Source organism: Quercus lobata, chromosome 4 (genome assembly GCF_001633185.2).
Source record: "Quercus lobata isolate SW786 chromosome 4, ValleyOak3.0 Primary Assembly, whole genome shotgun sequence".
Classification (NCBI taxonomy): Eukaryota; Viridiplantae; Streptophyta; class Magnoliopsida; order Fagales; family Fagaceae; genus Quercus; species Quercus lobata.
In genome coordinates, this window is record NC_044907.1 from 22,136,736 (window position 1) to 22,280,914 (window position 144,179).

Below are 144,179 nucleotides of genomic sequence, written 5' to 3' on the forward strand. Positions count from 1 at the left end.
GCGAGTTGGGTCTAAAAGATCTAAACCTATCCCCGTCCGACCCCATCCCCTCCCCACCACCTTTGTGGGGTGTGGAAAACCCGCGCGGGACGAAACAAGAAGGAGCGGGTCAAGCGGCTGGGGGGGGGGGGGGGGGGAGGAGGAATTGCCATCCCTCACCCACAATTCAAGTGAGAGGAGGGAGTACACATTTATGATATTCCGGGAGTAACTAATAATTTTCTATTTTTCCCATATAGATGAGACACATAAGGCACAAGTCAGTACATAACAAATGGTACTCCTTTTTCACTCCTAAATTGGGTCCCAAAATAACTATGTCAATACTGTTGGACTAACCCCAGTATTGAAGATTCTATGTTTGTAAAAGCTCCATATTGTTCTAGTGGATTATAAATAATCACATATAAATATAAACCAAAATGAATAACATGAGACAAAAAATGATATGCAGAATTTAGGAGTACTATGGAGCATGACATACCACTCCAAGTGACAATGTTCACCGAATGAATTTGTGTTTCTACACAGCCACCTGCTTATCTTCATCTGATTACTGCAAAGATAAATAATACACCGATTTTTTGGATAAATAATTCGGAAATGAATCAATGACTATCACAGAAAAGATTTTTTGTGAAAACTTATGTTGACTTGCAAGTTGCAGTAGGTCCTATAATTTTTTGAGAAAGAAAAAGATATAAGGGAAAAAAACACAAAGATGCAAAAAAAATGGTCACTTTTTAAATTAGAAATGATAATTTCTGCACCCATTGGCTTGTGTCATATGGCATGCAGATGCAAGTTCCAAAAATCAGAACTATAATTTCAATTGGCCTAGCTTAAAAATGAGAGGCAATCAAAAAGGTTGACAGAATACTTGGCATACGATTCATTTTAAAGGTAAGAAACTAAGAATAAAATTAAAGACTACACAATAACATTAGCAAAGCCTCATTATTCAAAGTGGTAGTAATTTTTTTCTTAATCATGAAAGAATATACCTACCAATCAAAGGTACTATTTATAATCATTGAAATATGGATTTGTTCTGGTAAATCATTGATCCGATGTGACAATCTAGTAATCACTTTTGAAGTCTTTTTTTTGAAGGGGCAGATGGATAGGAGGATTGGCAAGGGAAGATGGGGGGATATGAGCAACTGAGGATAAAGCCATAGTAAAGGCATTGAGAATTGAGATGGGCAGGCAGGGCTAGCTATGCATGAAGGGTATTTATACCCCAAAAACATATATTGAAAACATAAAAGTGTGGCATGCGCCTAATTTTAACTTTGGAAACACATTCTAGCATTTAACGACTTTGGAAACACATTCTAGCATTTAACGACTTTGGAAACAAAATGGAGGGTACATTATTACATTACAATTTGCTGCCAAATAAAAAAAGGGCTTTCTCTTATTCACCTCATGCTTGACATGCCTTTCTTGCCATTTTGTGATCAATGCAATTTGATTTTACGCCAAAAAGACTAGATATATTCCATCAATTTAATTTCATATCAAAGCTAAAATGCATGCATGTTAGTTTTTCCCCATGTATAGCATATTTGTACTCTCTTGTCTGCCAAATTAAGATTCTCACCTAACAACCTTATTCTCACATGTAATTTGGTAATTTATTTTGCCAATTTGAAGATTTAATTGAGTTAATTTAGATAATAAAAAACACTTGACAACTAGTATTATGCCCGTGCGATGCATAAATGTGTAACCACATTAAGCATAAATGTGTAACAACATATCACCATTAGAACCCATGTCATAAATGTTTAATTCATATACAATATACAAAAAAAAAGAAAAAAAACATGTCTAAGTATATTTAATGAAACTCTCAAATTATAACCATTTAAATCGGATAAAACTTAATAAAATTAGGTTAAGCAAAAGACAAAAAATACACAAAACGTTTTGATGGGAAAAAATTAGAGTAAACAAATATATAAAAAATTAGTGTAAACAAATACATACCTGCAAGGTTGTAGGTAGAAGAAGAAAAGAATAAAGGAAATAAAACCGTATGGTGTGTATTTATTATGATTTATTTGATATATATACACACACACACACACTCCACATTGAAGAAGTTGATATAAATAAAAAGTCTAGTATCAGTATAATTTGTGGAAGCGTAACTTATAGAAGAAGAAGATAAGAACAAAATATTATATCTTTTTTTTTAAATCTAAAAAATATGAATTATTAATGTTGTTTTTTTTGACATGTAGTAATATAATTTATGTTTTTTTTTTTTTTTTGAAAATCTAAAAAATACTAATAATGTTGATGTTTTTTGACGTGCAGTAATATAATTTATGTAAGAAAAAAGAATTAGATGAAGAATTTGGATTGTAATCAAATTAAGATTTTTATCAACTTAGAAATTATAGGATAAGAAAATAAGAATGAAAAAAAATTATATCTATTTTTTTTAAAAAAAATTATGCAATTTGGTGAAGTCACTTGGCACAATTACCGCTTTTAAGCCAAACTTTTATTATATAGTATATAATATATTATGATATCTCGTCCTCTAAACATTCATCAAGTATAAGTTCTAAAAAAAAAAAAGTATAAGTTCTAAAATCTAAATATTCATCAAGATATGCTCTCACAGTATCTAAAGCCACTTCTCATTCTAATTAGATGATAAAAATATGTGAGCATCTCAAAACCTAATTGCATTTTTGATTTTACCATGATAGTCCTTATGCTAATTAAGAATCTCGGGAGTTTTTAAGGTAACTCTACCAAAGTTTCTAATTACTCAATCCTTTTGGAATAAATAGATTGAATTTTGTCACACCATCAACATTTAAAGAAATGTTTCCTATCACTATTTTCTAGTATTTATTTGAATTATTGATAAGTGTCAAAATCAAAGCTTTTGATTCAAAAATAAATGTATTAATTTTAAGAACACCTCGGTAGAATTACTCTATGAAGATATTAATTCACAGTTATAGCCAATTGATTAGAATAGTGGTTGTCATTAACTACTTGAAAATGATAGCATGATCAATTAGTAAGTAGAAGAAATTTTACTAGTAAATTTGATTAACTTCTCAAAATTGGAATCAAACTTATTAACCTACCCAAATCCAAAAGATTAATAAGAGATCCAGAGTTCAATCTCCGCCTATACCAAAAACCGATTGGTGGCTTAGTCTAATAATAATGAGTTATCATCAAGAGCGGAAATCATAGGTTAAAACCCTAAAAAAAAGAAAAAAAAATCTAAAAGATTAAAAAAAAAAAAAAGTATATAACCATATATGGTAAGGGATTTTTGGATCCAACAAAAAAAGGGCCAACCAATACCTTGCTCATTAAAACAACAGATTGGATCATGCTGACATGCACACGACATGGATTGGCCCATTTTTTTTCTTTTATAAATAAATAAATAACTAAATTTATTTAAATTTAGACTTGGAGGTAATATTTAATTTACTTAAAGAAAAACCATAATCATAAAATTTAAAAATTTTATTGACCTATTTCATTCACATTTGTAAACTCTCACTTCGTAGTTTCTCCATTACATTGATATAAATGGTGTTCTCACACTCTTACTCTCACTTCATTGTTTCTCCAAACATTACTTCAGATCTCTTATGCAATTATCAGAAACTTTACCAATTAAACTAATTGGAATCCACACTTAAACAACAAAGTGATATTAAGGTTATTATAAATTTTACTATTTTAATTAGTTTTATAAACTGCAGTGATATCTTTTAAACATAGGAGGAAAACATAGTTAAGAAATTTATTTATAATATTATTGATATAGTCCAATAATGATTATCATTACATTGCTTTGTAAGCATTTTATTTGTTGAACTGATTGCATCTTTATTCTTTAACATTTTTCTCATGGTCAAATACATGAGCATATAACCAACGCACCTCGTCAAAGTTCAAACACCTTATTGTCTAACATACACGTGCCACTATGGGTACATGGGTCAAGTTGGGTTAGCTTTTGGGTTTTTTTTTTTTTTTTTTTTTTTTTTTTAAATTGAATTTGACTTCTTTTTCAAGTTGATAAATCCCCAACTCAACCAAACCCATAGTGATTCTAGAAACCAACATAACCTAAGGTAAAATATGAAAATCTATTCAATTTTTCTATGTAACATCGGTGGTGTGCAATCTAATCCTTGAGTTGACGTTCCTGAATCATGTCTTACAGTCCCACCGCCCCTATCCCAGACACACCAGTTGATTTGAATAAGGCTTCATTAAAGTTTAATTAATTCAACTAATTAAGTTTTTTATCCTTGAATATGAGATCTATGCTCAAATCCCATCCATAAGGTAAGTGACAAGTTGTACGTAGCAAAGAATACGTCGCAATGATGCATTGGAGAGAGAGAGAGAGAAAAAGTCCTTTCAAAACTTCAATAACATATATATATATATATATATATATATATATATATTAATAGCCAAAAGTTAGAGAAAATCTAATTAGATTAAAAATTGAATTTTAATTGGAGTCTAATTTTTTACTATGTGTCATATCTAAATTTTAAATTTCCATGTCAATGAATTATAAGATGCAAAAACTGAAGAGTTCAAATCCAATTGGATTTCAATTAAAGTCTAATTTATGAACTTTCAAAAAACCAATCATATCTACTAAACAAAAATCACCACACTAATACTAATATAGTATCACAAGGTGCCCGTACATCTTCTAAGGATATGCCTCATGAAGTTTTTCTTTATCTTCTACTCTCAGAGCAATTCAATGGAGGTCATGCCAAAGCCAAATAGTCACTAATATCTTATGTTTCATGTGCAAAAAGTTTTAGCTTTATTCTAATTCACGTTAGGTTGGACTTTTTACAATAATGAATTGCTTTTCTTCGATGTTCTCCTCATACAGTTAATAATGCATGCCTTACAATAGTAAATATATAGTTGAATACAAATATTTTAGCCTTTTGGGTTTTAGCTTCTTCTTCTTTTTTTGGGGGTTTCCAATAAGACATGTTTTGCTTAGCTATAAAATTTCATATTTACATTATATTTCATAGCTAGGAAACTTACGTAAAAAAAAAAAAGTTTGAATATATTCACTCCTTTTTTAATATTGTAAGGAGCAAGTTGCATTTATCCTTATGCCCAAAGATAGAAATTGGAAGGAACAAGTCGAATTTGAAATGTATGACAAGGTAAAGATACTTTTGGTTTTTTTTTTTTCATTTATTTCTTTCCTTTTCCCCTAAAATATTAAATTTTAAGTTTTTCTTTTATCATACTATAGCTTTTGTGTTACAGATTTTCAGCATGTAATATGAAATAAATAAATAAATAAATAAAAACATGCAAATGTAGTTTCAGGTTCACAAGTTCCATGCAAAAATGGTATCTGTGCTTGGCGGGAAGTTTGCAAAATTTAATCTGACATTTTCCATTGGACGACAAATAAGTTTTGATGTGAGTAGTATTTCAGGTTACACTAAAGCTTCATTATGCTTTGATGATTCTTGGAATAATGGTAAGTTAAAAGGCAAGTGTAAATTCCCATTGATTGGATCAAATCCTGGTCCATAATTTCTGTAACATCTTTTTCCCTCAAGGTTGGGACGAGACCTCACTTAAAAAAACGTGTTTTTTAGCTGCATTTTTTTAAGCCACGTTTACAAAAACACGGCTATAGAGTGGCTTTGAGATACCTAAATGATTTTCGTGAAATCCATTTCTTTGGTGACAGAACTTACAAGGTCAGCCCATTTAGTCTCATCATTTATCTCTTCGATTATTTTAATAAATATTTTGGCTGTTTTTCAAATTTGAGTAATGGTTCAATCATGTCATTTTGGAAAAATCAATTTTTTTTTTTAGTTTCTCATGTGATAGTATTCTTGGCTTTGATTAGAAATGATTACGGCAACGGGGCAAGTTAACAGATTTAGGATACAAGGGGAAAAACATAAGACAGATATAGAGATACACCCCACACCACGTAGGATTTGATTCATTTTCACTTCTAATTTAAAAAAATATACAAATACCTTCTAATGAAATTTTGGTAAAGTTTTGTTTGGTTGTGAGAAAACAAATAGGACAAAAAGGTTTTGTCCTCGATCTGTTAATGATGTTTTTTTTATTAGTTTATTTTTTGTTTCAGTAGCGTTTTATTTGCTTGCTTGCTTGCTAAAACACAAAGGAAAATAAAAATATATATTTTCCCATTTACGGTTCTTTGCGAATATATATTGTTGATAAAGGGATCTCATCTATACTATTATTTAAGAGTTTCTCCTATTTGGGATTCTCAATTTAGAGGCTCAAAATACCCTCAAATTCATCCGTTTCTAAGGCTTAAATCATAGGGTTAAATATGTAAAATTAGTAATTTAAAAACTTCTAATTATTAGCTAAATAAAAAATAATAATAAATAATGGTTTTTTTCTCTCACCTCCACATTTCTCTCTCATGTTAGCTGTCCAATACTAATACAACTTCTTTTTGTAAATAAATAAATAAAACTATTTTTTTTTCCACAAATGTAACATTTTTTATTATCACTAAACTGTTTTTTTCCTACTTCTACATTTCTCTCTCACATTAGTAGCCAAGTACTAATACAACTTCTTCTTAAAATAAAAAATAAAATAAAATAAAATAAAACTCTCATGAGTAAAACGTGTAAACCCAAAAAGTAAAAATCTCATTGCATGCACGAAGCACATGTGATGAAACTAGTGTTATTAATAATGTTGTAAATTGTGATATCAGAGAATGAGGGTGATCACTGAAATGATTTTTCTTTTTGCTAATATTTGGTTGATTTTGAATTACATTATTTGAATTTCATTAATGATTGGGTAATGAAAGTTATTTTAAGGCAATCCTTCTTTAAAAAAAAATGAAATAAAAAATAATAGCGATTGTTGAGGTGGAGAAGGGGATAATAATTTCTTATATTTGTTGAAAGTTCAAAAATATTTGGTTTTTGAGGGTAAATTATGTTTAGTTTCAGTAATATTTCACCAATTAAATTTTTTTTTTTTTTTGAGAAACCGCCCCCTGCAAAAGGGGGGGAGACACCAATTAAATATAGTTGGTAGAAATTTGTACAATCTATTAATGAAATAGAATAAAAAAAGAATTTTTTTCAGTAACATTTAAGATATATTGTGTAATAGGTTAAGAAGATCCTTAATAGAATAAAAAAAAAGAATTTTTTTTCAATAACATTTAATATATATTGTGTAATAGTTTAAGAATTTCCTTACTTTTATGTTTATATGATATTTGTTAAATGTTCATTTTTAACTATTTAGCAAATGATGTCTTCAATATGTATCACAATAACGAAAGCAATATCATCAAAATTGCAAGAAAACCCATTTTAATACCTTTAAATGTCTTCTTCTTCTTTATTATTATTATTATTATTATAGCAAAATCAAATGATCATTTTTTTTTTTGAATCAAATGATCATTATAATTTCACAAACATACATTTTTCATTATTTATTTGACATTGTACTATAAAACATAACTACTCCAAAATATAAAAGTCTTGGTTGAATTAATACTCTATATGTTTAATAATCCAAGCTTAACATTAATAGTACCACTACAATTGAACATTCTCATGTGTAAGCACAAGTTTTATGCTAGTTTAAGTAACAAAGCATTACATTCACTAAGGGAAGAAAAAAAAAATTAAACATTTTCCAATTTTATCACACATCTTCAGGCATTTGATCACTCCTTCAATGGTATTTCCGGGCTTATCTCATCTTTAAAAGCATTAGCTTTAAACATTTTCACTCCTTCTTGCCCACATTTCTGAGCTTATCATGCCTGGCTATATCTAAACAGTGTGTAGTTTATATTGTGCTCTAGACGCAAGTGCTGGAATTATCAATATCGGAAGGATGCAAAAAAAAATTGAAAAACTAGTTTTTTTTTTTTTTTTTCCTTGTTGCTATATGTAGTGGAATTGAAACCAATGTGTCTCAATGGATTGAAACAAATTAACTACATATATACTTGTGGTTGCGTTTTTCCAACAACCCTGGGCTTGTTGGGCTCAAGCCCCAAATTTGTTTATATTTTGGGTTGGAATTAGCCCACAATAGGAGATCCCTGAAGCTATTTGTGCTACGATGGACCACACCCTAGTTCTATTTATTTATCACTCTTTCAATTTTTGTTCCGACCCCTGATTTTTGCCCCTCCCTTCTAATTTATACTTCAATGGGTTAGTCATGATGAGGGAATATTCAGTTTGACATTGGGTCCCTTCACCCATGAGGTTTGGGTGGTTTCTTAGGTCTTGTCTACTATTTTATTGTGTCATGTCATGTAACAGAGAGGGGCCCCCACTTCCTACCATTGAGGTGACACTAGTAACTTATGTCCAATGCTAGATCCTATGTTTGGCGGACGGATTCTCCCAAGGCACTGCTTTACATCCTTGGCTCACATGGATGATTGTTGGAAAGTTTCGCCAAGGTGGGCTCCCTCACCTAGGATGCTTCGTTATCCACTCAGCTAGCATGGGCCTATCTTGGGCCAAGACAATCCCGAAATAGGCCTAAATTGTTCTAGGAATGGGCCCACTCTTTTCGGCCCACCCACAATGAAAGTTGTGGATCCTCTTTAAAAAATTAGAAAATATTTATGTTTAACTTAGATCAATAGGCTATATATGACATTGAGAATGATAATATAATATATATGAAATTTCTAAACACAATTTAGTGCTTAGGGTGATATTCTCAATTTTTGCCCTCAAGCATTTATCAAATATAAGTATATAACCTAAAAATAAAATCTTTGGTCATTAGGAATTTAGGACCAAGAAACTAATAAATGGTAAACAAATAGATTTTCTTTAAAAAGAGAAGTATATTTAGAAATAGTAGGAATGTTCAATGTTGTGATGAATAATTTTATTCTAAGACCTGCCATCTCAAAACCCATATGAAGTAGGCATTGGATATAATATTCAACCTTTTTGTTTAGAATGGAATCAGAAAATAATCTCTCTATAATGCTTTCCTATTATTGGAGTTCATAGGACGGAGTCCTACCCTCCTTAAACTTAATTTACAGATAAACATCTTTATGATAGATAAACTAATGGTGCGCTTGGATAGCAAAATTTGTGCATGTAGATTTGGATTCGACCATTTGAGTGATTGAAATCCAAATATTTTATTTGGATAGTTTTAAAAGATTAAGAATTTGAATTTGACAAAATCCATTAAAATTATTGAATTTGAGATGATCTCTAAAATTAGTAATAGATTTGAAATCAAGGCAATTTAAATTTATTAATTTAAAATCCAAATCCAAAAAATTAAAGTTTTCAAATACAACCTAGGGAAATTTCAATGAATACAAATAATTGAATAATTGAATCAATGACACACATATATGATAGCTGTAACAGCAAGAAAATAGTTTCTTTTTCAGTCTAAAAAGAATTATGGCAATGCCTTTCACAAGACAGAATATCCAAACTTATAAAAAAAAATTAAAAATTAAAAGCAAAAAAGATTGCACTTCAAAGTGTTTGCTATTGTACAATTAGAGAGCCTATGTTGTTCAAAAAGATTTCAACTTAAAAAGGTTCCAATGTGTATGCAATCATCTCCTAAAAGAGAGAACTAATTAGATTGACAAAAACAAAATGACTAGAAAGTCTTCCACACAATTAGAAGATAGATGAACGCAAGTTTTTTTTTTTTTTTTTAATGAGAAGACTACGACTTTATTAATTAGCAATAAAAGTAAGTACATCTTGGAGCAGAACTTGTTTTAAGAAACAAGGGTTCTCTTCCGTCCAGGTAGAATAATCAACAATACTCCTAGCATATTTAGCTAAAAGGTGGACCAGCCTATTTCCTTAATGCCGTACATGTGAGAAAGAAATCTGACGAAACTCTCCACAAAAGGACTGCAAGCCTTTCACCACGGAATCCACTGAAGTTGGGGGTAGTGACAAACCCACCAGTGCGCGATAAATGGTAAGCGAGTCTCCTTCCAAAATGAGATCTTGAATGCCAATGTCCTTCGCGAATTACAGCCCAGCTTCAAATGCCTTCGCTTCAGTCTCCACCACCCCTAAAGGTGCTGGAAGCTTCTTGCTTAACGCCGCTATGACTCATCCCGAATAATTACCCCGACCCCTGCAGCCTTCTGCTTCGCAAAAGTTGCACCGTCCACATTGACCTTGAAATAAGATGTTGTTGGAGGGACCCATGCTAGCTAGGACTTGTGCCTCTGGAACTGGTGTGCTCACAGGTAACTCCGTTGCTGCATTAAATTCCTCCATATAGTACTGCACTGCCCTCTTCATCAGGTTAGCCCCTGCTTTCCTTGTGCCACCAACCCGAACCTCATTCCGGTTGTTCCATAGACTCCATGCACCGGTGATCACCTTTGCTGCAGCTTCTATCCGAGATACCTCTCCCATAAGCAATCTCCATATCAGATCTTTGAAGGACAGGCATTTGTCCCTTTCGAAAGGGATGACCAACTTTGAGCCTTGATGTCTTATTGTTCCAATGTGTATCCATTGTTTCCTTTACACACATTATTATTTTTGGTTTTGAGATAAGGTTAAGTATTTAAATAGTGATTTTTTTTTTTTTTTTTTTTATTGAATAAATATATTATTCCCTGTATAGATCAGGTACATAAAACAGGTTCAAAGATTGTCAAACTAAAAATTCAAGTTTTTATTTTTTTATTTTTTTGAAAGGAACTCTATATTCAAGTTAATAAATGCTTTAGAACCTAGGATTTACCATGACAACACGGATGGACCAACCCACGCATTGAAGATTCTATATTTGTAAAAATCAACAATTTTTTTTACTAATGGATTATAATTATATTTGTGAGAACTAGATTTTGAAACCCAAGCCCACTTAGAATAGTGGAGACTTATATTTCAACTCAAGCCCAAACAATAAAGTTGTTTGTGTGTAGAGATGGAAAGGCAATCACAGTATAGATGCTCGTTAAGGCTTTTAACTAATGAAATGGGTCACATATAAGGAAAAATGAGTCAAGCAACTAAAGAAAAACTCTCCTTGGTCTCTTTTGATGAAGTGTTCTTATATAAGACTTTCTCGGGTTTATATTAGTTTGTACACTATTCTATTTTTTGTTCTTTTCTCTCAAAAGTCACCTTATTGTAGAGCTTCTTTCTTCTTATATATCCTCCTTCTTAGCATCCTAGCCCTCTACTTGTATGCCCCAAAACTCTTCTTTTGATACTTATCCCATCAAGGCTCTACTAAAGGTGGTAGAAAGGGTTGCTAGCTGTAAAGACACTGTTCAGGGATCACTTTTTCATTAATGCAACTGATAAGGTTGTTATAGAACATTCAATGCGGGAGTGGTAGGTATACCCTTTTAGGGAGCTTCCTCCCCCCACACTACTCTTCTCCTAGAATGCTATTTCTTTCACTCGGGCACTCATAAGACATTACGCACCTTCCCCATCCTCGCCTCGGGTAGACCAACTTCTCGGTTCAAAGGTGCTTTACCAATGAATTAATGAATGACATCCCGTTCCTTATTCTCCTCAGTCCTTGGACACCTCACAATATTCACATATAAATATTAACCAAGGTATTTTTACTAATGGATTATAATTATATTCACATATAAATATTAACCAAGCTGAATAATATGTGACAAAAAATTGATATGCAGAAATAATACATTAGATTTAACAATAATAAGAGATCTAATAAGCAGGACTTACTACTCCAAGTGGCATTGTTTGCTGACTGAATGTGTGTTTCTACATAAAGATGCATTAAATGGTCACTTTGAGAAGGCTCTTAAGAGTATTTGAGAAAGAAAAGGGGAAAAACACAAAGATACATAAAATGGTCACTTTTTAAAATTTTTTTTTAATTGGAAATGGTAATTTCAGCACCCATTGGCTTTTGTCATATGGCATGCAGATCCAGGGGCGGAGCTATGTTGAAGGGTGGGGGACCATGGCCCCCCAAAATTTTGAAAATTTTAAAAATATATATATCATTTTTTTAATGTTTTCAAAATTTAGTCTACAAAAATAAGAGCTGGCCCCCCCAAGTATTTGAATTAGTCCAATGATGCTCTTAAAAAAAAAAATTGGTCTAATAGTTATAGAGACATAACTTTATTTTTCGCAATTCTATTTTTTATTGTAAAATGTGCTCTTATATTTGTTAAATATTTGATAAAGTTTTGCACCAAACATATTTGAATTTATCTTTTTTAACCCGTTATGGGGCGATTAACAAGTTATTGACTCATTAAAAAAATCTTGTTACTAAAACTACACATGAAATGTCTCTTTAGATGTCACATAATGGATTAAAGTAAGATAGCTTCAAATATGTTTGAAGCCTAACTTGTTCCTCCAAATTTTGAATCATTCATGTTTTTGAAAATTTCACTAGTTCAATTGAATGATTTTTTATTTACATTAGTATAAAATTTGATAATTTGTATAGAAAATGAAACTTTTTTAGAATTTCACTATGAAAATGGTAAAAATAAATTTTATTAATTTTATGAAATATCGCCATCAAACATAATTTTGATTGAAAATACTAAACTTTTGTTGTTGTTGTTGGGTGTGTGTATGTATATAACTTATCAAATAAAAAATGCGTATATAATAATAAAAAAAAAGCATGTATATATATGTGTGTGTGGAGGGTTGTCTTGATAAATATATTAGTGCTGCAACTTGACCCCCCCAAACAAAAATTCCTAGCTCCGCCCCTGTGCAGATGCAAGTTCCTGAAATTGGAACTGTAATTTCAATTGGCCTAGCACAAAAATGGGATTGACAAAGGAAGATGGGATAGAAGAGGGATGAGAAATTGGGGCTGAAGCCATAGCAAAGGCATTGTGATTTGTGAATTGAGATGGGTAGGGAGGGCTAGCATGAAGGGCATTTATACCCAAAAACATATACTGAAAATAAAAGCGTGGCGTTCTCAAAATAAATAAATAAAAGTGTGGCATGCGACCAATGTTAACGTTAGAAACAAATCCTAGCATTTATGACAATTTTGGAAACAAAATAAAGGGTATTTTATTACATTACAATTAGCTCCCAAATAAATAAATAAAATTGAGAATTGAGTTTAGAAGGCATTGTTACAATTCAAATTTATGTTTTATTGCTATGAAAATGTGGATTTCTTCTAGTAAATCAAGGCCCCCTTTGATTCCCATCATGCTAGGGATGAAGCCATAGCAAAGGCATTGAGAATTGAGTTGAGAAGGCATTGTTACAATTCAAATTTAGATTTTCATAGCTATGCAATGTGGATTTCTTCTAGTAAATCACTGATCCAATTTGACAATCTATTAATTTCTTTTGAGATCAAACTCATATTTGATTTTTGAAGGGATAGATAATTAGGAGGATTGGATGAAATTGGCAAAGGAAGATGGGATAGAGCCATAGAGGAGAGATGAGTAAATTAGGGATAGCCATAGCAAAAGAATTGTGATTTGTGAATTGAGATGGCTGGTAGGCAGGGCTAGCATGAAGGGTATTTATACCCAAAAACATCGACAGAAAATAAACGTGTGACATGCGACTTATATTAACTTTGGAAACAAATTCTAGGATTTATGAAAATTTTGGAAACAAAATAAAGGGTATTTTATTACATTACAATTAGCTACCAAATAAAAAAGGCCTCCTCAGATTCCCAATTTCCCATCATGCTAGACATGCCTTACTTGCAATTTTATGATCAAAGCAATTTGATTTCATGCCAAAAGAGGACTATGAATATATTCCATCAATTTACTTTCATACCAAAACTAGAAATGCGTGTAGGTTAGTTTTCTCTAAAAGACTCAAAGTATGATCCTCACCTAACAATCTTATTCGAATTCTTGTAATTGGTATCATCTTTATGTAATGTCTTGTCTGTCAAAGACTCAAAGTATGATTCACACCTAACAATCTTATTCGAACCTATAAATTGTAATTGGTAATTTATTTTGCCAATTTAGAGATATAATCATATAATAAACCATGTCAATGTAATTTTTTTATTATAGAAAATAATCATGTCAATTTGGATAATAAAAAAATATTTGCTGTCAAGAGTTTTGTAGCTAAACTAGTTTACACTTCTAAATATTTCTAATTGAGACATTCATAGCCCAATTCCCCTAATGTTTAGATTTTATCATGATAGTTCCAAAGTAAGCTCAATGCGTTTTGGGATCTTGGGTCACAACTAGCTCAATGCGTTTTAGGATCTTGAGTCACAACTTAGTAATTAAATAATATTTATTTAAATTTTAATAACTATCATTAGATTTCAATATTTTTCTAAAAAATCATTAGATTTTATTAATAAATTTGTGAGGAAAATCATTAATTTTATAAGAGAGAGAGAGTGTGTGTGTTTGTTCACCTTTCATGTGTTTGGTATATCATAAATTTACTCTTAAATTGCTAGAGTAATACTCATTTACAAAGTGCACATCATTTGAAAAGAGGATAATTTTCTAAAAATAATTTTTGTTAATTAAAATTTTTGGGTATTAATTACTCCTATAATTTTTATGCTACCAGACAAATAGACAATACATTTGATTGGCCATTGGGGGATATCAAAGTGATATAGAAAATTTTTACACTACAAAACATGTTATTTATAGGGGGTCTTTTCATGTTAAGTCAACCCTAGATAGTATTCATACTAATAATCTCAAGAATTTCTAGGGTAACTCTACTATAAAGTTCCCAAATATTCAATCACAGTGGACTGGATTTTTGCCACATATCAGTATTTAAACAAATATCATCTATTACCATTTTGTATCTATTTAAATTATTGATACGCTGCAAAATCTAATATACTTATTTTGAAAACAAATAAATATAATTTTAGGAACACTATATATGGTGGAATTAATTAAAAACTCTAAAAACATTTTAATTCATGGTCTTCATAGCCAGTTGATTAGAAGTTAGAACAGAGGTTGTCATTGATTTCTTGAATGTGACAACATGATCAATTGGTGTGGTAGAATTTTACTAATAAAATTGATTAGACTTGTCAGAATTGGTATAAGACTTGTTAACTGATCACTCTCTCTAAATTAATGTTGTTTTTAGCAAGATACCCAAAACCCTCATCTCTTCCTACTATATCTCACTAATAAGTCAACAAGTGATGTCAATGATATTACAAATTTTATTGTATCAGTTTCAATACTAAGGTGTCAACTTTTAAATATAAGATTTTTCACCCCAAAAAAAAAAATTTAAATATAAGACAAAAACATAGGTAAAAAACTTATTTATTAAATTGTGGATGTGGTCATATTGTACTTCTTCTTTCTGCCCAACAAATCATATATAGTTATATATTACCTATATCATCTTAGTGTTTTTTTTTTTTTTTCAATTATTACAAATTTATAAGAGTAAGATATTCAATTAATATTTTTTATTGGTAAAAACTTTAATTTTAATTGTAAATTGGTTCAATGCCATTTGGTAACCCAAATTTTCCTTTTTAAGTCTTAATAGTATTGGGTGCGCAATTATGCATTTATTTCATTCAAGCTGTATTGACTGATATTGTAATGGAAGACGATAGTGTATTGCTGATACAACATAAACTTGTATTTTCTTAAAATCAGCAAAACGTATTGTCCATTAGGCTCTACAGCCTCTAAAGCATTTGGGCCATTTTAGGCAACACATTTAAAGATTTAGTAAGGATGCATTGTATTTCATTGAAGAGGATATGGTATATGTGTGAACTCTCATGTAATTTCCTAGGTCACATACAACCAACCAAGTCCAACTTGACCAAATCGTTTTCCCTAAAAAAGAATTGAGTAATTGACCAAATCGTTTACATCATTTTCTTGGAAAGTTCATAATCAAACAAAGTAAGAGGGAGACATGAAGCATAGTTGGGAATTGAATTAGTTCAAGAAAGAAAAGAAAAAATGTGCTTAATTTCTAAAACCAAACATATGAATAATTTTTCTTCTTTCAAGGTGAAAAACTCTAGTATAGTTTATATTGAAAGCAACAAAAAAAAATACCATATAACTCAATGATTTTGCTTGATTTTCTTCTTATTGAGAAATTACATATATATGATTCATGTTTACATTATTGATACATCATACATGATACAAGATACGTAGTGTAAAAAAAAAAAAATTAAAAGTGAAAAAAAAAATGATATTATAAGTTAATGACCATATCATGCAGAATGATACTTTTGTAATTTAGTACTAATTTTTATTTGAATTTTATAATTTCTTTATAAAATCAAAATTGTTATACATTAATCCCTATAAATTGATTTAAAATTAAAATTTTATAGTAGATTCTGAAATGGTCAAACAACATCAAATAAGTTTTTTTTTTTTTTTTGAACAAACATCAAATAACTATTAAAATTATGTATGGAAAGGTCTATTGGCACCAATTTGCATGTTCACCTTTTAAAAAAAAAAATTTGCATGTTCATCTAATACATCACACCATAACTTTTATTTTTGTGTTGTGGTGGGATTGAATGAGATAAATATGTGAGAGAAGGTGATTTTTTTTTTATGTGAAATAATTGGTGCTTATACCTAACTTGACAAAATTGGACTCAACCCAATAACCTGAAGAGAAAATACCCGAATCAAACTCGAAATTATGATCTATTACCAACCTTTTCTTAAAAAAAATTTTTAATATTTTTTTAAGGATGATGGGATATGAAGGACTAAGCGAAAATGGTGTGAGAAAATTTATATGGTAGATAGTGATTCTCAAGTATGAAGATTTTTGTTGCTGGATCTACTACTAACATTGAGTAGATTGAGATACAATTCATATTAAAAATTTACTTATTTTTCTTTATCCAATATGTTATGTTCTATTTTTAAAGCTTTTTTTAGTTATTTTTTTAGGTAATATATATATTTTTTATATTTTACATGAAAAAAAATTGGTGCAACTAAAAAGACCACTATCTTGACATGGTCTAAAACATTTAGTTAGTTTGTTTGTTGGTTTATTTATTTATTCATGGTTATGATATCATTAGTAAAATTGAAATTGTGCAAATTTAATAATTTATGTATTATTTAACTTTTAATTGTGACATTTAGCTTTTTTATTTGTTTTTTTTTTTAATCCTTGCAAAAAAAATTGGTGTCAATCCCGTAAAGTGAACGACTTAACTTGCTTACAACCCATTTATAATGACGCTATTTTTATCTACAACTAACTTACCCAAAATAAAAAGACTCGATTTCACCAAAAATTGTGTAGCATCAAAAGCACTTATTGGTGTTTCCAACAAAAAAAATTTACGATTTGAATTTCAAATCTTTTATCTAGCCCCAACTATTTATTTATTTATTTTATATTAAAGTATTCCTCTTAAATCCAAATTATGAAAATAAGAAAAACATTCTTTGCATATCATTTAAAAAAAAAAAAAAAATTGGAAATAGCATTAGCATCCAAAACCATTTTATAACTTCTCCTTCAAGGTACTGCCAAAAGAGAGGAAAAAGTACAAAGGACACAGCCTGAGCCTGACCCCTGCCATGCTAATGAACCGTCCCACGTTCCTAATTCCGTTACTTAAATAGACCCTCCGCTCCTCATCATCACCATCATCCCAATAATTAATATCCACAATCACTGCAACTCTAGCTCTAACTAATTACTTCAAAACTAAAACCCCACTCTCTCTCTCTCTCTCTCTAAAACCATTTCCAATACAAGAAATCTAGGGTTTCTAGTTTCTACTAAAAACCATCACTCAGTCAGCCATGGCCATTGTCAGCAAAGGAAGAGGAAAAGCTTGTACATCTCTCTCTCTTTCTCTCTTTTTCTCTGCATTTTTTAGCTTTTTTTTTTTTTTTATATATGCAATTTTCTTTTATTGATTTTTTTTTTGGTATGTGGTAAACTTGTTTACATGGAAGATGGTGAAGAAGCAGAAGAAGAAGAAGGTGAACTCGTGAGTCGCGAAGCCATTGACGAAGACGACGAAGACGAAGACGAAGAAGGTAAGGTTTTCTTCGCCATATCTTAGTGCCTTCGTTTTCGAGTTATAACGAAAATATCTTCTTCGGAGTTCTCACTTTCCGTACCGTACTGTACGGAACCTCCATTTTTTTCTCTCTCTAAACACTACTGCTTAGTTCTGATCCTAATATAGCTTTTTTTTTCTTTTTCTTTTTTTCAATGTTTATTAATCTCAAAGGAGCTTGGTCAACGTTTATATTAACTTATTACTTCGTTTAATATATAAATACTACAAATCAACTAATCAATAACATATATATATATATATATATATATATATATATTTAAAGCTTTGCAACTTTTCGTCTTCTCGTATTTTTAGCGGTTTCCGGCGACGGAGTTGTATTCGCAGGCGATTGTTTGGTACAGATTGCCGAGAGCTTGCGGAAGACTTTTATCTCGCGAGATATCTCGATATTTTTGCTTTTGAACTCACGGGATTTTAGATCTACTACTTCGCGTCAATCTAGGACACTATTTTGGTTTCCGATTTCGTCTCGTGCCGAGATTTTGGCACTTGCATCTCTTGTATTTTCATTGTTTTCTCTGTGTCATTATTTTTTCTTTTTGGGAAAATGTGTTAGTTTTCTTCAAACAATTTTAAAGCCAATTTTGCTTTCAAAAAACGCCGAAAGTACTTTAGTTAGTTCTCAACAAATTGAAATATTGATTATAGTCACACAAAAAAAAAAAAAAAAATTTTGTTCATTCTGCTTTTTTTGTATTATGGTTATTTATTTATTTACTATTATTGATAAAAAAAAATTTGGGTTATTTATTACTGGATTGATTAGAGCTAGGTCAGGATGAGTATGAGAAGGATGGGTTTATAGTAGATGAAGTGGAGGAAGATCCCGAAGAAGAAGAAGTAGAAGAACGTGTTGAGCAAGAAAAGCAAAAGAGGAAAAAGAGAAGGTCCATTTTTACTCTCCTTATCTCCTGTTTATATATTGAGGACACTGTAACTTTCAATCAAATGTTATTGAAGTGTTTTTTGCACTTCAGGAAATCCTGGAAGTTTGATTATGTTGATGAAGACGATTATGAGTTGCTTGAAGAGCACGGTATTCACCAACGGCGACCGAAATTCAAGCGGCTCAAAAAAGCTAGGAACGATTTTGACATACAGGAGGAGCACACAGAGCTTTCAGATGAAGAGGGTAATCATCTTTTTACTTGAACATTAAATTTATTAGGTCTTGATAAATTGTTGATTGACCCATAAATTTAAATTGATAGAAAAAAAAAAAAATAAATAAATAAAGTGGATGAATTTAATCGCTAACCATTATGGGACCGGACCCAACATGATTTGAACTCAAATTACCTGCTATGATACCATGATAAATTATTAATTGTTTCAAATATTTAAGGTGATAGTAAATGGTGAATTTAGTTACTTATCAATTATTCTAACTATTTCGTTATGCTTGTATAATCATGTTAAAATGTATCTGCTTTTTTGCCTGTACAATTTTAGAGATATCAGATAGGTATATTTTGATACTAAGCCAACTTTCTGGTTGTTGTAGTTACATGGATTGGCTTCTAGAGCCTTATGAATATGTGTGTTGGGGGGGGGGGGGGGGACAGAATTTAGTTATTATTGACAATTGCATGCTGAATTTCCTACTTATGTAGCAAGTTCTAATGTCATAGGACCGCAACTTGAGGATTTTGCTGAAGAGGATGCGGATGTGCTTGAAGAGAATGAGATGGCGGATTTTATTGTTAGTGATGAAGATGATGGAATTGTTATTGGTGGAGCTTCAATCAGGTTTGTTATATCTATCATGATTTCCTGTAGAATAGTTGTTTTTTTTTTTTTTTTTTTTTTTTTCCTTTTTTAAAATTCTTCTTGATTATGAACTCTCTTACTAGACCAAGGAAGTCAAGGAAGAAGAAGTTAGGGGAGATTGCTGGTGTTTCAACTGCTGCAATGGAGGAAGCACGTGACATATTTGGTGATGTTGATGAACTTTTGAGACTCCGCAAAAAAAGTCTAGCTGAGAGTGCCAGATCTCGTGACTCTGCTGAGTTGCAGGGAAAGAGACTTGAAGATGAGTTTGACCCCATTATTCTCAAAGAGAAGTATCTGACAGAGAAGGACGATAGAATTTGCAAGATTGACGTGCCAGAGAGGATACAGGTTTTTTTTGTTTGTTTTAATTATGGTTAATTGCATTGGGTTGGAAAAAATAATGCCTCAGTGTAATGATTTGGACTGAACTTGCCAACTATCGTTCTTTGTAGATATCTGAGGAAAAAACTAAGCCATGTCTTGATGAAGAAAGTATAGAAGAAGAAAGTTCTTGGATACTAGGTCAACTTCCAACAAATATGATACCATTCTGGTTCTTGAAGAGAGTTACAGAGGAAACTAATAAAGGGACTAGCGAAGAATCTAATGCCTTAAAATATTTTAAGGCAGATATCTTAAGGTTCTTAAAGTTGCATCATGTGGAGAAGTATGATGTAAGCCTTTTAACATTTTTCAAAATTTTCTCTCTGATTATTAAAAGTACACCATTGTATTTGACTTGATTTTTTATCCCCCAGATTCCTTTTATTGCTATATATCGGAAGGAGCAGTGCCTAAGTCTATTGAAAGATCCAGAGGAAGGTGAAATGGAAAACAATGAAGGGGAAGAGATAGAGGGAGTGCCAAAAATGAAGTGGCATAAGGTATTGTGTTTTCCCTTTCCCTTTCCCTGGATTCAATGTGAAGATTGAAAACATAGGTTTTGTGTTGCATAGATGAAGTAATCCTTTTGTACGCAGGTACTATGGGCCATCAAGGACTTGGACACAAAGTGGTTACTTCTGCAAAGGCGGAAGCGTGCTCTCTATTCTAACTACAACCTGCGTTATGAAGAAGAAGTTCACAGAATTTATGATGAAGCAAGGCTTAATCTGAATAAGAAAATCTTCAAATCAATTTTGACATCTATATGGAGTGCTGAATCAGAGAGAGAAGTTGATGATGTTGATATGAAGTTTAATTTGCATTTCCCACCAGATGAAGTTGAAGGGGAGTTCAAGAGACCTAAGAGGAAATCACTATACAGCATGTGCTCTAAGGCTGGCCTATGGGAGGTTGCAAGTAAATTTGGTTGGAATTCTGAGCAGTTTGGGTTGCAAATCACCCTGAAAGAAGTGGTATATATATTTTTTCTTTGATAAGTAATAGATTTTATTGCAATGAAACTAGCTCATGAATGTTACATAGCACAATATTGCCCAAAGAATTGCCATCAAAGAATTATTAGCAAAAAGAAATTGAATTAGCAAATTCTGTTAGGGTGCCACTGCCATTGAGACCCATGACAGTGGACCATCCACAGAGTAAGCTAAGAAAAGAAAGCTTTAATGGCATTTCTGACACTTCCACATCTTCAAAAGAACATGGTATATTAAGTTATTAACTATTATGCTCCTTTTTTTCTTTTTCTTTTTTTTTCTTTTTTTTTTTTTAAATTCTCCCCCGGATAGAAGTGTGAGTTCAGCTCTTGTAATTGTAGATGACAGAAGCATTGGAGGATTTAAAGGAAACTCCTGAAGAGATAGCTTTGAACTATAAGTGTGAAATGTTTAAAACTCCAGAAGATGTTCTTAAAGGTGCTAGGCACATGGTATGCATTTCATGTTTATATTTGGTCCAGCTCCATTTTAAAGGTTTCTTTATTTACTGATATTTTGCTGACCTTAGGCTGCAGTGGAGATCAGCTTTGAGCCATGTTTAAGGAAATATGTCCGTAGCTTTTTTATGGATAATGCCGCTGTCTCAACAAGCCCCACCTCTGTTGGAACTAAGTTGATAGACTCTTCCCATCAGCTAGCAAGGGTCAAATGGCTACATGAGAAGCCACTGTCAAAATTTGGGGATGCCCAATGGCTCCTTATTCAGAAGGCTGAAGAAGAGAAACTTCTTCAAGTTTCTATCACATTACCAAAAACTCACCTAGATAAGTTGACTAGGCAGTGCAATGATTATTATCTCAGTGATGGTGTTAGCAAATCTGCACGACTCTGGAATGAACAGCGCAAGTTAATACTACAGGATGCCTTTTCAAAATTTCTTCTCCCTTCATTGGAGAAGGAAGCTCGGGTGCTTTTGACAGCCCAGGCAAAGAAATCTCTGCTTATGGAGTGTGGAAAGCAGTTGTGGAACAAGGCTTCTGTTGCACCATATCAGCGAAAGGAACATGATGTTGGGCTAGATGAGGAAACTGCGCCAAGGATAATGGCTTGTTGTTGGGGTCCTGGAAATCCTGCAACCACATTTGTGATGTTGAATTCATCAGGAGAGTTGCTGGATTGGATGTATGCTGGGTCCCTTAGCCGACAGTCAAAGAATGTTGGTGACTTGCAGTGCAAGAAAGATCAAGCACAACGTCTTCTCAAGTTCATGGCAGATCATCAACCTCACGTCATTGTTCTTGGGGCTGCAAATTTGTTTTGTAAGCGGTTGAAGGATGAGATATATGAGGTCTAAATCTTGAAACCCAATTTAGTTGTGCTAGTATTTCTAACAAATTCAAAATGGTGCTTGAATGCTATGAGAGCCATAATGGAACATTTTCTTCTGGTATAGAGTGTGATGACTTTGCCATTTTTATCCTTTTCAGCTGTATTCTCAGAAAAATTATGACAATAGAAGAAAATTGCCTGACATTTTTGTTTCCTCATATTGTTTATGATCTTTTCTTTTTATATAGGTTTTCAAAAATTTCCCTACTTTCTTGAGTACCTGTGATATCACATATTTATGGCAGTGGACTGGTTCTCTTTGACCAGCTGCTGCATTGTTTATTTTCTTTATCCTATTTCTGTTCCTATTATGCTTTCATTACTTAATAAAATGTAGCACCCCCCACCCCTTTTTTGTGTTGGGGGTGGTGGAGGGCAGGGGGCAGTGCTTTGTGGTTGCTTTCTTTATACTATGTAAATTGTTTGTTGGTTCTGAGTCTTCTGACCATAAATTCAGGAGATAATGCATCAGAAATCTCTTAATCGTGCTTGAACTTGAATTTTATGCAATGATTCAGCAATCAGTTTTATATCTTTGTAATCTTGAAACTTTTATTCTTGTAATATATGCAAATGTTGTTACCTTTCTGGTTGTCATGGCCTAACTCTATATTGTATCAGGAAGTTGAGCCGTAGGAATTTATATGTTTTTCTTGATTTTTTTCAACTACCTTTAAATTATGTTTTCTCATGTTTGCATTTTGGTTTCCCAATCAGATCATATATAACATGGTGGAGGAATATCCTAGAAATGTTAGTCAAGAAATGGCTGAAATTAGCATTGTTTATGGGGATGAATCACTGCCTCGTCTGTACGAACACTCACAGATTTCTTCAGAACAGTTACCTGGACAACCAGGTGAATTCAGCTTTTTATTTTTATTTTTATTTGATCTTCTCGTTGCCTAATTACACTCTTACAATTGATTATTGCTGCTTTTAGGGATTGTCAAGAGAGCTGTGGCTCTTGGTCGCTTCCTTCAAAACCCATTGGCCATGATTGCGACATTATGTGGGCCTGGGAGAGAGATATTATCATGGAATCTTGGCTCCTTAGACCATTTTCTCACTCCTGATGAGAAGTTTGAAATGGTTGAACAGGTGATGGTGGATGTCACCAACCAAGTGGGTGTTGACATAAATTTGGCTGCGAGCCATAACTGGCTTTTTGCTCCTTTACAATTTGTATCTGGGCTTGGACCCAGGAAGGCTGGTTCTTTACAGAGGGCATTAGTTCGAGCTGGAGTAGCTACCTCTCGAATGTACTTGATTGCTCATGGACTTGGAACAAAAAAGGTGTTTGCAAATGCAATTGGTTTCTTACGTGTAAGGTGCAGTGGGTTGGCTGCTTCTAGTAGTGATTTTGATCTTTTGGATGATACTAGAATTCATCCAGAGTCATATCCTCTTGCTGAGGCTTTGGCTGGTGAAGTTCACACAAAATATGCTGAAACTGCAGATTATGATGAGACACCTATAGAATATGTTAAGAACAATCCACAACTGCTAGAAAATTTCATAGTTCATAACTATGCAGAGGATAACAACAAAGATAAACGAGAGACTCTTTATGACATTAAAATGGAGTTGCTTCATGGATTTTGTGAGTGGCGTAGTCCTTTTAAAGAATTAAGTCAGGATGAGGAGTTCTATATTTTGTCTGGAGAAAATAGGGATTCACTTGTTGAAGGAAAGATAGTTCAAGTAACAGTTCGGCATGTAAAAACTGATCGAGCAATATGTGTTGTTGACTCTGGCTTGACAGGAATACTGTACAAAAATGAATTTGCAGATCAACTGGATGATGTTGATTTAACAGACAAATTACAAGCAGGTCATGTGCTTGCCTGCAAGATTAAACAGATTCAGAAGAATAGATACCAGCTGATAATAACCTGCAAAGAAAGTGAGTTGAACAATAGTCAATGTCAAAGCTCATGTGATGTTGATCCCTATTACCGTGAACACCAGATGCATGCCTTAAGTCAGCTGGAGAAGTCCTGTAGAGCGGTGGTAGCAAAAAAGAATTTTATACCAAGGATGATAGTTCATCCCCATTTTCGGAATATGACTGCTGATGAAGCAAAGGAGGTATGTATTTGATATCTATTTACTATGTATATATCCTAAGTGTGGTGATTTATATTGTCTGTGGTTAAGAATTTTCTCTCTCTCCCCCTGCCCCCCTTGCTTTGTTGTGTAGTTCCTTTCAGACAAGGATGTTGGAGCAAGTGTTATTTGTCCAAGCTCAAAAGGTCCATCTTGTCTGATTTTAACTCTGAAAATTTATGACGGAGTTTATACTCAGAAAGAAATAGTTGAAGATAGGAAGGATCAGAAGGCCAGTTTGCTTACCCTTGGAACAACACTGAGAATTGATAAGGACAGTTTTGAAGATTTGGATGAGGTGAGTGCTTTTCTTAGAAATCTTAGAAAATTGTATTTTTCTTTCCATTCATCCACCTCACTGCTTCCATATTTGTTCTTCCCTTTTCATCTTTTTGAAAAAGGGTTCTTAAATTCTGAGGCTTCTCATTTTGCCTTAAATTTGCTCTAATAAGGTGTAGTCTGTACGATGTGCACATGTTATTTGTCAATTTTCTTGATTTTTTTTTGGCTAATTCTGTGTGGAAATCCTTTAGAGAAACGAAATTATTTTATAAAATTCACCAATGTATTTGTGGTTTGAGTTTGAACCATTGATTATATGGATAGAGAATCTTGATGGTAATTTATAACAAGCACACGTACACGTGCACACATATGCGCTGGAGATCATTCGATGCATATTAACCTATGACTTGGATCATATAGCTTACTACTTTTAGTTGTAAAATTATAAAGTAGCAATGAATTGGGGTCATGCTTAAAGTGCTATGGTTACTCGTATGATCCTCAAAATTTGTGCAGACCCTGGACTTCTTTCAGGGTATTTGCTGATGGGTTTGATAATTTAAATCTATATTTTTAAAAATATTGGTTATGTTTTGTTAGGCCTCCTGACCATTTAAATACATGCATTGACTCTCTCTCTCTCTCTCTCTCTCTCTCTCTCTCTCTCTAATAATTCTTGCTATTGTTATAGGTCATGGATCGATATGTTGACCCTTTGGTATCTCACTTGAAGGCTATCCTTTGTTATCGTAAATTCAGGAAAGGCTCAAAAACTGAAATTGATGACCTCTTGAAGGTTGAGAAATCAGAAAACCCAATGAGGATAGTTTATTGCTTTGGTGTTTGTTATATCCATCCTGGCACTTTTATTTTGTCTTTTATAAGAAATACAAATCCACATCATGAATATGTAGTGCTGCACCACAAGGGATATATATTTCGGAAACATACGTTTCATAACATTGATCGGCTTGTGGCATATTTCCAGAAACACATTAATGATTTGCCTCCACAGTCTACTCATTCAGCTTCTGCCATCGTACCAATGGTCGGCACTGCTTATAGGAGTTGTTTAGGTGGGGTACCCATGGGTGGCGGGAGGGAAAAGAATGAGATCAATAGGGGAGGACAGTCATGTCCAGAAAGAGATACCTTGTCAGCTCCTGGTTCTCAAGGTAAAGTTTTGATTTAATTAGTAGTTGTTTTAACTAATTTATAGGTATATGTAGTCTTAGTTTTATAGCATGGAATCTTAGTTTTTGCATCATTGGTATGCTTAAAAGGGAAGAAAATCCTAAAGATAAATTTGTCTATTTTCATTGAGTTATTGCAGTACTTGAGAGTTAATTTTGAAGTTTGAATATGGCTTACTGCATAGAAAGTATTAGTGACTGTGGTAAGCATCTACTTTGGAGTGGACACCTTTTTAACCCTTAACTTCATATCCCCACACTTGCAGAATGATTGAACAATTAGCACAAAAACGCACAAATGTAGGTTGCATCACATGCTTAAATTTTGCCTTCAAGGATGTGATGTTTCACTCTTTAGGTTTTTATGTGCCATGCTTGTAATTCCCAATCTGAATTTGGTGTGATGAATTCAGGCTTGTGTGTCTGGTCAGCAACTCGTAGTATGCAATCTTTGACAACAAGAAAGCAAGATAGAAGAATAAATTTAAGTTCTGCAAGTACAATGTCATGGCATGGAAATCCTCATACATTGTATAACATGCTTAGTTTATATGTTTAAGGACTTGATGGTTCGGTGTTTTGGTTTTTACATGTCATGCTTACACTTCTAATGCATATTTAAGATTATTCGAGTAGCTTTGGTATATTTTGGGTGGTATTTATAGGATTAAGTCAAATAAAAGGCTATGAAATTTTGGTTGTCTTCTGTTAATTTGTAAGTGATATTTTGTATAAGGTATTCATTTTATTAGATGGTTTCCTCTATACCTGTCAGGATCATATACAGATACACTGATAGACCTATTCTCTAGTGTGTCATATAGGAATGTAATGCATTGAACTTATGCTGCCATTGTTTTTTTTTTTTTGAACAGGAAAAAATGATTTGATGAGTGGTGGTAGTCAAGATAGGCATCCAAGTGGCTTGACTACTAAGCCACATGTTGAACAAAGCCATTGCAATTATAATAGCAGGAGGGAAAGCAACACTAATGGAGGGAAGGGTTCTGGATATGGTAGTACTTTTCAATGGGGCTCAGATTGCACAAATGGGAGTGGGATAGAAAATGGGTGGAAAAATTTTCCTGGTGCTAAAATCCAGAATTCCCCTGGAAGAGAAGCTTTCCCTGGTGGGTGGAACGACAATCAGATTAGTAGTACCAGTAATGGGAATTGGAGTGGTGGAGATGAGAATGTTACAAAATGTAGTTGGGGGGTTAAGAACATTGTTGGCAGGGAAGGTGAGAGTGCTACTGCTAATGATGCTTGGGCTGGTGGTGGTAAAAGTAGCAATACCGTTGTTAAAGATGGCAAACAGAATGGCAACTGCTTAAATAAGAACAGTGATACCTCGGGAGGTCGTGACTGGGTAAGTGGGCAAAGGGGAAGTGGCATTGATAGTGGTGGCAATTGGGGCATAGTAAGTAATGACAATTGGGGTAGAGCTGGTGGTAATGCTAATGACAAAGAGAGTTGCAGTTGGGGGGAATGGGGGGGTAGCAGAAGTGGTGGTAGTGGTACTAAAGATGTTGGACCAAGGAATGAAGATTGGGGGGATAAGAGCCATGGTGGCCGGCTCAATATTGACTTGGGTAGTAAGGAAGGTGGGAGAGGCACTATTACTAGTGGTAATGGATCCAGAGTAAGTAACAGTTGGGTTGATGGTAGAGATGGGGCTGCTACCAGTTTGAGCGGTTGGGCAGCCGGTGGTAATAATGATTTCAAAAGGAGTGATGATTGGGGGGCATGGGGAGACAGAAAAAGTGGTAATAGTGGTGGTAACAAGGGTAAAGGGAATGACAATTGGGGCAATAAGAAAAATACTGGCTGGGATGGTTGTGCTGGAGGTAGTAAGGAAAGTGGGAGTGACAATGTTACTAGTGGTAATGGATGCAAAGTAAGTAACAGTTGGGTTGATGGTAGAGATGGGGCTGCTACTGGTTTGAGCAGCTGGGTAGCCGGTGGTAATAATGATGTCAAAAAGAGTGATGATTGGGGGGCATGGGGGGATAGAAAAAGTGGTAATAGTGGTGCTAACAAGGGTGAAGGCAATGACAGTTGGGGCAATAAGAAAAATACTGGCTTGGATGGTTTTGCTGGAGGTAGTAAGGAAAGTGGGAGTGACACTGTTACTAGTAGTGGTCATGGATGCAAAGTAAATAATAGTTGGGTTGATGGTAGAGATGGGGCTGCTACTAGTTTGAGAAGTTGGGCAGCCGGTGGAAATAATGATGGCAAAAAGAATGATTATGTTGGGGCATGGGGAGAAAGCAAAAGTGGTAATAGTGGTGCTAACAAGGGTAAAGGAAATGACAATTGGGGCAATAAGAAAAATACTGGCTGGGATGGCTGTGCTGGAGGTAGCAAGGAAAGTGGGAAAGACACTGTTACTAGTGGTAATGTGTGCACAGAAAGGAACAGTAGGGTTGATAGTAGAGATGGGGCTGCTACCAGTTTGAGAAGTTGGGCATCCGGCAGTAATAATGATGGCAAAAAGAGTGATAATTGGGGGTCATGGGAAGATAGGAAAAGTGGAAATAGTGGTGTTAAAAAGGGTCAAGGGAATGACAACTGGGGCAATAAGAAAACTAATGGCTGGGAGGGCTGTGATAGGGGTAGTAGGCAAAGTGGTAGTGATGTTGGTACTGTTAACAATAGGGGTGGGGTAAGTAATGCTGGTTGGGGGGACTGTAAAGTAGGTACTTATACAAATGTTGGTTGGCGAGCTAGTGGTGAAAATGTAGGCAAAAAGGGTCTAGGGAATGAAAATTGGGGCAATAAGAAAACAATTGGGTGGGAGGGCTGTAGTAGGCAAAGTAATAGTGATGCCAGTGCTGGTAACAATGCGGTTGGGGTAAGTAATGCCAGTTGGGGCTGCAAAGGAGGTACTTCTACAAAAGTTGGTTGGGGAGCTGGTGGTGAAAATGTTGGCAAAAAGGGTCAAGGAAATGACAATTGGAGCAATAAGAAAACTACTGGCTGGGATGGCTGTGATCGGGGTAGTAGACAAAGTGGTAGTGATGCTGGTACTGTTAACATTGGGGGTGGGGTAAGTAATGCTGGTTGGGGGAACTGCAAAGGAGGTGCTGCTACAAATGGTGGTTGGGGAGCTGTTGGTGAAAATGCTGGCAAAAAGAGTGGTGGTACGGGGGAGTGGGGAAATAAGAACAATGCTGGTAGAGGGGGTGGAAGGGCTTGGCATTCAGCTACTGAACCTGGTTCAGAGGTTAAAAATGCTAGTCGGGTTGAAGGGAGTGGCAATCGGGGCAATAAGAACAATACCCGCTGGGATGGGAGTGACAGCGGTAGTAGGCCAAGTGGTGGTGGCGCTCGTACTGGTGATAATGGGGGCGGAGTAAGAAGCGGTGGCTGGGGGAATTCCAAAGGAGGTGCTGCTGCAAGTGGTGGTTGGGGAACTAGTGGTGCAAAACATGGCCCAAAGAGTGGTGGTTGGGGCGAATGGGGAAAGAAGAAGAGCAATGATTCAAAGGCTAAAAATGCTGGATGGGGTGCTAATTCTGGATGGAAGTAAATAGTTTTGGGGTGGTGAAATCATGTGTACAGAGAGTTAACAGTACTGAGATCCTCTTTAATTGTTTTTGCCGTTTTCTTGGATAGTGAGTAGTGAGTGATAGTTTGATGTCTTTTACGAAGAAACCTTATATTACTAATGCTTTAATGGATATATCTCAGTTCTTATATTATTTCCCTCGTGACCAAATATTATTTGTTGGTTTGTTTAATTTTTGTTTTCCATTTTCAAATTTGTAATATCTGTTTGTCTTAGCTGTACAATTCCAGGTTCAGTTAGAAATTCTATTGACGGAGTGCATTCGTATTGCATGTCATATTGAACATTTAAGATTAACACCATTCGTATAGAAATAATAGAAAGAATATTTGATGGGCAAAAATGGCCTGCTATCACTATTTAGCAAAAAAACTAGCAATCTACCGCTGTTTTAGAAATATGTAGGGATCTACCACTTTTTTTAAACTTAAGTTTATGAAACTTGAGTTCCAAAGACTTGAGTTCTTTGAAAAATATACTCTAAAAAATTTTAAATTTTTTTTAAGGAGTTTCATATCGAGTACCATGGAAAACACGATTTTACCAAACTCGAGTATCCAAAAAGTGGTAGATTCTTATATATTTCTGAAACAGTGGTAGATTGCAACATAATTTGTGAAAATGTGTTATTTGGCTATTTTCGCCATATTTGATGAATCATGAATGCAAAGACAAAACCTTTGATTTTAGTTGAAAATGTAATTATTGAAGGAACAATCTAAACTTTCAAGTCAGCTAATGATGGTTATTTCATTCATTGAAGTCTTTCATAGCCATTTGTTGCTAAACCCCTCTAGTCATCCTTGGATTAGATTCTCCCTCCATTTCTTTTTCATCCCTACACAGTGGTTCTCTTCTCTCTTTAAAAACATGACTACTGTTACAACAAAGTGTTAGATTTAAATTTTTATTTCTTAGAAAAGATAACATATGGAACCAAAGGACTGTGGTTTCATAAGAGACTCTTGTAACTTACTCCAGCCCACCTCTAAAACTTGTCTCTATTTTGCTAATCTGACTCAAATGTATCGATTTTGCTTTCTGATTGCTCACATGTAATGACTTCCCTATCTGTTAGGGACCTATCAATTTAACATCTATCCTTGTAGTTAGTTGTTACCCAAAAAACATATACTAAGACATTTATGTGCAACATTAGACAACACAAAGGAAAATAAGATGACTCAATGCACTAATGTATCTTATCAAAACTTAATTTAGCAAATGATCCCATAAAAAAATATAAGTAAAATTTAGCAAATGAGTATATTTTTACTTTTCGGTTACTTTTTAAGTAATTGATTGTTCATCTCTACCAACTAAACCAAATTAATTAAGAAATTGTGTGTAATATATTAAAGAGATAATATATGGTATAAGAAAGTTTACTTTAAAGAGTTTGAAGTTTGAAGTTAGAAACCTCTTTTTTTTCTTTTTTCTTTTTTGACGAAAGAAGTTAGAACTTACGTGTAGAGAAACAATGTAGAATTGACTTATAGAGGTTTTATAATTATTGATGTGACATGTCATGATTAGTACATAATAAAAATTCCCAAACTAATCAAATAGAATGAAAGGAATAAATGAGGCATATCATAATTAGTACATAATATAAAAATAAAATAGACATTAGTATAGCCATGTAATATAAAAATAAAATTTATTTCCCTAACTAATTAAAAAAGGAAAGGAATAGATAAAGATCTCCCATGTTAATTTTTTTTTTTTTTTTTTTAATGAGAAAGAAGTATTTATTAAAGAAAAAAGAAAAAGAGAAGTTACAAAGAAACAGAACTGTTTGCCTCAACCTTGATAATATAATAATCTCTAAACAATAGGAACAACATCCCATATCAAAAGAACCAAATATATTATGACTGGAAGAGCAAATTTGACCAAGATATGGGCAAATGAGTAAGTTTCTACTTTTCTATTACTTTTTAAGTAATTGATTTTTCATATATACCACTAAACCAGATTAATTAAGAAATCATATAATATATCAAAGAGGTAATATCTGGTACAAGATAGTTTACTTTAGAGTGTGGAATAGAAACTGTGTCACTGTTAACGAATCCATGTAATATAAAAATAAAAATAAATTTTTTTTTCCTAACTAATTAAAAAGAAAGAAAGGAATAGATAAAGAGACCATAGGGGTAGCCTTAAATTGTGCCAATGACATTAATTTAAATAAGTTGGTAGAGGAATATTGGCCATAAAATTGAAGGGTAATAAAGTAGGAGAACAGCAGCAATACAGTGTCCTTGTCTTGTTTACCAAAAACGTATACTGATTGTGATACGATCTGCCAGGTGGCCTGCCCATATGCTCTCCTAGCTTGTACTAGTACCATATAGTATTAGACATTAGTACCCCCAATAAAACAGTTCCAACCAAATGACATTTATGCCCCCCTCCTTCCTCTCTCCCACAAGATTTTATGAAACAAGGCTTTTTTTATGTCAAGCTTAGCTCATATTTTTTTCTAGCAAACTTGATGTTGTTTATTAGCTATTTGATTAATATTATATATATATATATATATATATTGTAAAACTATGTCCAAAATGTTTTACTTATTCATAATTCCATAAATTTTTATTACAAATAGATTTTTTTATATATCAATAAGTTTTAAATAATAATTTAATATTATATAAACTTATTGAAAACCTTATTCAATATAATTTCAAGTCTATATAAATATATTTTTAGACAAATATGCATATAAATATGGATAAAATTTAGGTACAACACCTAGATGACGTTCTTTAAGTTCATCTTAGAATTCATAAGATGGAAGTGTATTTTTAGTTAAGTATATTGATGAATTTTAGGAAGTGAACTTAAAGAACAATACATAAATTACTATACCAAAATTTTGTCATAAAATATAATATTATACTATATAGTTAAATTGAATCTTCATGTGAATCATGTTCACGAGTTTATTCACAATCACATTACTATGTTTGATCTTGGCTCGTTTAATAATCGAATCTAAAATTAAGGCTTATTTTCTAAATTAACTTCCGAAGCAAGCTCCAGCTCAAGATTCACCAACTCCATCTCCATTGTTATTCCACGTGGCATGATCACAGCAGCAGACTCATAATAGGGGTGTTTTGGTAAATTAGTAGTATGGAGCACACGCAAATGGCATAACAAGTAACAACAGAAAAAGCCTGAGGTCTGGTACTCTCTCTTTCCATTTCTGTTCTCTCTCTCTCTCTCTCTAAAACTTGACTCCACTCTATCATCAACACTGCTATTCAATCTCTCTCTCTCTCTCTCTCTCTAAAACCATTGGGTTAGGGTTTCTGAGAATCACCTACAACCTACAATATGGCGAGGAAGAGAAGGTCACGCATTGTCGACGATGATGATGAAGGTCCCTAAAAATCCATACTCTCTCTCTCTTTTCACATACACACATTATATGCGAAAACCAATTCATATTTTCTATGCTTTTTTTTTTCTTTTTTTTTTTTTGGTTTCACAGACGAAAACGAACCAGCTGTAGCTTCCAACAACGAAGACGAAGAAGACGATGGTATATATAAATATAACTAACATATATAGTTTTATCTCAGCTTTTTGCGGTTTATTCTTTCCTATATATATACGTTTCTTTTTGAAAAGTTGATGTAGCTCTAACCGTACGGACTCTTTGTTATCTCTGTCACTGTGTGTGTTCGTTTTGGTTTTAGCTTTTGTTCTACTTAATAATCAATAAGTGCTTTTCATAAATGTTTTCTTAAATTTATTTATTTTTAAATATTTTTGTCCGTACGATCGGCGAGTTTTCGCCGGCGAAATGATCATTTCCGGCTTGCGATATATATAGACATGTTTATCATCGTCTCGTATCACTGCATTTAATGTTATCTCGCGATATTTTCATTTGACGTGATAATGCGATATTTTGAATGCTCCTAGTTGGCTAGTTCTCTTTTTTTGTTTTATATAATTTTTCTTTCTTCTCGCTCTGTTGGGTTTGTAAATTTGTAATCTTTTTTTGCCTTCAAATTTCTATGAACGTGAACGTTTTATAATTTATTGTGTCCCTGCTTTTTTTCTTTTTCTTTTTTTCAAAAAATGTATTTTATTTGTTTATTTATTTTTGCTTTTCCACTCTCATTTTCTTTGATTGTCAAAGTTACACTCAATTTGAGTTCAGTGTCCAAGCATTGGGTCAAGTAAGAATCCGGTTATCGAGTGCTAATGTTTATTAGTTAAAGTTGAGTGTTTTATTGCAATCGATTAGTTTTTTAGGGAGTCGCACAATTTTGAGCTAAAGAGTTATTTATTTATTTACTTTTGTTATTTTCCAATGCAATGAAACCCACTTAATTGCTTTTAAAGAGTAACATATTTCTTTAAGCAATATGTGGTCTCGGTTTCTATGCCCTCAACTCTATAATTTGTTTTATGCTTATATTGTGAGTAATGATTACCCCCACACAGGTTATTTGCACACTCGATCATCTTATGCACACACCCCATGATGTGGGTTTAAATCATGCTTTGAGAGAGTATATAACAAGATTTAAGCCTTTTGCCATATGTTATTATTGTTTCTAGTATTGTTATGGTAATGATGATGTTAGTGACTTAATGTGAGTTGGGTGTTGCTGGTATAGCTGTTGTATTTGTTTGCTATAATCTAATTGTTGTTGATAATTATTGAATTTGGTTTGATTGGTTTGATTAGAAGAAGATTTGGATGAGTTTGAGGATGATGGGTTTTTAGTAGATGATAATGATGATGATGAAGAAGAAGAAGAATCGGAGGAAGAACAACAAAGCTATAAAGGCAAACAAAAGAAAAAGAGGAAAAGGAAAAGGTTAGGATAATCTTTTCCACCCACTCTGCAATGTGATTTGAAGTATGTGGTTTACTTTCATGTTATAAAGTATTTTGCTTTGAAATTCTTTAGAAAATCGTTGAGGAGTCTTATGCTTGATGACGACGATCTTGAGTTGATTCGAGAGAATGAAAACTTGAGCATTATGCAATCAGAGAAGGTGAATTTTTGTGCCATCATCTTTTTTGTTCCTTTTATCCTTGTTGACATGGTATATACATATTTTGTTGATCTTGTTTTGTTTCACTGATAGGGAGGTGCAAAGTTTAAGCGGCTCAAAAAGGTTGGGGTTGACACTGAACTGGAAGGGCCCTCTGGCATTTCAGATGACGATGGTAATTGTTTCTCTGTAGTTATAACTTCTTCAATTTAGTTCAATGTTCTAAAAAGATGTCCATTATATTTTTTTTATAAGTAAAAAAGATGTCCATTACCTGGCTTGAGGACTGCCTGAGTAGGGACCAATTTGCTTGAAAACACTTGGTGCTTATTAGACATTTGCAATATACGTTTCTTTTGGTTAAAAACCATCCATAACATTGTTAATGATTCAAAATTGTGCTTTAAAAATCTAACATTAGAATGTCTATCATAAAATTCTTTAAAAAAAAAAAAAAATTTAAAATGGTCTTTTCAGGACCACTATTTAGTGATGTTGCTGAAGAAGATGAATACGTGCCTGATGATGAAGAGGATGAAATGGCAAATTTTATAGTGGATCATGGAAAATTTTATGGGAAGGGAGCCCCCATAAGGTATTATGCCAGCATGAGCCCCTTGAATTTACTCTTGTAATTCTTATTTTGATTCACCTGCTTACTTTGTTATTTATAAATGATTAATTGTTAATTACATATTTCAAAAAAAAAAAATTGTTTTGTTATTCATTTTTTTTTTCTTTTCTTTTTTGCAAGTTCTACTTACAAATCTCTTTCTTGCCAAAGAAATCTGAATGAAAAGAAGTCAAGGCATGCATCAAAAGCTTCATCTGCAGTAGGGGAAGCTAGTTACACTTTTGGCAATGCTGATGAAGTACTGAATCTTCATGACCAAGTTATAGCTGAGAGTGCCAGACCTGATGATTCTAATGATTTTGCACCTTTCATCCTCAAAGACAAGTACATGACAGAGAAGGATGCTATTATAAAGGAGATTGACTTGCCCGAGAGGATGCAGGTCTATTGTCTTTGATAATGGTAGTTAATTGCCAAAATGTCATCTTATTCTTACTCTGGAATTAATTCTTCCTACGTTTCAACTCTTAGATATTTGGGGAAGTCATTGGGCCTGCTCCAGTTGACGAAATGAGCATTATAGAGGAGTGTTCTTGGATACTTGGTCAACTTGGGACGTATGTGTATCCATTGTTCTGCAAGATGCCGGAACAAGCTGAAGGATTTGACCTATGTAAAAGAATTCGTAAGGAAGACATTATGAGCTTTTTGAAATTGCATCATGTGGAGAAGTGTGATGTAAGTATCAGTAGCTTTAAAGTGAAATCCCATTTTAAACTCTGAATTGCCCCTTTTAATTAGCAATTTTTGTTTTTTTCCAAGATTCCGTTTATTGCTATGTATCGGAAGGAGCAGTGCCTGAGTCTCTTGAAAGACCCAGAGCAAGATGAAGAAAGCAGGGATAAGGTTGATGCTAAGAGAATGCCTAAACTGAAGTGGCACAAGGTACTCTTTATTTTAAATTTTTTCTTCTTTTAATTATAACCTTAGTAAAATTGAGGGGCTATACAAATTACATGTTGCCACCTTATTCATGTAGCATGAGTCATTGTAGAAGAGGAAGAAAAGAAAAGTAGGAAGTGGATATAATGTATAAACAGGATAAATTGTTTCCATAATCCAAGTGAATGTATTCTGTGCAGGTTCTTTGGGCCATCAAGGAGCTTGACAAAAAGTGGTTACATCTTCAGAAGCGGAAGAGTGCTCTTCAGAGGTACTATAACAAGCACTATGAAGAGGAATGTAGCAATATAGTCAGTGGGGCAAGGCTTGCCTTTATTAAGGAGCTCTTTGAAACCACCATCAAGTCTCTGAAGAAGGCTGAATCTGAGAGAGATGTTGATGATGTGGACATGGAGTTTAGTTTACATTTTCCTCCAACTGAGGGGGGCAATGGTGGAAAATATAAGAGGCCTGCAAAGAAATCACAATATAGCTACTGCAATAAGGCTGGCCTGCGGGAGCTTGCACACAAGTTTGGTGACTCCAAGCAATTTGGCTTCCAAATAACTTTAGAGAGAACTGTATGTTCACTAGTGTATAAACTTCTTTTATTACCATGTTTTTGTTTTAAAATTTATGTGTAAGACATAATTTGGCTTCTTCTGACTGTAGGGATTTAAGTTTGATGAGGATCCTGAGGAATTTCCAGAGGAGATAGCTTCAAATTTTATGTGTGAAATGTTTGAAACTCCTGAAGCAGTGCTCAAAGGTGCTAGGCACATGGTATGCTCTTGATGTCTGTCTTTGATCCTGCATGACTTTGAGGGGCTGGTTGGTTTTGTTTGCTAACCTTTTTTTTTTTTGCAGGCTGCAGTGGATATCAGCTGTGAGACATTGTTTAGGAAACATGCCCGTGGTATTTTCATGGATAGAGCTTTAATCTCAACAAGCCCTACCCCAAAAGGAAACAAGGAAATAGATTGTTTTCATCAGTATGCAGGGGTCAAGTGGCTACGCAATAAACCACTCTCAAAATTTGAGGACATGCAGTGGCTTCTTATTCAGAAGGCGGAAGAAGAGAAGCTCCTTGAAATTACCATAAAGTTGCCAGAGAGTGCCCTGGATGAGTTGATTAGTGCATCCTATGATGTTTATCTTAGAGACAATGATAATAGATCTGCTCAAATTTGGAATGAACAGCGCAAGTTAATTCTAGAGGATGCAATTAAAAATTTTCTTCTTCCTTCTATGGAGAAGGAAGCAAGAGCTCTGTTGACCACCCGAGCAAAAAACTGGTTACTTATAGAATATGGGAAGCAGTTCTGGAACAGGGTCTCTGTGGCGCCATATCATTGTAAGGAAAATGTTGTTAACAAGAATAAAGGTATTGCACCAAGGGTAATGGCCTGTTGTTGGGGTCCAGGAAAGCCAGAAACTACATTTGTAATGTTGGATTCTTCAGGAGAAGTGCTTGATGTGTTGCATGCTGGGTCAATTACTAAGCGGTCACAAATTGTTATTCACCAGCAACAGAGGAAGAATGACCAACAGCATGTTCTTAAGTTCATGAAAAATTATCGTCCACATGTCATTGTCTTAGGTGCTGCTAATGTGGCTTGCACACGGTTGAAGGATGATATCAAAGAGGTATTCATATCTAGAACAATTTAACATAGTAACTTTTGCTGTGCTAGTTATGAAGAGCTGAGTATTCTTATCAAGAACAACAATATTTTCACTACATGATGTAGTCAAAAGTAGAGAGAGAGAGACAGAGAGAGAGAGAGAGAGACATAGGTTAAAGTTGAACCTTGTGTAACTTTTACTTCTCAAATATCATCAATAACTATCTCATCCAAAAAATATATAAAATTTCATAATAGTTTTTTTAACTTTAAAATTATACACAAAACATGAGTCAAATAGTAAACAAGATATATTTGGTATGCATGTAAAGAATAAAGAGAACGTGTATTTTGCTTTCGTGACTTAACATCATGACTTCACTGACTTAACATTTCATATTTTACTTGATGGATGCTAATGCAACTTAACATTCATGACTTCACTGACTTGTCATATGATGTATATTTTCCTTTTCTTCTATAATCATTTTGATTTCTTCTTTATTAGTTAGACAATATGACATTGTGAGTCGTTATTCCTGTTGATCAGATCATTTTTAAAATGGTAGAGGAGAATACTGGAGATATCAGCCAAGTTATGGATGAGATCAGCATTGTTTATGGGGATGAATCCTTTGCCCATATTTATGAACATTCACAGATTTCCTCAGAACAGCTGTCTGGACAACCAGGTAATTACATTTGTTTCTTGATATCTTCTTTTAATTAACTTGATTTTTTACTGTTGCCTTTATTTTGGAAATCATTTAGGCATTGTAAAGCGTGCTGTGGCTCTCGGTCGTTACCTCCAGAACCCATTGGCTATGATTGCAACATTGTGTGGGGCCCAAAGAGAGATAGTATCTTGGAAACTTAGCTCCTTGGATCACTATCTTACAGGTGATGAGAAGTGGGAGATGATAGAATGGGTTATGGTGGATGTTACAAACCAGGTAGGTCTAGACTTGAACTTGGCTGCAAGCCATGCCTGGCTTTTTGGGCCTTTGCAATTCGTTTCCGGGCTTGGACCTAGAAAGGTGGCTTCATTACAGAGGCAATTACTTGGAGGTAAAGAAATTAGAAATCGAAGAGACTTAATTAGTTGTGGACTGAGAGGAAAGAACGATTTCTATAATGCAGTTGGTTTTTTACGAGTTTGTTGTAGTGGACTGCATTATACTGGCAAAGATACTAATCTGTTGGATAATACAAGAATTCACCCTGAGTCATATAGTCTTGCAGAGGATTTGGCAAAGGCAGTTCATAAATTTCATGTTCAGGATGATGCAAATAATGCTGATTCCCTGGAAGAGCCGGTACAGTACATTAATGACAATCCACAACTGCTAAAAAGTTTTGATATTACTGATTATTCGGAAAAATATGAAATAGAAATGGGAGAAAACAGAAGAGAGACTCTTTATGATATTAGAATGGAACTTCTTCATGGATTTCGAGATCCTCGAAGGCCTTATGAAGAACCAACTCAGGATGAGGAATTTGATATGGTATCTGGAAAAAATGGGAATGCTCTTGCTGAAGGAAGAATAGTCCAGGCAACAGTTCGCAATTTGCAATCTCATCGAGCTTTCTGTGTGCTTGACTCAGGCTTGACTGGGGTACTCGTAGAGGAAGACTTTTCAGATAATGCTGATGGCATTTCTTTAGCAGACAAGCTGCATGTAGGTGATATTCTTACCTGCAAGATCAAACAAATAGAAAAAGACAAATTCCAGGTGTGTCTGACTTGTAAAGAAAGTGAATTAAAGAGTAATGGAGACCAAAACTCTTCTGAAGCAGACCCTTATTACAGTGGAGGCCAGAGCAGTTTACGAAATCAGCAGGGGAAAGCCCACAATGGGGAGCTAGCAAAGAAGCCTTTCAACCCAAGGATGATTGTTCATCCTCATTTTCAGAATCTAACTTTGAATCAAGCAATGGAGGTGTGTTATTCATAATGCAATTTTTAGCTTGTTCAATTTTTCGTTGTCATGGAGTTTTGAATTGGTGATAGGCATTAATTTGTGTATTTTGTTGAGTAGTTCCTATCAAATAAGGATGCTGGAGAATTTATTTTTCGCCCTAGTGCCAGAGGTCCATCTTATCTTACTTTAACTCTGAAAATCTGTGATGGACTTTTTGTGCACAAAGACATCACCGAAGGGGGAAAGGATCACAGCAATATTACAAGCTTGCTTCGTCTTGGAAAGACATTAAAAATAGGGGATGATTACTTTGAGGATATTGATGAGGTTTGTATTCCTTTTTTCTGGTCAGGAAGGCTTCTAAACTTCTACCTTATATTGTCAGTGTTGCTACAATAGTATGTCATCTCTGCCAATTTTATATTTCAACCAGTCCTCATTCATCATATATGTAATTTCTTTATTTCTACACAGTGAGTTGACTAATGAGTTCTAGATTCACCTATGTAGTAAAACTGAATAAATAGATAAAATTAAAAACTGTAACTGTGAGTCACTAAAATAATTCCATCTGATTCTTGCCCAGCGAACTAGCCAAAAAACTGATCAGGCTTTCTTAAGGAAAAGGTTGAAAGCTAGCTAATGTCTTGGTGTGGAGAATATTTTGGAATTAAAATTTTCCGTGATCACAACTATAACATCAATGAGTTGACATCAAGCTTATTGCTAGTAGTTAGTTGTTGCTGGACCTTTGTCTTAATCCCAACATAATTTCGAGTTTTATCTTATGGGTTACTTGATAAATCCCCAAGCTGAGAAGAAATTACTTAATACACAGAAAATTTAGTGTCTGTGCTTATCTGCTAAATGTATCTGCCCTTTTGATTGTTTTGACTCATCTAATATTTTTTCATGGTGTCAAAAATAGGTTGTGGATCGTTATGTTGACCCACTGGTAACCCACCTGAAAACAATGGTTAGTTTCCGAAAATTCAAGAGGGGTTCAAAAGCAGAGGTTGATGAAGTGTTGAGAGTAGAAAAATCAGAATATCCGACTAGAATTGTTTACTGTTTTGGAATTTCTTATGAGCATCCTGGAACTTTCATCTTGTCTTATATAAAAACCACACATCTACGTCATGAGTTTGTTGGTCTGCATCCCAAGGGATTCAAGTTTAGGAAGCAAATGTTTGGGAAGATTGAGCATTTGGTGGCATATTTCCAGAAGCATATTGATGATTTGCAGCATGAGTCAGCACCAATGCAAAAATCTGCATTTGGGGGTTCTTCTGTAAAGACTAGTGATTGGGGAAGCAATGATAGTGGTTGGCAAAGCCAGCCAAAATCAGGCTTAGACAAATCTACCCCTTTTCCAAGAGGTGAAAACTACTCACTTTCTTTATGTAATTTCTTTAATTTTATACCTTGCATAAAGCACACAATAGCCTGGGGAAAATTATTTGATAGACTCCTCTGTCAAGTTTCAGATTATTATATTGATCTGGTGTTAAATTCCTGGATTAACGTTATGTTAGAAGTTTTTAATACCATACAATAATGCTTATTTGTTAGTCAAAGCAATTGATGTGTACATGAGTTTGATATATGAAGATGCATGTCTATAAAATATAAATAGGGCATTCACATATCAATGCTGTAAATGGTATCGTACAATAATTTTGTTGTAGAACACATGATATGGTCACAATAGGCTAACCTGCCAATATTTAGAATATTTTGATGCATTAACTTTCTTTACTCTTCATTTTTCCATTTAATTGACAGATACAAATGACTATGGAGATGGTGGCCAAGGCCTTGGTCATGGGCGTGGACGTGGACGTGGTCGTGGGCGTGGTCGTGATGACAGCAGCCATGAAAATAAAGATTCTGGTTATGATACATACTCAAAGTCGGACTTTGGTTCGAAGGATGGAGATGGGGGTGGTGGTGGATGGAGCACTTTTCATAGTGAAAAAGTTCAGAATTCACCCAGCAAATGGGATAGTGATTGTACTAATACTAATGGAGGAAATTGGGGGGGTGTAGGTGATGGTACAGGGAGTTGGAGTGGGGGTGCAAGGGATAACAACAATAAGACTTTCTCTGGTGAGCCGGGCAGTGGTGGAACTGATGGTGTTGGTGGAACAAGTTGGGGACCTAGTGGTGGTACAGGTGGTTGGGGTGATAGCACTAGCAGTAAGGGTGGAGGTGCAGGTGGTGTCACTTGGGGTGACAGCAAGGGAGCTGAAAGTAATAGTGGTGGCAATCAAGGGGGCAATAATGTACTTGGCCATGGGGGTGCAAGTGAGAACAAAAATAATACTTTTTTTGGTGAGTTGGGCAGTGGTGGAACTGATGGTGTTGGTGGAACAAGTTGGGGACCTAGTGGTGGTACAGGTGGTTGGGGTGATTGCAATAAGGGTGGAGGTGCAGGTGGTTGGGGTGATAGTAGTAAGGGTAGAGGTGCAGGTGGTGTCATTTGGGGCGGCAGCAAGGGAGCTGAGAGTAATAATGATGGCAATCAAGGTGTTAATAATGGATGGAGCCATGGGGGTAGTGATGGTGGATGGAGCAATTCTCCCGATGCCAAAATTAAAAATTCACCTGGAAAATGGGATAATAATCATGCTAATGCTAGTGGTGGAAATTGGGGTGGTGGTGGTGATGGAACTGGTGGTTGGAGTAGGGGTGGGAGTGCCAGTTTTGGCAATTGGGATAACAATGGGGAAGGTGGGCATACTAGTGGTTACAAAATGGGTTGCTCCAATGATCACGGTTATGGACAAGGACAAGGACGTGGTCCTAATCGTGGTCGAGGTCGTGGTCGAGGTCGTGGACGTGGACGTGGACATGGACGTGGACGTGACTCTTATAACATAGGGGATGAGGACAACAATCATAGTGGTGGAACTAATACTGGTGGTTGGAGTGGGGGTGGGAGTGCCAGTTTTGACAATTGGGATAACAATGGGGAAGGTGGGCATACTAGTGGTTACAATATGGGTTGCTCCAATGAGCATGGTTACGGACAAGGACGAGGACGTGGTCCTAATCATGGTCGAGGTCGTGGTGGTCAAGGTCGTGGTGAAGGTCATGGACGAGGCCGTGGCCAAGGTCATGGGCGTGGACGTGGACGTGACTCTTATAACAGTAGGGATGATGACAACAATTATACTTCCTTTAGTGGGTTGGGCAGTGGTGGAACTGATAGTGCTGGTGGAACAAGTTGGGGACCTAGTGGTGGTACAGGTGGTTGGAGTGATAGCAGTAAGGGTAGAGGTGCAGGTGGAGGAAGTGGGGAACGCAGCGGTAGTACAGGTGGTTGGGGTGATAGCAGTAAGGGTAGAGGTGCAGGTGGTGGCACCTGGGGTGGCAGTTAGGGAGCTGAGAGTAACAGTGGCAGCAGCATTGGATGTGATCTGGGGGTGACTGGAGTAGAAATGCCGGCAGTGGCTGGTGAAAATATCTTGGGAAGTGTAGGATTTCAGTTAGCAGTGATTAGTGAAATTCCTTCCATATGTGGGATTATGTTATTAGTGTAGATTGGGATCAAGGGTTGCTTTTATATTTTGTGTTGTAGTAAGCGAACAAGCATGGCCTCAAATGGCTCTCCTTTCTTGAAAGATAAGGTAAATGGTAAGATCTTGTGATCAAGATCCACCTAGTACTTGTTAACTTATCTATGGAAAGTGGAAAAAAGGTTTATGCGAACAAGCTTGGCTTTACTCTTGTTACTTGGGAAGTAAAATATACTGCTTGTCATTGCTTTTAGTATGACAGTACCCACTACTCTTTGTGACTGAGGTTATATTGCTCTCTCTCTCTCTCTCTCTCTCCAATAATCTTCTGAAATGCTACTAATTGAAGGAACCCAGATAACTCTTCAGTTAAGTCATGATAGCACTCCAATTGATTTGATGACCAATGACTGTTGATTCATCCCCTGCTGCAATTTCTGTGTAGAACAGTAGCCATGTACATTCTGTTTAGTTTTCAGCTAAAAGTATTTGCAGATGCAGATTTTTGTTAACCTTCTGGTTTGTGGCTTGTCATTTGGTATTGAGATGTTGGGGAGGAAGAGAAGTCAGGCTTCTAGGATTATAATTGCTTCCCAAGTTAGATGCAACCTGAAATTATTCATGTCAGCTGGTTAGTGATAGGTGCGCCTATTTTTTGTGTTACTGAATTTGTGTTGCAATAATAATCATATTAGTAGTGGTTTATTCACTGAAGAAGATTTCCTAACTATTGATGGGGTTTTGCACCATGGAATGGTTGTGAAGTGCATAATATCTTTCTCATGGCTAATCAATCTCTCAAACTCAGATTTGTTGTTCAAGACATGATTTTGAGCTTTACATAGGCTATGAAATCTTGAATCGTGCGTGACCTAGAATTGGTAAAAAAAAAAAAAAAAAAAAAACCAATTGATAAACATCTGTGACCAATCACATCTTAGAGTCCTGATGATTGGCGACTTTTCACCAACTAAAATCCATGTACTCACACAAAGTGGGTACTCGAGGCGCATGTTGCCAACTCTGGGGTTGGACTGAGATCTAGTGATGTCAACTTGGTCACTCCACTGGGCACATTAGAGAGTTCAGGGCTAGATCCTTCTACCAATTTTTTTTTTTTTTTTTTTTTTTTTTGAATGCGTGGCTTAATTCTACATTGCATTCCATAATCATATCCATGTATAGCTTTTTAGTTTAGTCTCCTTATTTCTTTATAATCTTATGACATAGCTCAGGATCAAAATTTAAAATGTAAAACCATTATTATATATGTCATATTTGTTGTTGTGTTTGCTTGCAAAATCTTTAACCTTTATATTTTCAGAAATTGCATGAAGTGTCACTCATTATTAGTCGAATAGTCTTTCACCATTCGGTTTAGTTTTGGAGATCAAATTAATTAAGCACCTCATGTATCAGGTTTCGTCAATAGGACAGTAGTTGAAAAGACTAAAAAGACTCCCCTTGATCTGCTTCACTTACTAACCTTCATTGAAGGCAAGGTTGGATGATCAAAGACCCGATAAGCTATGAATATAACCAAGTTCATGGCCATGTTGCATATAGCCATAGACTACATAACATAGGCACTTGAAGCCTATGATAATATAGGGCACCAAAGTTCAGAACAGTAATAACCCCCAAAAAAAATGCAAGGAAAAAGTATTATCTTATAGGATATTTGCTTAGAAAATATTTTTAGAAACTTTTTTTGTGAGAGAAATGAAAAAAAAGTAACCAACTTTTTAACATTTTTTTTTAATATTTCTCATGAAAGTTGTATTATAAATTTTTTAAAATAGTCCATTAACAAATACCTTAAGGACACCTGTTAATATCTTATTATTCAGGTTCATGCATCTCATCACCTTGACCCTGAGGTTATTTGCACTTCTGTTTGCAGATTTGTTCTTTCCACCCACACACATCATGTACCAAAAAAATCTAAGGAAAAGAGCATATATGTCAGCATATATATACTGATAGTTTTCTCTCATAAATTGTACAGATATGAAGTAAGCGGCCGAAAGTTTGGATTAAGAAAGGTGAAGAACTGTTGGAGAACTAGACTTTTCTCAGCACCAAAAGAGGAATTAACCCCACATTTTTCTCTATTTTTAAAAACTCTGGACATCTGTACCAATTTTGAATTGGTAATGTTAATAACTAGTAAGTGTTGTACCCCATTTTTATTCTATAGAAGAAAGGGTTGATTCAAAATTTTCATGTGTGACTTTAGTATGTAATAATATAGCTGCTTGTCACTTTTCAGTAAGTTTGCATGCCAAAATAATTGTATGCTCCCAAGGGTTTCAGTTTCAACCAGATTTGATGAACAAAAATAGAAGCATGAACGGGGTTAAACCGTTGTGTTAAACAGAAGCCCTGTACTTTTTTTCAGTTTTCAGCTAAAAGTATTTGCTGTGCAGATACTTGTTAAATTATGGTTTTTGGTTTGTCATTTGGTATTGAGAAGTAGTAGAAATTAAAGAAGTCAAGCTTCTAGGTTTGGAAAATATAATTGCTTCTGAAGTTCGATGCAACATGAAAATATTCATGACAGCCGTTTTAGTTAGTGCACAGAAATAAAGACACTAGACCGATATGTGTTGTTTCTTTGTTGCCTCATTGCACAAAAGCACTAAAGGTAAGCCAAAACATTTTTTGTGTTTGATAGACTAATAATAGTAGTAGTTTATTCACCAAAATAGATGATTTAACAATTGATGGGTTTTGCACCATGGAACTCTTTGTTTCAAAGATTGGTCTGCTTAGAGGTTATATCTTCAATCTCATTTAAAACAGAACCCATACGGCATGTAAAATTAACTAATGGAATAGGTGTATGAAACATGTTTAAAATGTGAACACAGAAAAAATGGCAAGCATTTTAAATTTCATACAAATATTATAAAGCATAAAATAGAGGAAAAATATCTTCTAATTCGTTTATATCTACTATTTTACATAAATATCCACAATTAATGTGGAAATATTCACATTTTAAAAAACAAGGAAAAGAATGTCTACATTTAAAACATGAAAGTGGAAATAAATAAATAAACAATTAGATGTCAAAAGCAAGTGTAAGAGCATCATTGCCCTAAAATGTAACACAAAGTGTTCAAGACTTTAAATAGCTCGGGCCCAATAGCAACTTAGCCCAAAAGAGGGAAGTAATGGATACCGTTCTACATTTTTTTTTCCACAAAGTTAATTATTTTTCTCCATGCAAAAATATTGTGTTGTTAACCCATACTCCAAAAACTTAAACTTATGAGTTTGGACCAATTATGTTATATTAACTATTTATTATTATTTAATGCGGGACTTTAGTCACACATGTATACTCAATAGCGCCTTTGATTCTTGATATCATGTTGAAGTTGCTCAATTTCTCTTTTTGGGAAATTCATTTTGTTAACAAGGATTGTAATGTTCAGGCCCATCTGCTAGTTGTCTGGGTTTCTTGTACGTACTGTCTGGGCTTCTTGTACACAATCATTCTCACACCCAATTTCACAATTTGTTGACTTGTGTAATTTTGAGTGGTGTGTGAAGTAGTGGATTGCATAATGCAGAAAATTTCCACCATTCACAGTTGCACAACTTAACAATTTGTGAAATTAGGTATGCGATTGACTCTCTGCTTAGAATTATTCTTCTTGAACGATCTCATTTATCCCTTCTGTTCTCTTAGAGGATGAAGATAGTTTGGATCTCATGACTAACTTTTTGTTGTCTTTTTATTTTTGTTTAATGATACTTAATTAGTCAGCTTAAAAAAAGAGTCCTCATTGACTAACATTATATTATATAATTGAATGACTGCTAATATTTTAGTCTAATTGTTATATATTTGATGATGTATCTTTTTTCCTTTTGCCCCATATCCATCAATGGACTGGCCTATAACTTGACCCACTGGGCTTGTTTCTGTTATCCTTATTTACCCAAAATAAAAAGGGCATGTGAATGTGTGTTTTTTTTTTTTTTTTTTTTTTTTTATGTCGTCATATAATAGTTTACCATTTTTACCTATTTTCCCCCTAAATTTTGTCAGTGTTTCAACTTTCAAGTGCTCTCATGAGTTATTGGAATGATTTTTCTAATTTATGACATGCTAAGTTCCAAATTTTATCACTTACCAAGAACAAAAGTTCCAAACCTTATTATTGACTTATTTTTACCTATTTTTTTTCTTCATTTGGAATGCAAGTCATATTTTTCTTCACATTATCTGAGATTTTTACCTAAGCATCCAATCATCCATGACATTTCCATACACCTCCTGGGAATCACTGCAATAAATAAACATGGAAATCAATCATTTGAATCTTCCCATTTAAGTCCCTATGCATTCTATTCTATGTTTTATTTGGTAAAGAGGCACAAACTAGCGGTGGCTTAAGAATTCCAGCAACTTTGTTTTTATACTTTTGGAAAAAGAAAGATGGGTTCACTGGATTCAAATACATGTTTGAGGTTCAATACCACTTCGTCTGATGAAAGTATTTGCTTAAATCTTGACACAGAACCTTGCTTACACCTACTTTAACAGATTCTTTCTTATCAATTCCGCTAACTGCAAGGGTAATTGGCATCAGTAAAAGTGAGATATACATTGAAATGCATAAACAAAAATGACCTTCGATTAAGGGTGAACCATATAAGTAGAACATTGAACATCAACATCGTCTTCTGTTTTCCTCAAGTGACCTGCCCCATGACAGACACAAAAGTTGCCATTGCTGTTACCCCTTCTGGATTCTTAGATTAAGGTTTGCTTGTAGGAATGGATCATGGGTTGAAGTTGTTTGATGCTAGTTTGTAATTATTGTTACCTATTAAGTCAAAGCTATAGCATTTACATAGTTCTATAACTATTCTTTTCTGCTAGTTCTTGAGCCAGAACTGTGGTACTTCTTTGACACACACACACATATAACCCTATTAAATGCTTGCCCAATTTTTTATTTAACATTAGATGATTTTGGAGGTAGGAATATAGGCATAGCATTCAAAGATTATAAGAGTACATCCACAACAAATCTGATATAACAATTTTTTTCACTACTACTGAGATACCATATTTATGGTGTTAATGAAAGATACATGTGAAAATAATATTGTACAAGTCATAATTTGGCACCTCAACAAGTTCTTGTGAAATAGAATGTGAAAAAAGTTTTATCTCCCCAGCATAGCTCAATACAACCATGGGAAGATGATTATTAAAACTTTGACGTACTTCTTTTTTTTCTTTTTTCTTTTTTTCCTGTTGGAGGCTGGGGGTAGAGAGAGAGAGATGAAGCAAAATAAAGGTCACCAAATTGGTGAGTCATGCTACCAAACATATAGAAGAAACGATCAGCATTTTAAGATGGAATGATTTATAACATTATTATTATTATTATTATTAAATTTTTTGGGGGAGACAGCAGTGGGTATAATGTAACTTTGTGTGCTTTTTGGTGGTAAAATGCTTAGCATTTATTTATTTATTTTAATGACGAGGAACCCCCCTCAAGGTATGGGACAGTGGGACCACCCTTGAGGGGCAAACCCCGGATGCCTATACACCCCCACTGAGCAGACATCAGGTAAATCATGAAATGTCTCAACTAGGGGTCAAACTAGAGACTTCTGGGTTTACAGTTAGTCCAGGCACTTTCCCTTACTACCGGATTTTTAATTACTCCAAGGTCAATGCATGATTTTGCCAATCCTGTGGACCTGACAACTTTGAAAAATTGCTAACACCTCAAATGATCATGAAATCGCACCAAAAGTTACAATGTGAAGGATTTATGAGTAGACTATATACTTCTTAAGTTTCAGCTAAAGGATCCATTATAACCCTGACTTATAATCTTCCTTTTTGGTTGGACAGAATCTGCCTTTTCAAGTCCATACGGAGCATTGTGTTTGAAATAAGCCTTTAGCTGAAATCAGTTACACCATGCCCACTCCATCAATCAAACCTAACATTCTTAGCAAAACTCTCTCAACCCAAAAGCCATTTCAAAACCAATACCACAGCCCATTCAAAACTCCATGATAAAACCACCATTTAAACTTCACATCCGGTGACTACTTTTTTCATAAACTCCACATCAAGTAACAAATATTTAAGGGGCAAATGTTTCAAAACATGCCTTCTGGTAGTACATGTGGAGGTTTTTACACAAAATGGATGTTTTAAACATGCATGAAAGTCAACATTCAAAAGCATTTTTTCCTTTCCTAGCCAGGTGAAGTTTTTGACGGGATTCAACCTCTAAACATGTCCCACCACGGGGGGGGGTGATGTGCAAATTGGACCAAAGACCATTGGCAACTATCAGAAGAAATTTACTGTGACATTATATCATGTTCCAAAAAATACCTACTTCAAAGTCTTGTGTATCATCCTTGCATACCATCTTTTGATGTGGTAGATTCCTACATCAAATATAACAAAAGGTAAGGGGATGAAAAAACAGAAGAAGAAGCAAATGTTAAATTCATACATGTGTGCTCAAGCATAAAGTATTAGGTTGTAGAAATTACTGGACTCAAGTATGGCACAGAGGTACTCTCTTGGGGTGTTCTTGTGAGGTTAAAATTGTGATCATCAAAAGACAACTCAAGTGAAGAAGATGATGATTGACCATCTCCTGAAATTTCAGTTGGAATAACAAAAATGAAATTAAAAAAATACAGTTAAATTCAACAAGTCATACTAAGAAAAAAAAATTGAAAATAACAAAAATTTTAACTTACCATGCACTATGTGACTAGGTTGTGGAGTTTGTAATGTGATTGCATCTTTCACTGTTTTTCTCTTCTTTCTCACATGCGGTGTGTCAAAGACTTGTTTATCACCAACTACACAAGGTTCCATATCATCACTATTGTTGGGATCTTCTTGGAGACATTCTTGACCAACAATTTCCACCATACTCATGGATGCCACATCCTTTTCAACCAGGTGCAATGCCTCTCTTAACTTATCTTTGACAATTTTGGTCCTGCTATTTGTCAATGAAGCCTTTTCAAAAACAATATATCCCAAATGACATAACTCGCTCAAGCGTGATGCACGGGTAGATTTCTCATTTTCTTGACACGAATCATCAAAGCAATACAACCCTTTCTTTGCATCTTTTGTCCATTTATTTGATATATATTTATCGGGTATCACGTTCACATTATTCACAACAAACACCCTTAAAGCATGGCAACATAACAAACCTAATGTCTCAAACAACTTGCAACTACAACAAATAATCAGCTTGGATCGGTCAAACTCAACAATATGAACACTTCCATTTCCAAGTTCAGTTAGTGAATAGATAGAATTATTCCCATGATGATTAGTTTCAACACAACTCAATCCCAAACATGAATTCAACTCCTCTTCAAACACTCTAAATAAAGCATGAGTATAAACACTAGCAGCATGACTCAAAATACCTCCATAACGAGTAACTTTTGAGGGTGCACCATTTTTGCAACGAAAATCTTCATTTGATTCATCTTGACGCATTTGTGCTACTTTTTCCTCAAAAGACTGAATAGCTTGAATAAGCTGCATAGGCTTTCGCATTATTTGATGAAAAATACTAGTTGAGCTCTCCTTCCGTTGGGAAGATTTCAGCTTTGCTGAGAAAAAATCTACACTCAAAGCTGTGCACCACTTTTCTCGATCCTCGTATAAACTATTAAGCCATTCGTGACTCTGTAGATTATACTTCTCAATCATATCATTCCAAGTTGACTCAAATTCCATTTCGTTTATGCATCCATTTAAGCACTTATCAAATCTCGAGTTGAAATCAGCATTAATAGTATAAAGTCCACCAAGATGTTGTTTAGCATTTTTACTAATATGCCATGGGCAAAGTCGATGACGGGATTTGGGGAAAACCAAATTGATAGCATTTGCCATTGTTTGGTCTTGATCTGTAAAAATAGATTTTGGTTGTTGACCTCCCATGGCTGCCAAAAAAGTCTTAAACAACCAAATAAACGACTCAGTTGTCTCATCTATTAAAAAGGCACAACCAAATAAAACATTCTTCCAATGATGGTTAACCCCTACAAACAGTGCACAAATTAAGTTGTAACTATTGATTCGAAAGGTGTCAAAAATAACAACATCCCCAAAATAACCATAGTCTAATTTTGATCTACCATCTCTCCAAAAGAAATTTGCCATCCTATTGTCTTGGTCCACTTGCAATGAATAGAAAAACATAGGATCTTCACTTTGCTTATGTCTGAAATGATTAAAAACACTTTGCCCATCCCCAGCTTCAATCATTTCTTTTCTCACAGTAGGCAAGTAATTGTGACTATCTAGCTTGCTTAACCCAATTTTATTGGCACCATCAACTTCCTTTGACAAACGTGAGCATGAGCATGATCCCGTTGCTTTTGCATTTGTGATAGTTGTACTCCCATTTGCATTTAGTACCTTTCTTCCTGATCTCAAATTAAGCTTTTGTTCAGGACTTGCAAATTCATGATTGTGCGTGTCATTAAACAAAACAACAGTCCAAACATCATCTTTCACATCGAATCGAATCCTAGCACAACATCCTGTTCTAGTATCTAAATGATTGAACTTCTTCGCATTAACAGGGTCTTCGAACTCTTTAAACCCTTGTTTTGAACACACAAACTCTCGCTGCCTAATGACACCATTAACCACTCGCCTAGTCGCTTTTCGAATGCTAAACCCCTTCTTAAAAGCATGTGCATTGTAAAGGTCATAAGCTTCTTCTTCAGAACTCACTTGCATTCCAAGTTTGATTTCCCCATCAAATTCACGTGAATTTACAATCCGACAATCTTCTCCATTATCACCTTCCTCAATTACATCCGGCGCAGTTCTTGAAAGATCCATCACATTAGCCTAACCTAATCATTCAAAAAAAAAACACATTTTGCATAAACATTTAAGAATAAATTGCATTAACAACAAATAAAGAGCTAATATTTAATATTTTAGCTATACTTTACATCCCTTAAGAACCTATAACAACAGAAAATTACAATTACAGCCCCAAAAGTACATATTGCATAAACAACAAAAACATAGTTAATATTTAGGGTCTGTTTGTTTAGGCGTTTAGGTGTTTTGGGAGCTTTGGCCTGTTTGATACGTGTGTTTAAACAATAGTTTTCAGTTTTTTTGAAAATATATATGGGTGAAAAATTGTGTGAAAATACGTGTAATGTTGTTTAAAAACTGAAAACATATGTTTAAACTTGGGTACCAAACGGGACCTAAAAGAGTGTTTTTAAAATCCAAAACTCTGTTTTGCAATTACAACTCCTCATAACTTTTTTCCACTCATTTTAACTCAAAACACCGTTTTCCACAAGCTTATACAAACGCACCCTTAATACATTAGCTATGCTTGACATCCCTCAAGAAACTATAACAGAAAATTTACAATTACAGACCCAAAAATATATATGGAAACAATAAAATAAAAGAACCCCAGAAAAAAAATTAACATGATATATAAATAAAAGAAGATAGAAAGTCTAAACCCAGAAAATTTTGTTCCAAATGAAACCCAGAAATACTTCAAAAAGTGAAAAATACAAAGTTTACCCCTTTTTTTTCCTAGTTTCAGTTAAGCTTATGAATGAACAAATTCAAGCATAGTATTTCAGATTAAAGCAAAAAGAGGAGAGAAATTTTCATACCCAGTTGAGTTTTTGGCGTAGATCTGGGTTCGATCGCAGAGAGGAAAGCTGGGATTGTGGATTGGGAGAGCGAGAGAAACGTGAGAAGAGTGAAAAGGAGGAAGTGAGAGAGAGAGAGTGTGTGGAAATTGCAATTGAGCGGGATTGATAATTTTTTTTTGGACGGTTAATTGGTGGGCATTTATTTTGTGGAGACCCAGAAAACGGTGAAACTGAATGGAATTTGATATTTTGTCCTTTTGGCATTTTATCTTATATTTTCCCCCAAAAAAAAAAAGTAATAAAACTTTTTGTGTAGATACCATGACTTACCAAAGATAATAGTATTGATCTAGAAAGGAATTTCACACAAACAGCTGAGACAAGTCAGTTTGATAGCAATGTTTAAGTATTAGTGTTTAAAATAGTGTGAAAGTTATTATTTAAAAAATATTGTGTAAATATATATTTAAAATATTCATAATGCAAACAAAAATGTGATTTGTACCATATTTTAAATAACATTTTAAATAACATATTTTAAAATGTAAAAAAAAAAAAAGTGTTTGGTATATATATATATATATATTAAGTGATAAGTGTATAGTAAAAGAATAGTATTTTATTTAAGGAGAACAAAGAGGTGAGTCCGTGAGAAAAAAAGAAATTAAAAAAAAAAAAGTTTGGTCTTGTCAATGGGCGTACGATTTTCAACCTATTTACAAAAGACTATTTATCAAAGTTGTTATTAGACAACTAGAAACTTATATGGATGAGTTTTCAAAATACATACTTTACAAGCCATAATTTGATAATTATAACTCTAACACTTATAATAAAACATCGCTACCAAACACCTCTTTTTTCTTTTTTGGCCTATAGTTTTCAGTATCTAAATATTGAAAACTGTTGTTTAAACATCGCTACTAAACATGCTACTTAGATTAGAGTAGAGTAAAATTTCTATCTTATTAAAAAAAATAAACTACTTTTTTTTCCATTTAGACTAGTTTATCTAACTTTTTGTTGAAAACTTTTTGCTAAATGTATAGATAAAAAGTAAAAGTTAAATTAAATAAATAACTCACCTGAAACCTGCAAATAGTATGAAAAATATAAATAAAATTAAATAAAATAAGTAGTGATTCATAGGGGACCCATAAATAGTACGAACAATAAGCAAAAGTTAAATAAAATAAGTAGTGACTCAGGTGAGACTCACAAATAGTAGGAAATAGAAGTAATAAGCTGACTATGTGTGTTTGTTTGAAAGTGAAATAGGGTGAATAGAAAACTTTAAAGAAAAAATGGAAATGAAAACTTTTTTGAAGTGTGTTTGGTTGGATGGGGGAAAAAAATGAGGTTGCTTAATGGACGAAATTGCCCATTAGTAAATTTATACAAACTCACTTTTTAACAAGGGTATATACGTAAATTTATATGAACTCACTTTTTTTCATCCCTCTACTTTTCCACTCCTAACCAATTAAAAGGAATGGAAATTAAAATATTTTCTATCCTCCCACTTTTCCATCCTCCCACCAATTTCTATCTCTCCCACCAATTTCTATCCTTCTACTTCCCCCAACCAAACAGACCCTAAACAAGTATTTTGTGTACTACCTCCGCACTTATTAGTCCAAGTGGTATTGGAAATTTAGAGGATCTTGGGTTTGAGCACTATATATATATTCCCTTGGGTGATGCAAGCTCTTGAAAATGCAAAATGCATAACACTATTCACACAAATGCACACACAAAAAAAGAAAAAAAGAAAAAAGAAAAAAAAAGCTTCATGAGGCATTTTGCATTTGAATTTTACAACTTCCGACAGTGCAATGTATATTTACATGATACTGTAGCCATATTCATACAATTCTCTGGTTCGTTGTATTCTATGATTATAGTTTTTATTTTCTCCCACAATTATGCAAAAATATTTTATTTTCTTGACAACATGTGTCTTATGAGTCACATTGAAGATATTTCCAATGGAAAAACTTGGGTCAAATTGGTGAGGAGAAATTAAGCTTTTGAAGCCTACTCTTACCTAGTAATGGAATGAAGAAAATTGCCTAAAGAGTTACGATTTAAAATGATCTAAAAAGAAAACCTTTATAGAAAAATAATCATCTAGTTGATCCAAGCATAAAGTATTTCAATTTATATTTTGCTGCATAAACATGAACTTTTGGTTTCAGTCAAGGTCATGCATAAAATCACCGAAGGATGGGGTGGGGGTGTGTCGATGGGTCAATTGACATGATCAGGAGGATCATGGATTTGGGGAGGGGGGATTGGTCTATTGTCTAGGGCGTAAACTATTTTAAATCACCACAATAACTTCCTTCCAACATTTATTGTACTAATAGTGTTTCTCAATTCTCATAACCGCCACGATAAGTTGTTTTGATGGACTTGGAATGACAGCTTTTGTGACTTTATGGAAGTGATTTTTTTATTATTTTGTTGAGGTAACTTTAACCATCATAACTTTTTTTCTCAAAGCCTAAAAATGTGACATTCAAAGTCCGTTTGGATTGAACTTATTATTACTGAAACTGAAAACTGAAAACTAAAAACACTGTAGCAAAATAATTTTTAAATGTGTAAATAGTACCGTGGGACCCATTTTTAATATTTTTTTAATACATAAATAGTGCATGAACAGTACATATACGGTTCATAACAGTAAATTCTATCACTCAAAGTCAACAAATGCGAAAAAAAAAAAAAAAAGGAAAACGTAAAACTTGTAAAACGCAGACGCCGGATTAAGTGGAATCCATACGGCCTCCTAATATCTTATGTGGAAGGAAATTACTCAAGTAATTAAGTACTTCTAAATAGATATTTAAGAGAAGCACAAAATTTCTACATATAAATTGTATACCAACAATTTTTTGAAGCAATATATAATATAAATCTTGTGTCTGTTTTTGCTTCATGAAGCAAGCCTCCTAGAGGTTGTAGTGTAATTACACCTAACACCTATAGAACACACAGATTGTGAGAGGCCTACTGGCACAGGAACATTAGATAGTTTCTCCACCCAAAAAAAAGAAAGACAATATGTTATTATTGCTGCGTGAGATTGAGATACTTTCTCAATTAGCTAGATGAGTGCAATAATTTTATTTGTGGAATGACTGCTTTCTCATAGTATGTGGATCTCACATGTCATATGGACGTTTATATATAGTCACTCCACAAACTACCACACAGATTGAGTGGTGCCACACTCTACTATATTGCACCTTTTGTTTTACCAGCAATTATCTCTTGTATGATGCAAGAGATACTCCCACCTTGTTGTGCATGCAAACAAGACTAGAGATTTAACCGAAAAAAATCACAATTTCTTTTTCTCAATCTCTTGATGTCACAAATTGTGATTAAGGGAATATCATTTTTATATGGATCTAATACTAATGCTTGTCCAAAGCATATTGATTACATGCAGTAGTTGAAATCATTGTCCATTTTTAAGTCTAATTAAATTCATTTAACATTTTGTATGTTCTGATTGAAAAATAATGCAATTTTTTGGGAAATATTTTTTTAGAGAATTACCCATTGTCTTATGTTTGGCTGTAACATTGAAATGAACTAGACAACATTTGCGGTGTGAAGTTTATTTATGTTAGTAAGTTGGTTTGTTGAGTATACGATATCTGGAGAAATATCTTTCTCAAAAAAAAAAATATCTGGAGAAATATTTTATGCTAGCTTTGGATATAATGCTTGTCCAAAGCATATAAATTACATGCAATGGATGAACCAACAAACCATCTTCTTTCTTTATTTATTTATTTATTTGTCATAATAGCTCATTAAGTTTTGTCTACCATGAAATGAAAAAAACTTGATATAAATATCATAAGTTTTTCAATTTTTATTTTTTTAAAAATTATATATATATATATATATATATCTATTTCAAGTGATTAGATCTGAATTTATATTGTACACTTTATAACTATTGTCTCATTACTAAATCAAAATACATTTGTAAAATCCTGTTAGGCTATATTGGGTTGAGCTCCAGTCAACTCGTTAGCGTTAGACTACTTACCTTTAAGAGAATAAAGTTAAGCTTGTTTCTAACGAATCCTCTAAGTACAAATTAACAAGCTTTAATATAAGATTGAAAAAGACCTCTCTCTCTCTCTCATTAAAAAAAATAAAAAATAAAAAATTAAATGAGATTGGGCTTCCATGTTAGCTCGACCGATGAAATAGAGCCCATTTGGTCAACAATATGTCATTTTCGTAATTTCGCTTCACCGAGGCCTGTAATCGAAATCGACACGACTATAAAATCCCCCATTATCGATTGCCTCTTTCTTTGGACAACCAATTTTGGGGTTTTAGGGTTTTTGCGAACACTCTCTCTTCAAAATCACCAGCCATGACTGCCCAAACCCAGGAAGAGCTTCTCGCTGCCCATCTCGAACAGCAAGCCATCGATGTATACTCTCTCTCTCTCTCTCACACACGCACTATATATTGAATCCGTTTGCTATTTCTTTGAAGTGATTGATTTCTTTAATTATGATTAAGATCTTATATTTTGTTAGTCTCTATTAGTATTATGTTAGATCTCTTTAGATTTTATGATTTTGCTTCGTTTCTAATCATTGAAAATGACATTTCTTTATATTGGGTTTTATTTTTTAATATTTAAAAAAAAAAAAACCCAAATGTCGAAAAATGAGATCAATTTGTTATTGTAGGGTATTGAGCTAGAAACCATTTTTTTTTTTTTGGGGATAGAAAATATATATAGATTTGAATCAGCAAAAGTGTGGGGGAAGGTAGAGTACTTTGAATGTAAATGATTTCGGTGCTATATGAGATTGAAAGGATAACAAATTTGCGATGAATGCATTTTGCTTTATTTAATAGTGAGGTTTGGGAGTGTTAAGAGTGGGAGTCTTGTGGAAATTTTATGTAGAATGAATTTTGTGTTTGTATGTTTGTGTGTGGAAATTGCTGTTCTTAAATGGGTTATTATTTTTGAATGATAAATGATACGCCCAACCCAAGGGGAGTTGAACCCACGACATCATTTTCCGTCTAGAGTTTATAAGCAGAGGAGGGGCCAGTTGAGATTGAGCTCATTGGTGTATTATGTTTATGGCGACCTCTGATTTGAGGTTATATAGAGAATGGCAAGGATTTTCTGAACTTTGAAAAGTCAGTTCAACTGTAGTTGTTCTGATGATTCTCTTCTTTACCATCCCATCCCTGTTCTGTATGAGAGATATATGCCTTAATGAACTTAACAAAATAACAGACTAAATGGCATACATGGTGTCAGCCATATTATGGCTTCCTTGTATATGCGATTTTCAGTCTTTCTATTTATTTATGTCCTCTAATTCCATTAGATGAAATGGGCCCATATGTATCTTTTTACTCCAGATTCCCTAAATTTTTGCTTCGAAATGGCTATTACTTCCATGCTGATAAGCTTGTAAATTATTTGGAACTAATCTATGATTACACTGTATTTCTAATAAGTTTCTTTCTTTTAGAAGTCTGCTTAATTGGTTGTATTAATTCAATCTCTCTCTCTCTCTTTGTTTTGTGGGTAGCCTGATGAGCCTGTGCTTGAGGACGAAGATGATGATGATGAGGATGATGATGATGATGACAAGGATGATGATGAAGTTGAGGGTAAGTTTGCTGTGAATGTTGTTTGTTGTAGCATCCATGTTTCCCTTTTTTTTTTTTCCTTGTGTTTATGCATTCACATCTATTCCTGTTAAGTCAATGGGCATTTTTTCAAATTACACATCATCTTTCCACAAGAATGTGGTGAAGGGTGAGGTTAGGCTTCAAGAAGGCTCATTGGTTGGATATAATAGATAACCAATAAATTTTTTAAATACTTAAATAAAAAAGTTAGTGATTTAACAAGAAACTTTTTGTAGTTGTGCCTTTTTTTTTTCCAGTAAAAGATTATCTATCATAAAAATTACATTCTTATGTGTTCCATGTATTCCATATAAAAGGAAATGGGTTTTAAGGGGGTGTTTGATGCCACTTGTTAATCTCTCTCACATGGATACCACGATAATCTCTCTTGTGCAGATTGGGTAAAAAACAGTGCATTGCTATAGTTTGGAACTATAAGATTGTTATGATGCACAAAGGTGGTAGTCGCCACTAGATTGGCCAACATCCAAATAAATTGAAGATCAAGTCCTTGAATGTAAATATAGGGCTTTCTAATATTTTACCTATAGATTTAGGATGTTTATTTGTTATTTATTTTTAAATTTAAATCCTGGATTTTGTTATTCTCACTCTGTCTCTGTTTGACTGGTTCTTTTGGATCCTTTCATTTGCAAATTCCTCTTAATAAAATGTTCGTGTCAAGTTGGATTGCAGTTTTTTATATTCTAAATCTGTTTTATTTTCTACTGCTTGCTTATCACTAATGTGTCGCATTTCATATGAATTAGAACATTTTCCTGAAAAAAGAAGATAGTCTTGCTTGAAATTAGTGTGCATGAGTGATACTAATGGATCTGTGGATGATATCCACTGGTAGCAAAAACTGCACTGATGTACAACCATTGGGCTGATTGTTCAATGAAATGAAATAAAGTTCTTTTTAAATTTAAACTAAATGAATAAAGTTGTTCAATGTGATCCCTCCTAATTAAACCTTTTTGTGAAAATATCAATGGGTCCAATAAGGATGCAATTGCATCTAGTACTGACCTTGCTTATTTAATCATGTACATAATGGTTCTTTTTTTTTTTTTTTTCCTTTTTTGTTGCTTTCTGTATTATCAGGACAACATGATGGAGATGCAAGTGGTAGGTCGAAGCAAAGCAGAAGTGAAAAGAAAAGTCGCAAAGCAATGTTGAAGCTTGGCATGAAACCTATCCCGGGTGTTAGCCGAGTCACTGTCAAAAAGAGCAAGAATGTTGGTGCCTTTTGAACTGTGATTTTATTGATTGTGGTTTTAATTTATGTATCTATCTTAGTTTTCTTTTGGTCTAACATATATTGCCCTTAAAATCAGATATTGTTTGTCATCTCAAAACCCGATGTTTTCAAGAGTCCAACTTCAGACACGTATGTAATCTTTGGGGAGGCAAAGATCGAGGATTTGAGCTCTCAACTACAGACTCAGGCTGCAGAGCAGTTTAAGGCTCCTGATCTCAGCAATGTGATTTCCAAACCTGAGACTTCGGCTGTGGCTCAAGATGATGAAGAAGTAGATGAGACTGGAGTGGAACCCAAGGACATAGAGTTGGTGATGACACAGGCAGGAGTCACTAGGTCAAAGGCTGTGAAGGCATTGAAGGCTGCAGATGGAGACATAGTTACTGCCATCATGGATCTTACCAACTGAGAAGCTATTTACATGTTTTTTTTTTTAATGTGATGTTTTAGCAGTTATGTGGTTTCTAGAGCATGTGAGCTTTATGGTGGTGGATCTTTCATCAATTTTACTAAAATTTCTCTTTTTTCTTTATCCTTTTGTTGTACTAGTAACGAAACTGAGAAATGCATCCTTGAGTGATAAATTTGTGCTCTTTTACCCTATTTTTATCCATTTTCAAGTTCAGGGGATCTTTGTCTGGATGAATTCACCTGAAGTAGTTGCATGATTTTAGTACAGACAAATTGTATGTGAACCTACTGTTGAAATCAGGATGGTTCATCATAGATCAATTCCAATCATGGTTTACACGAGTGTTAAATTCCTGGAATTTTCGCTAGAAGTTAGAACTTTAGTACTGAATATGGTGTGTTCCCTTGCTACAATTCAAACTCCTTGGATGGGAATTCTTTCATTTTTTGGATGAATCGGATGTGATATGTGAATTTCTTAATGGAAAATGAGATGGCTGGTTCGATAAGTGCTCAATGATGCTCATTGATTTGTTGGGATTTAAGATATAATTATTCAAGTATGGCTTGTGTCTGGTTAGATGCGTTCCTGAAATGACTGTTATGTTCTTGTATTATGCGCAATGCACTAGAATATTGGACCGAAGTCTTGCCAGAATTCTTTTAAAAAGGACATGTTGAGTGTGATTGGAAGTTTTGGACGACTAATTTTTATGTATCTCCATAAATGGTTGCTTACAAGCCTCAAGAAAACTTCATGATTACTATACTATTTTTTTCACAACTTGTTGAGATGGCAAGTTAGATTATTGGACAAAGCACTTCAAAATTTTAAATATAAAATCCTCTATTCACTTTTATACTGATTTTTTTCTTTTTTCCAATTTTTATTTATTTTATAAGTAAAAAGTCATATATTAGAATGTATTTTTGCGTGTAATGATTTGTTAGTTACAACGAGATAAGAAAAATTTGAACCTTAGATATTTTCATTAAAAATGCTAGAAGGTGCCAACCACTTGAGCTACAAAACTCTTGACATATTAATATGTAATTGATAGAATATAAAGTGAAACGCTCAAAATGGGATATTATCTTTATTTTTCACTTTTGCATAATATAGACCTATCATTATTATTTTTTTTTTACCATTCAAAACTTGTAAAATTGGTAAATTATGAAAAAAGATGTGTTACTAGACCTTATTTTCTAAAACACAACAAGAATTCTCTCTCTCTCTCTCTCTCATATTATAATGAAAGGAGTAAATGTTATTTGATGTAGAACTCAATTGCTTATTTCTCTTTTTGAGTTTTAACTAAACAAATCAATAATTTTAGATCCATATCCAAGGTCAATTGTGCTAGTACAGCCGAACAAGGAAAATTGCAAGCTCCATATTGGTCAGCCTGTAGGTGCGGTAGTCTTCATGCAAAAATTAATTACTAACAAATTAAAAAAATACTAATAATACCATTATTTGGCCATATATCCCTATTAAAAAAAAGGGACATGTATCTACTTATCCAAAAAACAAAGGCCATATCTCTAAGAAATATTTCTAATGTGAAAAATGAGAAGGGCTAAAAATTCCTCCAAAGCTTTAAGGTTAGAAGCCTGAAGCATTAGCAGATATGCAAATCAAGTCATAAAAGCAAAAGGAAAAACGTAAAAACTATTCTCACAAATGCTCTCATTTTCCCTTACAACGAAAGTATCATGATACATCAACCACTAAAGTTGAAAGAGGAGTGTTTTGTGGGGAAGAGCATTTCAACCATTGCCTTTCTTCTTTTGCTCGTGTAACAAAACAAATCTCTAGATTTTTCCTTCTTGCCCAAAAGGAAAAAAAGTTTCCATACAATAACAAGAAAAGATTCAAAGTAGTTTTCCATGAAAATATTTTCACCATCATAAAATTGAAAAACAGCTCAATTTATGATCTCAAGCTTTTTTGAGAAAAAGATACTTTTAATTAAAATAATCTATAACCAAAATCGACTAAGAGAATAGAGTTGATGTGTGGAGGAACATCCTCCATCCACACAAGAAGACCGCTAACATGTCTAGCAAGGTTATGAGTAACACAATTACCTTGTTTACGAATATGAGAAAAGCGTCAGAAATTAAAAGAAGCCATACAAAGTTTAGCCTAAAAAATAAGGTGACCATAAGAGGAATAAGACTCATCTTCACTACAAAGTGCTCTGATGACTACCTAGGAAGCGCCTTCAAAAACAACCGAAGAGAAACAGAGTTGTTAAGCAAAGTTTACAGCTTTCACAGCAGCAATGATTTCCACCTCTGCCACAGAATTGGTAAGAGGAATCTGTTCGGACATTGAAGCTAAAACCATCCCATGTGAATCACGAACCACAACACCAACACCTGCTTTGCTGAGATCTTGGAACACAGCACCATCAAAATTGATCTTAACCAAGGGACGGATTGGTTTAGAAAATTGTACTTGGCTTCTCTGGACAGTAGGGGTCGAACCTGAATTGACTGGGTTGGCTCTCAAGAAGTCTGTAAGAATCTGATTTGCCATAGGTAGAACATCACCAATCGGAACAGGTTTACCTTCAGTTCGAAGTCTATTTCGGCGAAACCATAGTGCCCAAATGCATAGCAAAATCTTGTAAATTCTTATTTTCCTCTATGATTAATTGGACCAGGTCAGTGAAGCTGGAGAAATCTGTTCAGTGGCAAAAATTCCAGGTTGAGGCTGAATCCCATACTGCAGCTATTTCTGGGCAGTACCAAACGGCAAGAAGTGTGTCTTCAGGAAGTTGCTTACAGTGATCACAAACATCCTCGGCTAAAACATTACGCCTTACTAAGTTTGTTTTGACAGGCAAAGCGTTTTTACATCCTCTATGATGCCCCAATTTGATTGATTGTGTGATGTGTGTGGGTGTGTGATGAGTCCCACATCGGGTATTTACTGGGTTGAACTGGGCTTTATTAACAACTACAAGGAGCTTCAATAGCGACTAGTCCTTTTGAGGTATAGCGCAGATGTGGCTAGCGCTTTTCCTTGGGTCGTTACATCCTCTTCAAAGAAAATTCCTAACCTTGTTTGGAACTTTACTAGTCCAAATTTGTTTCCAAAGCCCTTGAAGTTGGGGTGGCCGAAAGTTGTCTAGGGAAGCAGAAACTTTTTCCTTCAAGAGAAAGTTGTATCCTGATTTGACAGAATAAATACCCAAGGATACATGGGGCCAAATGAGCTTATCATCAGAGGAACCTCTACCAAGTGGCAAGCTTGTGATCAACTCTATTTCCTGGTCAGAAAACAGAAGGTGCAAGAGTTTTAAATTCCAGGTGGTAGAATAAGGTAGGAAAAGAGCACTTACAGGGAAAAATGTGACTGTTGGAAACAAGTTTGATTTAATTTCTTGGGGGAAAAAAAAGAGTCTACAGAAAATATTTAAAAAGATAATCAAAACCCAAAACATTGTTGAAAGGTCCTTTTTGTGTATCAAAGGTTCCAAGGTAAGTCTTAAATTTTAATAACCCCCCTTCCGAAAAGAGGGAGGGGGGGGGGGGGGGGAAGAAAGAAATAAAGATGATATGATAGGATATACAAGAAACATACAAATTAATTCTCCATACTATGAAATTGAGAGATAAGCTTAAACATCCAAATACTCAGCTATTGCAGGTCAGTTGGGTTAAAGATGGGGTAATTTCCCTGGTTTTTGAAATAGCAACATACAAATATGCTTACCATGTGTTTTTCATCTGGTTGCACTATTCGAACTTCACAATTCTAGAATGCATCATGAAGTCTGACACCAAAGCTCTTGATCTACATCAATCCATTCTATCTTCCTATCAATGCCATCAATAGTTTCAATAGTTATTTTGCAGCCAGTGATTCAGGTTAATCATAACTGCAAGCAATGTAAAAGCATCAGTGATGACAGATCATTAGAAGTCCCAAGCATGAACTTCTAAGAAAGGTTCCCTCACATCCTAACTAAGATCCAACGAACCTCAGAACTGAAAATAGTGTCCATATTGATAACAATCGCAAACTTTTCAATGTCCAAAGTAAGGGGCAAAATCACATCCACAAATATAGTTGAAACCATTAATATTTTAAAAAGAATCAAAATCTAGGAAACTCAGATTAATGAAACATTTGACAGCCATAAGAAATGTAAGAAGTACAATTTCAATGCATCCAAGCATATGAGCTTTGCTAACAGTGGAAAATTGAGTACACAAATTACACTGATTGCCAACATCAGGAGGTTATGGAAGTCATGTTAATCAGTGGCAAATAATCAAGAAAAATGCTGATGCTCTAAAACAGAAACCATCTCCTGAGAGGAAACAGTGATAAGGGCAATACGAAGATCAGTACATTACATATGTCAAGGCATCAAAGGATATCATAGAACGATATCTACCATTCCTCACATTTATGTTTGTTTTTATCATATTCCTGAAATTTACTACTTCTGTATGTTGAAATGGTCGGCCATGACATAAAAGTTTCACCTTCCAACTGTTGCACTCAAATGTGATAATCAACACATGAAGCATAGATGGCTCTCTGGGACAGTAATCTTTATCTCATAAAATACCAGTGGTATTAGCAACAACAGAAGCCCATAAAGGAGGATCAGTCCTGACATTGAGGGTGCATCTTCTTCAATCCTCCAGACTGTTGGAAAAATGACTTTCATTTCATGCTAAATTCAAAGGTGTGGGTCCTTATTGCAATGCCTACAATGCAAAACAGAGTTTCTAAAAATATGCTTTAAAACGTAGTGTTTCACACCAAAAAAACCTTTTTTTTTTTTTTTTGATAAGTCACACCAAGAAGACTATTTAAGCACTACAATGAAAAAAATTGCTGATTCCTTGTTTGTTTCTAATGACATTCCATTTGAAATAAATGACATCAAATTCCATGTTTGCATACTCCTTTAACAGATATCCACTTGCAAATATTGACGTCTAATTCCCCTCACCTTCTCAATAATACTTAAAAAACTAATACTGACATGTCAATAGCTTAATTTTTTTTTTTTTTTTGATAAGTATCAATAGCTTATAAAACAATGACAGTGCAAAGATCTTAAACTTATATAGCTTGTAAGCAAATAAAAGGGTTGTTCTGTGGAGCTGTAGCTTATCTTCTTCTTGTCTGCTACTCACCTCTTTCTCAATAATACTTAAAATCCTATTACTGAAAGGTCAACAGCTTATAAGACAATGACAGTACAAAGAAGATCTTTAACTTATTTAGCTTGTAAGCAAGTAAAAGGGTTGTTTTGTGGAGCTGTGACTTATCTTCTTCTTGTCTGCTACTCCCCATCAAAATATCTGTCAGAACCCATTTATGAATTGGTAAATCTATTTGATATGGTCTTATCATCTTTTAATCTTAGCGAAATTAATAATTAAAAAAAAAAAAAAAATTAATCCACGTTATATCAGGAAATACTTACATCAACTGAAGAGTTCATCAATAGGTTTTCAAATGCAACTAATCTAGGACCTAGAAAGACCTCACTGTTCAGCTATTGTTCTCCTGATTTATACTAGCATGGGAACTAATGCTTCAAAAGTTGACACTGGAATATAGTAGGTTGACACATCAAGTAAAGGAAACCAAATAAATAGTTGATGCAGTAAATTGGTTATGGAAATGATCACCATTGAAAATAGCAGGCAATATGAAAAAGGTGATACAATTCAAGATAATATCAGGCAATCACATTGAAGAAAGAAGAATGGGAATGGGAATGAGAAAATAGTAAGTATGATGCAAAACAAAATATAGACATCCCATTTGTATTAACCTATATATTTGGTGCAACCGAGAATTGTGGTCTAATGGGATATGTTCTCATGGTCAACCAAAGATTATACCAAAATGGTGAAAACTGGTTTACACTTACAGATCAAATCTATACCCCTGCTCCCCGCTCCTCTGTGCCACCCCACCACCACCCTCCCTGACCCCCCACCTCCCCCATGCTACCACCACCTCTATCTCCCTCCTTCACACTGCCACCACCACCTCCGTCCCCATATTCTGCATTGCCCCACCACCCCTCCTCCACCAGCTACTCCTCTGTATTGCTGCAACCACCAACTCCCTCCTCCCTCCAACTTTGCGCCACCACCAACGCCTCCCCCCCTAAAACTATTCCCACCACAACAACAAACATCACTAACTTCCAACCTTTTGCGGTTTTTATTGGTTTTAACATTTTTTTTTTTTTTAAAATCTGGTAAGTAACGAAAATTTTATTAAAAAAAAATACAAAACTAGGTTCGCTGGGAGTCTACTTAAGGAGAATTGCAAACAGCTCTCAAACTACAATGCTCAACCAAATCTAAAAGAGTAAAACAAGGAGAAGGGTAAAAAGCAACATTCCAACCTAACAAGGTATGAAAGACTAGAAATTTACTTTTAGGATGTCAAGCAACAGAAAATAAATAAATTTCTCTAAAAATATTATCTATTGAAAATATTTTCCTTTCCAAAATAAACAGAACCTCAATAGTAATAAATTTCCCATTATTGAGCTCAACTTACACATTGCCATCAACTGTCTTTATTCTCTGCCATAGTGATACCACGGTATAACTCCATTAAACCTGGTATGCTATCTGAATGCTTAACAACAAAATTCTTGTAGAAAGTGTTTTCAGCTTGATTAAAAAGCGAAGCATAATTCTTGCCCTCTTTAATCAGATTCTTTGACTTCAAAACCTTCAAGACATTATACCTTGGACGAAGCCTTTTATCAACAGCATACGTAAGAAATCTGAGGTAACGAATTATAGTCTCTACATCCATCTCCATGGTATTCACATAGAAATCCATTGCACTCTTCATTTTCTCCTCCGAGCAACCCAAACAAAGCGGGTTGCTCTTAAAAACCAACCAAATATCCTCTTCCGACCACCCAAAACTCTTCAACACTTCCATTTTTCTGTCCCAATTTGACTCCTTCATGGAAACCAATACACTAAGAGCAAGCATAAACAACTCAGAAGTCGGTTCTAGACCCAATTTTTTGAGAGTTTGTACTGCATCTTCCAACCTATTGACTTTCCGCATTATTGTTCTAGGCTGCGTTAGAATCAATTTCGATATGCTATGTAAAGGTACTCCTTCCCAGTTAAAAGCCACGAAGACCGCTTAACAGCCGCCACAACATTCTCATTGTTTTCAAGGTATGTATTCAGAAATTGAAACGTTGGTTTTATATGGGAACTCAAGCCTCGCCTGAAAATGACAGGACTCAATACAATGAGGTCAGCAAGAAGCTTACCCACAAAGCCATTCTGGGTGAGAAACTCTATCTTGGGCTTGAGATTGTCTTCCACTTTGTATAGGAGTATCCTTGGGCGCTTTTTGATCAATTCCGCGATGTGGGTATTGTCGAAACCGTGAGATTTCAAGAAAGCGAGCACAGCTTGAGGCCTTTGGAGGTTGTTTTCTTCGAGTTTGAGCTTCTGTGAGGTTGAGAGAGCAGATTCTAAGGGGAGCCCACATGAGTTCATGAGGTAGTTAACAGTGAATGAGGATGAAAGTAGTTGAGAAGTTGATGAATTTTTTGCTGCCGATGTTGTCAAAAAACGATTTTGCATAAGAGAAAGCAGGTTTCTGAAGGGAAGATTAGCAGCCATTGTTGTGCAAGCAAAGAAAAGATACACAGGCAATGTTTCTGGAGAAGGGTTTTTGCTAGGGTTTAAGGGGAAAAGGAGTAAAGGTGTCGATTTGGGTCCGTTTGGATCGGTTATTTGGTTGAAATTGAAATTTTTTGCCTGAGATGCTGTAAATAAATTTAAAAGTATTTAAAAGTTATTTGAAATTCTGCTTCATGAATAGAATCAAAAAATATAATGAGACATATAAATAATACCAAAAATAAATTAAATAGTAAAATAAGTTGATAAAAATAATTTTTGTCAAACAAACACTTACTAGTTGGAAAAATGTGGGATTTTGTAATATATTTCATATAATTTCGTTAACTTAAAGTGTTGGTATATTTGCTAATTAAAATTATTTTATTTTATTTAAGAATGTGCTAATTAATTAATTGAAAAGGATAAATGAGTGTTCAATCTATTATTATTTTCCTTCAAACAAAATGGGTAAATTTCACAAATATACCTAAAGTTTGGACTAATAATCTCAGTTCATAGTAGCATAAATCCAAATGGGCTTTTAACTGGTTAGAATGGAAAATTAACCCTGTTTGCCAAATAATATAATTAGTAGGCATTGTTTTCAAACTATATTTTTTTACTAGCATCTCAAGTCTAAGAGACTCGATTTAGGGCCTATAAATTGAGTTTCAAAGACTCAATTTTCATGGGTTGATCAAGTATGATCTGGCATTTTTTCCACATGGCAACCATTTGAAAATCGAGTTTCTAAGGCTCCATTTGGGAGGAGGGAATAGAATGGAATAAAAAGAATATTTTTAGAATATTCTTCCCTCCTCTTGTTTGGGAGTTTTAACGGAGGGAATGGAATGTCCATTTCCTTGTTTGGGAGTTTAAGTGGGAGGGAATGGAATCGTTAGGAGGGAATGCTCATTCCTCCCTTTTCCCTCAAAACCTCAAATTTTTGTACCCCTCAAAATTGGGAGGAATGAGAGGGAATGAATTTAGGTTTAATGAAATTTTTGTTAAAATCCCTAAAATACCCCTTTAATATCAGCCTTTTTCTTCTCATTCAGCTGTAAGAAAAATAAAGCTATAATTCTTGCACAATATTTTTCGTCCTCTACAAAGTGAAGCTGCTACCGCTGGCCTTTTTTTTTTTTTTGCTGCAATTTTTAGATATTGCTCAAACCAAGTATGTCTATCTTTTTCTTTTTCTTTTCGGTTGTTTGCTAGTCTTTTCTTTTTTCTTTTTTTTTTTTTAAATTTTTATGAATTGTTTGCTAGTGATTCATGAGAGTGATATATAGTGTTTTTGTACACCTAAAAACCAAAACAAATTACATTATGTACAACTAACAACCTTGAAAGTGAAAAGAAACGAAAAAACCTTGAAAGTGAAAAGAAACGAAAACTCCTATTACCTGTACAGCTAAAAAAAAAATTGTATTTAGAAATTTGAAAGTGAGAATTGCTGGAAAACTGTTGTAGAACTGCTGTGAATTTGAAACTGAGAATCGTTGGAGAACTCAAATTTGCTTTTTACTCTGTTTCCTCTTTGATTCTTCTGTTATTTACGAAGCAAGTGGTGTGTTACACTTGCAGTTTTAAGTCAACCATCCAATTAGTTAATAGCTCCAAGGCTTCACCATGTGTATGGTTAAGAGGAAATGTCTACAAAAGCTAGTGTACAAGTTTAGACAAAAGACAGGTGTGTGGTTAAGAAAAAAACAAGAGTAAAAAAAAATTTAAATGAGAAGAAACTAGAAAGTAATGCACTGTTGCAGAAAATCATACACTAAGTTAGCATAGAAATTTATTTTTTTACTATTAATGTTGAACATGAAAATGATTCAGCTTAGGACCGAGTAACATGACTCTGCCCAAATTCAAATCAAGGCATTTCATTGAATATATTCTTAGCCAAAAATAATTCAAACAAATTTATTGCCCACTACTTATTCATGAAATCACAACAGAATTCTTGCAATGCAAATAACAAAACCAATATCAAACCAAGATAGTTCCCTTTTCTATCCATCAATCTATGTTATAATTTATCAACGTCAATTCCCTTTCTGTCTAAACAAAATATATACATAATATATTTTATGCATTTGTTTACAACTTATTAAGATGTTAAAGCTAGTGTACAAGGACAGGTGTGTGGTTAAGAAAAAAACAAGAGTAAAAAAAATTTAAAATGAAAAGAAAGTAAAATGAAAAGTATTTTAATTAAAATAATAGTGGTTTAGAACTTTAATAAGTTGGAGTAGATTATTTTTAATATAAATTTTTTTATGCCACTTTGTGATATATACTTTATACCACTTTGTCTGCTACTATTAAAGTATTTGACATATTACTCCTCAAAAAAAGTATGAAACCCCTCTCTCTCTTTGCTGCCATGGCTGTGAATCTAGTGTTATTGTGGGATGTCTGCAAGACAATAGTGGTGAAAGAATCATTATTAGTTGCATTGGGAACTTCGAAATAAAGAAATTGTACTATTGTCAATTTTTCATGCCATTATCTTCATCTGTTAAATTATTGATTAGCATGATACAATCTATTCACCTTGACAAAACAATATTGTAATTCAATAATCTAACACAGACCCAATTGTGGCTAACTAGTTTCACATCATCCACAAAATATTAAGCATTTCAAAGCAATTATAAGTTCTCATTGATTATTTTTTATGTTCTTTAAAATGAGGAGTATAATAGTAATGTGATTATAAAATGATTCCATTCCATTCCTTCCAATGTCACTCCCAAACGGTGTTACTTACTTTCCATTCCATTCCATTCTTTTATTTTATAACATCCAAACAAGATTTTTAAATCACATTCCATTCCATTCCTTTCCCTACTAAATCCATTCCATTCCATTCCATTCCTTTAATGACCATTCTATTCCATTCCTTTATAAACTCCCAAACAGACCCTAAGACACGATTTTATACGCACCCTTTAAAAAACAAGTTTTATAAGCACACCCACCTTCTCTTCCTCTTTTTTTCTCTATTTTCCAATTCCCAAATTCTCAAATCCAACAAACAAACACAAAGTCAACAACCATGTCCTCCACCACATCTCCCCCAATTCTCCCAATCTCAAACACCACCGCCACCACCACCACTAACACGAAGAAAAATCTTCAAACAATTCAAAAATATCCATAGAAGAGAGTGAAAGCAAAATTGCTTTCACCTGCAAAAGTCGAGTCTCACCGAAGTGAGGTGTTGGAGCAGCGGCATCGGAGACTTCGATGTTGGCATGGTCAATGCAGTGAGGGAGAATGGTGGAGAGGAAATCGAAGATCGGAGTGGGTGGCTTTAGATCGGCATAGGACCATGGGTGGGTGGGTTTCAAGTCAGCGTGGGTCACTTCAGCTCGGGTGGATGGCTTTAGATCTTGAGCTTGCATCTCCATTTCTTCTTCTTTTTCTTCTTCTTCTTCTTCTTCTTCTCTCTCTCTCTCTCTTTCTTTCTTTTTTTCTTTCTTTCTGCATTTTTGCTGTTTTTGCATTTTGGGTGTTTTGAGTATGAATGATTGTAATTATTTTTGGGTTATAAATCGAGTCTTAAAGATTTGATTTCTAGGTAGACGCTACGTGGAAAAAAATACCACATCAGACATGATCAACTCATGAAAATCGAGTCTTTGGGACTCAATTTATAAGCCTTAAATCGAGTCTCTTAGACTCAAGATGCTAGTAAAAAATATAGTTTGAAAATGTGGCTTATTAATTATAATATTTGAAAATTAGGGTTAATTTCCCATTTTGGCCCTTTTAACTTCCTCACTTACTTTTTTAGTTTCTCTCTGAACTCCCTTCTCTTTCTAATTTCTCTTCTCCTTTTCCTTTCTCTTATCTTCCTCCGGCTCTCTCGTTTCTTGTCTCTCATCTTTGATCTCTATTTTCACTCACTTCTCCTCTCTATCTTCATCTTTGTGGTGGAGACGTGGTGGTGGGTTCGTTGATCTCTTCTCTCCCTTTGTCTTTGCTATGGCGTCGTGGTGGTTGGTTTGTTGATTTCTCTGCTCTCTTTGTCTTTGTTGTGGCTTGTGGTGATTTATGGGTTTTTGTTAGGTCGGTGTTAGAGGATTTGGGTTTTTTATGGGTCTATTTTGGTTTGGATTGGCGTTAGAGATCTAGGTTTTTTGTGAGTGTGGAGGAGTTTTGTGAGTTTTAGTTTGACATGTTTGTTTGTGAATTTGCTGATGCCAGTGGTTTGTGGTTACTGGTTATGGATTTGTGGGTGGGTTTTGTTGATGCCGATGCTGATGCCAATGTTGATGTTGATGGTTAGTGGTCAGTAGTTCTGGGTTTGTGCCTTGTAGGTTTAGCTTGCAAATGTGTGAGTGGTTGGTGGTCACTAGGTTCATTAAAGTTTTTTTCTTTTTTTCACTAAGAAAGAGGTTCTTTCAATTTTTTTCCTCTTCTTATCCATTCAAATAGAGAAAGGGAAGAGAAAGTGAGACACATGGAGAGGGGTGAAAGAGGACAATGTGCGAAACTAAGATATGTAACAACGATATAGGCTGTTTGGGGGTATGGACTACGATGGTCAATTTTTAAATGTTCTGGACTTGATTGGCCAAACTTCAGGTCATGCTTATGAAATTTATCCAAAAAAAAAGTTTATTACTATTATTTTAAATGGAGCAAGACTTAAAATGTCATTGTCACTAAGATATCACTTGATTTCTTAAATCCCTTGTTGAAACATTGAATTTTGATATCTTATTGTCGAACAAAAGATGTGAGTTTTAATCTCCACCTATAACAGGTCAAACCTCATATCTTTTATTCTCGAATAAGAGATATGTGTTTCGATTTTCGCTAGCATGTTTATTTTGAAATTATCTATACTAGTAATAACATGATTCTTTGCATGGATTTTAACATTTTGCATGCTAAAGTACCCTCACACAAATTCTTAAACTCTCTAAAATATCCCTATCTTTTAGTTAAATGATTTTAAATTGAAAAATAGAAATTGGTTAAAAGAGTAATTTACTATTTTTAAATTTTAGATTTTTTTTCTTTATCTTGTCCATTCAGTCTAAAATTTAGGACACTATCTCTATCTCATTTTTAAACACTATTCCACGTTACCTTACCTTTTTCTTTAAAAAACAAAATACACACGGTTATCTCATAAAAAAAAAAAAAATACACAGTTATTATTATTATTGTTATTTTTGATAATATACACATGATTATTTATATATCACTTTTAAACATTATAGCAATAACCAATATATAAATAAAAAATAGTATTATTGTACGCTTAAAACACGTGTGATGAGTATAATATATATTCAAAATAAAACTTTTTAAAACTTACTATTTTATTTTTTTGAGAAACCATTGTTTTTTTTTTTTTTTTTTTTTTTTTTCTAGCTACACCTTTTTCAAACAATAGATTTTCAAAAATTTGAAAAAAAAGCATATACCAAATGGACTCTTAACAAGCATTGATTATCTCACACTAACACACTACTTGAGCCTTGCCACAAGTCCAAAAAAAACTATTAAATTTTATCCAATCAGCTATCCCAACTTGACCCAACTCTTTTTCCTTTTAACCATGAATGTGCTAATCATGTAACCAAACACACAGTGATTTCAGCTTCCTATTTTCCACTTCCTTCTCCCTTTTCCCCAGGGCTCGGGAAGAAAGGCTTCCATTGCAGTTAAAGAGATGGGGTTTTATGGAAGTATATTTGATATTGAAGACAGCATCAAGACCAAGCATGTCATTTGGGTTCTCTTTTTTTCCTAGGGGTGATTATCAATTTGTCTTTGTTAATAGAGTTGTTGCTTTTGTATTTGATATATGATAGCATGCGTTTTCATTAGATTAATGATGTGGATTTTTTTTTTTTTTTGGAAAGAACATTTGGGTTCGTGTTGATTTGGTTTATGATGTGATTTTATTAGTGAATATGGTTCTTCGATTTTCTAAGCGATTTTGAATGCTAGAAAATCTGGACATTCTTTAGAAGGTTTAGATGTCAAATTACGTATAACTTATGAAAATCGTGGATGTGATATTCAAAAATGTGGATATTTATTGGAAGGTCTAAATGTCATATGTCCAAACCTCTTTAGGATTGTGTATCACCTAACAAAATTGTGAAGGTTAATGTACCCAACTCTGAATATTCTCTAGAAGTTCTAGATGTTAGATGTCCAAACCACGTTATGATACTCAAATTGCGCATAAGAAACGTGGATGATAAGCCTAATGTCCACAAATATGGATATTCGCTGGAAGGTTTGGAAATTAAACGACCTCCACCCTTCATCTCTCCCTTGCGCACATATCTAACCCAATATTTGATTCAATTCATATTAGCCCATTAATCGTCACAATTAAAAAGAATAAAATAGTCTCTCTCCTTTTCAATATGGGATTAAATATTTTCACTAACTCCTCATCTTCCATATTCACTTCCACATCTTTACATTTAAGTTGTAATATTTATTTATTTTAATTAATTAATATTAAAATGCTCCAACAATCCCCCACTCATTTCAATATTAAAATTTTTAGTTAAAGAGAGATTACTAGGAAAAAACGGGTCACTATGCATCATGAAGTTGTGCTCTACATTGAACCTTCACTTAGTAAAATAGAGATCTCAACTCCAGAGTCGTAGTGGTCTCTAACTTGAACTATAACTGCTTTAGGGAAATTAAGCGTCACTGCTTACACATAATAACCTAGGTGTTGACATGAGCTTTTGTAGCTAGCACTTTATGGCTGTGTGCTGATCCCAGTTTCATGAGTGTATTTGAGATTAAGTCCAAATCTCATAGGGAGCGGCCCCACCCCCACACTCATATTTGTGAAATTTTGTCAAGGGTGTTCCTGTAATTCTAACACTTTACTCATACGAGCTACAAATTTCATTAAGAGTTTTTACTCAACCTCTCCAGATTACAGGACAAATGCACTTACATCATAGGGATGAACTATTTATAAAATTATTTACAAAATAAATAATTAAAAAAAATAAATAGTGCATTTCTTATGACCATCCTATGATTCGTTTTTCCCATTGAACCCAATTCTCAAGATCTCTGGTCCTTGGGTTGGATATCCTTATACATGACTCATGATTCTATGGACTTTAGTCTCACCCCCCTTGATGTATTCTAGACCCTATCTTTTGCCAAGGCCTTGGTAAATGAATCTGCAAGATTATCATTAGATTTAGTGTGTGTTTGGTTCCGCGTTGCGTTGCGTTTTCCACGTTTTCACACTTTTTTTTTTTTTTTTTTTTACATTTCACGCGTTTTGCAGAAAAGGGAGACAAACTGTACTGTAGCGGTATTGTAGCAGTACTGTTTATGGGACCCACAGTCACTTTATTCATTAAAAAATATTAAAAATGGGTCCCACGGTACTATTTACACATTTAAAAATTATTTTGCTACAGTGTTTTCAGTTTCAGCAACAATAAGTTCAATCCAAACACACCCTTAATATAATCCACAATTATGATGCTAGTACTCAAATAAGATCGCACGGTATTGTACTTTCTTCTTATAGGTCTGGATTTATTATTGTAGTAACAGCTTTTAACTCTACCAATTGTGGCAGTGCTATCACAATGAATTAATATAGGTTGAATTAGCTTTTCCCAAAGTGAAATTTCATATAACAAATCTCTAAGCCAATTTGCCTCTTCATTAGCTAAAGCTAATGCTATTAATTCAGCTTCCATGGTTGAATTAGCAATTATTGTTTGCTTTTTAGATTTCCAACAAATAGCACCACTACCTAAGGTAAAAATATAACTAGTGGTAGAGAGAGAATCACTTGACAAAGTATTCCAATCGGCATCACTAAAAGCTTCAATCATAGCAGGGTACTTTTTATAAAATAAGCTATAACTTTTGGTACCAATTAAATATCACATGACTCGCTCAATAGCTAGCCAATGATCTTTACTAGGGTTGCTAGTAAATTTGCTAAGCAGTCCTACTGCATATGCAATGTCAGATCTAGTACAATCAGTAGCATAACGCAAACTACCAATGATACTAGCATAATCCTTTTGATTACAAATCTCATCATCATTATTCACAGGAAATAAATGAACTCTAGAATCAAAAGGAGTAGCTACACTTTTGGGATCATGAAAATTATACTTTCTCAACGTAATGTGATTGATCAAGAAATATTCTAGCACATGTTTTTGTAATTTTCATGCCCAAAATAAAACTAGCCTCACCAAGATCTTTCATATCAAAATGGCTTTTAAGCATATTTTTTTGTCTCATTTATAACATGCATATTTAAGCCAAAAATCAATATATCATCCACATAGAGGCTAATAATAACATGTAAATTATTCCATGATTTTGAATAAATACTTTTAACACTTTCATTTGATTTATAGCTATTCTCAATCATGCAGAAATCAAACTTTTAATGCCACTGCTTAGGTGCTTGTTTTAAGCCATATAGGATTTAGTCAGCTTACATTACTTACTTTCTTGTCTAAGCTCTACAAAACCTTTAGGTTGGTCCATGTAAAACTCTTCCTCTAGGTCCCCATTTAGAAAAGCAGTTTTTACATTCATTTGATGAATTTTCAAATAAAAAATTGCAGTAATAGCAATTAACAATCTACTAGATGTAATTCTTGTTACCGGAGAAAATGTATCAAAGAAATCAAGATCAGCTTTTTGTTTAAAGCCTTTTGCAACAAGTCTAGCTTTATGGTATCAAAAAAAGAAAAAAAAAAAAAGTCTAGCTTTAAATTTATCTATTGATCCATCCAGTTTCAACTTTTTTCTAAGGACCTATTTACAACCTATGGTCTTACAACCTGGTGGAAGATCTACTAACTTCCAAGTTCTATTAGAAATTAGAGATTCCATCTCATCATTTACAGTCTCTTTCAAAAAAATAGCATTAGGTGATGTTAAATCCTCTTTTAAATTTTGGAGATTTTCCTCAATGTTAAAAACATAATAATTAGGACCAAAATCCTTTTCAACTCTAGCTCTTTTACTCCTTCTAGGTTCCATTTCAAAATTTTCTTGATTTTGTAAATGAGAAGTAGAAGAACTAGGTTGTGAGAAAATATTTCCTTCACCCCCACTATTCTTCAATTTAAAAGGAAATTTTTCTTCATGAAAAATCGCATCACCAAATTCAAATTTTTTTTTTCAAGATCAAAAAATCTATAGGCTGCACTATTAATTGCACAACCAAGAAAAACACAAGTAGTAGCTCTTATACCTAATTTAGGTATTTTAGGGTCTATAAGCCTTACATAAGCAAGACAACCCTATACTCTCAAATATCTCAAATTTGGCTTATGTCCTTTCCACATCTCAAAAGGTGTGGTATGTGACTTTTTATGTCGCACTTTATTCAAAACATGACATGTATTTAAAATAGCTTCACCCTAAAAATGTAAATGTGAACCAGATTCAATTAACATGGTATTTGTTAACTCAATTAGAGTTCTATTTTTTCTTTCACCCACACATTAGAAGCAGGTGAATATGGTGCAGTAGTTTCATAGATAATTCCCAAAAACTGAACAAATGAGTTGAAAGCATTTGATTCATACTCACGACCTCAATCACTTCTTATTCTTCTTATTTTCCTACCAAATTGATTTTCAACTTCTTTTAAAAAATTCTTGAAATTTTTCAAAAGCAACACTTTTATTTTTCAACAAATAAATAGTTGTATATTTTGAGAAATCATTAATAAAAGTGATAATGTATCTATATCCCCCACGAGTTAAAATTCCCTCAAATTCACATAAATTGGAGTGAATTAACTCAAGCAATTCAGTATTTCTTACAACACTTTTTATGAGGCCTTTTTGTAATCTTAGCTTGACTACAAGTTTCACATTTTTCAAAATCTTTTGACAGTCTTGGAATTAATTCTAAACTACTCATGATTCCCACATATTTACTATTTATATGACACAAACGAGCATGCCAAAAATTAATAGAAGAAAGCATATAAACTGAACTGGTAGATGCTTTATTATTCTCAACATTCAATCTAAACATTCCATCACAAGCATAACCATTGCCCACAATTAATCCCTTTTTAGTGATTACATTGTTATTAGATTCCATAGTTTGTTTGAAGCAAGCCTTGTTAAGCAAAAAACTTGACATCAAATTCTTCATCATGGATGGAGTGTAAAGTACATCTTTCAATGTTAGCACAAATCCAGAAGTGAATTTCAAATCAACCTCACCACTCCCAAAAACCTTGGTTTTGCTAGAGTTACCAAGCATAATAGTTTTTTCTTCTTCAAAAGGAGTGTACAACTTGAACAAATTTTTGTCATAGCAGATGTGCCTTCTAGCACTAGAATCTACCCACCACCCTTCAACATATTGCACCATATTGATGTCTGTAATCATAGCCACTAAAGGCTCTTTGGTTACGTTAGCCTGTGGGACAGATTCAGGTTTCCGAAATTTGCAAAATCAAGTGATATGCCCACTCTTGCCACAGACAAAATAGGATCTATTAAAATTGATCTTATGAAGGGGGTCCTTGGTTCTTATTGTAATATATATATATATATTTTCAGGTTTCCCCTTCCTTGAGGTTTATTATTATTTTTAAAGGTTCTCTTTTTAGGCTTCAATTGACCATTTCTAGAAAAAAGATTTTTGGGCATATTATTATTGGCTGAAATAGAGTTTACCTTTGTGTTGGAATTAACATTGCTTTCTTGTGTCATGAGTGCATCTTGTCCTCTAGCCTCCTCCTTTACACGGATGTGTGTAATCAAATTCTCCAAGGATGTCTCCTTTTGTTTGTGCCGCAAAGTCTTTTGGAACTACTTCCAAGATTATGGTAGTTTATCAATTATGCTAGCTACCACCAAATTGTCTCCAATCTTTATACCTTCGGATCTCAATTCTGCCACAATCATTTGGAAGTCTTGTGTTTGATCCACCACCGATTTTCCATCCACCATTTGGTAATGGAAAAATCTACTAGCAGTATACTTCTTTGCACCAACCTCCTCAATATCATACTTGCTTTGTAAAGCTTTCCAAATTTTCTTGGCAGAGTTATAAGTTGTATCATAATAATTATAGAAATGATCGGCAAGACAATTCAAAAGATAAGAGCGACAATAATATTCATTTTTTGTATACTTATCTATTTTTCCATGGTGGAGACAAAATTCTTCCTCATTCATCTCATCGGTAGAAGCCTTTGATAGATTCTTATTAGTGAGGATGTAGGCGACTTTGAGAAGACTCAAGTGGAAGAGGATCTTTCCTTTCCACCTCTTGAAGTGGGCTCCCTTAAAGCGAAAGGGGACTGCTAAACTTTGTTACCGGTTTTTGATACCTCCACCCTTCAGCTCCCCCTAGCGCACATATCTAACCCAATATCTGATTCAATTCATATTAACCCATTAATCATCACAATTAAAAAGAATAAAATAGTATCTCTCCTTTTCAATGTGGGATTAAAAATTTTCACTAACTCCTTATCTTCCATATTCACTCCCACATCTTTACATTTAAGTTGTAATATTTATTCATTTTAATTAATTAATATTAAAATTCCAACAACGTCCAAACCACATTATGATACTTAGGTTATGTATTACTTAACCGTCAAAGAGTGCACTCATAGACTCGGAGTGTTGAGTTGTAAAAAAGACTTGCTCATTAAGTCAACCTAGATGGGACTATAATTTCTTAAATAAGTTAAATAACCCCTAATTAAAATTAAAAATAAAAATAAATACAATGAAATTATAGATATTGGTTAATTATACTAGGTACCTAATCTTTTCCCTTTTAAGAATAAAGTATATGCGTGAGAAAAAAAATCGCAATTTCTATATGCTCTAAAATATAGGGAGTTAAATTGGTGGCTAGTTAGGGATTTCATGATTTATGAAATATCCATCAATCATTTTTTTTTTCTTTTGATTTTTTTATCAAGCCTAGGTTAAGGAAAGTCTCGGGGTCTCCTAGCCTAATTGAGAGTCAAAATCATGACTATAACAAAAAATATGAGTTTTAAGGTTCGATTATGTATGGAAAATGTGTTAGGAACTCTCACAATGCCCATCTTAAAATCTTAAAATTGTATGTCATTTACTCAATGGAACGTAAAATAAATTTGGCTTTTGGTTTTTGGGGTAAAATGTCACATTGTAATGTATTTGAATTTCTACATTATAAATAATGCATAAGGATGAAATGGGTTAAGTGAAGTGTGTTTTTGAAAAGAAAAAATGTATTTTCTGAGTTTGGGAAATAATTTTGAGAAAACCAGAGATTATTGGTAGGTTAGCAGAAGGTGTTCTCTAAATTGCAACGTAACCTAGAATGACCACATGATTACTTTACCTTATGGATCTTATCAAATTATAGACAATACATTATATTGCTTGGTGAGGGTATAAGCATAAGCATAAACAAATAAACATTGGAAATGTGAAGTTATCTATATAATATCTAAAAGTTGAAACGTAGCATTTATAGTTGCTATGTTCTTAACTTCTTTCCATCCACTTCGATCCATTCAACCTATTTTGGTCTACTTCCACCCATTCCACCCACTTTTGTTCATTTCAGTTCACTTTTGTTCAATCAATCCATCTCGGTCTATTTAGTCCATTTCAGTCCACTTGGGTCCATTTGGTTCATTTCGGTTTATTTCTGTCCTTTCAGTCCAATTGCATTTCATCTCTTTTATTGGAACTGTGATGAACAAACAACTCGAGGGAAACTGTGTGATCATTGCATGGTTCAGGGATTTTTTGGGGTACGAAGTGAGAAGTTGCACATTTTGTTTTGAAGTGTTTTTGGTTTCAACAAATGAAGGCTAAACATCAAAGTCCAAGGTTGTTACAAAAAATAATTGGAGTTGACCATGTACTTTGTCATGAGAGTAAGAGTAGTAATGATGCAGTATGGATTATCAAGAACAATTTAACTCAATCAGCTCACTTCCTAATCGGGGGAAAAAAAAAAAAAAAAATCAGCTCACTTCCTAGCTATCAAGTATACCCGTTATGTCCAAGATATAGTAAAAGATCTCATGGAGTACTAATTTCGATAGTGAAAATCAGCAGTTTACCAAATTGAATTTCAGCACTGCCTTTCATTTACAAACTGATGGCCAATATGAACGAATCATTCATATTATATTAGTTTATAAATGAAAGTAATACATCTAGTTAACTCTAATAGTAAAATCTCAACTATAATTTAGTTACTAATTATTAGTATAGATTTGTGAAGAGTTAAAATTTTTTAGTAATGTTGGTTACTTTATATAAGAATAGAATAAGCAATTAGCCTAGGAACAAGTTCAAGCTTTTTCAATAAGAAAATAAAACAAGTTTGAACTTATAATTTAGCTTGATGATGAACACAAGCTTAACTTGTGTTAAAATTAAGTGAACTAAACCAGAACTTTTAAAGGAGAAACCAAAAACGCCAATGTTGAAAGAGAACTAGAGAAGGCTCTCTCGACCTAACCAAGTGAGAACAAACATCAAGAATAGCTTTAGCCCCAAATCATCACAACTAAAAACAGTAAATGTCTCCAGGCTTTAAGAACATTTTTAATGCATCATCAAAAGACAAGGGAAAATCACTTTCCTGAGGTTTTCGGACACCATCGTACATTGTAGCGTACTCATTTATGAGAACGTACTCATATCTATAGTTGTATAGTATCTTTTATTTGCAACAAAATCTACGCTGTACAACAAAATTTGATTTAACAAGAGGCTGAATTTATTCTGCAACAGCAGCAAATAATGATATAGAAAACTAATTGGGACATGAACTACATATAGATGGTGTGATTTAAAGGAAAAACAAAAATGAAAATATTTAAAGAGAACTAGAGAAATTAAGGCTCTGTTGTATTAGCCAGGCGAGAACAAACAAGAGGAATAGCTTCAGGCCCAAAGCAATGTCACAACCAAAAATAGGATGATAGCCAGTGCAAAACAGAACCCAACAATTGCCATGAAAGCCTGGAAACAGTTAAAGGAATGAGATACTTGTAATTGAACAAAACAAGAATTTTTAAAAATTTTCAGTGTCGCTTACCTTCCCCTGAGACTCAAATTTCACAGTTAACCATGACAATCCTCTGTCTACAAAAGGTGCAAGGGCAAGCGCTCTGCATAAAAAGAACCTCTATAGAATCAAAAGACTGTTAAATTTAACACAAAAAGAACTTCTATTCTATAAGAGTGAGTACAATGGCATTTAAATGAAATCAGCAGTCAAACAATATCATTATGAAATAAAAGATGGGAAAAACCTAGAACAATGTTCATAACCTATAGATAAAATTTGTTTTTTTACTGAATATAATATGCCTGTATCTAAAGTAGAAATTTTAAAACAATTTTTTCAGCAATAATATTTATTTTTTTGATAGGTAAGAAAGATATATATTCAAAAAACTGCTAAATGCAAAGTAACACCAGCATATCAAAAGTACAAAAAAAAAAAAAAAAAAAAAAAAAAATTAAAAAAAAAAAAAAAAAAAAAAAAACACTAATTACAAAGAAGAAGATAGCTAAGAAAACACTAATAACATTCATGCCTTGGAATCATCATATCATCATATACTACATTCTCACAATGTTGATCACGAGATTTACAGCTAAGATTGAAAAGAAACAATCCCTTCTGCTGCATCAAAGAGACAACTTATTTCAACAGCATGCACTAGATTTAGATTTAACAACTCATTACATATGGCTTTTCCCTTTTTCTCCCATTATTGTGTTCTTGTATCTGCTTCAACCAACAGTATAGTTGAGCGATTATAACTTCAACAAGCATATATTCCAAACAGCTCAAATATATATATTGACCAATGGCTCAAATGACTTAATTTAAAACAATATTATTTCGCTCCATTTTTAGTAAAATAGTAAAGAATATTCCATTATCATACAGCTGAATTGCTTATTCAAGAATCAAGAAACATCATGATGTCCATACAAATTACTAAATAATCGAAGAAAATTTGAGTACTGGCAGCTCACCCGCCAGCTCTTATAAGCTTAGTAATTTGGCTTCCGGCCCACACCATGGCCATTACTTTGAGGAATCTGAAAATGGCCAAAAGTTTCACGACATCTATTTATTTTTTCCTATACAACTTCTTGATCATTTATGCATCAGAAAATAATAATATATTAGTAGTCACCTTTCAACAGCAGCAAGATTACCCATCCTTCCAGGTACAGGAGCAACATAAAACCTAAAAGCAAGTGTAGATTGAATTTATGACGGGATATATTCAGAACACCATACTGAGTGCCGTAGAATCTAAACAAAAGAGGTGAGATCTCTACATTTCCCTATTAATTCTTCAAAAAAATTTCTATTCCTAGCTAGAATCAACATAAGTTAAATTTATTCCTCAAAAATTTAGGATTCAATAGGATCTTTAGTATTAACAAAATTCCTAGTGAATGGAGGAAGAATATTTTAACACCTATATCTAAGAAGAAAGAAGGTATTTAAAACTATAAAAAATTGCTATGAAAATAAACTTATGAGTCAAACTATGAAACTTTAGGAGATAATGATCAAACATAGGTTAAGACACTAAGAAGCATGGACATTCCAAAATTCTCAGCATGTTCGTGTTGAGCATCCCTATCTAACACATGTCCATGTCGGCCATGCCAAGGACACTCCTATACATGTGTCCTCATTGTGTTGGGAGGGGAAATAATTTTTTTTTTTTTGTTTAAAAAAAATTTCTTTGATTTTAGATATGCTTTTAAAGATTTTGATAGTTATTATTTATTTTGAAAACTTCAAATAAACATAAAATATACCTAAGAATGTATATTAAATTACATTATTAATTGTTATATCCCCTATACCAATCCCCAAAAAAATAAAATTAATTGTCATATTCCCACCATGTCATGTGCTAATTTTTCAAGAATTATCATGCTATTGTGTCTGGTATCATGTCATGACTATGTCCATACTTCTTAGTTAAGACATGAAACAACAATGTTGCATAATCAATTTAGTTTTATGTCAAGGCAGTCTACCACAAAAGCAATTTTCTTAGATATCTAATTGAGAATATAAAAAATCCCAGAAAGATCTCCATATGGTTTTATTGATATAAAGAAAGCATATGATAGAATACCTAGAGAGGTTGTCATAGGTTTTTGAAAAGAAAAGAGTTCCTCTAAAGTATATTAATTTGATTAAGAATATGTATGATGGAGTTGTAACTAGTGTGAGAACAAATAAAGAGTAATAAGTATAACAAATCAATGCTAAGGAAAATGTACTTTCTAAACATAGTTCAAGGTTTGGCTAATACATACACGTCTTAACAAGAGTAGTAAATAACCGGAAATTGCTTTGGAAAGTCTATTAAGATTACCATGCAGATTGGATGAAAAAAAAAGATTACCATGCAGAAAACAATTTTGACATTCAGGATTCAGCTATCTAGAAACAGCATAATTTAGCACCCAACTTGGAAATTAGTAACCCAATTTAATGAAAAATACACACCCAAAATAAAAGTAAGATACCCTGTTTGATTCCTCAAATAGTAGAAGCTCTGGAGTTCACTTCCACCTTTTACAAGCACTGGTTTAGCTCTACAAGAGGGAAGAAACAGAAGTATGCCAAATTGCCACGTGCTGTACTAGACACAGAGTTCAGAACAAATTAAATCTGCAAACAAGCAAACCCTGGAAATTTGAATCAGCAAAAGTGTGGGGAAGGTAGAGTACTTTGAATTTTAATGGTTTAGGTGCTATATGAGATTGAAAGGATAACAAATTTGGGATGAATGCATTTTGCTTTATTTAATAGTGAGGTTTGGGAGTGTTAAGAGTGGGAGTCTTGTGGAAATTTATGTAGAATGAACTTTGTGCTTGTATGTTTGTGTTTGGAAATTGCTTTCCTTGAATGGGTTATTATTTTTGAATGATAAATGATACGCGCAACCCAATGGGAGTTGAACCCACGACATCATTTTCCGTCTAGAGTTTATATGTGGAGGAGGGACCAGTTGAGATTTGAGTATATTGGTGCATTATGTTTTTGGCGACCTCTGATTTGCGGTTATATAGAGAATGGCAAGGATTTTCCGAACTTTGAAAAGTCAGTTCAACTGGAATTGTTGTGATGATTTGTAGAATTTTGAAGCTTGAAAGATGGACAACAATGGCGAATGAGCAAGACAAACAGAGAAGAAGAAGAAGAGAGAGAGAGAGAGTAAAACAAGAAAGAGAAACAAGAGAAAATTATTTCTATTTCATCAAGCTTAATTGAAAAATACATAGCACCTACTCTATTTATAGATAAAGTACATTACAGATTGAGCATTCCCGAGAGCACAACTGCTCTTAACAAACTCAGAACTAATCCCAAAATATACTCCGCAAATTCCGGTGTGCCAACCTGGCTTGAGTGACAGTTAGAGCTGAAACCATAACTGTATATCTTCAACACACAGAGAGAAAACTCCTCGCATCAGATAGCCTTTGGGAGAGATGACTCCAAAATGGCACCGTTGAACACTTATAACAGGCAGACATAAAACGGCACAGTTTCAATAAGTTGAACAACACCGTTTCTTCTTAACTCAGTTACATACTTTAACTAAGACACAAAACGGCAATGTTTTAGTCTAAGTGCTGTTAGACATAACACTAGCCATTATGAGTCTTATTCTTCTATTTTTGATTTCTGAGTTTCAGTGCTTCCCTTAACATCCCCCCGCAAAACCAGGGGGCCAACGGATACCATGATTTTGGATCTAAGGAAGGAAAATCTGGAAGTAGGGAGGCTCTTAGTAAACACATCAGCCAATTGATCACCTGTGGCAATATACTTGACTTGAAGATCCTTTTGCAAGACCTTCTCACGAACAAAATGGTAGTCGACCTCGATATGTTTGGTGCGGGCATGGAATACAGGATTGGAGGCAATAGCAAGTGTAGACACGTTGTCACACCAAAGTTTCGGAGGGACAGGAAGAAAAACCCCAAGATCACGCAACACCTGGTGAAGCCAATAGAGCTCAGCAATAGTGGTGGCTAATGCTCGATACTCAGACTCAGTGGAAGATCTAGAGATGGTGTCCTGTTCCTTTGCACTCCAAGTTATAGGATTGTAGCCCAGATAAACAATGTAACCCATGATGGAGTGTCGGTCATAGGGATCCCCAACCCAATCCGAGTCAGAGAAGGTAGATAAAGAGAGAGGGCCAAGTTGAAGAAAGACACCACGATTTAAGGTACCATGCACATATCTCAAAATTCTTTTAGCAGCAATTAAATGTAAATCTGTGGGATTGGACATAAATTGACAAACTTTTTGGACTGCAAAACTAAGATCAGGCCTAGTGAATGTTAAGTAGTGCAAAGAGCCAACCAAACTCCTAAATTCATGAGGGTTAGAAAGCAAAGCACCATCAGTGGGAGACAATCTAGTATTAGGAGCACATGGGGTACGAGCTGGTTTAGAAGTATGCATGTTGACTCTGAGAAGCAAGTCCTGAGCATACTTAGTCTGAGTCACAAGTAGGCCTTTGTCAGTTCTGGTAATTTGAAGCCCCAGAAAGTAGTTTAGTGGTCCTAGATCCTTAAGCTCAAAGACTGCACTGAGTTAAGCAATTAGAGAGTTTAGGAACTGAGGACTATTGCCAGTGAGGACTATATCATCAACATAGACAAGCAAGAAGGCCACAGGGGTACCATGTCTGAGAGTGAATAAGGAGGAGTTTGAGAGAGAAGCCTGAAACCCAATATGAAGCAATTGGGTTGAAAATCTTTCAAACCAGGCTCTAGGGGCTTGTTTGAGCCTATAGAGAGACTTGAGAAGCTTACAAACATAAGTAGGGTGAGCTGAGTCAACATAGCCAGGGGGCTGAACCATATACACATCCTCTCTCAAAAAACCATGTAAGAATGCATTGCTTACATCAAGTTGTCTTAGAGGCCAATTAAACTGGACAGCAAGTGAGAGAATGATTCTCACAGTGGGAGGTTTGATGACTGGGCTGAAAGTCTCCTCAAAGTCAACCCCAAACTGTTGATGAAACCCCTTGGCCACCAATCTGGCCTTGTATCTACTTATAGAACCATCACTGTTGTGCTTAAGCTTGTAGACCCATTTGCAGCCAACCAAGTTCTGAGAAGGAGAGGGTGGCACCAACATCCAAGTACCCTGCCTCTAAAGAGCCTGAAACCCATCATCCATGGCAGAGCACCACTGGGGATGCTGAGCTGCAATTTTATAGGTAGGAGGTTTTGTAGTGGTGTAATCAGGTTTGGAAGATGAACCTGACTTGGTGGACTTAGAGCACTGTTGTGAGTGAGGCTGAGAACCCTTAACAACAGCATGTGGAGCAGTAGATGTAGCATGAATGGCCTTAGGCTTATAGATGCCAGCCTTGGACCTAATGGTCGTAGGGTGAGCATTAACAGTGGCAAGGACCTGTGAATCAGCTGTGGGAATAGCAGCAGGAACCTGTGAACTAGGGATAGGAAGGGAAGGAGGTATAGGGTGGGGTGGGGAGATAGATGAGGTAGAGAGAGGACTGGAATGGGACAGATCAAGAACATTAAGAATAGAAGAATGGGAAGAGGAATCAAGTGTAGGAGTAGGAGTAGAGTGAGTAGAGCTAGGCTGTGAGAGAGTAGGACCAGAATTATGGGGCTGAGTGATCAAAGGGACAATGATAGGACATTGTGTTGAGGACTGAACAGAGGAGACAGATGGAGGACCAGTGGTTAAAGACTGAGGGTTAAAGAACTCAAGTTCATTGAAATGAACATGCCTAGAGATGTAAATCCGAGATGTGTGAGGATTTTGACAAATATAGTCCTTGGTATGTGCTGGGTAACCAAGGAAAATGCAAGGTGTGGTGTAGGGTTGTAACTTGTGGGAATTATAAGGCTTAAGTAACGGAAAACAAACACAACCAAAAGATCTGAGGTGTGTGATATCAAGTTTGGATTTATACAGGAGTTCCTAAGGAGTTAGATTCTTAAGGAGGGGAGTAGGAAGTCTATTGATGACATGGACAGCTGTAGAGACAGCATAGGAGCAGTAGGAGGGTGGCAATTGAGAATGGGAAAGCATGGTAAGGGCACATTCAACAATATGTCTATGCTTCCTCTCAGCCACCCCATTTTGTTGGGGTGTGTGAGGACAAGAAAATTGGTGAATAAGGCCTTGAGTGGAACAAAAGTGTTTGAAGGCATTAAAGGTGTATTCCCCACCATTGCCAGTTTTAGAGTCAAGTTGATTTTCAATAGTGGCTTTAAAAAATTTGAAAATATCAAGGACATCAGACTTATGTTTAAGCAAATAAAGCCAACTAAATTTAGAGTATTCATCAACAAAAAGGAGGTAATATTGAAAATCATTAATGGATGTAACACGAGCAGGACCCCAAACGTTAGAGTGCACTAACTCAAGAGGTTTTGAAGCATGAAAAGTAGAAACAGGAAATGAAAACTGATGCATTTTTCCACTCAAACAATGCTGACAATGAGCGAGTCCATTATCACTGTGTGATGGACAAGAAATGTTCAAAGAAGATAAAGCAACATCAAGAATTTTATTGCTAGGATGGCCCATTCTATGATGCCACAACAACCAATTATTGGCTTTATTTACAGTAAAAGTAGTAAGAAATGAAAATTTAGTAGAAATGGGATTCTGTATTGAAGATGACTCAGAGTTGACATGTGGATGTGAAAGAGAGCTGATGAAGTTCTTGGAGTAGATAGGGTAAACCCCATTCTCACACAAGCCTTTGTAAAGGAGTCTCCCCGTAGGAATATCCTGGATTTTAATTTGATTGGCATCAAAATAGCAAGAACAGTTATTATGTAGGCAGAATTTATGAACTGAAAGTAAATTCTTTGCAATTCTTGGCACATGAAGGACATTTTTAAGGATGAAATAATGGTATTTAGTGTGTAAGGTAGTGTTACCTATATGGTTGATAGGCAAAGACTGACCATTTCCCACAGTGATCTGCTCAGGTCCCTTGTATTGAGACTGATTGGAGAGGCTGTTGAGATTAGTAGTGAGGTGATCAGTGGTTCCAGAATCAACAAGCCAGGGGTCTTGATTGCTAGTGATCACTGCATTAGATGCACTTGCCATAGCAGTAAGCTTAGTAGGAGGATTTTTGCCTTAATAAGCAAAATCCATCCTATGGTAGCAATCCAATGCACCATGGCCAAACTTTCCACAAATCTAATAGCTTAGACGTTCATGCTTGAAGCCTTAAGGAGAGTTTTGTGAAGAAAAATTCTGAGGAGTGAAGTGTGGAGATCCTTGTGGAGAAAAATGAGGTGCCTGTGGTGATGAGAAGTGTTGCTGTCCACCACTAAAATGTGGCTATCCTCCTCCAAAGTTATTGTATCTACCACCTCCTCTTCCTCTCTTAGATTGATTCCTTCCTCTTCCTCTACCAGAACTATGATTCTGTGATTGATTCTGTGAGCTGCTACCAGCTTTACCATTAGAAGCAAACATGGCTAGTGAGTGAGAGACTGAATCAAGATGATTAGTCATAGCTTGTTCTTCACTCTGTAGCATAATGGCAAGTTGTTCATATGATAGAGGATCACTCCTAGTTTGAATTGCAGAACAGAAATGTGCAAATTCTCTAGGAAGTCCTTTGAGCACAATACAAATTAGCTCTTCATTGTCTACAGCCACTCCCATAGCTAGGAGTTTATCACGTGCAATCTTTATCTTTTGAAGAAAAGAGTTCACTAATTCATTCCCTTTCTTGATACCTTGAAGTTCAAGCTTAAGGTTCAAGATATTGGCTCTTGAAGTAGAAGTGAACCTCTGTTCAAGTGTTCCACACTTCTCTTGAGCTAGTTCCACCAACAAGTGAAAACTTGGTGAAAACACTTGTGGAGTAAGAGTTGAGTTTATCAGAGAAAGGAGTGCCTTATCTCTGATTCTCCAAGATTGAAAATCTGGATTAACAATTGAAGTTGTGTTTCCTGATGCATCAAGCACAAAAGGTGATGGCTTTGGTGCTGTGCCATCAATATGTTCAACTAAGGAATAAACTTCAAGTATGGTGAGTAGTTGATGCTTCCATGGAATGTAGTTGTTGTAGTCAAGCTTGATTGACATGAGATTGGACATGTTTGAGAGTAATAGTAGTGGTGATTGTATGGAGGTTGAAGGAGTAGACACAGTATGGACAGGAGCTGTCTGTGTGGATTGAGTAGTCTCTGTTTGAGATGTTGAAGCCATTGGCTCTGATACCATGTAGAATTTTGAAGCTTGAAAGATGGACAACAATGGTGAATGAGCAAGACAAATAGAGAAGAAGAAGAGAGAGAGAGAGTAAAACAAGAAAGAGAAACAAGAGAAAATTGATTTCTATTTCATCAAGCTTAATTGAAAAATACATAGCACCTACTCTATTTATAGATAAAGTACATTACAGATTGAGCATTCCAGAGAGCACAATTGCTCTTGACAAACTCAAAACTAATCCCAAAATATACTCCGCAAATTTCGGCATGACAACTTGGCTTGAGTGATAGTTAGAGCTGAAACCATAACTGTATATCTTCAACACACAGAGAGAAAACTCCTCGCATCAGATAGCCTTTGGGAGAGATGACTCCAAAACGACACCGTTGAACACTTATAACAGGCAGACATAAAACGACACAGTTTCAATAAGTTGAACAACACCGTTTCTTCTTAACTCAGTTACATACTTTAACTAAGACACAAAACGGCAACGTTTTAGTCTAAGAGCTGTTAGACATAACACTAGCCTTTATGAGTCTCCTTCTTCTATTTTTGATTTCTGAGTTTCAGTGCTTCCTTTAACATGAGTCTCTTCTTTACCATCCCATCCCTGTTTTGTATGAGAGATATATGCCGTAATGAACTTAACAAAATAAAAGACAAATGACATACAAGGTGTCCGCCATATTTTGGCTTCTTTTTATATGCGATTTTCAGTCTTTCTATTTATTTATGTCCTCTTAATTCCATTAGATGAAATGGGCCCGTATATATCTTTTTTACTCCAAATTCCCTCAATTTTTGCTCTTAAATGGCTATTACTTCCATGCTGATAAGCTTGTAAATGCTTTGGAACTAATTTTTGATTACATTGTATTTCTAATAAGTTTCTTTCTTTTAGAAGTCTGCTTAAGTTGTATTAATTCAATCTCTCTCTCTCTCTCTCTCTCTCTCTGTTTTGTGGGCAGCCCGATGAGCCTGTGCTTGAGGACGAAAATGATGACGACGAGGATGACGATGATGATGACAAGGATGATGATGAAGTTGAGGGTAAGTTCACTGTGAATGTTTTTTGTTGTAGTATCTATGTTTCCTTTTTTTTCTCTTTCTTCCTTGTGTTTATGCATTCACATCTTTTCCTGTTAAGTCAATGGACATTGTTTCAAATTACACATTATCTTTCCACAAGAATGTGATGAAGGGTGAGGTCAGGCTTCAAGAAGACTCATTGGTTGGATATTGTTAACGTATATTAGGGTATGTGGGCTTTAGGCCCACCTTGTTTACTTGTATAGCACACTTACTTGTACTGCACACTCTGCCTCTTATATAAAGGCACTTATGTATATTCTATTACTTAATGAAATACAATACAATTACTCTGTATTTCTAACATGGTATCAGAGCCACTGCTCTAATCTTTTGGTGTGCCGCTCTTAAGCAGTCTTGTCTTCTTGGGTGTCCTCTGTAGCCGTTTTTGTGAGCAGCACCGCTGCCTTCACCGCGACTCCAGTGCATCAAAGACCACTGCCTTGCCGCCACCACTGCTTTCGCTTCTCCGATCAGACCACAGATAGCATCATTGGAAAGTAGTCTCCCCGATCTGCCTTTCTGTGAAATTTCGTCTTCATCGGACCTTCCACGTGCCTACACGCGCCACCAGAATTCTCGGCGTCACCTGCACGCGCCACCATGCGCCGCCAAAATGCGTCACGCGCCTCCACGCGCCTCCTGTCTTAGTAACGCGCCGCCACGCGCTACCATGCGCCGGAACCTGTTCGCTGACGTCATCATCCTGCCTGCTTAAGTCAGCCCTAGCTGATGTCACCTGCTTATGTCAGTGCCACATCATCTGCTGACGTAATCACCTGTCAGCCTGCTGACGTCATCCGTTGACTTTGACCAGGTTGACCGTTGACTTTTGACCAGAGTTGACTTTTGCAGTCCGGGTCCTCCTTACCCAGTTTTTCGCGTAGATTTCATTTTTGCGCTTCATTTTTGCATATTTTGCTTCTAAATGAAAAATAAGGATAGGTCTTCTTCTTGTTGCAATAATCGTTGCCAACAATCCAGCAAACGTCTTTGCAGTTTTTGCAAACGTTTTGGCCACAATATTGAGACTTGCTATCATCGCAACAAATCAGCTATGTCTATATCCGCTGCTACTGTTACCAACACTGAGAGTGTCCAACCAATGGCTCCTGTCTCTGCACAGTTTAAGTCTTCAGGACGCACTTTCACCATGTCCACAGATGACCTTAAAAACATCATCGCCAATGTCATTCGTATGGTTGGTAATGCATCTTATTCCTCTTCTCTCTCAGCTTTATCTGGTATGTCTCCTTCCTCTTGGCTTATGGATTCTGCTTGTTGCAATCACATGACTCCTCACTCGTCCTTATTTTCTGAACTTAAACCTGCACCTCACCCTCTTAGTATTCACACAGCAAATGGTTCCACTATGTCTGGTCATAATATAGGTTCCGTTTCAACTGCCAATCTCTTGGTTCCTAGTGTCTTTAATGTTCCTGACCTTTCTTGCAATTTATTTTCTGTGGGCCAATTAGCTGAGTTAGGTTATCGCATTATCTTTGATTATTCTGGATGTATTGTGCAGGATCCAAGGACGGGACAGGAGCTTGGGACCGGTCCCAGAGTTGGGCGTATGTTTCCCGTGGATAACCTTCGTCTTCCATTTGTTGCCCCTGTTTCTGTTGTTGCAGCTGCTGCAGTTTCTTCTACTCCTTCCCTTGCACTTTGGCATGCTCGACTTGGTCACGCATCTTCCTCTCGTGTACAACAATTGGCTTCTAGAGGTTTGTTAGGTTCAGTGTCTACAGAAAATTTTGATTGTGTTTCATGTCAGTTAGGAAAACAACCAGCTTTGCCTTTCAATACTAGTGAATCAATATCTACTGATATCTTTAAACTTATTCATTCTGATGTTTGGGGGCCTTCTTCTGTCTCTAGTATTGGTGGGTCTCGATATTTTGTTGTCTTTGTTGATGATTACTCTCGCTATAGCTGGATTTTTAATATGAAACATTGTTCTGAGTTATTGCAAGTATATTCTAATTTTGCAAAAATGGTTAAAACTCAATTTTCAAAACGTATCAAAATTTTTCGATCTGATAATGCTCTTGAGTACACTCAATATGCCTTTCAAGCTGTTTTGCATTCCTATGGCACTGTTCATCAACTAACTTGTCCAGGTACCTCTTAGCAAAATGGTAGAGCCGAACGAAAACTTCGCCATATTCTTGACACTGTTCGTGCTCTTCTTCTCTTTGCCAAAGTTCCTGCTCCTTTTTGGGGTGAAGCTGCCCTTCATGCGGCTCATGCTATTAATTGCATTCCAAGTCCTGTTATTCAAAATCAAACTCCATATGAGCGCCTTTTTGGGTCATCTCCAGACTATCACCACCTTCGCTCCTTCAGTTCTGCTTGTTTCGTTCTTCTTCAGCCACATGAGTATAACAAACTTGAGCCTCGGTCAAGACTTTGTTGTTTTCTTGGCTATGGCGAAACTCAAAAAGGGAATCGGTGTTATGATCCTGTCTCTCATCGTCTTCGTATCTCTCGCAATGTTGTCTTTTGGGAACATCGCTCCTTTGTCGAGCTCTCTCACTTTCGTGCCTCCCTATCTTCCTCCTCTGTTTTAGATCTTTTTCCAGATGAGGCACATATTCCTTCTGTAACTGCTCTTGATCCTCCTATAGTTGCTCATGATCCGCCTATAGACTTCTCTGTCCAACCACCAGATACCTTTGATCCCTTTCTTAGTTCACCCTTTAATGAACAGGTGGAAGATGCACAGGTTGAAGACGAGTTACCCAACCTTGAGCTTGGGTCCCCTGCTCCTGCTCGGCTTGAAGATCTTGTACAAGACATTCCACCTCGCCACTCCACTCGGGTAAGATCCATTCCTACACATTTACTTGATTATCATTGTTACACTATCCTTGCTACACTGCATGAGCCTCACACCTATCGTGAGGCTTCCACTGACCCTTTATGGCAGATTGCAATGAAAGAGGAACTTGATGCATTATCTAAAAACCATACTTGGGATTTGGTGAATCTCCCCCCTAGGAAATCTGTGGTTGGTTGTAAGTGGATCTACAAGATTAAGACTCGCTCTGATGGGTCCATTGAGCGCTACAAAGCTCATCTTGTTGCAAAAGGTTTTACACAGGAGTATGGGATTGATTATGAAGAGACCTTTGCTCCAGTTGCTTGTATCTCATCTGTTCGAGCTCTCTTAGCTGTTGCTGCTGCCAGAAAATGGGACATTTTTCAGATGGATGTCAAAAATGCATTCCTTAATGGGAATTTAAGTGAAGAAGTTTATATGCAACCTCCTCCTGGTCTCTCTGTTGAATCAAATAAGGTTTGTTACCTTCGGCGTGCTATTTATGGCCTTAAACAAGCTTCACGAGCTTGGTTTGCCAAATTCAGCTCTACCATCTCTCGCTTAGGTTACATGGCCAGTCATTATGATTCTGCCTTATTTCTTCGTCGCACTGACAAAGGCACTGTTTTACTTCTCCTGTATGTGGATGATATGATCATAACTGGTGATGACCTCAGTGGCATTCAAGAACTCAAGGATTTTCTCAGTCAGCAGTTTGAGATGAAAGATCTTGGCCATCTCAACTACTTCTTGGGTCTTGAAATCACTCATTCTACAGATAGACTTTATGTTACTCAAGCCAAGTATGCTTCTGAACTCTTGTCTCGAGCTGGACTCACTAATAGCAAAACTGTTGACACTCCAGTTGAGCTTAATGCGCATCTGACTCTGTCAGGGGGGAAACCATTGTCTAATCCCTCTCTTTACAGACGCTTGGTTGGCAGCCTAGTTTATCTCACTGTCATTCGTCCAGACATTTCCTATGCTGTTCATCAGGTGAGTCAGTATCTATCTGCTCCATGATCAACTCACTATGCTGCTGTTCTGCGTATTCTTCGATACCTAAAGGGCACTCTCTTCCATGGTCTTTTCTACTCTGCTCAGTCTCCTCTTGTTCTCCGTGCATTTTCTGATGCTGATTGGGCAGGAGATCCCACTGATCGCAGGTCCACCACTGGTTATTGCTTTCTTCTTGGTTCTTCTTTGATTTCTTGGTGAAGCAAGAAACAAACTCATGTGACCCGCTCCAGTACTGAAGCAGAATATCGTGTCCTTGCTGATACCACATCTGAGCTCATTTGGCTACGGTGGCTTCTCAAAGACTTAGGTGTGTCCACATCCTCCGCTACTCCTCTTTATTGTGACAACCAGAGTGCCATTCATATTGCTCATAATGATGTCTTCCATGAACGAACTAAACACATCGAGATCGATTGTCATTTTATCCGTTATCATCTTGTCCATGGTGCTCTTAAGCTAATCTCAGTTTCTTCTAAAGATCAACTTGCAGATATCTTCACCAAGTCACATCCTAAGGGACGTCTTCGCACTTTGGTTGACAACCTCAAGTTGGTCTCACATCCACCTTGAGTTTGAGGGGGGCTGTTAATGTATATTAGGGTATGTGGGCTTTAGGCCCACCTTGTTTACTTGTATAGCACACTTACTTGTACTACACACTCTGCCTCCTATATAAAGGCACTTTTGTATATTCTATTACTTAATGAAATACAATACAATTACTCTGTATTTCTAACAGATATAATAGATAACCAATAAAATTTTTAAATAACTTGAATAAAAAAGTTAGTGATTCAACAAGAAACTTTTTGTAGTTGCGCCTTTTTTTTCAGTAAAAGATTATCTATCATAAAAATTACATTCATATGTGATCCATGTATTCTATATAAAAGGAAAATGGGTTTTAGGGGGGTGTGTGTTGCAACTTATTAATCTCTCTCTTGTGTAGATACCACGTTAATCTCTCTTGTGCAGATTGGGTAAAAAACAGTGCATTGCTATAGTTTGGAACTATAAGATTGTTATGATGTACAATAAGATTTTTTTTGTCCCTGATGTATACTTCCTGTATACTCAGGTGACACCCTTTTTCTTTTTAATATATTTTTATTACTTATAAAAAAGAAAAAAAAAGAAAAAGAAAAAAAAGGAGAATGTTATGATGCACAAACAAGGTAGTTGCCACTAGATTGGCCAACATCCAAATAAATTGAAGATCAAGTCCTTGAATGTAAATATAGGGCTTTCTAATATTTTACCTATAGATTTAGGATGTTGATTTTTCATTTATTTTTAAATTTAAATCCTGGATTTTGTTATTCTCGCTCTGTCTCCGTTTGACTAGTTCTTTTGGATCCTTTCATGTACAAATTCCTCATAATAAAATGTTTGTGTCAAGTTGGATTTCAGGTTTTTTTTTTAATAAATAAATTCTAAATCTGTTTTATTTTCTACTGCTTGCTTATCACTAATGTGTTGCATTTATAGAACATTTTCCTGAAAAAAAAAAGTCACTCTTGCTTGAAATTAGTGTACATGAGTGATACTAGTGGATCTGTGGATGATATCCACTGGTAGCAAAACTAAACTGATATACAACCATTGGGCTGATTGTTCAGTTAAATGAAATGAAGTTCTTTTTAAATTTGAACTAAACGAATAAAGTGATGCAATGTGATCCCTCCTAATGAAACCTTTTTGTGAAAATATCGATGGATCCAATAAGGATGCAATTGCAGCTAACATTAACCTTGCTTATTTAATTATGTACATAATGGTTCTTTTTTTTTTTTTTTTTCCTGATGCTTTCTGTATTATCAGGACAATATGATGGAGATGCAAGTGGTAGGTCAAAGCAAAGCAGAAGTGAAAAGAAAAGTCGCAAAGCAATGTTGAAGCTTGGCATGAAACCTATCCCGGGTGTTAGCCGAGTCACTGTCAAAAAGAGCAAGAATGTTGGTGCCTTTTGAACTGTGATTTTATTGATTGTGGTTTTAATTTATATATCTATCTTTAATTTTCTTTTGATCTAACATATATTGCCCTTAAAATCAGATATTGTTTGTCATCTCAAACACCTGATGTTTTCAAGAGTCCAACTTCAGACACGTATGTAATCTTTGGGGAGGCAAAGATCGAGGATTTGAGCTCTCAACTACAGACTTAGGCTGCAGGGCAGTTTAAGGCTCCTGATCTCAGCAATGTGACTTCCAAACCTGAGACTTCGGCTGTGGCTCAAGATGATGAAGAAGTAGATGAGACTGGAGTGGAACCCAAGGACATAGAGTTGGTAATGACACAGGCAGGAGTCACTAGGTCAAAGGCTGTGAAGGCATTGAAGGCTGCAGATGGAGACATAGTTACTGCCATCATGGATCTTACCAACTGAGAAGTTATTTACATGTTTTTTTTTTTTTTTTTTTTTTTTTTTTTTTTTTTTAATGTGATGTTTTAGCAGTTATGTGGTTTCTAGAGCATGTGAGCTTTATGGTGGTGTATCTTTCATCAATTTTATTAAAATTTCTCTTTTTCTTTATCCTTTGTTGCACCAGTAACGAAACTGAGAAATGCAAACTTGAGTGATAAATTTGTGCTCTTTTACCCTATTTTTATCCATTTTCAAGTTTGGGGGATCTTTGTCTGGATGAATTCACGTGAAATAGTTGCAAGATTTTGGTATAGACAAATTGTATGTGAACCTTCACAGGACTAAACCAGGATGGTTCATCATAGATCAATTCTGATCAAGGTTTACATATGCATATTAAATTCCTGGAATTTTTGCTAGAAGTTAGAACTTGTATTGAAATTCAAAGACTTTCCTATATAGCAAAAGAAGTTCCTGACTCCTAGCATGGGAATGCTTTCATTTCTTGGATGAATAGGAAGTGATATGTGAATTTCTTAGTGGCAAATGAGAAGGATTGTTGGATAAGTGCCCAATCATGCTCATTGATTTGATGGAACTTCAGAATTCAGATATAATTGAAGATTTTCTTAAAGGATTGTAAAGTACAATCTCAGTGTTAAAGAGTAATTTGACTAAGACTAAGATCTGTTTGTGTGAAGAGAAAACTTTTAGAAAAAGAAAGAAGTAACAGAGAGAGAGAAAGAGAGAGAGAGAGAGAGAATGAGAAAAATAGATTTTCTTGCTTAATGAATAAACTGAGAGTACAACCGTATATATAATGTAATCTGCCTAAGATATTGAATAATAGAATTGATCCTAATCATACGGATCAATTCCGTGAAATTAACAAAGCTAACTAACTCCCAAACTGACAGAGACTTCGCGCCAATACAACTAAAACTCTGCTCCACTCTTAAACGGCATCGTTCTAGCTCCTGAAGCTTAAATAACAAATACATAAAACGGTGCGTTCCTTTCTAAGTGAAAACGGTGCGTTGCAGTTCTATTATTAGTGAAACGGTGCGTCGCACCTGGATGTAAAACCAACGGTCATCCCCAAATTTAGTCATCTTCAACCTTGCGCCTACGATGCAATCAACCCAGGACTGAATACAAATCAACCATTTGTAACTTGCTTTAACTTCTCTGAAGTAGAATCACCACAATCACTAACATCCCTCCTCAAACTTTTGGGGGAGGTGTCCAATAGAAGTTTGCACCGTTGAAGAAGAAAAGATGGAGAAGGCAATGGTTTGGTGAAAATGTCAACAAGGTTGTCCTTGCTAGAAACAAAATGCACACACAAGTCACGACGCAACACCTTCTCACGAACATAGTGGTAGTCTACTTCGATGTGTTTTGTGCATGAATGGAACATAGGGTTTGCAGAGAGAGCAATGGCTAAAGCATCGTCACACCAAAGGACAGGGACATGAGAGAGAAAAATTCTCAATTCTTTGAAAAGAATACGTAGCCAAGACATCTCTGCAGCAGTAGTGGCCAAGCCACGATACTCTGCCTCCGTGGAAGAACTAGCAACAGTGGTCTGTTTCTTAGATGACCAGGAAATGGGAGAAGGACCAAGAAACACTAGGAGGCCTGTGGTAGAATGACGGTCATAGGGATCACCAGCCTAGTCTGCGTCTGAGAAGGCTGTGAGAGTTAAAGGATAAGGGGAGAAGGAGATGCCATGATAAAGAGTGCCACAAAGATATTTGAGAACTCTCTTAGCAGCTTCAAGATGAATAGTTGTAGGATTGCTCATGAACTGACACAATTGGTGCACACTGAAGGCAAGGTCTGGGCATGTGAAAGTCAAATATTGGAGAGCCCCAACTAGGCTTCTATACTCAGTGGGGTCAGAAAGAGCAACACCATCGTGAGGAAGCAACCGTGTAGAAGGGCAATAAGGAGTCTTTGTGGGTTTTGAATTTTCCATGTGAAAATGATGGAGTGTATCTGAAGCATACTTAGACTGTGTAAGATGAAGACCAACTAGAGTTCTAGAAATCTGGACACCCAAAAAATAGTTGAGATCCCCAAGATCCTTAAGTTCAAATACAGCACTGAGAGCAGCAGCAAGAGAGGCAACATGCTTGGAATTGTTCCCTATGAGAATAATATCATCTACATAAAGAAGTAGGTAGATGATAGTACTCTTAGATTGAAAAATGAACAAGGAACTGTTAGCAAAGGAAGCTTGAAATCCCAGATGAATCAAGTGAAAAGTGAACCTCTCAAACCAAGCCCTAGGTGCTGTTTAAGACCACAAAGGGATTTGTGCAATTTGCAGACACAGGTAGGGTGAGCTGCATCAATATATCCTGGAGGTTGTTGCATGTAGACATCTTCCTTGAGATGGCCATGTAGAAAAGCATTTGAGACATCTAGCTGTTTTAATGGCCAATTACAACTGACAGCAATGGCAAGAACTAGTCTCACAGTAGCTGGTTTGACCACTGGACTGAAGGTTTTTGAGTAGTAAATACCAGCTTGTTGATGAAATCCTTTTGCAACTAGTCTTGCTTTATAGCGAGCAATAGTACCATCACTATGAAGTTTGATCTTAAACACCCACTTACAACCTACTAGATTAGCATGTGAGGGAGCAAGGACCAAGGACCAGGTCTGTTGCCTCTGTAAGGCTTGAAATTCTGCATCCATAGCTTCACACCAAATTGGATGCTTGGAAGCAATTCTGTAAGAGGGTGGCTCAGGATTGGGTAAGGCTTGAAGTTGTTGAATGTGCTTCTAATCAACCCTCCACAGTCCTTGAAGATCTACGTCTTGGTGAAGTCAAAGAGGTTAAAACCACTGTGCTTCCTATGGTTCATAAGGTTCAAGAAGAGATTATACTAATTTCACACATTGATTTTGTTATTCCAAATGAGTTTGATGTGGTGGAATTCAAGGTTTTTGTTTTCCCTGTCCTCCCTAAGGTGATTTTAACTTGAAGCAAGTGTTATTTATCGGCATCCTAATCCTTCAATGTTTTAAAACTCGAGGTTGAGTTTTCTCCAACCAGAGGAGAATGATGCGGGAGATGCAAAAAAATTATTATTTAGTATTATTTATGTTTGTTAGTTAATTGTATTTTTATGTTTTAGGTCCTATTAGTTTATTGGGTTATTAGTATTTTAATTTAGAAGTAAGGTTATTTTTGTAATAAGACAATTAGGGTTTCCTAGCCAATTAGAACTAGGGTTTAGTAATCCTTTATAAGCAACCTCTTGCACTCCCTGAGGAGTTAGTTGATATTTTGATGAATGAAAACAATGGCCATTTGGTCATTCTTTGGTTTGGTGCTGGCTCCAGGTCTACCCTAGGTGCTGACTCCTAGTGGTTTCCCTCCTTGGTGCTGACTCCAAGCAAGGCCTAGGTGCTGACTCCTAGGTCATATTTTTTATTTTTCCGTTATTTCAATTTTGTTCTGGTTTTCCTGCGTCAATATCTCTAAGAAATACTTCTAATGTGAAAAAATGAAAGGACTAAAAATTCATCCTAAGCTTTAAGGTCTTAGAAGCCTAAAGCATTAGCAGATGTGCAAATTAAGTCATAAAAGCAAAAGGAAAAACGTAGGAACTATTCTCACTAATGCTTTCATTGACACTGTCCCTTGCAACAAAAGTATCATCAAGATAATACATCAATTACTAAAGTTGAAAGAGGAATTTTTGAGGGGGAGAGCATTCAACCATTGCCTTTCTTATTTTGCTTGTGTAGCAAAAAAAAAAAAAAAATCTCTGAATTTTTCCTTCTTGGCCAAAAGGAAAAAAGTTTCCATACAATAACATGAAAAGATTCAAAGTAGTTTTCAATGACAAATTTTCACCATCATAAAATTTAAAAACAGCTCACTTTATGATCTCAAGCAGGAAGTTTAATTTAGTTTCTTCGAGGGGAAAGAAGAATCTACAAAAAATATTTAAAACGATAATCAAACCCCAAAACATTGTAAAAGATCATTTTTGTGTATCAAAGGTTCCTAGGTAAATCTTAAATTCTAATGACCCCCTTCCCGAAAGAGGGAAAAGAAACGAAAAAGAAAAAGAAATAAAGATGATATGATAGGATATACAAGAAAGATACAAATTAATTCTCCATACTATGAAATTGAGAGATAAGCTTAAACATCCCATTACTAAGCTATTGCAGGTCAATCAGATTAAAGATGGGTAATTTCCTTGGTTTTTATACATGTATCATGTGTTTTTTATCTTGACACAATATTCAAACTTCACAATTCTAGAATGCATCGTAAAGAGCTTGACAGCAAAGCTCTTATTCTAAATTAATCCATTCTATATTCCTATTCATGCCATCAATAGCTTCAATAGTCATTTTGCAGCCAGTGATTTCAGGTTAATCGTAACTGCACATAGTGTAAAAGCATCAGCAATGACAGATCATCAGAAGTGCCAAGCATGAACTTCTGAAAGGTTCCCTCACATCCTAAATAAGATCCAGCACACCTCAGAAACTGAAAACATGTAGCATCCATATTTGTTGAAAATCAAGCTTAAAGAAGGTTCAGCAATGGCGGAAAGCATGCAGAGACGTGAAGGCATGCAAAGAGAGAGAATGAACATTCGGAATGAGAGAATGATTTTCATATCATATAATTATCTGACTCTGTTTCTTTATATATAATAGAAACAGAGTAGCCATATTTGACCAACAATATTCAATCCCAAGTCAGCCAATACAAACATGACAAGTGGCATGTAGCTTAACACTTTATTTACAAACTACAATATAAAACTACTAAACTAAACTAATATCTACAAGATAGTACAGATAGCTACATGACTAACTACATGACTCACAGATATCTACAAGACTTAACAAGACTCAAATATCTACAAGATTACAAGATATTTAATAATATTGATAACCATCACAAACTTTTCAATGTCCAAATTAAAGGGCAAAATCACATCCACAAAATATAGTTGAAAATTGAAACCATTCATATTTAATCAAAATATAGGAAACTCAGTTTAATGAGATTTCTGGCAACCATAAGAAATATAAGAAATACAATTTCAATGCATTCAAGCATATGAGCTTTGCCAATAGTGGAAAATTGAGTAAACAAATTACACTTATTGCCAACATCAGGAGGTTATGGAACTCATGTTAATCAATAGCAAATAATCAAGAAAAATGCTGATGCTCTAAAACAGAAACCATCTCCTGAGAGGAAACAGTGATAAGGACAATACGGAGGTCAGTATATTACATATGTCAAGGCATCAAAGGACATCATAGAATGAAATTTACCATTCCTCTCATTTATGATTGTTTTTATCATATTCCTGAAATATACTGATTCCGTATGTAGAAATGCCCGGCCATGACATAGCAGTTTCACCTTCCAACATTTTGCACTCGACTATGATAATCAACACATGAAGCATATAAAGAAGGACCAATCCTGGCATTGGGGACACATCTTCTTCCATCCTCCATACTGTTGGAAAAATCATTTTCATTTCATCCTATATTCTTGCCAAAGGTGTGGGGGTCCTTATTGCAATGCCTACAATGCAAAACAGAGTTACTAAAAATATGCTCTAATATGTAGTGTTTCACACCAAGAAGACTATTTAAGCACGACAAGGAAAAAAAATTGCTGATGCTTTGTTTGTTTCTAATGACATTCCATTTAATATAAACTACATCAAATTCCATGTCTGCATACTCCTTTAATAGATATCCACTTGCAAATATTGACGTCTAATTGCCCTCACCTTCTCGATAATACTTAAAAAACTAATATTGGCATGTCAATAGCATACAAAACAATGACAGTGCAAAGAAGACCTTAAACTTATATAGCTTGTTAGAAAATAAAAGGGTTGTTCTATTGAGTTGAGGCTTATCTTCTTCTTGTCTTCTACTCACCTCTTTCTTAGTAATACTTAAAAAAACTAATACTAACATGTCAATAGTTTATAAAACAACGGCAGTGCAAAGATCTTTAACTTATTTAGCTTGTAAGCAAGTGACAAGGTTATTTTGTGGAGCTGTGGCTTATCTTCTTCTTGTCTTCTACTCACCTCTTTCTCAATAATATTAAAAAAAAACTAATACTGACATGTCAATAGCTTATAAAACAATGGCAGTGCAAAGAAGATCTTTAACTCATTTAGCTTGTAAGCAAGTAACAAGGTTGTTTTGCAGAGCTGTGGCTTATCTTCTTCTTTTCTGCTACTCCACATCAAAATATCTGTCAAAACCCATTCATGAATTAGTAAATTTATTTGATATGGTTTTATTATCTTTTATTCTTAGCGTAATCAGTAAGCAAAAAAGCAAAACTTAATCCACGTTATATCAAGAAATACTTATATCAACTGAAGAGTTCATCGATAAGTTTTCAAATGCAACTAGTCTAGGACCTAGTAATACCTCATTGTTCGACTATTGTTCTCCTGATTTATACTAGCATGGGAACAAATGCTTCAAAAGTTGACACTGGAACATAGTAGGTTGACACATCAAGTAAAGGAAACTAAATAAATGGTTGATGCAGTATATTGGTTATGGAAATGATCACCATTGAAAATAGCACGGTATATGAAAAAGATGATAAAATTCAAGATAATATCAGGCAATCACATTGAAGAGAGAAGAATGGGAACAAGAAAATAGAAAGTATGATGTGAAACAAAATATAGATGTCCCATTTGTATTGGCCTATATATTTGTTGCAACTAAGAATTGTTAGTCTAATGGGATATGTTCTAGTGGTCAACCAAAAATATACCAAAATTGTGACAATTGGTTTACACTTTGTGAAAGTGAGAACCAATTTACAGATCAAATCTATACCCCTGCTCCCCACTCCTCTGTGCCACCCCCCCACCACCCTCCCTGCCCCCCACCTCCCCCATGCTACCACCACCTCTATCTCCCTCCTTCACACTACCACCACCACCTCCCTCCCCGTATTCTGCATTGCCACACCACCACCTCCTCCACGCAGCTACTCTGTATTGCTGCAACCGCCGACTCCCTCCTCCCTCCAACTTTGCACCACCACCACCACCTCCACCCCTAAAACTATTCCCACCACAACAACAAACATCACTGCCTTCCAACCTTTTGTGGTTTTTATTGGTTTTAACATAGATTTTTTTTCTTTTTTTCTTTTCTTCTAAAAAGTAATGAAAATTTTATTAAAAAAGACAGCACTAGGTACACTGGGGGTGTACTTAGGAGAATTACAAACAGCTCTCAAACTACAATGCTTAACCAAATCTAAAAGAGTAAAACAAGGAGAAGGGTAAAAAGCAACATTCCAATCTAACAGGGTATGGAAGACTAGAAATTTACATTTAGGATGTCAAGCAAGTAACAGAAAATAAATAAATTTCTCTAAAAATATTATCTATTGAAAATATTTCCTTTCCAAAATAAATAGAACCTCAATAGTAATAAATTTCACATTATTGAGCTTGACTTACATATTGCCATCAACTATCTTTATCCTCTGCCATAGTGATACCATGGTATAACTCCATTAAACCTGGTATGCTATCTGAATGCTTAACAACATAATTCTTGTAGAAAGTGTTTTCATCTATATATTACTAAAAGCTGAAGCGTAGCGTTTAATGTTGTTGCTCTCACGTTGCGCCACATCAGCTGTCATGTCATTTTTTTTTTTTAATTTTTTATAAATATAATTTGTCCTACAATTTAAAAATGATTTTTACAATTTTCAGCTCTATAAATCTCAGCCCTATAAATACAGCCCACTTTTTATTTATTTACATCTATTATCACCCTATAATAAATCCAGCCCACTACTTATTTATTTACTTCCACCACATCATTATCCCATTTTTTTCCATTTTTTTTCCAATTTTTCTCTAATTTTTTTAACATTTATTTATTTTTTTAATATTTACACTTACTCCAACCTTTCTCCCTCCTTTACCTTTTTATCTCCCCCCTTACCTTTTCATCTCCCCACTACCATCTACTTTAATATTACTTTTCATCTTTCCTTTCATCTTCTTTTATTTTGTCTCTTCTTATTCACACTATTTCACTATAAATTTGTCATTCTCTTCCATTCTTTGCATAGTTTTTTCTCATAAAAAAAGGTTATTTCTCTCTCTCTCTCTCTGTGTTGATTTTTTTATTTTACTTCTACTTTAGGTTTATAATTCTTAACTAATTTTCATAACTTTTTGGAATCAACGTTTGGTCTGTATGATGTCATTAATAAATCTTTGTTGTAGAAAGGATATGATGGTGAAATACTTTAGTTCCCTAGGATTGCTTGTAGCTGTGTTCAGCCTTGTACCTATAGAAGGCCAATGATGCTTAAAGTGTGCATGAAATAGAAGGCTATCGGAGAGAGATGGCCTCGCTGTTAAAGAAGATTTTGAGGTACTAATGCAACCTAAATCTGCTGCTACTATCATTGAAGAGGTTGTAATTGTTACAGTTCATAGCAACTACGATGCTTGAAGTGTGCATGAAATTAAAGGCTATAAGGGAGAGATGCCGTCACTGTTAAAGATGATATTAAGTTACTAATGCAACCTGAAAAATGGTTTAACATTATATATAATTTTACCTTCACATATTTATCTACTTTAATTTAGATGTTTATAACTAAATAATATTATCAATGAAGAATAAAAAAAACCAAAAATAATGTCTATACATATCTATACTATATATAATAATGGGTTTTGTAATAAATTTTATAAAGTTCTTTATGCACTACATCTTTACCATTTTTTTTTTTTTAAAATTTGCAATTTTAACTTTGTTCAACTTTTCATCTTCTTCAGTTATTGTCTTTTTAGTTCAATATTTCATCCCCTCCAATAATTTTATTTTTTTTTAATTTTCATTTGATTTTCTTTAGATTTAAAAATTTTTTCCATTATATCTTCTTAAATTCAATAGTTTCACTTCATTCAACCTTTCATCTACTTCCACCCTTTCTCTTCCATCTTAATTTTCATATAAATTTCTTCTTACTTCATTTACACTTCTCTCCCCTATTTTTTCCAAGTTATCCACGACAAAAAGGTCAATACTCTCTCTCTTTCTCCAATTTTGTTTCTCTTTTGGTTGATTTTTTTTAATTGTTTCAACCACTTTTTTTTTTTTTCCTACTAATGGTTCTTTTTGTTATTGCTGTATTATTCTTATTATTTATTTATTTCCATCTCAATACTAGAAAAAAAATGTAATTCAATTTTGGGATTTCATGATGAATGAGTTTGAGTTTTCATGGTCTCAAAACTATTCAAATATGTTTTTTCTTTTTCAAAATTGATTTAAATTGAGCATTTGATCATGTTTGTTATAAATTGCTTTATGGTTGCCCTTCTCTAGATTGCAGGAATGTTACTTTCAATATGTTTGCCAAAATGTTTTTTTGTTTGATAATTAACTTTAATGTGATGTTTTCCGTTTTGGTCTTTATTTTATAGTAAGCATGTTATTCATTTTTATCAAAGATAAATCGTTATTGTTCTCCTTTTCCTATCATTTTATATGTTGACCTAAATTTCATTTTTATCTTTGTTTTGTTTGTCAATTTCTTGATAGATATCAACAATTAAGCCTTGCAATCACTGGAAGCTTTTTATTCTATTGAAGTTCATACCAATCAATTGGTAATTATTTTTTTTCTTAGAACCTTTTGAAGGAAAGGGGAATAAATTTTTTGTTTTTCTTGGGTGGTGCTTGATAATTTGCTCTTTATGGTTCAACACACATTAGCTATATAAGATTTCTCTTTCCTTATATTAATAATTTGTTGTTTTTATTTAATTGGACTGTTTGGTGTCCCAAAAATTGTGGGCCAATGGAAGAGAAAACAAAGCAGAGTTTGAAGCTTAAATTCTTTTTTTTTTTTTTTTTTTTTTTTTTTTGTATAGAACTTGGTGTGTAACAATTTAAATCTTTTTATCTTAACTTTTTTAAATGAAACACTAATTCTTCAAAGCACACCAGCTTAAGTAGATTATTGTGTTGTGGTTGGAATTTTTGTGTTTTGGACCTTAGTTGGCCTATTTGGTTAATGAACAACTTTGGGGACTATTTAGATTTTGAGAAATTGATGGGATTTTAGGAGTGAGGAAATTCAAAGAACTAAATTCTTTTAAAATTCCATTAGTATCTAACTTTAAGCTAATTGTTATGCAAATGGAGAAACTAATTGGTTCTTGATTCTAGAATATCTATCTATAATATTGTGTACATGAACAATAGTTGGGTTTTTAGTTTTAGATTTTGGATTATTCTACTTTCTTTCAACTACTTGATTTTCTTTTTGGAGTTGTCTCCTATTGAAGGTCTAGAATATTGTGTACATGAGTTTTAGACAAAACATAACAATACTCCTATACTTGAGTTTTAAATTTCATATTTTTCTACTTCTTTCCTTATTAAACATAATATGATATAGCTGATGTGATGCAATGAAGGTAGGAGCAACTGCTATTTTTGGGGCATAGCAACTGATACATTATGATAATTTCCCATAGCCATTTAAACTTCATGACTTGGAATGCTAATAGCCATCTTTTCTAAGGCAAAACAATTGGTTGAGTTCAATAAGTTTGCCACTGACTTTGACCACAACATCATGATAATATAAGTGACTCACACACTTACAATTCGTATATGCACTATTTTGATTCTTTGTGGAAATTCAAAACATTGATAAAATGAATGTAATGGCAAGTGGATGATCCATGACAAAAAGGTCAATACTCTCTCTCTTTCTCCAATTTTGTTTCTCTTTTGGTTGATTTTTTTTAATTGTTTCAACCACTTTTTTTTTTTTCTACTAATGGTTCTTTTTGTTATTGCTGTATTATTCTTATTATTTATTTCTTTCCATCTCAATACTAGAAAAAAAAAATGTAATTCAATTTTGGGATTTCATGATGAATGAGTTTGAGTTTTCATGGTCTCAAAACTATTCAAATATGTTTTTTCTTTTTCAAAATTGATTTGAATTGAGCATTTGATCATGTTTGTTATAAATTGCTTTATGGTTGCCCTTCTCTAGATTGCAGGAATGTTACTTTCAATATGTTTGCCAAAATGTTTTTCTGTTTGATAATTAACTTAAATGTGATGTTTTCCGTTTTGGTCTTTATTTTATAGTAAGGATGTTATTCATTTTTATCAAAGAAAAATTGTTATTGTTCTCCTTTTCCTATCATTTTATATGTTGACCTAAGTTTCATTTTTATCTTTGTTTTGTTTGTCAATTTCTTGATAGATATCAACAATTAAGCCTTGTAGTCACTGGAAGCTTTTTATTCTATTGAAGTTCATACCAATCAATTGGTAATTATTTTTTTTCTTAGAACCTTTTGAAGGAAAGGGAAATAAATTTTTTGTTTTTCTTGGGTGGTGCTTGATAATTTGCTCTTTATGGTTCAACACACATTAGCTATATAAGATTTCTCTTTCCTTATATTAATAATTTGTTGTTTGTTATTTAATTGGACTGTTTGGTGTCCCAGAAATTGTGGGCCAATGGAAGAGAAAACAAAGTAGAGTTTGAAGCTTAAATTATTATTTATTTTTATTTTTTTGTATAGAACTTGATGTGTAACAATTTAAATCTTTTTATCTTAACTTTTTTAAATGAAACTCTAATTCTTCAAAGCACACCAGCTTAAGTAGATTATTGTGTTGTGGCCGGAATTTTTGTGTTTTGGACCTTAGTTGGCCTATTTGGTTGATGAACAACTTTGGGGACTATTTAGATTTTGACAAATTGTTTGGGATTTTAGGAGTGAGGAAATTCAAAGAACTAAATTCTTTTCAAATTCCATTAGTATCTAACTTTAAGGTAATTGTTATGCGAATGGAGAAACTGATTGGTTCTTGATTCTTGAATATCTATCTATAATATTGTGTACATGAACAACAGTTGGGTTTTTAGTTTTAGATTTTGGATTATTCTACTTTCTTTCAACTACTTGATTTTCTTTTTGGAGTTGTCTCCTATTGAAGGTCTAGAATATTGTGTACATGAGTTTTAGACAAAACATAACAATACTCCTATACTTGAGTTTTAAATTTCATATTTTTCTATTTCTTTCCTTATTAAACATAATATGATATAGCTGATGTGATGCAATGAAGGTAGGAGCAACTGCTATTTTTGGGGCATAGCAGCTGATACATTATGATAATTTCCCATAGCCATTTAAACTTCATGACTTGGAATGCTAATAGCCATCTTTTCTAAGGCAAAAACAATTGGTTGAGTTCAATAAGTTTGCCACTGACTTTGACCACAACATCATGATAATAAAAGTGACTCACATACTTACGATTCATATATGCACTATTTTGGTTCTTTGTGGAAATTCAACACATTGATAAAATGAATGTAATGGCAAGTGGATGATTTGTATATAGACACGTTGATGAATGTGTGTAGTGGACATGAGTAGAATCAATGGCACATGTTTGAGAATTTGGTCTTTGATGGAAATTAGTATAAGTGAGGGTCTATTAATGTAATACCCGGAAAAAAAAAAGAAAAAAAAAAAAGGTAAGGTTATTTAAGTAAATTTGTTTAAGGGGTCAAATTTATAATTAATATTTCCAAGGGGTTTCTAGAAAATAAGGTTGAAACCCTAGCTATATATATAAGCTTATTATGCCAACATATAGCAAGAGATGGTTTGAGAGAGGAGACTATCGAAATTACTCTGGAAGAGAAGGTTTAACTGCACAATTGAGGTAAGAGTTTAAGAATTTCTTTCTTGTCAAATCTAAGTTTTATCTAGAATTAGAGTATTTTGGCTAATAGTGAGACTATATAATTAAAAAAAAAAAAAAAAATCTAATGAAATATGATGATGTAGACGAAGAAGGAATTAGATCTATTTTTCCCTGCCGGTGTTGCGGTAACTGTAAATGTTGCACAGGTTTACCGAATTGAATTTTGGTGAATAGCAAAGAGTTTTTGTGTTGGTCGGTAGTGTGATAAATTACGGAGGTAAAATATGTGTCTAATAGTATTTTTCTTCTGTAAAAGCATGTCAGGAGCATGACTCTGGTTTGATATAGTGTTTTTCTTAGTTTTGTCCTCATGCCGAAAGAAAACTATGGTCGGCGGCACTAGCAGGAAAGAAAAAAATATATGTATATATGATAAATGGAATTACCACATTGAGAAAGCAAAGCCAGCTCCTTTCTTTATTGTTATTATTATTATTATATTTGTTTATATGGCTGATTGAGGCGTAAAGGGGAAGCAGTAGGTTTGACTAAGTGATTATATATATATATATATATATATATATATATCAACTCATGAATATAATAATGGGTGATCTACTTTTGGCCCTTTTAGGCCTATAGGTATGGTGTAACTATAGACTTGATTCCTAGGAACTATTAGTGGCAGAAAATGAAGAGGGCAAAAATATTGTAAAGTTACGTGGAATATTGGTGTGAGTGGATAGTGGGAAATTATTGGTTATTTTGAATAGTCTCTCTCTTCTGGTTGGATACCGTTATAAGTTTTCTTGAATTATTTGATTATTGAGTATAGTGTTTGAAAATTGTTTTAGGTGATATCTAAAGATTTTAGGGGAATTGTTAAGGAAAAGTTTCTTTTGGAATAGCATTTGGAGGTAAGTAACCTTATCCTAATTGGTTATATTTTACGTATTTTAACTCCTGAAATTTGTTTACAATTATTTCAATTTTATTTCTATTGTATTACTGATTTCAAGTAAAGAATTATCACAAAATTTATCTGATTACTGAATATATGATGTATTTTATTTAATTGATATTTGTTAGCTATATTGATTTAAAATAAGAATATAGAAATATCACAAATATATTTGATTATTGAATATATGATTATATAGACGTATTTGAATAAGATATATTTTGTTAGAAACTATGATTTTATACATATGATTATGGACAATTTGACTATGAATTGATTTTGATACCCAAACCAATGGGGGTTATTTATTGGTATTCTGATACCCAACCAATGGGGGTTATTCATTGGTATTCTGATACCCAAACCAATGGGGGTTATTCATTGGTACTCTGATACCCAGCCAATGGGGGTTATTCATTGGTATTCTGATACCCAAACCAATGGGGGTTATTCATTGGTACTCTGATACCCAGCCAATGGGAGTTATTCATTGGTATTTTGATACCCAAACTAATGGGGGTTATTTATTGGTACTTTGATGCCCAGTCACGGGGATATAGCGTGACCATAGTCATAAAATTGTTAAGAATATGAATTACGTTTGAGTATTTGAACTAATTTCAGTCTTTAAAACTGCTTATGTATCTTTAGAACCTATTGTAAGTTATAGCTTTTAATATATGAAAAAAACTGACTACTTCCTAAACTATCTATGATATATTTGTAAGATTAAAGTATGTGATCTATTTGCAACTTATTATTTTAAGACTATGAAATTTCTTTAGTCATTTTTGAAAACCCATAGCATAGTATAACTTTTGAAGATCCATATTACATCTTATTACTTCATAGATCTATTGTTGGATAGAACTTAATTGGATTTTGGTTACTTATTGAGTTGTCAACTCACCCCTCCCCCCTCTTTCTCCTTTCAGATTTTGATCAGGAAGAGTAGCATATGTTTGGGCTTCCGCTGTGATGTGCGCATGAGTGAAGTTTAGGAAATCAATGGAATAAGTTTTGAACTTTTATGTTTTAAGATTACCATTTGTGTAATCCTTCAGACTTAAAGGATTTAGTTTATTTTTATTTGATGTTGGAAGATTATTACTTGGAGATCTTTGAGAATTTCTTTATTGAGGATATTTTTAAATTTATTGATGAAATTTTCTTAAGGATAATTATTTAATTGTTTAAGAGGGCCTTACACACTTGTAGAGTGTAAACTTTATAAGTGTGTGACTGTTGTCACGTGCCTAGCTCTTTTTGGGTTCGGGGCGTGACAATTAAATTTTTACCTCTTTATCTCTCCACTATTCTCTACTTTACTGTCTTTATCTTCCCACTACTCTCTACTTTATTGTCATACTTCCTTCATCATTTTCTCTATATTATATTTTGACTCTTCTTCTCCCCATTTTATTTTGTATAAATTTGATATCATTTCTTCCATTCAATCCATATTTTCCCCACAAAAAATTGTAAATACTCTCTTTCTCCTTCTCTTGTGGATTTTTGTTCTTTCTTATAATTCTGATTAAGGTTGATGGTTTTTTATTTTTAAATATATGTTTTGGTTTTTTATTTTTTTTAATTTCCCATTACAGAGTCTTCTCTCTCCCTTTTAAAGCTTTGGTTGAATTTTGATTTGGGTTAATACTTAGTTTTTTAGAGATAGGAATTTGAGTTTATGCCAAAACACATTCTACATGGCTATGAATTTGAATATACTTACCAATTTTGAGTAATAAATTATATAAAGTATGTCTTTTATTCCTTTTTTTCATTTTAATTTTTGTTAAGATAACATTGTAATTTTGTGATGAATTTTTATTATTATGATAATCTCATTATTCCTTAAGAGATGAAAAAATTGAATAAAAAATTTGAAACTTATAAAGTTTAGTTGTATATCAAATATAACACACTACAACAGAAGTTAGAAAAATATAGTTCATCTTAAAAAAATATTAATCAAACATACAAAATATAATAGTATGATATATTTGTACTTTGTAGATATAAAAAGATGAAAAACACTTGTAGAAATTTTTAAAAAAATAAATAATATTTGAAGTAATTGTTAATTTTTATATATTACACCCCATTACAAAATATTTATATATTCCCACGCATTGCGTGGGTCTACGGCTAGTTTAGAGTAAGAAGCCAAGCATAATTCTTGCCCTCTTTAAGCAGATTCTTTGACTTCAAAACCTTTAAGACATTATACCTTGGACGAAGCCTTTTATCAACCGCATACATAAGAAATCTGGGGTAACGAATTATAGACTCTATATCCATCTCCATAGTATTCACATAGAAATCCATTGCACTCCTCATTTTCTCCTCTAAGCAAGCCAAACATTTAAATTTCAAATACTTGAAATTTTTGTCAAACCATGGTATGATTTCATTTAAGCATGATGATGAAAAGAAATGTGAGATTTGTATTCAAGCAAAGATGACAAAGAAAACTTTTTCTAAGTCAAATAGAAATTCTGTTATGCTTAAACTTCTATATTCTGATGTATGTGAATTGAATGGTGTATTAACTAGATGAGGTAAAATAAAATTATTTTACAAATTTTAAACCTCATCTATTCTCACTTCCCACTACCGCCAACCTGTTTGTTTTGTTGTTAAGATTTTCTAGAAAATAAGTCATTTTTCAAAAAGTATTTTCTATAAAACTATCTAATTTTCCTATGTTTGGTTGTAACCTTATATGTTTTTGAAAACGATCTCCAAATTTCCCTTATTTAACTTGCCATGAAATTAAAGTTGTTTTCCACCAAAATAAAATAGTGCAAAATAATATCTAAAAATGAGGCATACTTTTTATGTTGACAAAAAATCTTTCTTTTGACTTATTTTTCTTACGCTATTAACCATTGAAAAACACGGAAAACTATTTTCACACAAGGTTTTCCATCAAAACAAACAAACATTCTTATCTCTCCTCCTTCTTCAAATCGAAAAAAATAAAAAAGAGATTCTCTCACAGTTTCTACCTCAAAATTAGCCCAAGTTTTATACCTCCGAAATTGTTGAGAAACAATCCTAAAATTAAATTATTACAAAATTTCTTATTTATCACAAATTCTCTAATTTTAACTTAAAACAAGAAGCTTCCAAAATTTTTAGCTTGTGGAATTGTTCAAAGAGGATGAATTATTTCCCATAAATTTTGACAAATCCTATAAAAAGACAAAAAACAAAAGAATCGTAGTTGTCAATAGGAAATTAAATAGGATGTTTGTACTGAAAACAGGGTGATCCTTATTATAAAAGTTTGTACGTGTATATATATTGATAAATAGGATGTGATACAGTTCAAAGAGGATGAACAAATGCACGTTTTAAGTATTACAAAGGGGACAACCAAAGATAGCTATTACATCTCACGTTTAAGTATTGCAAAGGGGACGATCAAAGCTAGCTATTACATCTCTGTACACCGCAATTTTGATTCTAATATTAGCTAGTCACTCATGGCTCCCCCTCGTGGAAGCGGGAGGAGGTGGTCGAGGGCAGTAAAGATGACCTTTTACTGCTTGTTCTTTCTCATACCAATGTCATCAGCTGGAAATAGAAACACTAACACTGTACTTGGTAAGAAACAAAAACTGGAGGTTCAGCAGCAATTAAAGCGCCTTAACAAGCCCGCACTTAAATCCATCAAGGTTATTAATCACTTCATTTAACATGTTTGTGTTCTAGTATTTTCTGCTTTAGGCTTAGAAGAGTCATTCACTTTTGTGGGTTATGGTGTCTACATGACTGCCATGTACAATAGCAGTGTAATTTTATTACAAAACTGAGAATTCAGACTAATATCTATGTGTGTGCGATGAGAATGTATCTGATACAGAGCACGGATGGAGATATAATCGACTGCGTAGACATCCACAAGCAGCCAGCTTTTGATCATCCTTTGTTAAAAAATCACACAATTTAGGTAACTAGTTTAATTAACAAAATTTCATTTGGTATCACGAATAATTTGATACTTATTGTATGTATGGTATGGACCGGGTTTGCATTCGTATCTATGCCAAATGCAATAGATGAGACCAAGTTCTTACCTAGAAGGGTTTTCATTTGATGAAATCAACAACGTCTCTTCAAACTCCGAGCCCGAATTTACTCAGCCATGGCACTTGAATGGAAGGTGCCCAGAAGGAACTATTCCCATAGGAAGAACTAAAGAAGAAGATTTATTAAGGATAGGCTCTCTAGCAAATTTTGGAAGGAAAAAATACCATACCAACCCTCATACTTAGAGTAATATCGATCCAAATATCCATGAGGTACAACTTAATTTTTAACCAATATTATTAATAGGTTTGAGCTCAATGGTATCTACTATAATGAAGGAGACAAATCAACATTCATAACCTTTATTTTTCCTATTGAGTTTCAAGCATGCAACGTATAGTGAGACTTGGGATAAGTACTATGGAATGATGGCAGACATGAACCTGTGGAACCCCTATACCCAGGAAGAAAATGAGTTTAGTAACTTTCAATTCTAGGTGATGAAAGGTGAATATGGTCAAGATCTTGATTCCATTGAAGCCGGCACGGTGGTATATATAATTTCATCATCATCTTTTCTTTTAGGCGCACGCTAAATAATTAATTACTAATAATTTTTCATTTTCTTACAAAATTATTTTGTGTGGAAAACCAGGTTTGCGAAGGTCTATATGGAGATAAAAACACTAGACTTTTCGTATATTGGACTGTACGTGTTTTAATATTTGACTTCCCTGCCAGCACTAGCCATGTTTACATATACTATTTCTTTATTGAAAGCGTCATTTTTTTAATCATGGCTACAGGATGATGCATATGAAAGCACAGGTTGCTCTAATCTATTGTGCCCTGGCTTTGTTCAAGTTGACAAACAGATTGCGATGGGTGCAACTGTCACCCCTTATTCCAAGTATGGTGGTAACCAATATGCACTCAAGTTCTACGTTTGGAAGGTATAGAACAACATTTCAATTTAATTACTTTATTAAATAATTCTAATTTTTGGATAGACATATATGATCATATCATATGTACTTTTTTTTCCTCAAGAAAAATTCACAGTAACATATGTTATTGATATGTTTGAAATTCTTCTAATTTTTGTTAAAACAATGTATGTTTTAAATTATTTTTTCCCGGTTTATGTATTTTTATATACAACTTTTTAAAATTAAATTTTTTTTTTTTTTTTTCATGCGAAATTTCTTTTTACCTAATTTATATTTTAAGACGGTGAATTTAAGCTATTGTTCTACACAAAAAGATTCATTTGTTTTCTCTTTCATTAGTCTTTATACCTTTATTTATCATTCAAAATATTACAAACTGATTTGCATGACAGGTGCAATGAGGTAGGACGTTAATGGAGGGGGAGACTGGTGGATGAATATTAACAACAGAGTCTTTGGATATTGGCCATCTTCCCTATTCTCGATCCTGTCTGATAGTGCTTCAAAAGTTAGATGGGGAGGGGAGATCATAAATTATAATTCAGGAGGGCAGCACACCACAGCACAAATGGGCAGTGGCCATTTCGCAGAAGAAGGGCCCGGCAAGGCTAGTTTCTTCAAAAATCTCAATGTCATTGATGGTAAACAAATTCAAAGGGCTCCCCAGGACCCTGAGATATTCATGACGAAACCCAATTGCTATAATATCAAAGATTATGGAGGCTTCTTTTATTTTGGTGGTCCGGGTAGAAACCCCAATTGTCCATGATCATTGTTTCAAAATAAAGAAGAAAGAGGGACATATAATAAGAGGGGAATTATTTTCTTCTCCTTTCCATGTCACACCAAATGTACCTACAAGCCATATGTCATATAAAACTCTCTGATTCATTAATATATAAAAAAGTTATTTTATGGAGTAGTTAAAATTTGAAATTATGTAATTTAATATATAGTGGAATCTAAGATTTTATAATTTGTATGGTATAGTATATATACACATGCTTTCCTCCGTTCCAAACAAAGAGTTCTCATCCTCTTCCCCATTCATTCTACCTTCCTTGGTGTGCTCTAAGAGTGTGTGTCTCTTCCATTATATGTGGTGTATTAGTGTTTGGGAATGTGATTATGTAAAGACCCACCAACTTCAAAAACATGGTATCAAAGCTAGTAGATTCGTTGTGAGAACAACATTTTTCCAACCAGATGGCAACATTTTTAATTTTCATGGGTTACCGATTTTTTATATTTGTTTATAATTGGAATATTTGAAGGAAGGTGTTTCTCAAATCCCAACATGTATGGTAGGTAGTGGTAAGTGGTAAAATGACCAAAAGAATGTTATAGAGCATGAGAATGTCCAAAGAAGTTTGGGATGAAACTGCTCATGCAGTCTATTTAACTAATTATAGTCTCACATAAGGATTGTATGAGGAAGAACCCCACATAGCAAGCTTGGAGCTCAAAGAATCCTACAATTTCTCACTTATGTTTGTTTGGGAGCATTGCATATATGCATGTACCGGATCAAGAAAGGTCCAAGCTAGACAACAATAGTGAGAAGTATGTGTTTATAGGTATGATCCAAGCTCTAAGGGTTATAAGTTGTGAAATTCAAGTACCATAAATCAATTGGGATGTAGAATTTGATGAAGAATGCATATGGAATTGGAGCACCCAAAAAGAAGAAAAATATCATTTTTTTTTCCATTTATTTAATGAAGATAAGTAGATGAATAAAGTTCTAGATGAGCTTCCACTCCCCCTTCTTCACTGGCATCCCTTATTTATGAAAGTTCATCTACAAGATCATCACCAGATGGATTCTAGTGAAAGACTAATGAAATTAGGAATTTTCAGGGATATCTATGAGTCAATGGAGAATATAGATGATATCACTCTCTTTCTAATAAGTTGTGCAAGATTTGAAATAGAAAAATACAAATATATATATATATATATATATATATTATAAAAGGTTACAGGACGTTTATTTGAACCTTCACTTTAGTTTTCTAGTTTCAAAATTCATTGTTACTAACGATGCAAAAAATCCTCAGTCGAACTCCTTATCTATATGGATGGACGACATTAACACAGTAGCCATGAGATCCTGCAAAAAAGGATAAGGTTCTTAAAGCATACGGTGTGGTGTATGCCAAAGGGCCTTCAACGAGCTAGTTAATAAGATCAAAGCTTAACTGTATAGAGGAATTGCTATTTGGTTAGAGAATTGTAGTGCGTATGTTGCAAAAAAATTGCGTACCTTTGTTCTGGTTGTTTATGCCTTTTTATAGGCCTTTGTCCCTCATTATGGGGATAAATGTTGAACTTAATGGTCTTGTATCCGTTGGGAAAAAATGTTGGGGCATTGTAGGATTTAATGTCCTTCTGCATGTTGGTCCGTCCATTACGCTTTTGCCTGTCTCTCAGGTGAGCTGTTACCCATGTTATTTATGGGAAGCTCTTTTAATGCTGACTACCCATGTTCATGTGGGCGCAAGCGCCTGTGACAAGTATTTCAGGGTTCCCCCAAAATTCGTGGTGTTGATGCCTTACAGTGGCCGACCACCCACCGTGGTGACACTCAATCCCTTATTTTTGAAAGTTTGAGCTTAGGTGCTGTGAAATGAAGGTGAACAGGGTACCTCTAGTGTGTGACTTGAATTTAGTCAATTTTAGCCTATAATTTACAAAGGTAAGTGAATTCGCCACCAATCATTGAATTTTTTCTAAGGTATGATTGTTCACTTGACTCTATTTGATTTTATTACCAATCCTAGGCTAAGAAAAAGTTTTTTTTACTAATCTAATACGGACGAGTAAAAAATCTTGATTCTTGAGTTCAAAAATCTGATTACGTGTATGGAAGGTGTTAGGCACCCCACAATGCTTGTCCGGAGACAATCCTTTGTTTTTGTAAAATCTTAATTTTCAGACATTGGCATTTAAAACAAGCTATTGGCATTAGCTCATGAGGCTTCAAAGAATTGGGCTTCAAGGTTTGATTTTGGAAAGGTGTGATCTCTATCAATGTTTTACTAGTACATTTGGAATTATTGCCAAATATCCACGATGAAAATCCAGCAACATCTTGCCTTATTTTCATGGAGAAAATCAAGCAGCATTTCACCTCTAGTGCGTTATTGCACACAAAACGCTATCCTCACTAAGCTTTCGCTGTAAGAATATCGCAACAAAGGTGCCCCATTTTCATGGCAAAAATTTGGTAGAGTTTCGCGTTTGGTGTGCTATGGCACACCAGCAGAGTTTCGTGCCTATGTATACAACATGCGTTAGCATGTTCGTACGAGGGCAAGCTGAAGCTCACCAAAGCATCAAGCATGTTGATGCATGTCGCATATATAGGGAAACCGATGTCACTAGCTGACATGGATCGAGACAAACACACCGTGATGATCATGCACACGATTTAGTACGAATATGCGCCTACAGCAGTCGCCTTGAGTGCATACCCACACCACAAGGTTAAGAGCACCCATGATCACGAGAGGGCTGCTCTCCTAACCATGGGAGTCCATCATAAAAAGTGCATGACTACCCATAAACAAACAAACATATATATATATATATATATACACACACACATATATCATGCACAATGCAAGCACACAAAGTTGGGAACATTGTGATTAATTTCGTTTCGCACCGGCCGTAATGGCTGCAAAATTTCTTTCCAGTCACATAGCCGGTACAACTTACCCCTTCATTCAACCTCAGATTGAATTTTGGTTCATTCCGCCTGTTCTAGCCCGACTTGTTTCATTGAATTTTGGACGATATATCAATTTCGGGCGGTACTGAAAAGAACATACCTTTTTACGTTTTAAACGATTTTTGCTGAATGAAATGATCCTGTGGTAGCAGTCACCAACACGTTGTTGGTTTCTTGAAGGAACCCACCTTCTCACAGCTGGTAGCTTCTCCTCTTTTTTGCTTCTTCTGCGTTTTTGTGTTCTTTGCTTCTTCTTTTCTTCTTTTTTAGTCCTTTGCGAGTAGTTTGCCTTCACTGCCTTGTATTGATTTATTTTTTAATAGTTAATACTTTAATTTCTTTTAGTTAATACTTTAATTCCAAACCAGATATTGCCAACGCTCCAAGGGTATGCCCAGCAAGGTATGGGAAATGTAAATCAGAAAATGTCGTACTCAAGGAACGCGGCCCAAGCAAGGTACAAGAAAGATAAAGCATACATGCCTACATCCAAAGGGTATGGCCCAACAAGATATTGAAAAGATAAAATAGACATTGCCATACCCTAGGAATGTGACCCAAGCAAGATACAAAGAGAGTAACCCTACCCTAGATACATGGTTCTAAAGAAAAAGGTTGAGAGAGGGAAAAAGATAACTACATGGAGAGACTGAGCCTCCTAATCTACTGTACATTGCCCTTTTTGGGCTTGCGTCTTCTTGCTTGCTTTTTTGCCCTTCTTAACTTACATTTTAGAAGTTGCACCGTCGCTTCAATAAAGGAAACACAAAGCCAGTAGATAGGCAAAAGAGATAACAAAGAAACAAAGAAAGAACATAAAGGGGGAAACACGCATGTTATTTGTAGAGGGGTATGGGCCCAAAAAATCAGTATTGACCCATTTAACTTAGGCCCAAGATCGCCCTGAGTAGCCAAAACCAGCCCATAAGATGGAAGTGGACCTCGAACTCGGTTGGAGTGAGCTCAACTCGGCAACATGTGTATTGGGACATAAAAATTATCGTTCGGGGAAATCCTATTGCGCTTGGCCTACGACTGATTGATGAGGTGGTGGGAAATTGACGAATAAATGATTAAACTAAAGTTAGTTGCTGAGAGTTGTTAGTGCCTTTGGGGAACTTGCTACCAAATGCTATTTGACATCTGGAACAAGTTTCAAGAGAATCCTCAGAAGGCATGATGATTCCTCGGGATTCTGGCAAAAGTGGAGATACAAGAAAATTGGTGAAACAATAATGATTAGTACCCCACTAAGGAGAGATTATATACTGGGAAAAGAGTGAAAAAGGGGGAAATACTGGGAAAAGAGTGAAAACACAGAAAGAGGTAGTGTGAGCAAAGAGGGAAGAAGAAGAACTACCAGAGGGTAAGGTTTATAGGTCCAAAAGTTCACAAAAAATATACAATTTGGACTATCTAGTTGGTGTTTGGAGCCCTACTCATAGGACTGTTAGGAAGCCCATTAATAAATGAATTGGGGGCCCAAATCCTTTGCCCAAGATTACAGCTCTCATAGGTTTGGAAACCACATTATCAAACAAACATATTATCACACAAAAGAGGGTGTCCTAGAAGGACAAATGTAACTTTGGATTGGTGTCCATAGTTCCATTACATTGAAGTATGGACGACACGCGTGCCATCAAGCAAAGTTCCTAAAAGGGACTCAAGATCTCTTGTACAAAAGACGAGTGCAAACCCACACGAGATTATATGTAGGAACTAAGCTTGACGACACAAACAAGCATACAAAGACACATTCATGAACATATAAGTAAGGATGTAAAGATGCAAAGAAGCATAGAAAGCCTAACAAGATGGCATAAAGCAAGCATGTTATCACACAAAGGGAAGGGGTAGGCATGTTCTAAGGCACATAAAAAGGCTAACACGAGAAACCCTAACATGCAAACTAACAAAGGAGGAAAAAGGCAAGTGGTAAGCAAGCCAAACATCACGAAGATGTATCCTCACACATGGTTGTATCCAAACAAGCCCATAAAAGGGGAATAGATACAACCAAACAAACAAGAAAGCCCCCAAGACCAACAAGCAGAAACCCAAAAGGAAAACAAGACATAGGAAGCATGGCAAGTACGTAAGAAATTAGATCTAAGCATACAAGCATGGATCTAAACATAAACACATGAAAAAAGGGGAAACAAAGCACCAACATGCATAGAGGAAATAATCCAAACCCTTTATTGAAAAATGTGTGTATGAGCGTAGGCTTAAACCACTAGATCTAGATCTAGATCTACACCCTATCCAAAAGCCACATAAGAAAGAGGCATAAACAAGAGATATAAAGCTATAAAGCACTAGGCATAGCATCCAAACAAGATTTTAAACACATGAACACGTAGATCCAAACACACAAAGATGGCAAGAAGCACAAACAAATATATTAAAACCTATAAAGCACTCAAGCATTGCACATGATTAACTCATCAAAAGGTAAGCATGAAGCCATAAGCATAAACATCTCACGAGTTGCAAAGCAAATAACTTAAATGAAGACAAGCAAAAAGTGTAGATTAAAAGATGATTTAAAGATCTTAAAGTTGTTTGAATGACTTCAAACAACTTCCTAAGGGTTTGGGAGCCTCTTTGTAATTTTTGAAAAGATGGAGAGCTTAACTACAATTTTAGAAAAATTTGGGGCCAAAATGTAATTTTGGGAATTTTTGGGGACTAAAGTTGTCTCATATCGACTAAACATTGAGGCAATGTTGACGCATGGACTCAAAAAGCAGTGCGTGTACACGTGAACATCACCAGGCAAAGGGTAAGTTGCTGATATTATGTTCGTGAGTGCCTACTGCCTAGTATTCTCTGTATGTGTCTGTTGGAAAGTAATTCCTTGGGCTGTTTTTACAATTCCCTAAGGTGAATACAAAGAAATTATAGTTTACAAAATGTAGAGGCTTCATTCTTGATAGTGCGGCTTTCTTGAAAAAGATCTTGAACTTCTAGCAACGTCCTCCTTGATGCAAAGTTTCGACTATTTGCCACCAATTTTATCTACACACATTTACATGACGGAGCTATTAGTGTATGCATGCATGCCCTAGTAGGGTTGGAAACCCTTAGGGTCTGGGTATGATCTAATGTGCAAGTAATGTAGCTGCTTTTCCTTAGGGGTTGGTCACAAATACTATGCAAGTGGGATGGACAGAAGCTGTAGTAGAGCACCACCTTCCAATGCACGCGAGAATGCATAACCTGGAAAAGGTAAACGAACACTTTCCCCTCCACTTATTTTGAAAGAAATCCTAACAAGGATATCCTACCCTAGGCTTGGATGTTCAACCGACTTGGCACTTGGTAGTCCTCGCGATCATTTAACTTACTCTAGGCCAACTATATGAGATATGGCTTAACTGGTGAGTTGGTCCTAATCTTAAGGGGGACCTTGATTATCTAAGCCTTCCCTTCATAGAGGTTGTGGAATAGAGCAGATCATGGGGGGCCTTTTCAGCTACTCCTATCCACCGATGGACCCAGAAGTACCTACAAGTCAGCACCTAGTAACTATCTATGGTTTGCGCATCTGGTGGAAACCTTAAAGCGCTGAGCCCGAGTTCGACCTAAAATGATGGGGGATGTCATGCATTTTGAAATGAAAGGGGAAAGACATTCCATGCACAACAGACATATAAACAAATAAAAGGGTAGCAAAAATCAAACCTTACTACCCTAAGTTCGTATATATGAAGGAAAGCTATAAAGCATGGTTACAAAAGTAGGAAAGCTTCACACATACTCAAATACCTCAAAACTGGTTTTAAAAACCATTTAAAAAATTTTCCTTAAAATTTTTTTTGTCTTTTGAAAATAATTTACTAAAGATTAAGACATTTTTCAAAAAGAAAGCCCCGAAGGCTAATGCTAATTTCAATATTGTTTTAAAGCCAATGTCCAAAGATTAAAATTTTATCAAAAGTTCTAAAGGATAAACTCTCTAAGTATCCCTAGTAGTGTTGCCAATTTGTCGATGCCTCGTGGCGGCTGACCACCCATCGTGGTGACACTCGTGCCTTATGTCGACTTTGTGCTCGGGTGCTGTGAAATGAGGGTGAAAAGGGTACCTTTGGTGTGTGACTTGAATTAAGCCAATTTTAACTTATAATTACCAAAGGTAAGTGAAGTCGCCACCAAGCATTGAGTTTTTTCTAAGGTGTAATTAGTCACCTGACTCTATTGATTTTATTACCAATCCTTGGCTAAGAAAAAGGTCATTTATCCTAATCTAATACGGATGGGTAAAAAATCTTGATTCTTGAGTTCGGAAGTCTGATTACGTGTGGGGAAGGTGTTAGGCACCCCATAACGCCTGCTCAAAGATAGTCCTTTATTTTGGTAAAATCATAACTTTCGGACATTGGCAATTAAAACAAGCTATTGGCATTAGCTCTCAGGGCTTTAAAAGAATTGGGCTTCGAGGTTTAATTTTGGAAAGGGTGTGGTCTCTATCAATGCTTTACTAGAACTTTTGGAATTATTTCCAAATTTCCTCAACAAAAATCCAGTAGCATCTCACCTTATTTTCATGACGAAAATCTAGTAGCATTTCACCACTGGTGCGTTATAGTACACAAAATGCTATACTCACAAAGCTTTCATTATGAGAATACAGCAACAAAAATGCCCTATTTTCAATGCAAAATTCTGACAGAGTTTTGTGTTTGGTGTAGACACAGCATTTTGTACCCCTTACAACTCAAGCCCCCGATCCCCAATGACGTAAGAATTCTAAATCTCAAGGTTGGTTTAGGAACCAATTAGATGAAAATTGACTTGAGAAAAGTGTTTATGGAAAAGATGACTTATTTTTAAGGGTCATCAAATAGCCCATGACCCATGGGTTGGCCCAGTAGCTCGCTAGCCCACCAGGCTAATGGGTAGTCCAGCCCAGTAATATTGAAGCCCGTGGGCAGCCTAATAGCCCAATGAGACAGGCTATAGGTTGGTTTCTTTACCCATGGGCGCCCGGTGGGCCGGCCCGTTAGCCCAGCCCAGTAGCCCGACCCATTAGCCTGACTCACTGTCCAAAATTGATAACAAAATAATTTGGGGGTTGGGTGGGTGAGGGATTGAACTTTAGACATTATAAAAACTTAAAGACCACACACCTAACCACTAAATACTTGGAATGATTGTAATACAATATGCATAATAAATATATATTTTGGTATTAGTCTAGTAGCTTTGATTTTTAAAACAAAGTTACTAAGATGACCGTTGCCTTACCTCTGTACCACTAGAAAGAAAGTCATTCTTTCCTTTGATAAATTCCAATTCTTTCCTTACAAGTTACAATTAAAGAAGAAATTCCTTAAAAAAAAAAAAAAAAGCTTACCGTTGGTTGGAAGAAATTCTTTCCTTAATGAGTTGATATTTGATTCTTCATATATTTCCTTTAAGAATTGATATTTTATTCTTCAAATATTTCCTTTAAGAGTCGATATTTAATTCAATGTACTTATTTATTCTTATCAATAAAAGTTAATTAATCTTATTTTAGTACCTTTTTAAGAGGTATGTCTTAGTATTTTTTTTTTAATAGAATATTTTTAGTAGATTTAATTGTTCGATTTGATAGTTTGTAATAATATATAATTATAATATTTTTGGTTAAATTTTTATAACCCCATTGAAGACCTATTAAAAATGCCCATAAGTAGCCCATTAAACCCACCTCACTAGCCCAACCCGCTAAAGCCCAAATGGGCATTGCCCATGGGTAGGGTCTTGGGTTAGGGTTTTTCCATCCATCCCGGCCCGACCCAACCCATTGACTAGTTAACAGCCCGTTAAGCCCAGCCCATTAGACCCATGGGCCAAGTAAAAGCGGGTCGGGCAGACCCGGCCTGGCCCATTGACGAGGCCTACTTATTTTTGGATCAAATAAACTATTTTTGGAAAATAAAGGCCACAAAAACCATAGGGCATGTGTGCGTATTCCCACTTATGCGCACACATGCTTATGATTTACGTGTGCATACTTCATGCACGCGTACGCATACACGTGCATATGCTAGGGTTCCAAAAACCATAAAGGAAAGGTTTTCTACCTGAAACTTGGTTTGCAACGAATCCCATATCATCTGGGAGCCGCTTCAAACCCTTTTTTTTTTTTACTATATAAAGTCATAAATGGTACTTTTTCAAAGGGGGGATGAACTCCAGTGGTAAATCACATAAGATTCACTAGAAAATAGTGAATCAAAGAGGGGGGGTTTTCACAAAATATCCTCAGGCCAAATTTTATTTGATCAGGACCTTTTCTGGTCTTGATCTTTCAGTTATAAGTTTACTAACACATTTTTGAATTATTTTTAGCTAGATTGACTAAGGGGAATGGTCAAAATCAAGTTCTAGAGAGTTTTTGTGTTGAGGTAAAGGTTCTATCTTTGGCTCTTCACTTTTCTTAGATTTTCTTTGATTCCTTTGTTTGTTTACATGTTTTAAAGCTTTAATTGTATCAGTCTAGTCTTAGTTTATTTCGTGTTTGTGTTAAAAGCATGCTAGGTTTTTAGTTTCCCAGTTTCTGTTGTGTTTTCTTTGTTTTCTGCTCCGGTTTTTTGGGTTTAGGGTTTCGGGTGTGTATGCATGCGCATGCAACTTGCATGCGTATAAAAACTTGTAATGTACGAGTATGCATACGCATACAGTTGGTATGCGCACGTATGTCGTATGTATGCGCATGCATACTCAAGCCCAGAAAGTCTAATTCCATTTTTGTTTTTTTTTTCTTTCGTCCTGTTCGCATGTTTTAGCCTCTATTTTAAGCTAGCTTCTGTATCTTTGAGCCTTTTCCTCTTTGTTTTGTTTTAGTTTGCTTGTTTCATCTCTTTGATGCTTATTAGGGTTTTATATTGTTTGAATACCATGAACATGCACATAAATATGAACATGCATTGATGTATAGGTGTAGTGATGCAGTGATGTAAGTCATACATAATCACATGGACATGTATTTATTTTGCGGAGCTGTGGCTTATCTTCTTCTTTTCTGCTACTCCACATCAAAATATCTATCAGAACCCACTCATGAATTGGTAAATTTGTTTGATATGGTTTTATTATCTTTTATTCTTAGCGAAATCAGTAAGCAAAAAAGCAAAACTTAATCCACGTTATATCGGGAAATACTTAAATCAACTGAAGAGTTCATCGATAAGTTTTCAAATGCGACTAGTATAGGACCTAGTAAGACCTCACTGTTCAGCTATTGTTCTCCTGATTTATACTAGCATGGGAACAAATGCTTCAAAAGTTGACACTGGAACATAGTAGGTTGACACATCAAGTAAAGGAAACTAAATAAATGGTTGATGCAGTATATTGGTTATGGGATTGATCACCATTGAAAATAGTAGGGTATATGAAAAAGATGATAAAATTCAAGATAATATCAGGCAATCACATTGAAGAGAGAAGAATGGGAACAAGAAAATAGAAAGTATTATGTGAAACAAAATATAGATGTCCCATTTGTATTGGCTTATATATTTGTTGCAACCGAGAATTGTTAGTCTAATGGGATATGTTCTAGTGGTCAACCAAAAATATACCGAAATTGTGACAATTGGTTTACACTTTGTGAAAGTGAGAACCAATTTACAGATCAAATCCATACCCCTGCTCCCCACTACTCTGTGCCACCCCCCCCCACCACCTTCCCTACCCCCCACCTCCCCCATGCTACCACCACCTCTATCTCCCTCTTTCACACTGCCACCACCACCTCCCTCCCCGTATTCTGCATTGCCACACCACCACCTCCTCCACGCAGCTACTCTGTATTGCTGCAACCACCAACTCCCTCCTCCCTCCAACTTTGCACCACCACCACCACCTCCACCCCTAAAACTATTCCCACCACAACAGCGAACATCACTGCCTTCCAACCTTTTGTGGTTTTTATTGGCTTTAACATAGATTTTTTTCTTTCTTTTTTCTTTTCTTCTGAAAAGTAATGAAAATTTTATTAAAAAAGACAGCACTAGGTATACTAGGGGTGTACTTAGGAGAATTTCAAACAACTCTCAAATTACAATGCTCAACCAAATCTGCAAGAGTAAAACAAGGAGAAGGGTGAAAAGCAACATTCCAATCTAACAAGGTATGGAAGACTAGAAATTTACATTTAGTATGTCAAGCAAGTAACAGAAAATAAATAAATTTCTCTAAAAATATTATCTATTGAAAATATTTCCTTTCCAAAATAAACAGAACCTCAACAGTAATAAATTTCACATTATTGAGCTCAACTTACATATTGTCATCAACTATCTTTATCCTCTGCCATAGTGATACCACGGTTTAACTCCATTAAGCCTAGTATGCTATCTGAATGCTTAACAACATAATTCCCCTAGATTAGGACATTTAAATTTCAAATACTTGAAATTTTTGTCAAAGCATGGTATGATTTCATATAAGCATGATGATGAAAAGAAATGTGAGATTTGTATTCAAGCAAAGATGACAAAGAAACATTTTTCTAAGTCAAATAGAAATTCTATTATGCTTAAACTTCTACATTCTGATGTATGTGAATTGAATGGTGTATTAACTAGATGAGGTAAAATAAAATTATTTTACAAAATTTAAACCTCATCTATTCTCACTTCCCACTACTGCTAGCCTGTTTGTTTTGTTGTTAATATTTTTCTAGAAAATAAGTCATTTTTCAAAAAGTATTTTCTATAAAACTATCTAATTTTCCTATGTTTGGTTGTAAACTTAAATGTTTTTGAAAACGATCTCCGAATTTCCCTTATTTAACTTAAAAAAAGAAACTTCCAAAATTTTTAGCTTGTGGAACTGTTCAAAGAGGATGAATTATTTCCCTAAACTTTTGACTAATCCTATAAAAAGACAAAGAAAAAAAAGAATTGTAGTTGTCAATAGGAAATTAAATAGGATGTTTGTACTTAAAACAGGGTGATCCTTATTATAAAAGTTTGTAGGTGTATATATATTGATAAATAGGATGTGAAACAGTTCAAAGAGGATGAACAAATGCACGTTTAAGTATTGCAAAGGGGACAACCAAAGATAGCAATTACATCTCACGTTTAAGTATTGCAAAGGGGACGATCAAAGCTAGCTATTACATCTCTGTACATCGCAATTTTGATTCTAATATTAGCTAGTCACTCATGGCTCCCCCTTGTGGAAGCGAGAGGAGGTGGTCAAGGGCAGTAAAGATGACCTTTTACTGCTTGTTCTTTCTCATACCAATGTCATCAGCTGGAAACAGAAACATTAACACCATATTTGGTAAGAAACAAAAACTAGAGGTCCAGCAGCAATTAAAGCGCCTTAACAAGCCCGCTCTTAAATCCATCGAGGTTATTAATCACTTCATTTAACATGTTTATGTTCTAGTATTTTCTGCTTTAGTCTTAGAAGAGTCACTCACTTTTGTGGGTTATGGTGTCTACATGACTGCCATGTACAATAGCAGTGTAATTTTATTACAACACTGAGAATTCAGACTAATATGTATGTGTGTGTGATGAGAATGTATCTGATACAGAGCCCGGATGGAGATATAATCGACTGCGTAGACATCTACAAGCAGCCAGCTTTTGATCATCCTTTGTTAAAAAATCACACAATTCAGGTAACTAGTTTAATTAACTAAATTTCATTTGATATCATGAATAATGTGATACTTATTGTATGTATGGTATGGACCGGGTTTGCATTGGTATCTATGCCAAATGCAATAGATGAGACCAAGTTCTTACCCAGAAGGGTTTTCATTTGATGAAATCAATGACGTCTCTTCAAACTTCGAGCCCGAATTTACTCAGCCATGGCACTTGAATGGAAGGTGCCCAGAAGGAACTATTCCCATAAGAAGAACTAAAGAAGAAGATTTATTAAGGGCAGGCTCTGTAGCAAATTTTGGAAGGAAAAAATACCATACCAACCCTCATACTCAGAGTAATATCAATCTAGATATCCATGAGGTACAACTTAGTTTTTAACCAATATTATTAATAGGTTTGAGCTCAATGGTATCTACTATAATGAAGGACACAAATCGACATTCATAACCTTTATTTTTGTTGTTGAGTTTCAAGTATGCAACGTATAGTGAGACTTGGGATAAGTATTATGGAATGACGGCAGACATGAACCTATGGAACCCCTATACCCAGGAAGAAAATGAGTTTAGCAACTCTCAACTCTGGGTGGTAAAAGGTGAATATGGTCAAGATCTTGATACCATTGAAGTCGGCGCGATGGTATATATAATTTCATCATCATCTTTTCTTTTAGGCGCATGCTAAATAATTAATTACTAATAATTTTTCATTTTCTTACAAAATTATTTTTTGTGGAAAACCAGGTTTACGAAGCTATATTTGGAGATAAAAATACTAGACTCTTCGTATATTGGACTGTACGTGTTTTAATATTTGACTTCCCTGCCAGCACTAGCCATGTTTACATATACTATTTCTTTTTTGAAATCGTCTTTTTTTTTAATCATGGCTACAGGATGATGCATATCAAAGCACAGGTTGCTATAATCTGTTGTGCCCTGGCTTTGTTCATGTTGACAAAGAGATTGCATTGGGTGCAACTGTCACCCCCTATTCCAAGTATGGTGGTAACCAATATGCACTCAAGTTCTACATTTGGAAGGTATAGTACAACATTTCAATTTAATTACTTTATTAAATAATTCTAATTTTTGGATAGACATATATGATCATATCATATGTACCTTTTTTTCCTCAAGAAAAATTTACAGTAACAAATGTTATTGATATGTTTGAAATTTTTCTAGTTTTAGTTAATACAGTGTATGTTTTAAATTATTTTTTCCCGGTTTATGTATTTTTATATACAACTTTTTAAATTTAAAGTTTCTTTTTTTTTTTTTTTCAAGCAAAATTTCTTTTTACCTAATTTATATTTTAAGACGGTGAATTTAAGCTGTTGTTCTACACAAAAAGATTCATTTGTTTTCTCTTTCATTAGTCTTTATACCTTTATTTATCATTCAAAATATTACAAACTGATTTGCATGACATGTGCAATGAGGTAGGACGTTAATGGACGGGGAAACTGGTGGATGAATATTAACAATAGAGTCTTTGGATATTGGCCATCTTCCCTATTCTCGATCTTGTCTGATAGTGCTTCAACAGTTAGATGGGGAGGAGAGATCATAAATTATAATTCAGGAGGGCAGCACACCACAACACAAATGGGCAGTGGCCATTTCGCAGAAGAAGGGCCCGACAAGGCTAGTTTCTTCAAAAATCTCAATGTCATTGATGGTAAACAAATTCAAAGGGCTCCCCGAGACCCTGAGATATCCATGACGAAACCCAATTGCTATACTATCAAAGATTATGGAGGCTTCTTTTATTTGGGTGGTCCGGGTAGAAACCCCAATTGTCCATGATCATTGTTTCAAAATAAAGAATAAAGAGGGAAATATAATAAGAGGGGAATTATTTTCTTCTCCTTTCCATGTCACACCAAATGTACCTACAAGCCATATGTCATATAAAACTCTCTGGTTCATTAATATATAAAAAAGTTATTCTATGGAGTAGTTAAAATTTGAAATTATGTAATTTAATATATAGTGGAAGTTAAGATTGTATAATTTGTATGGTATAGTATATATACGCATGCTTTCCTCCATTCCAAACAAAGAGTTCTCATCCTCTTCCCCATTCATTCTACCTTCCTTGGTGTGCTCTAAGAGTGTGTGTCTCTTCCATTATATGTGGTGTATTAGTGTTTGGGAATGTGATTATGTAAAGACCCACCAACTTCAAAAACATGGTATCAAAGCTAGTAGATTCGTTGTGAGAACAACATTTTTCCAACTAGATGGCAACATTTTTAATTTTCATGGGTTACCAATTTTTTATATTTGTTTATAGTTGGAATATCTGAAGGAAGGTGTTTCTCAAATCTCAACATGTATGGTAGGTAGTGGTAAGTGGTAACATGACCAAAAGAATGTTAAAGAGCATGAGAATGTCCAAAGAAGTTTGGGATGAACCCGCTCATGCAGTCTATTTGACTAATTTTAGTCTCACATAAGGATTGTATGAGGAAGAACCCCACATAGCAAGCTTGGAGCTCAAAGAATCCTACAATTTCTCACTTATGTTTGTTTGGGAGCATTGCATATATGCATGTACCGGATCAAGAAAGGTCCAAGCTAGATAACCATAGTGAGAAGTATGTGTTTATAGGTATGATCCAAGCTCTAAGGGTTATAAGTTGTGAAATTCAAGTACCATAAATCAACTGGGATGTGGAATTTGATGAAGAATGCATATGGAATTGGAGCACCCAAAAAGAAGAAAAATATCATTTTTTTTCCATTTATTTTATGAAGATAAGTAGATGAATAAAGTTCTAGATGAGCTTTGTAACGCCCCAAAATCATAAGCAAAAAAAAGCCTATTTAATTTGAATAATCCATAAAAAAATTAAATAAAAGAAACTAGCAACCTTGACTCTCATCACAAAGTCAGAGCTCTAATCCACCAAATACAAAACATCCTCAAAATAATTCTCCAATACAATGTTTAATGCCATAAAATAATAATAAAATCCTCAGTTCTACAAAAATAGTTCATAACATCTGTCTCCCGAGAATCTCTACTCCAGTAATCCCTCTAATGTATCTGTAATGAGAAAATAAAGGGGGGTGAGATAACTCAATAAGTGGAATTCACTAACATTGGGGTGTGGGAACAAACCTTCAATAAATAATTCTTATAACAATTTCATAACTTGTAACTCATCAATATTTATCATAAATATTTCACATAAAATAAAATATTATCTTTATATTGTGAGCCATCATAATATATATATACCATCATATAAACAATTTCCTAGACTTTTCTCGTGGTCAACGTTTACACCCCGTTGACAGGGTTGTGCTGTCCCCTTTTTGGACTAGAACCTCCTTTTCATCCCTCTTTCTTAAGGAAAGGCTCCTTTGGAAGCTAAAGGTGCACTCCCTTGCTAAGGAGCTTCCTTTTTGGATCCTCAATAGTATACTCCCTTGCTAAGGAGTTATCAAAAGTGCACTATCCCCTTTTCTAGGACCGTCCCCTGCTAAGGACTAGCTATAGTATGATTGTCCTTTGCTAAGGACTAAAATACCATATTGAGCTTCTAATCACGACTTGCCATAGGTTTTCAAAACTTATTCAATATGCTCACGAAATAATCCATTCATAATTCTCAAAATATAAAGACATATTCACACATACAAGTTTAAATTAATTTAGGTTGTCCCACAAGTTTTTCATAAAACGAATAGTCAATGTGCACGTCAAGAAATTATAAAATATCCATTTATATGTATAGAATAACAATATATTTCTTTGATATATAATAGTTTAATAACCAACACTGTTTGGGAAAACCCCCAAAATTAGTAAACACCACTTACCTCTTAGTTGCAAAATAAAGGAAATCAACCTCCCTTGAATCACAACAATTTAGTAGAATTAGAACCTAGCAACACCAAAAATAGGTTCATCAATACACAATTTCCCACTTAAAAATCTATTTTCACACTTAAACGGTTTCATCCTAAACAATATTAATTTATCCAAAATCCTCTATTTATTCACTTAACTATCCAATACACTCTCAGCTTGATCAGATTTTTTTTTGGACATAAAAATATTGCTGCCTACTCTATTTTTCCATTGATATAATCATGGATATTCAAGGCTTCAAAATGACCGAATAAGTGAAATTTCATCAATCTACAATTCACATCCTTTCTTGTCATGTAGCTATATCCATCACCCTAATCTAATATAATAATAACCATAGGATATCCTTTCCCATAACATACGGATAAGTGGGGGGTGTTGAGATCAGAACCTATGCTTAGAATTTCCTTTTTCTTTAATATATTGAAAGGTTAGACTTTATAAAGTCATGCCTTTTGTCCTATTAGCTACTAAAGCCATTTCATGCACAATTCCTCCTTGAAAACGTGGGATGATTTTCTAGTCATAATCAGGTTTTATTTTATTTTATTTTTTATTTATTAACATGATGACAACGTTGAATTTCAAGTCCACACCTACCCCTTTGTTCTGTGCAGCACAAAGACTCATATACGCAAAAATCCTCCATCCTAGCTGTGTGATATATCAATAGTCCTTAAGCTAGATAGACACATGCTAGGTATCACATAAATAAAAGAACCCAAATAAAGAGGAGAGCTGACATGATTCTCCTACATAGCCGTAGAGAAGACAAGAAACAACTTACTTGTATGTTGCGGCTGAAAACAAAAAGGAACTTCTTTTGTATATACACGTGTAATTTAAGAGGAAAAAGGCTAGGGTTTTCAAGGCCCAAATCAATTTAATCCATTTAATTGTAGGCCTCCTTTATAATCTACGCATAATAATTAAATTGGTGTCAAAATTATGGGGTGTTACAAGCTTTCACTCCACCTTCTTCACTAGCATCCCTTATTTATGAAATTTCATCTTCAAGATCATCACTAGATGGATTCTAGTGAAAGACTAACGAAATTAGGAATTTTCAGGGATATGTATGAGTCAATGGAGAATATAGATGATATCACTCTCTTTCTAATAAGTTGTGCAAGATTTGAAATAGAAAAATACAAATATATATATATATATATATATATATTATAAAAGGTTACAGGACGTTTATTTGAACCTTCACTTTAGTTTTCTAGTTTCAAAATTCATTGTTACTAATGATGCAAAAAATCCTTAGTCGAACTCCTTATCTATATGGATGGATGACATTAACACAGGAGCCATGAGATCATGCAAAAAAGGATAAGGTTCTCAAAGCATACGGTGTGGTGTGTGTCAAAGGGCCTTCAACGAGCTAGTCAATAAGATCAGAGCTTAACTGTATAGAGGAATTGCTATTTGGTTAGAGAATTGTAGTGCGTATGTTGCAAAACAATTGCGTACCTTTGTTCTGGTTGTTTATGCCTTTTTATAGGCCTTTGTCCCTCATTATGGGGATAAATGCTGACCTTAATGGTCTTGTATCCTTTGGGAAAAAATGTTGGGACATTGTAGGATTTAATGTCCTTCTGCACGTTGGTCCGTCCATTACGCTTTTGCTTATCTCTCAGGTGAGTTGTTACCCATGTTATTTATAGGAAGTTCTTTTAATGCTGACTACCCATGTTCAAGTGGGCGCAAGCGCCCGTGACAAGTCTTTCAGGGTTCCCCCAAAATCCGTGGTGTTGATGCCCTACAGTGGCCGACCACCCATCGCGATGACACTCAATCCCTTATTTATGAAAGTTTGAGCTTAAGTGGTGAAATGAGGGTGACAAGGGTACCTCTAGTATGTGACTTGAATTGAGTCAATTTTAGCCTATAATTTACAAAGGTAAGTGAAGTCGCCACCAATCATTGGATTTTTCTAAGGTATGATCGGTCACCTGACTCTATTTGATTTTATTACCAATCCCAAGCTAAGAAAAAGTAGTTTTTACTAATCTAATACGAACGAGTAAAAAATCTTGATTCTTGAGTTCAAAAATCTGATTACGTGTATGGCATGTGTTAGGCACCCCACAACGCTTGTCCAGAGACAATCCTTTGTTTTTCTAAAAGCTTAATTTTCAAACATTGGCAATTAAAACAAGCTATTGGCATTAGCTCATGAGGCTTCAAAGAATTTGGCTTCGAGGTTTGATTTTGGAAGGGTGTGATCTCTATCAATGTTTTACTAGTACATTTGGAATTATTTCCAAATATCCACGACGAAAATCCAGCAACATCTCACCTTATTTTCAAGGAGAAAATCTAGCAGCATTTCGCCTCTAGTGCATTATTACACACAAAACGCTATCCTCACTAAGCTTCCACTGTAAGAGTACCGCAACAAAGGTGCCCAATTTTCATGGCAAAAATTCGGTAGAGTTTCGCGTTTGGTGTGCTATGGCATACCAGCAAAGTTTCGTGCCTATGTATACAGCATGCGTTAGCATGTTCATACGAGGGCAAGCTGAAGCTCACCAAAGCATCAAGCATGTTGATGCATGTCGCATATACAGGGAAACCGATGTCACTAACTAACATGGATCGAGACAAACACACCGTGATGATCATGCACACGATGTAGTACAAATATGCGCCTACAGTAGTCGCCTTGAGTGCATACCCACACCATAAGGTTAAGAGCACCCATGATCACGAGAGGGCTGCTCTCCTAACCATGGGAGTCCATCATAAAAAGTGCATGACTACCCACAAACAAACAAACATATATATATATATATATATAAATACACACACATATATCGTGCACAATGCAAGCATAAAAAGTAGGGAACATTGTGATTAATTTCGTTTTGCACCGGCTGAAATGGCTGCAAAATTTCGTTCAAGTCACTTAGCCGGTACGAATTACCCCTTCGTTCCACCTCAGATTGAATTTTGGTTCATTCCGCCTGTTCCGGCCAGGCTTGTTTCGTTGAATTTTGGACGATATATCAATTTCGGGCGATACGGAAAAGAACATACCTTTTTACGTTTTAAACGATTTTTGCTGAATGAAATGATCCTGTTGTAGCAGTCACCAACATGTTGTTGATTTCTTGAAGGAACCCACCTCCTCACAGCTGGTAGCTTCTCCTTTTTTTTGCTTCTTCTGCGTTTTTGTGTTCTTTGCTTCTTCTCTTCTTCTTTTTCAGTCCTTTGCGAGTAGTCTGCCTTCACTGCCTTGTATTGATTTATTGTTTAATAGTTTATACTTTAATTTCTTTTAGTTAATACTTTAATTCCAAACCAGATATTGCCAACACTCCAAGGGTATGCCCAGCAAGGTATGGGAAATGTAAATCAGACAATGTCGTACTCAAGGAATACGGCCCAAGCAAGGTACAAGAAAGATAAAGCATACATGCCTACATCCAAAGGGTATGGCCCAACAAGGTATTGAAAAGATAAAATAGACATTGCCATTCCCTAGGAATGTGACCCAAGCAAGATACAAAGAGAGCAACCCTACCCTAGATACATGGTTCTAAAGAAAGAGGTTGAGAGTGGGAAAAAGATAACTACATGGAGAGACTAAACCTCCTAATCTACTAAACATTGCCCGTTTTGGGCTTGCGTCTTCTTGCTTGCTTTTTTGCCCTTCTTAACTTGCATTTTAGAAGTTGCACCCTCGCTTCAATAAAGGAAACACAAAGCCAGTAGATAGGCACAAGAGATAACAAAGAAACAAAGAAAGTACATAAAAGGGGAAACAAGCATGTTATCTGTGGAGGGGTTTGGGCCCAAAAAATCAATATTGACCCATTTAACTTAGGCCCTAGATCGACCTGAGTAGCCCAAACCAGCCCATAAGATGGAAGTGGACCTCGAACTTGATTGGAGTGAGCTCCACTCGGCAACAGGTGTATTAGTACATAGAAATTATCGTTCGGGGGAATCCTATAGTGCTTGGCCTAATACTGATTGATGAGGTGGTGGGAAATTGATAAAGAAATGATTAAACTAAAGTTAGTTGCTGAGAGTTGTTAGTGCCTTTGGGGAACTCGCTACCAAATGCTATTTGACATCTGGAACAAGTTTCAAGAGAATCCTCAAAAGGCGTGATGATTCCTCAGGATTCTAGCAAAAGTGGAGATGCATGAAAACTGGTGAAACAATAATGATTAGTACCCCACTAAGGAGAGATTATATAAGGAAAGGGAAGGCAAACAAGAAGGGTTGGTTGGAAACTTGAAAAAAAGGGGGAAATACTGGGAAAAGAGTGAAAACACAGAGAGAGGTAGTGTGAGCAAAGAGGGAAGAAGAAGAACTACTAGAGGGTAACGTTTAAAGGTCCAAAAGTTCACAAAAAATATACAATTTGGACTATCTAGTTGGTGTTTGGAGCCCTACTCGTAGGACGGTTAGGAAGCCCATTAATAAATGAATTGGGGGCCCAAATCCTTTGCCCAAGATTACAGCTCTCATAGGTTTGGAAACCACATTATCAAACAAACATATTATCACACAAAAGAGGGTGTCCTAGAAGGACAAATGTAGCTTTGGATTGGTGTCCATAGTTCCATTACATTGAAGTATGGATGACACGCGTGCCATCAAGCGAAGTTCCTAAAAGGGACTTGAAATCTCTTGTACAAAAGACGAGTGCAAACCCACACGAGATTATATGTAGGAACTAAGCTTGACGACACAAACAAGCATACAAAGACACATTCATGAACATATAAGTAAGGATGTAAAGATGCAAAGAAGCATAGAAAGCCTAACAAGATGGCATAAAGCAAGCATGTTATCACACAAAGGGAAGGGGTAGGCACGTTCTAAGGCACATAAAAAGGCTAACACGAGAAACCCTAACATGCAAACTAACAAAGGAGGAAAAAGGCAAGTGGCAAGCAAGCCAAACATCAGGAAGATGTATCCTCACACATGGTTGTATCCAAACAAGTCATAAAAGGGGAATAGATACAACCAAACAAACAAGAAAGCCCCCAAGACCAACAAGCATAAACCAACATGCATAGATCTAAGCATACAAGCATGGATCTAAACATAAACACATGAAAAAAGGGGAAACAAAGCACCAACATGCATAGAGGAAATAATCCAAACCCTTTATTGAAAAATGGGTGTATGAGCATAGGCTTAGACCACTAGATCTAGATCTACACCCTATCCAAAAGCCACATAAGAAAGAGGCATAAACAAGAGATATAAAGCTATAAAGCACTAGGCATAGCATCCAAACAAGGTTTTAAACACATGAACACGTAGATCCAAACACACAAAGATGGCAAGAAGCACAAACAAATATATTAAAAGCTATAAAGCACTCAAGCATTGCACATGATTAACTCATCAAAAGGTAAGCACGAAGCCATAAGCATAAACATCACACGAGTTGCAAAGCAAATAACTTAAATGAAGACAAGCAAAAAGTGTAGATTAAAAGATGATTAAAAGATCTTAAAGTTGTTTGAATGACTTCAAACAACTTCCTAAGGGTTTGGGAGCCTCTTTGTAATTTTTGAAAAGATGGAGAGCTTAACTACAATTTTAGAAAGAGTTGGGGCCAAAATGTAATTTTGGGAATTTTTGGGGACTAAAGTTGTCTCATATCGACTAAACATTGAGGCAGTGTTGATGCATGGACTCAAAAAACGGTGCATGTACATGTGAACATCACCAGGCAAAGGGTAAGTTGTTGATATTATGTTCGTGAGTGCCTACTGCCTAGTATTCTCTGTATGTGTCTGTTGGAAAGTAATTCCCTGGGCCTTTTTTACAATTCCCTAAGGTGAACACAAAGAAATTACAGTTTACAAAATGTAGAGGCTTCATTCTTGATGGCCTTTTTTACATTTTTCAAAAAGGAAGCCCCGAAGGCTAATGCTAATTTCAATATTGTTTTAAAGCCAATGTCCAAAGATTAAAATTTTATCAAAAGTTCTAAAGGATAAACTCTCTAAGTATCCCTAGTAGAGTTGCCAGTTTGTCGATGCCTCGTGGCAGTTGACCACCCATCGCGGTGACACTCGTGCCTTATGCAGGCTTTGAGCTCGGGTTCTGTGAAATGATGGTAAAAGGGTACCTCTGGTGTGTGACTTGAATTGAGTCAATTTTAACTTATAATTACCAAAGGTAAGTGAAGTCGCCACCAAGCATTGAGTTTTTTCTAAGATGTGATTAGTCACCTGACTCTATTGATTTTATTATCAATCCTTGGCTAAGAAAAATGTCATTTTTCCTAATCTATTACGGATGGGTAAAAAATCTTGATTCTTGAATTCAGAAGTCTGATTACGTGTGGGGAAGGTGTTAGGCACCCCACAACGCCTGCTCAGAGACAGTCCTCTATTTTGGTAAAATCATAACTTTCGAACATTGGCAATTAAAACAAGCTACTGGCATTAGCTCTCAGGGCTTTAAAAGGATTGGGCTGTGAGGTTTAATTTTGGAAAGGGTGTGGTCTCTATCAATGCTTTACTAGAACTTTTGGAATTATTTCCAAATTTCCTCAACAAAAATCCGGCAGCTTCTCACTTTATTTTCATGACGAAAATCTAGTAGCATTTCACCACTGGTGTGTTATAGTGCACAAAACGCTATCCTCACCAAGCTTTCATTATGAGAATATAGCAACAAAAGTGCCCTATTTTCAATGTAAAATTGTAACAGAGTTTCGTGTTTGGTGTAGACACAGCATTTTGTAACCCTTACAACTCCAGCCCCCGATCCCCAATGATGTAAGAATTCTAAATCTCAAGGTTGGTTTAGGAACCGATTAGATGAAAATTAACTTGAGAAAAGTGTTTATAGAAAAGATGACTTATTTTTGGATCAAATAAACTATTTTTGGAAAAGAAAGGCCACAAAAACCCTAGGGCATGTGTGCGCATTCCCACTTATGCACACACATGCTTAAGATTTACGTGTGCATAGTTCATGCATGCGTACGCATACACGTGCACATGCTAGGGTTCCAAAAACCATAAAGGAAAGGTTTTCTACCTTAGACTTGGTTTGCAACGAATCCCATATCGTCTGGGAGCCGCTCCAAACCCTTTTTTTTTTTTTTTTACTATATAAAGCCATAAATGGTACTTTTTCAAAGGGGGGATGAACTCCAATGGTAAATCACATAAGATTCACTAGAAAATAGTGAATCAAAAAGGGGGGTTTTCACAATACATCCTCAGGCCAAATTTTATTTGATCAAGATCTTTTTTGGTCTTGATCTTTGAGTTATAAGTTTACTAACACATTTTTGAATTACTTTTAGATAGATTGACTAAGGGGAATGGTCAAAATCAAGTTCTAGAGAGTTTTTGTGTTGAGGTAAAGGTTAATGTACAAAACCCTGAATATTTTCTAGAAGGTCTAGATGTTAGATGTCCCAACCTCTTTAGAATTGTGTATCATCTAACCAAATTGTAGATGTAAATCTACACAATTCCAGACTTTCTCTAGAAGGTCTAGATGTTAGATGTCCAAACCACATTATGATACTCAAATTGTGCATAAGAAACGTGGATAATGATAAGAGATTACCCCAACGAAAAACTAAACAATACTTCTGAATATTATTAATTTAAAGAAGAAAATTACACAACACTATTTGAACCGAGGCACAACACTCGCTTTCTTTAAGGAGATTCAAGCCCTTAGTTGGCTAAACTTTGTAACCGGTGCAGACCTTCACCCTTCACCTCCCCCTTGCACACGTATCTAGCCCAATATCTGATTTAATTCATATTAGCCCATTAATCACCACAATTAAAAAAAATTAAATAGTCTATCTCCTTTTCAATGTGGGATTAAACATTTTTATTAACTCCTCATCTTCCATATTCACTCTCACATCTTTACATTTAAATTGTAATATTTATTTTAATTAATTAATTAATATTAAAATGCTCCAACAATTCCGTACTCATTTTAATATTAAATTTTTTAGTTAAAAAGAGATTACCAGACAAAGATGGGTCACCATGCATCATGAAGGTGTGCTCTGCATTGAACCTTCACTTAGTAAAACAAAGATCTCAACCCCAGAGTCGTAGTGGTCTCTGACTTGAACTAGAACTGTTTTAGGGAAATTAAGCATCATTGCTTACACATAACAATCCAGGTGTTGACATGAGCTTTTATAGCTATCGCTTTACGGCCGTGTGTTGATCCTAGTTTCATGAGTGTATTTAAGATTAAGTCCAAATCTCATAGGGAGCGGCCCCACCCCCACACTCACATATGTGAAATTTTGTCGAGGGTGTTCCTGTAATTCTAACACCCCACTCATACGAGCTACAAATTTCATTCAGAATTTTTACTCAACCTCTCCACATTACAGGATAAATGCACTTACATCATAGGGATGAACAATTTAAAAAATTATTTACAAAATAAATAATTAAAAAAATAAATAGTGCATCTCTTACGACCGTCGTATGATTCGTTTTTCCCATTGAACCTAATTCTCAGGATCTCAGGTTCTTAGGTTGGGTATCCTTATACATGGCTCATGATTCTATGGACTTTAGTCCCATCCCCCTTGATGTATTCCAGACCCTATCTTTCGCCAAGACCTTGATAAATGGATCTGCAAGATTATCATTAGATGTAATATAATCCACAGTTATGTTGCCACCACTCAAATAAGATCGCACGGTATTGTGCTTTCTTCTTATAGGTCTGGATTTACTTTTGTAGTAACGGTTTTTAACTCTATCAATTGCAGCAGTGTTATCACAATGAATTAATATAGGTGGAATTAGCTTTTCCCAAAGTGAAATTTCATATAACAAATCACTAAGCCAATTTGCCTCTTCACTAGCTGAAGCTAATCCTATTATTTCAACTTCCATGGTTGAATTAGCAGTTATTGTTTGCTTTTTAGATTTCCAAGAAATAGCACCACTACCTAATGTAAAAATATAACCAGTAGTAGAGAGAGAATTACTTGACAAAGTATTCCAATCGACATCACTAAAAGCTTCAATCATAGCAGGGTACTTTTTATAAAATAAGCTATAACTTTTGGTACCAATTAAATATCTCATGACTCACTCAATAGCTAGCCAATGATCTTTACTAGGCTTGCTTGTAAATCTACTAAGCACTCCTACTACATATGCAATGTCATGTCTAGTACAATTAGTAGCATAACACAAACTACCAATGATACTAGCATAATCCTTTTGATTAAAAATCTCCTCATCATTATTCACAGGAAATAAATGAACACTAGAATCAAAAGGAGTAGCTACACTTTTGTGATCATGAAAATTATATTTTCTCAACATAATGTGATTGATCAAGAAATATTCCATTACATGTTTTTGTAATTTTCATGCCCAAAATAAAACTAGCCTCACCAAGATCTTTCATATCAAAATGGTTTTTAAGCATATTTTTTGTCTCATTTATAACATGGATATTTGAGCCAAAAATCAACATATCATCCACATAGAGGCTAATAATAACATGTAAATTATTCCATGATTTTGAATAAATACATTTATCCCATTCATTTGATTTATAGCCATTCTCAATCATGCAGGAACCAAACTTCTCATGCCACTACTTAGGTGCTTGTTTTAAACCATATAGGGATTTAGTTAGGTTACATACCTTGCTTTCTTGTCCAGGCTCTCGAAGCCTTCGGGTTGGTCCATATAAATCTCTTCCTCTAGGTCCCCATTTAGAAAAGCAATTATTACATCCATTTGATGAATTTTCAAATCAAAAATTGCAGCAATAGAAATTAACAATCTAATAGATGTAATTCTTGTTACCAGAGAAAATGTATCAAAGAAATCAAGATCAGTTTTTTGTTTAAAGCCTTTTGCAACAAGTCTAGCTTTAAACTTATCTATTGATCCATCCGATTTCAACTTTTTTCTAAGTACCCATTTACAACCTATGGTCTTACAACCCAGTGGAAGATCTAATAACTTCCAAGTTCTATTAGAAATTAGAGATTTCATCTCATCATTTACAGCCTCTTTCCAAAAAAATAGCATCAGGTGATGTTAAAGTCTCTTTTAAATTTTGAGGATTTTTCTCAATGTTAAAAACATAATAATCAGGACCAAAATCCTTTTCAACTCTAGCTCTTTCACTCCTTCTAGGTTCCATTTCAAAATTTTCTTAATTTTGTAAATGAGAAGTAGAAGAACTAGGTTGTGACAAAATATTTTCTTCACCCCCACTATTCTTCAAATTAAAAGGAAATTTTTCTTCACAAAAAATTGCATCACCAGATTCAAAATTATTTTGTTTTCAATATCAAAAAATCTATAGGCTGCACTATTAATCGCATAACTAAGAAAAACACAGGTAGTAGCTCTTACACCTAAATTAGGTATTTTAGGGTCCATAAGCCTTACATAAGCAAAACAACCCCATACTCTCAAATATCCCAA

General features: G+C 34.7%; 8 protein-coding genes, 1 long non-coding RNA gene and 1 pseudogene across 11 annotated transcripts; 7 read left to right on the forward strand and 3 right to left on the reverse strand.

Annotated features, from left to right (window-relative positions):
- The first annotated feature begins 17,653 nt into the window (after nt 1–17,653).
- On the forward strand, nt 17,654–29,934 carry LOC115987746 (transcription elongation factor SPT6 homolog). The gene is made up of 16 exons (XM_031111339.1): nt 17,654–17,888; nt 18,011–18,094; nt 18,908–19,028; nt 19,119–19,273; nt 19,773–19,890; nt 19,995–20,262; nt 20,367–20,588; nt 20,673–20,798; nt 20,895–21,272; nt 21,635–21,745; nt 21,823–22,602; nt 23,361–23,502; nt 23,587–24,734; nt 24,847–25,050; nt 25,729–26,212; nt 27,106–29,934. The coding sequence occupies exons 1-16, from the start codon at nt 17,855–17,857 to the stop codon at nt 29,760–29,762; spliced, it is 7,032 nt and encodes a 2,343-aa protein (XP_030967199.1). The 5' UTR covers nt 17,654–17,854; the 3' UTR covers nt 29,763–29,934.
- Nucleotides 29,935–33,020: 3,086 nt separating this feature from the next.
- LOC115987728 (transcription elongation factor SPT6 homolog) lies at nt 33,021–43,626 on the forward strand. Of its 2 annotated transcripts, none has more exons than XM_031111321.1 (17): nt 33,021–33,195; nt 33,307–33,357; nt 34,519–34,651; nt 34,745–34,832; nt 34,926–35,007; nt 35,310–35,427; nt 35,587–35,848; nt 35,938–36,144; nt 36,229–36,351; nt 36,549–36,929; nt 37,021–37,131; nt 37,216–37,995; nt 38,524–38,665; nt 38,745–39,916; nt 40,016–40,225; nt 40,827–41,277; nt 41,684–43,626. In XM_031111321.1, the coding sequence occupies exons 1-17, from the start codon at nt 33,150–33,152 to the stop codon at nt 43,279–43,281; spliced, it is 5,955 nt and encodes a 1,984-aa protein (XP_030967181.1). In that variant the 5' UTR covers nt 33,021–33,149; the 3' UTR covers nt 43,282–43,626. The 2 variants fall into 2 exon arrangements, with proteins under 2 accessions (XP_030967181.1, XP_030967182.1); XM_031111322.1 differs by having other exon boundaries at nt 35,617–35,848.
- Nucleotides 43,627–49,491: 5,865 nt separating this feature from the next.
- Nucleotides 49,492–53,476, reverse strand: LOC115986980 (protein FAR1-RELATED SEQUENCE 5-like). Of its 2 annotated transcripts, none has more exons than XM_031110414.1 (4): nt 53,125–53,476; nt 50,185–52,321; nt 49,972–50,078; nt 49,492–49,863 (listed from the first exon to the last, which is right to left on the reverse strand). In XM_031110414.1, exons 1-4 carry the CDS (start codon nt 53,368–53,370, stop codon nt 49,828–49,830), a joined length of 2,526 nt encoding a protein of 841 aa, XP_030966274.1. In that variant the 5' UTR covers nt 53,371–53,476; the 3' UTR covers nt 49,492–49,827. The 2 variants fall into 2 exon arrangements, with proteins under 2 accessions (XP_030966274.1, XP_030966275.1); XM_031110415.1 differs by having other exon boundaries at nt 50,185–52,326; nt 53,125–53,271.
- A 3,921-nt stretch (nt 53,477–57,397) lies between these two features.
- Nucleotides 57,398–60,700, forward strand: LOC115987094 (nascent polypeptide-associated complex subunit alpha-like protein 1). The gene is made up of 4 exons (XM_031110550.1): nt 57,398–57,574; nt 58,704–58,785; nt 59,914–60,047; nt 60,147–60,700. Exons 1-4 carry the CDS (start codon nt 57,515–57,517, stop codon nt 60,477–60,479), a joined length of 609 nt encoding a protein of 202 aa, XP_030966410.1. The 5' UTR covers nt 57,398–57,514; the 3' UTR covers nt 60,480–60,700.
- A 6,352-nt stretch (nt 60,701–67,052) lies between these two features.
- Nucleotides 67,053–67,571, reverse strand: LOC115984841. Its single transcript, XM_031107838.1, has one exon. The coding sequence runs from the start codon at nt 67,569–67,571 to the stop codon at nt 67,053–67,055; it is 519 nt and encodes a 172-aa protein (XP_030963698.1).
- Nucleotides 67,572–67,577: 6 nt separating this feature from the next.
- LOC115983417 (transcription termination factor MTERF9, chloroplastic-like) lies at nt 67,578–68,158 on the reverse strand. The gene has a single exon (XM_031106088.1). It carries the CDS (start codon nt 68,141–68,143, stop codon nt 67,595–67,597), a length of 549 nt encoding a protein of 182 aa, XP_030961948.1. The 5' UTR covers nt 68,144–68,158; the 3' UTR covers nt 67,578–67,594.
- A 23,043-nt stretch (nt 68,159–91,201) lies between these two features.
- Nucleotides 91,202–97,906, forward strand: LOC115984843 (annotated as a pseudogene).
- A 12,579-nt stretch (nt 97,907–110,485) lies between these two features.
- Nucleotides 110,486–112,683, forward strand: LOC115987767. Its single transcript, XR_004091215.1, has 3 exons — nt 110,486–110,544; nt 111,381–111,443; nt 112,423–112,683. It is a non-coding gene; the product is annotated as an uncharacterized LOC115987767 (long non-coding RNA).
- A 2,346-nt stretch (nt 112,684–115,029) lies between these two features.
- LOC115984844 lies at nt 115,030–117,247 on the forward strand. Its single transcript, XM_031107839.1, has 6 exons — nt 115,030–115,102; nt 115,211–115,290; nt 116,026–116,079; nt 116,184–116,237; nt 116,335–116,481; nt 116,885–117,247. Exons 1-6 carry the CDS (start codon nt 115,030–115,032, stop codon nt 117,245–117,247), a joined length of 771 nt encoding a protein of 256 aa, XP_030963699.1.
- A 12,140-nt stretch (nt 117,248–129,387) lies between these two features.
- On the forward strand, nt 129,388–131,657 carry LOC115984845. Its single transcript, XM_031107840.1, has 7 exons — nt 129,388–129,579; nt 129,768–129,854; nt 129,964–130,206; nt 130,321–130,485; nt 130,590–130,643; nt 130,742–130,888; nt 131,295–131,657. Exons 1-7 carry the CDS (start codon nt 129,388–129,390, stop codon nt 131,655–131,657), a joined length of 1,251 nt encoding a protein of 416 aa, XP_030963700.1.
- The last annotated feature ends 12,522 nt before the right edge of the window (nt 131,658–144,179 follow it).

Coding starts and splice junctions, on each gene's coding strand:
- LOC115987746 (XM_031111339.1), top strand. CDS start 17,855: ATGGCCATTGTCAGCAAAGGAAGAGGAAAAGCTT. Junction 17,889..18,010: donor CAAAGGAAGAGGAAAAGCTT/GTACATCTCTCT, acceptor TTTACATGGAAG/ATGGTGAAGAAGCAGAAGAA. Junction 23,503..23,586: donor ACAGTTACCTGGACAACCAG/GTGAATTCAGCT, acceptor TGCTGCTTTTAG/GGATTGTCAAGAGAGCTGTG.
- LOC115987728 (XM_031111321.1), top strand. CDS start 33,150: ATGGCGAGGAAGAGAAGGTCACGCATTGTCGACGATGATGATGAAG. Junction 36,352..36,548: donor CTAAACTGAAGTGGCACAAG/GTACTCTTTATT, acceptor TATTCTGTGCAG/GTTCTTTGGGCCATCAAGGA. Junction 41,278..41,683: donor ATCTACCCCTTTTCCAAGAG/GTGAAAACTACT, acceptor TTTAATTGACAG/ATACAAATGACTATGGAGAT.
- LOC115986980 (XM_031110414.1), bottom strand. CDS start 53,370: ATGCCAAAAGGACAAAATATCAAATTCCATTCAGTTTCACCGTTTTCT. Junction 52,322..53,124: donor TACGCCAAAAACTCAACTGG/GTATGAAAATTT, acceptor TGATTAGGTTAG/GCTAATGTGATGGATCTTTC. Junction 50,079..50,184: donor ACCTAGTCACATAGTGCATG/GTAAGTTAAAAT, acceptor CTGAAATTTCAG/GAGATGGTCAATCATCATCT.
- LOC115987094 (XM_031110550.1), top strand. CDS start 57,515: ATGACTGCCCAAACCCAGGAAGAGCTTCTCGCTGCCCATCTCGAACAG. Junction 57,575..58,703: donor TCGAACAGCAAGCCATCGAT/GTATACTCTCTC, acceptor TTTTGTGGGTAG/CCTGATGAGCCTGTGCTTGA. Junction 58,786..59,913: donor GGATGATGATGAAGTTGAGG/GTAAGTTTGCTG, acceptor CTGTATTATCAG/GACAACATGATGGAGATGCA.
- LOC115984841 (XM_031107838.1), bottom strand. CDS start 67,571: ATGCGGAAAGTCAATAGGTTGGAAGATGCAGTACAAACTCTCAAAAAA.
- LOC115983417 (XM_031106088.1), bottom strand. CDS start 68,143: ATGGCTGCTAATCTTCCCTTCAGAAACCTGCTTTCTCTTATGCAAAAT.
- LOC115984844 (XM_031107839.1), top strand. CDS start 115,030: ATGACCTTTTACTGCTTGTTCTTTCTCATACCAATGTCATCAGCTGGA. Junction 115,103..115,210: donor AAACACTAACACTGTACTTG/GTAAGAAACAAA, acceptor TTTGTGTTCTAG/TATTTTCTGCTTTAGGCTTA. Junction 116,482..116,884: donor TCAAGTTCTACGTTTGGAAG/GTATAGAACAAC, acceptor GCAATGAGGTAG/GACGTTAATGGAGGGGGAGA.
- LOC115984845 (XM_031107840.1), top strand. CDS start 129,388: ATGGCTCCCCCTTGTGGAAGCGAGAGGAGGTGGTCAAGGGCAGTAAAG. Junction 129,855..129,963: donor TAAAAAATCACACAATTCAG/GTAACTAGTTTA, acceptor CAAATGCAATAG/ATGAGACCAAGTTCTTACCC. Junction 130,889..131,294: donor TCAAGTTCTACATTTGGAAG/GTATAGTACAAC, acceptor GCAATGAGGTAG/GACGTTAATGGACGGGGAAA.